Source organism: Ovis aries, chromosome 4 (assembly GCF_016772045.2).
Source record: "Ovis aries strain OAR_USU_Benz2616 breed Rambouillet chromosome 4, ARS-UI_Ramb_v3.0, whole genome shotgun sequence".
In the NCBI taxonomy this organism is placed as follows: domain Eukaryota; kingdom Metazoa; phylum Chordata; class Mammalia; order Artiodactyla; family Bovidae; genus Ovis; species Ovis aries.
The window spans coordinates 63,320,950-63,450,713 of record NC_056057.1 but is presented as its reverse complement, the minus strand read 5'-3'; the positions used below and the strand labels follow the sequence as shown (position 1 = coordinate 63,450,713).

The window sequence follows — 129,764 nt, the reverse complement described above, 5'->3', positions numbered from 1 at the left end:
TTGAGCTTTAAGCCAACTTTTTCACTCTCCTCTTTCACTTTCATCAAGAGGCTTTTTAGTTCCTCTTCACTTTCTGCCATAAGGATGGTGTCATCTGCATATCTGAGGTGATTGATATTTCTCCCGGCAATCTTGATTCCAGCTTGTGTTTCTTCCAGTCCAGCATTTCTCATGATGTACTCTGCATAGAAGTTAAATAAGTAGGGTGACAATATACAGCCTTGACGTACTCCTTTTCCTATTTGGAACCAGTCTGTTGTTCCATGTCCAGTTCTAACTATTGCTTCCTGACCTGCATACAGATTTCTGAAGAGGCAGGTTAGGTGGTCTGTATTCCCATCTCTTGAAGAATTTTCCACAGTTTATTGTGATCCACACAGTCAAAGGCTTTGGCATAGTCAATAAAGCAGAAATAGATGGTTTTCTGGAACTCTCTTGCTTTTTTGATGATCCAGCAGATGTTGGCAATTTGATCTCTGGTTCCTCTGCCTTTTCTTTTAGAACTAACACCCAAAAAAGATGTCCTTTTCATTATAGGGGACTGGAATGCAAAAGTAGGAAGTCAAGAAACACCTGGAATAACAGGCAAATTTGGCCTTGGAATGCAGAATGAAGCAAGGCAAAGACTAATAGAGTTTTGCCAAGAAAATGCACTGGTCATAGCAAACACCCTCTTCCAACAACACAAGAGAAGACTCTACACATGGACATCACCAGACGGTCAACACCAAAATCAGATTGATTATATTCTTTGCAGCCAAAGATGGAGAAGCTCTATACGGTCAACAAAAACAAGACCAGGAGCTGACTGTGGCTCAGAGCTTATTGCCAAATTCAGACTTAAACTGAAGAAAGTAGGGAAAACCGCTAAACCATTCAGGTATGACCTAGATCAAATCCCTTATGATTATACAGTGGAAGTGAGAAATAGATTTAAGGGACTAGATCTGATAGATAGAGTGCCTGATGAACTATGGAATGAGGTTCGTGACATTGTACAGGAGACGGGGATCAAGACCATCCCCATGGAAAAGAAATGCAAAAAAGCAAAATGGCTCTCTGGGGAGGCCTTACAAATAGCTGTGAGAAGAAGAGAGGTGAAAAGCAAAGGAGAAAAGGAAAGATATAAGCATCTGAATGCAGAGTTCCAAAGAATAGCAAGGAGAGATAAGAAAGCCTTCTTCAGCAATCAATGCAAAGAGATAGAGGCAAAGAACAGAATGGGAAAGACTACAGATCTCTTCAAGAAAATTAGAGATACCAAGGGAACATTTCGTGCAAAGATGGGCTCAATAAAGGACAGAAATGGTCTGGACCTAACAGAAGCAGAAAATATTGAGAAGAGGTGGCAAGAATACATGGAAGAACTGTACAAAAAAGATCTTCACGACCCAGATTATCATGATGATGTGAACACTAATCTAGAGCCAGACATCTTGGAATGTGAAGTCAAGTGGGCCTTAGAAAGCATCACTACGAACAAAGCTAGTGGAGGTGATGGAATTCCAGTTGAGCTGTGTCAAATCCTGAAAGATGGATGCTATGAAAGTGCTGCACTCAATATGCCAGCAAGTTTGGAAAACTCAGCAGTGGTCACAGGACTGGAAAAGGTCAGTTTTCATTCCAATTCCAAAGAAAGGCAATGCCAGAGAATGCTCAAACTACCGCGCTATTGCACTCATCTCACACGCTCATAAAGTAATGCTCAAAATTCTCCAAGCCAGGCTTCAGCAATACGTGAACTGTGATGGTCTTACTCTCTGCAATATACCCCTCAATTTGTTCCCTATCCTGTCCTTCGGTTGCTACACCTCTCACTGCCAACTCAGATGAACTAAGCCTATCTCACTCTACCTATTCAGCCCAGTCCCAACCTGGCCTCCACTGCATCCCTAAACTCTGTTCTGGTTCTTTCCTGATTCTATATGATGTCCAGTCTCTTAGATACAGTTGACTTCGTTGTTCCTATTCTCTAATTACGTCCATCCTTTAGAAGCCTAAATGGTAACTAGTATATAAAGGGAAGAGGAAACGTCCCTAAAAAGTGTTTTTATGAAGATCACCAAGCTCTTGCTTTGGACATCAGAGTCCTGCTTTCACATAAATATTAACCTGTTCTTAAAAGGTAAATGTGGAAGTTTAGAATTTCCTTCTTGTCATTGCTACAATCTGAAACTCTTCTTGAAACTCATCAGTGACAATGTAAAATTCAGTAGGAGAAAAATTGTTGAGATATGTGTTTATATTTCTTAATTAAGATTACGTACCTAGAGACACAGAAGACAATGTATTGTATAAATCCATGTATATGAAAGGCCCATCAGAAGGATATTCAGAGAAACATAAAGTTGAGGCAATGTAGGCCTTAATTTTTCTTTCTAAAATCTAGAAATATTTGTTATAGGGTTTAGCATAGAGTCTTAGTTGTGAATACAGACAGGGTTTGAAACCTGGCTATCTCACTTACTTTGTAGGTCTCTGAGCATTTAATTTCTCTAAGCCTCAATTTTCTCATACCTCAAATGGGAATAATAATAGCACATACCTCAAAGAGTTGTTGCAAAGATTAAGTAAGATAATGTATATAAAGTATATAGATATAGTAAGTGTTTTATAAAAGTAAATAAGTATTACCATATCAAGGCTCAAGATGGAAATGGAATTATTTATATCATCTTTTTCTTTTCCAGGGAGTCCAAAGAAACAGCTACAGTTCTTCCGAGGGGAAAAAAGGAGATAAAAATAACCCAATTTAAATTGAGAGCCTAAAACCATACAATGCTATCTAATAGGCAGAATTATCTTCTTTTTACAGATAAAAAGGAATTTTGAGGCAGGGAGAAGATTTTAGACTGCTCACTCTTAACTCACAAGTACACATGATTTACTCCCCTGGAAGTCCTCAAAGTTGACAAGTTGGGCCCTAAAAAATGGAAATGAAATATTTTCTGGATAGCTTTTTTTATGTTTTAAAGTAACAGCTTTAGTGATATATAATTCACATAGCATGAAATATACTCTTTTAAAGTGTAGGATTCAGTGACTTTAGTGTATTCACAGTGTTGTGGTACAATCACTGCTGTCTAATTCCACATTTTTGCTACCCCGCTCCCTCAAAATACATCATACTAGCTAGCTGTCATTCCCATTTCTCCTTCCTTCTGTCGCCTAGCAGTCTGCTTTCTATCTCTCTGAGTATCTTTCTACTGGGCACTTCATATAAATGGAATCACACAATATGTTGTTTTTTGTGTCTGGCTTCATTCACCTAGGATAATGTTTTCAAGGTTCATCCATGTTTAGCACGTATCAGTACTTCATTTCCTCTTATAGCTAAATAATATTTAGTTACATAAATATAACAAACTTCATTTATCTGTTTACCAGTTAATGGACATTTGGGTTGTTTCTACTTTTATGGATATTATGAATAATAGGAATATATATATACAAGTTTTTATGCGAACATATGTTTTCATTTCTCCTAGATATATACCGGGCATAGAACTCCTAGGTCATGTGGTAACTCTACCTTTAACATTTTAATGAACCACCAGACTGCTTTCCAAAGTGGCCAGCCATATCGTTTTATATTCTCACCACCAATGTACAAGGAGTCCAATTTCTTTACATCCTTGCCAACACTTGTTACTCTCAATCTTTTGATTATAGCCATCATAGTGGGTGTGAAGTGGTAGCTCATTGGCTTTTTATAATTGTTGTTGTTTAGTCATTAAGTCGTGTTCTGCTCTTTTGCTACCCTATGAACTGTAGCCCACCAGGCTCCTCCTGTCCATGGGATTTCCCAAGCAAGAATACTGTAGTGGGTTGCCATTTCCTTCTCCAGGCGATCTTTCTGACCCAGGGATTGAACCTGCATCTCTTGCATTGGCAGCTGGGTTCTTTACCACTGAGCAGCTCAGTGGTAAAGGGCTAATTGTTTTTAATTAATAGACTTTATTTCTTAGAATAGTTTTAGAATTACATAAAAACTGAGCAGGAAGTACAGAATTCCTATATGTCCCCATATACCCTTCCCCTCTACTGTTGCACACGGTTTTTCCTGTTAGTAACATTTTGCGCTAGTTTGGTACATTTGTTACAACTGATAAATTAATAATGATACTTTTTTTATTAACTTAGGTAATTATAGTTTGCATTATGGCTCACTCTTTGAGCTGTATGGTTCTTTGGGCTTTGACAAATGCATCATGTCATGTATCCACCATTATAATATCATCAGAATAGTTTCATCACCCTAAAAAGTCTATGTTTCACCTTTTCATCCCTCTCTCTTCCCAAACCTCTGCAAACCAGTGATCTTTTTACTATCTCCATGTGCTTAGTCACTCAGTCATGTCCGACTCTTTGAGACCCCATGGACTATAGTCCAGCAGGCTCCTTTGTTCGTGGGGGATTTCTCCAGGCAAGAATACTGGAGTGGGTTGCCATGCCCTTCTCCAGGGGATCTTCCCAACCCAGGGATCAAACCCAGGTCTCCCATATTGCAGGCAGTTTCTTTACCATCTGAGCCACTAGGGAAGTCTGCTATGTCCATAGTTTTGCCTTTTCCAGAATGTCATACACAGTGGCTGTACCATTTTGCATTCTCACCAGCAATAACTGTTATTCTTTGTCCTTATCAGCATTTGGCATTGTTGGTGTTTTGGATTTTAGCCATTCTGACAGGTGTGTAATGGTATCTCATTGTTGTTTGAATTTGCATTTTCCAAATGACATGTGATGTTGAGCATATTTTAATATTTATTTGCTACCTTTATATATTTTCTTGGTATGTTGTCTATTCACATAGATCTTTTGCCTGTTAAAAATATGGATTGTTTTCTGGTTGATGAGTTTGAATAGGTCTTTGTGTATTAATACAAGCCCATTATCAGATATGTGTTTTGCAAATATATTCTCCCAGTTGTGGCCAATCTTTTCATTCTCCTAGTAATGTCTTTCATAGAACAATTTTTTTTAAGTGTAATATAGCCCATCACATTAACTTTTTCTTCAATGGAGCATGCTTTTGACGTTGTATCTAAAAATCCAAAATTACCTAGATTCTCTCCTGTTCTAGGAGTTTTATAGTTTTGCATTTTACATTGAGATCTGTGATCCATCTGGGGTTAATTTTTGTAAGGGGTGAAAAGTCTTTGTCTAGATCCATTATTTTACATGTGGATATTCAGTTGTTCTGGCATAATTTTTTTTAAGTTATAGTTTCTGGTTTGGGAGAATGGCACTGAAACATGTATATTATCATATGTGAAACGAATCGCCAGTCCAGGTTCGATGCATGATACAGGCTGCTCAGGGCTACTGCACTGGGATGACCCAGAGAGATGGAATGGGGAGGGAGGTGGGAGGGGAATTCAGGATGGGGAACACATGTACACCCGTGGCGGATTCATGTCAATGTATGGCAAAACCAATACAATATTGTAAAATAATTAGCCTCCAATTAAATAAAATTTTTTATATTAAAAAAAAGTTATAGTTTCTCCACTGAATTGCCTTTGCTTCATTGTCAGGGGTCAGATGACTGTATTCATATGGGTTTATTTTCTGGGCTCTCCATTGTGTTTTATGGATCTACTTGTCCCTTCTTTCACCAGTATGATACTGTCTTTATTAATGTAGCTTTATAGTAAATTTTGAAGTTGAGTACTGTCAGTCCTCCAGCTTTGTTCTTTTTCAATATTTTGGTTGGCTGTTCTGGGTCTTTTGAATATAAACTTTAGAATCAGTCTGTTGATGGGCACAAAACTCGCTGGAATTTTGACTGGAATTGTGTTGAGTCTATAAAGCCAATTGGTATTCACTCTTGAGTATCTGTATGCACACATAGAATATATCTCCATTTATTTAGATCTTCTTTGATTTCTTTCATCAGCATTTCATCATTTTCTTCATATAGATCTTGTACATATCTTATTATATTTATACCTAAGTATTTCTTCTCTTAGATTTTGTTGCTGATATAAATTATGTTGTATTTTTAATTTCAAATTACAATTGTTCATTGCTGGTAGATTAGAAATTATTTGATTATTTTTATTGACCTTGCATCCTATGACCTTGTTATAATTGCTTATTGTTCTTTGTTTTTTAAGTTTTTGTTGGTAGCATGTTAATATTATATACATTATATATATATATTGAGTAAGAATGAGAGGGAAAAATCCTTAAAACTGTAAGCAAATGAAAAAAATGAACCCAGTTGTATTGCAAATGAATAGCATAACCATATAGGAAGAAAAACTAATCTAATTAACTACTAAACATGTCATTTGACTGAATACCCTTAGTTGAGTGAGGAGGGAATGTCTACAGACAAATCCTAAACTTTTTAGAAGATTTATTGTAGTTGTAAGAAATAAGTAATATGAAATTATTTGGAGTGTATAGTAGAATTGAGTGAATAAATATGTTGATGTTGTTGAGAGCCAGGATTCTCACTGTGGAAAAAGGCAGATACAGATATGAAATGGGGCAAAGCCTGGAAAAAAATACCCTATGGCAGTACACTGGAGTGGATATAGCAGCATAAACTCTTAATACATTTCTAATACACACAGTCAAACACATACATATATTTGAATGTGTATGCTTACATACACTTATGTATTCCTAACTCTGTCAGCTGAAAAAGCCCAGAAACATACCAGAGTGAGTACATCTGGCACCCAGATAATTGGTTCCTAATACAGTTTCCCAAACTAACAAAGGAATCAAGGCTCCGGTAGGAATTGTTAATTCCAAGGCTAAGGCAGGAAAGGTACAAGATGAACCTGGAACAACATGTTATGCCAGAAACTGAAGAAGTACTTTTAAAAAAGCAAATTAGGACATGTCAAGAGGACACAGGAGCCAACTTAAGGGGCTTCCAATGACCAAATCTGGGATGTTTTGAGCATCAAAATAACTAAAGGTCATAATAAACTATAAGCCATTGAAAGATGGGAATTATTTTGCTGTTAAAGACAAAGACAGACTAAGAATCTGTAGGTACCAGATTAGAGGAGACTAAAGAAAGATAATAGCTAAATGCAATATGTGATTCTGAACAGGATCTGATCCTTACTGAGGGAAAAAATATGCTACAGAGGACATCACTGGTGTCATTTGACAAAACGGGAGTAATATGGTAGATCACAGTGTCATACCATGGTCAAAATTCCTGAAGTCGCTAATTCTGTATTGATATTTAATGGAATCATCTCAATTTTAGGAAGTATACTTTGAGTTACTTAGGAGATAATGGGGCCTGATATACGAGCTTACTATAGGGATAATGGGGCATGATACACGAAGCTTACTGTCAGATGTTCAGAAAACCAACTTGTATGTACGTGTATATGTACTGGCTACTCAGTATGAATCCAAATGATAAATGGAGCAAAAACTTAACAGTTGGTGAATCTGGGTAGAGAGTATACGTTTCTTTTGTATGTAACTTTTATGCAAGTTTGGAATTATTCCAAATAGAAGATTTTGTTTTTAAAGGCTGGTGTTTGGCAGGCACAGAATATTAAGGTTAATAGAACAGACTTCTGAAAGCACAAGGTTTGATAACGTCAAGCATTTTGAGGGACTGTTACATGGAAGAAGTATTAAGACTTTGAATTTGGCTAATCTTATTTTGTGTCAGTATGCTTTGTGTAATATCATTATAGCACATCCAAGAGCTCATGACTGGAATGAGAGGAGGGAGTTCTTTAAACTTTATGGAGTCTTCAGTATCATTCAGTACAGAAAAGTGCGAAGACTGGTTCATCAGGTAGAGTGAATGAATGAATGAATGAATGAAAAGAACTGGGTGTAGGAAAAATGGGAACTGGTAGCAACTTGAGAGCAGTGTCTTCTCTAAAGACTTTCAAGTACAAAAAGACAAAACCAAAAAAACCCTGTGTAGTACTCCTGTGGGTTGTGTCTGTTCTGGGAGTGTCTAGTGGGGACCCCTAATCTTACCTAATCTTCCTCTTTTTATTCCAGGTGAGGAAAGGGTACCAAAAGTCACAAAGCAAAGTGTGTGAGATAATGAAAGGTGTAAGTGTGTGCATATATATCAAAAACACACCATATTTAATGAAAGAAATTAATATTCACACATTTGTACTTCTGTACAATTTTGAGTAATATATAATTTTAAGCTGTTTACAAATAGCATGTAATGCTTCAAATATTACATAATGTTGATAATACATTTCTAGCAGAAATAAATATATTGCACTTAAAAAGAACTTCATTAGATGTTACTTCATAGTATTAGGCTTATAACTTCTTTTTTCATAAAACATTTCCCATGCCCTTCCCCCCCACCCCAACACACACACTTCATTACAGTGACTGTTCTCACGCAATTCATTAAGCAAATAAACACAGCAAACAATAGAACTATGATAGAGTCTACTAAAGAGGCTAGATCAAATTTTATCCTTTAGGAAATGAAAGATTTTCTTTTAGGTTTCTGAAACTAAGAAAAGCAACAACTAAATATAGCATTTTAAAGTACCAGAAGTAAAATACAAGTTGTATTTTTTGTCCAGATGTACTATTCACCAAAATGTTTTTATTTTCTTATTATGGGGAGAGGGGATTAGAATTACCTAAGGGAGAGACAGAGAAATAAAGACCGAAAAATACTTAATGGTCTATCAAATATTTATAAATGAACCTTTGCATATTTAAGCATGATGAAGAAAGCTAAGTACTGGAATATTTTATAACTGACATAGGATAGTAGTGACAAAAGGATGTTATGATTTCCTGAAATTTTAAACATTTTCACCTTCCCTTTGCTTGTTTACATAAAAATCCTTATTCTAAAATAATATAAAAATGTATAAAATGCATCCTCCACCCAAGCCCAGCTCTCTAAGGGAGGTAGCTGAAACTCTTTTCTGTCCAGTGCTTTATTTCTGTCCAGTCTAGATGTAGAGTATGATATTGTTTTGTTTGTAGTAATTATCAATTCCATACACATTTAATAATGAAAAGTTTTCCTTAGTCAATGCAAAATTGAGCAAAAATGTTGTTTTTCTTGTAATACTTGATCCTGCACATTATACAACTGACATTTTGTTGTTGGTTTTTTTTTTTTTTACAACTGACATTTTGAACTTCAGTTACTAAGTCATGGTTTGAGTTTGACCGTGTTTTCAATGGGGTGGTCAAGTCACTGTTTATTTGAAGGTCATTTTCCTCAATATTAGTCAACTTAAATATAAGCAGGACAGTCTGAAAAGCTAATGTGAAATTCAGAACTGGGATAAATATCCTAATATCTCTGTGAAAAATTTTTAGTCTCTATGAATAGGCAGCTGCTTTGCTACTAAGGATACATATTATTCTTGGGCTTTTGGGGTTTCCATTTTACCCCCCAGGATGGGTACTGTGACTAGAGAAGTGCAATGACAAAGATACAGATAATAGTGGAGGGAGATGGTTTTGGAATATCTCACAAGTCAGTGTGACTCCTGCACAGGGTATTTACTAGATGATATATCATCATCAGGAAGCTTAATATCTCCTACTCTGTGCCCACCTACTAGAAATGATGGTTGACCTTTCAGACAATATACCATTCCTATAAATCTACAGTGTAATACAAATTCATTAATGTAGACCTTGTTACTTAATAATTTGTGATATGTTAGACACAAGCTGGATAGGCTTACCTTTATACTGCCAAGGGTAGGCAAGGGGCAGGGAGTAGATTTACTAAGTAAAAGAAAGAAAGAGCTTACTCAGAATTATTGATAAAGGTTTTAAAAACATATCACATATATAGGGTCTACTAAGTTATGAATTAATTCTTTTGGGTTAGATAAAGCCATTCAGGTAGAGCTGCTTTTTAGTAGCACTACCCGTTACCCAAGCTTTTTGATAATGTAATATAACTGGGGGATATACCATAAATCATGCTCTTTATCATTCAATTGCCTTTCTCACTAAATATCTAGTTCTTGCAATTGCTTTTGATAAAACAGGCTTTATAGAGTTTTAAATGTTAAATACCCAAAGAGTTAAATAATAAACAAATAGAATAGCTCAGAAGGATCCTTGTGGGGCAAACATCTATCCCTAGTTCCCATGACTAGTGACTGACCAGGTTAAGCTCCATTTCACTTGTGCTTTTACTTTCTTGTTCAAATAATGCTAAATACTTTTTTAAAAAGTATCTGATTTAGAATTTCAGGTGTGAATTTCCAAGAGCATGCTTTGGTGTCTTTGCCTCTGCTTTTTTCTAAGTATGCTACTTATTTTTAGTCTTATATTGATTAATTACAAAATAAAGTTATGAATTCAGGACTTACTATCATAAAACAATATTTAACAAAAATATACAAACCTACTTTGAGACACACCAGTTGGGAAAAATGTCAAAATAGTATTAAAATGATCCTTTCATTCTCCTTGAAAAGAAAATTCAGATATGGGTTCACTTTAGTAGACCAGTCATTTATTAGAGTGTTAAGTAGCATCATATAAAATAGTATTTACTTTTGTTATTCCTGCTTTAAGTAGTAGTACTCTATATTAAAAGCACTGACAAACAGGCCAACTATTAAATAGTAAATCCTTATCCTAACTTCTGTGGATATTTAAACATTATGCATAACTAACTTTTTAAAGAAATGCACATCTGAGCTATGTTTGAAAGCAAACTACCTGTGAATACTATAGCATAACGTGCAAGAAGTTAGAAACAAGCTTACAGTGTCTGCCATAGGACTTTGAGATGTTTAGTTAATGCAGCTTCATAAATAAACCTTGGGATACAGTGGAGAAAGGCAATTGCAAGGTCCAACAATAGCATCAGTTAGACAGGCTGTGCCAATTATACCCTGTTTCATTGGCTGGAAATGCCCAGGAAAGGCATTTGATATGGAAAAGCCTAACATTAAAACAACCAAATAAAACCCCACTTGAGTTTGATATGATAAATATATTACATTTTACTTTCAAATACACCTCTACTCTCAGCAGCAAGATTTCCCATCTCTTTGAACAGATTCAATACTTTCATAGTTAGAACAAAGTAGAATGGATATTACATTAAAAAAAGAGTATTGGGGAGCTTTGTGAAGAAGCCAAGTTAAATCTTTTATCTAGAGTGCATTATATCTATAGCTGAAGGACCACAAACTTCATTAAACCTCTGTTATTAGGGAAATGAACTGTTGCAAAATGCCAAATATACTACCCTGCTTGTAAATGCCTACATATATATGGCTCAAAAATAATACAAGCATAACTATGATATAGTTAAACTATTATAAATATCAAAATAAGGCTTAAGAAGATAGCAAGAGCTGAAAATAAAGTGGATAAATTCTTTAGATTTACTTATAAGCACTTTTAGCGTTTCAGTCAGGATATCATTGTGTTAACATACAATTTCATATTATGGACCTAGAAGAATGATTGAGTCACTGAATGTAACACAGTGAGAAAAAAGAACCAATCAGATATATGAACATATAACTATTCATGACTATAGGTTAAGTGGTTTAGTAGTGGCTATCTGAGCATTGAGAATGGTCATTCATAAACCTTGTCAGTCAGTGGCAGTGGCTGATCAAAAACAAAGCAAATTTATTGAAAATGAGAATTTGATCTGGTGCATTTTAACATCCATAAGGTTTTCCAAGGGGCTTCCCTGGTGGCTCAGTGGAAAAGAATCTGCCTGCAATGCAGGAGATGCGGGTTTGATCCCTGGGTTGGGAAGATGCCCTGGAGAAGGAAATGACAACCCACTCCAGTATTCTTGCCTGGAGAGTCCCATGGACAGAGGAGCCTGGTAGGGTACAGCCAAGGGGGGTCATAAAAGAGTTAGATACAACTTAGTGATTAAACAACAGCAAACAAAGGTCTCTCAAAGATGAAGCAAAAATGAAGGGGACTTTGGTACTCATGGCAGAAAAATTCCTTTCAGAACAGGGCAACCATCTTTTTATTATAGCTGTTAAGTGAAAGAAAGTCTCACATGTCAAGGTGTAGCGACTTTAGAGTGTCCCTCAGTGAATAAGTAAGCAGTGTATTTACAATGCAGCCTAGAAAAAGAGAACTTCAGTTTTACAATGTAACATACAGAGCCTCTAATTGCACAATTGTATATGGAAAATTTTTCCTACATAAATGGCAAATAATTGCAAGAAACAGAATTAGGAAGAAAGAAGACAAGACTGTGAAAAGGAACTTGTCAGGTACTGGCCCTTCAATATTATAGAAAGAACTTTGTGAAGTCATTACCACCTACTCATCCACAAAATGGGATGCATTAGCATTATCTCAGCTCCTTCCCCAGCAAACTAACACAAAGGAAAACTAAACATGCTTGAGCTACAGCACTATAGATATTTCTCTATTGGCTCTCGTTTCCACAGACAGAATTGACTTAAGTGAGTCATTACGCATTACGGTCACTATGTTATACAGTATTGCCTCTTTGAAGATTCTTTTAACCTGTGGAAACTGGAAAGAAAACCTATACATGTTGACTTTATACACTACTGCATTGACACAGCATTTTTAACCACTAGGAATAATGCACCTTAAGATTCATCTGCTTTGTATTATTACACTTTCTGGGTAAATTGATATCCTTTTAGTTCCAGGACTTAGGCTGGCTAAGAACTTTACACTGATCCTCTCTCCAACTCAAAAGCTGTCCCCCAGCTACAGATGAAGCCTGGTCCATGGTGCTTTCCCTCAGTGGTAAGTTTTATTGTTGAGTCCAGCTCTCCTCTTTCATAGGTCCCATGTCTCCTGGAGAGCCCCTGCTCCAACACCCCACATCCCACCCACCCAACCCTGTCCTATATTTCCATACCCATCTGCACATTCTGGATCTGGACTCTCCTTTTAGAAGAGTCATACAAATGGCGTCATCACAGCAGAGGAATGGCGCAGTCCTTGGATAGCAGCATAGGGACCCTGCTGAAAGTAGTGATGATACCGGGGCATGTGGAATGAGGGGAATGTCGGGCCACTCCCCTGCATGGAGCTGGCAATGGCTGATGGGGTCAGAGGCATGCCAAGTCGGCTATATGGTGGCAGAGAGCCCTGTATGGGGTGAGGAATGGGTGTTGCTATGGATGCCGTGCTGGTACCAAGAGCAGTCAGGGACTGTGGGTGCTGAAATGCAGGAAAACTGGATGAAGACGATACCCAGGAGCTAAGAGACAAATTATCAGATGTTGTAAAGGCTGATCCTGAAAGGAAAAAAAAAAAAACACAACTCATTAGACCAGAAACTACTTTAACATGCAAATCAAGAATTACGTTATCTGTAAGCATCAATTAAAAAATACAAACATACATATAGATCTACAGTTTTAAAAGAGGAACAGTTCAATCAGAAGGCATCTCCACCTTTCCACACAAGAGGATATCATTTATACTATGTATGGAAGAGAGAACTTGATAAACAGAAAGACTTACTCTTTAGATTGCCTGCATACTCTCTGAGAGTGGCTATGGTGCCAGCACCCCGCCTTAAGATAATGACCTGATTCCCTTTAAAGAAGTTCCAAATAGCTGATCACTGTCTTAACCTCCAGCATCCCCATACATAAGGCTGGACAGACAAGCCTCAACAAAGCTACCTGGTTGCTAAAGCCATTGTGAAAACCTACAAGAGTGTTTTTCTTTTCTTCTTTAATTTCTTTTTTTTAGCTTCTATAACCCTTTTATTTTTGAAATAATGAGAACATTTACTATGTTGATTATATTTAAGACAGATACACAAAAATCAAACATCTTTTAATGTGCCAGCTATACCAGATGTTGAAATGTGGGAGTTATAAACACCAAAAATAAACAATAAATACTTAGAAATTACTCTAAAAAATGCATGATACTTGAAGTTTTTCACGCAACTATGAAAGATGGAAGGAAAGGTTTTAATAATTGGAGACACATGCCATATTCTGGGATGAAAAATAAAATGCCCTTTTAAAATTCATTTCTCCCCAAATTAATTTATTGGTTTAGTATAAAGCCAATGAATGGCTTCCCTGGTGGCTCAGATGGTAAAGAATCTGTCTGCAATGCAGGTGACCTGAGTTCAGTCCCTGGGTTGGGAAGATGCCCTGGAGAAAGAAATGGCAACCCACTCCAGGATTCTTGCCTGGAGAATTCCATGGACAGAGGAGCCTGGTGGGGTACAGTCCATAGGGTGACAAAGAGTCAAATACAACTGTGTGACTAACACCTTAACTTTCAAAGCCAAATTTTTTCTACTGTCAATTCAATTTGCAAAATTATCAGGACAAATAATGTTTTGAATATTAAAATATTTTTAATTGTAACAAGCATAGATTTTCCCTACCAGATATAAAAACATGTTATCATGTTTTAAAAACAAAATACTGTGTTTATGAAAATAGCATAGTACTGAGCAATGCAAAGAAATAGAGGAAAACAACAGAATGGGAAAGACTACAGATCTCTTCAAGAAAATTAGAGACACCAAGGGAACATTTCATGCAAAGATGGGCTAAATAAAGGACAGAAATGGTATGGACCTAACAGAAGCAGAAGATATTAAGAAGAGGTGGCAAGAATACACAGAAGAACTGTACAAAAAAGATCTTCACGACCAAGATAATCACGATGGTGTGATCACTCACCTAGAGCCAGACATCCTGGAATGTGAAGTCAAGTGGGCCTTAGGAAGCATCACTACGAACAAAGCTAGCAGAGGTGATGGAATTCCAGTTAAGCTATTTCCAATCCTGAAAGATGATGCTGTGAAAGTGCACTCAATATGCCAGCAAATTTGGAAAACTCAGCAATGGCCACAGGACTGGAAAAGGGCAGTTTTCATTCCAATCCCAAAGAAAGGCAATGCCAAAGAATGCTCAAACTACCTGCACAATTGCACTCATCTCACATGCTAGGAAAGTAATGCTCAAAATTCTCCAAGCCAGGCTTCAGCAATACGTGAACCGTGAACTTCCAGATGTTCAAGCTGGTTTTAGAAAAGGCAGAGGAACCAGAGATCAAATTGCCAACATCTGCTGGATCATCAAAAAAGCAAGAGAGTTCCAGAAAAGCATCTATTTCTGCTTTATTGACTATGCCAAAGTCTTTGTGTGGATCACAACAAACTGTGGAAAATTCTGAAAGAGATGGGAATACCAGACCACCTGACCTGCCTCTTGAGAAACCTATATGAAGGTCAGGAAGCAACAGTTAGAACTGGACATGGAACAACAGACTGGTTCCAAATAGGAAAAGGAGTACGTCAAGGCTGTATATTGTCACCCTGCTTATTTAACTTGTATGCAGAGTACATCATGAGAAATGCTCAGCTGGAAGAAGCACAAGCTGGAATCAAGATTGCCAGGAGAAATATCAATCACCTCAGATACGAAGATGACACCACCCTTATGGCAGAAAGTGAAGAGGAACTAAAAAGCCTCTTGATGAAAGTGAAAGAGGAGAGTGAAAAAGTTGGCTTAAAGCTTGACATTCAGAAAACGAAGATCATGGCATCTGGTCCCATCACTTCATAGGAAATAGATGGGGAAACAGTGGAAACAGTGTCAGACTTTATTTTTTGGGCTCCAAAATCACTGCAGATAGTGATTGCAGCCAGGAAATTAAAAGATGCTTACTCCTTGGAAGGAAAATTATGACCAATCTAGATAGCATATTCAAAAGCAGAGACATTACTTTGCCAACAAAGGTCTGTCTAGTCAAGGCTATGGTTTTTCCTGTGGTCATGTATGGATGTGAAAGTTGGACTGTGAAGAAGGCTGAGCGCTGAAGAATTGATGCTTTTGAACTGTGGTGTTGGAGAAGACTCTTGAGAGTCCCTTGGACTGCAAGGAGATCCAACCAGTCCATTCTGAAGGAGATCAGCCCTGGGATTTCTTTGGAGGGAATGATGCTACAGCTGAAACTCCAGTACTTTGGCCACCTCATGCGTAAGAGCTGACGCATTGGAAAAGACTCTGATGCTGGGAGGGATTGGGGGCAGGAGAAGAAGGGGACGACCGAGGATGAGATGGCTGGATGGCATCACTGATTCGATGGATGTGAGTTTGAGTGAACTCCGGGAGATGGTGATGGACAGGGAGGCCTGGTGTGCTGCGATTCATGGGGTGGCAAAGACTCGGACATGACTGAGCTACTGAACTGAACTGAGTAAGATTAGAAGCCACATCAATAGAAAATAACAAACTATCCCAATATAAAATATATGTGCATATTGTATTATATACTTAGTATATGGTAGAGGGGGCTTCCAGGTGATGCAGTGATAAAGAATCTGTCTGCCAATGTAGGAGATACAAGAAATGTGGGTTTGATCCCTGCGTTGGGAAGATTCCCTGGAGTAGGAAATGGCAACCTACTCCAGTATTCTTGCCTGGAAAATCCCATGGACAGAGGAGCCTGATGGGCTGTATGTAACCCATGGGGTCACAAAGAGTTGGACATGACTGAGGGACTAACAAACATTCAAAGCCTGAGCAAATGTGCACATCATTACAAACTATGGGGAATGACAGCTTAGTTTCCATATTTTTTATTAGCTAATTAACAAGTTATAAGAGTAAGTTTTTCTTATATCACAATATCCAGAAGTTTAAACAAAGGTTGACAGTGAATTTTCCAACTGCATAATTACTAGTAGCTCATTTGGATTTATTTACAAGAGATGTCATATGTTTTGTCTGTTTATGCTATTACTTATCATGGACATAAAAATATGTCCATATAAGACTTTCCCTATACAAACATCCTTGTGCCCAGGCACCCTCTAGTCTCTTTTGTCTGAACTCCCAGATGTAAAGAGCTCCTCCCTTAACATCTGCAACAGAGGAAATTTTTAATACTCCCGGACTCTCACCACCCAGGACACCACCTCTACACAAAATGTTCCACTAGGATAATCTTCATTTTTCAAATATTTTCCATTCTGATTATTAATCCCAATAAGATATTTCTGATATAAGTAAAACAGATATACTCCCTGGTTTTCAGATTATAAAACAGATTCAGAAAGACTAAGGAACTACCCCTCATATCCACTAGTTCTTTGGTAGTAGATAACAGAGGAATAACTCCTGAGCCCTGACTCAGAGGCTCCATGTCCTTTTACTGGAAAACAAGCCACAGGAAAGCTTCAGGCAGCATAGTCACTTAAGAGGTAAAGGCGAAATAATGATCCACCTCAGGCTGTCCCTTCCTGAAGAGGCTCCTGAAGTACTTTGGGGCCATCTCTCCTCTGAGGACTAGGAGTCTCATCACCTCCCTGTCTTTGCTCTCCATTGGGCACGCTTGCTCCTAGCAGTTGCATAGCCTGGAAGCAGCCTCACCTCGGTTTTGTGTTGTCTGAAGCTCATCCCCTAGCACATCCTCTTCTCCTCCATAAGTACGGATGGGTGAGCGGGCGTAGGAATGCTTTTGGATCAGGCTCTCCACACTTTCCCTAGGTTAGAGAATGACACATGGTGAGTAAACCAAAAAGTTAAGTGATCAGAGGAGAGGAGTCTTAAAAATGATTTACTAGTCAGTAAAACCATTTTCTCAGTCAAAAACCCACCACTTCAGAGGCAGACAACATTCAAAACATGCACATTTCATTGTAGATGGCTCAGAAATATGACCTCAAGCATATAAATATAAGAAACTTTGTATTTGCTTCTCATAAATACAAAGAAACAAGTAGGACAGGATAGGGACAGTCCCCCGAAATTCTACAAAATTAGGGGCAAACGTGAACAAGAAGTTATAAAACATAACCATAGGAATATAGAGATTAAGGACATTAAAAATAATAATAATGAGTTTATCACAAGGAGCTGCAGTCCTGTGACTTTATCAGCTAATGAACACAAAACACTCACCTGGTATGAATGGCACTAATTGAACATCTGATGAAATACTGGCCCATAGTTCAAAATATCATTAGTCATACAAAGACTCTGTGTTTACTAATAAAACCAGTAAGTGCATAGCGTATATGACAACTGCTGAGTCAGTTACTCAAGGTCTTAATTCACTATAATATTAGAGCATGACTGTCTTTCTGGGTAACTTGGGTCATTAAGAAAAAAGTCAATTGAGATGTGCAAACTTTAATAAAATGATAACTGTAATATTCAAGCTTATTAATCTAATCTGATTAATTCAAGCTTTTAATCTAAGCCATGTGTCACACTGTTACTATTTAAAATGAATTTAGGAAAGAATTAGTTATTTTCACATGAGAAAAGAACTTGCTTCAGATGCCCTGGAAGACATCTTCTCTTTGTAAAGTCATAAAAGGCTTGATCATCAGTGGGCTGAAATCATGGATGATGTATTTCTAAGGTGTATTCCGCTGCCCATCCTAGGCATTTAGACTGCTCTCTCTCAGCATTTAAGTTCAAAAACAGAGTATAGTATCTGCCTCTCTAAAAATGCCCTAATATAAAATTATTTAAACCTTTTTCACATACACCCAAGAAAAATTGTTTAACACAATAAATTGTGGCTGTGTGAAATATTTTGCTTCTCTATAAGAAGTATATTCATTTTTTTCCTTGGAAAATCACTGGTATCATTACTTATTCTCATCTCTCAGAGGGAGGAAAAAAAAAAAGGATTTTATTGAAGTGATTTATTTGTGTCAGGCCTGGAAGTGAACTGAAAGCAATGGCAGTTCTTATATAAAGGATGGCATAATTAAATTATTGCCTTTTAAGTGATTGAAAACAGTGGTGCAAATCAGGGCCATCTCTTCGAAGATGTTACAAAGAATAGACAGCCCATGTTGTTTACTTTATGTCTAATCCCTGTTTCCAGTAGGATGGAAAGTGCAAAGAATTTGTTTAGCCTGGAAGACTATTGTGAGGATTTCTAGACTACTGTGCTCTGAAAAATAAGGGATGACTCATTTAATGAATTAAGTGATTTAGGTATTACAAGCTAGGACACTGCCTTGTAATGCTCAGTTCTGTTATATCCCAAGCAAGAGACAGTAGTTACTTTGGATTTTAATAGATAAATAAAATGAGTAACATTATTGAAGGTTGAATTTTAAATATCTAACACTAACTTATTTTTCCTGGCAAAAAGAATACATCATTATCTTAGGTATCTTTAAGAGATCTCTTCTGACTAATACATAAGCATTAATTCCAGTAATAATATACATGTGAGAGACACAATCATAGCCAGAAGGTAGGCAAGATAATAGGATAGCTTCAGTTATTATGTTGATTCTGCAAAAATGCTCCAGAAATACTGGAAGTCATCTGAACTATTTGTTCAAACTCCAGATAAGCAAAACCAACACACTCTCATCAGTATTGTGACTGCCCTTCCTCTGTCTCTGAAACTTCAGTACAAATTTCTTAATGCTCAAAAAGCAAAGTCTTCCCTTTCCTTCACACTCTTCTTTGCACCACTGCTATACCTGATATATTCCTCTTTAAATGCATTTACTAGATGGATGGCAGTTATGTGTTTGCATGATCATCTCTACCACTACACTGCTGGCCTCTGATTGAGGGAGAGAACAATGCTTTATCTAGGCAGTGGCTCTCAAACTTTAGTGAATCATGATCTGTTTATGTCCCCCCAATTCTTGTGGAAATCTTAATCCCTACTGTGATGATTTGAGGATGTGCATTCTTTAGTAGACAATTAGGTCTTAAGGCTGAAGCCCTCATGATGGGATTAGTGCCCTTATAAGAAGAGAAAGGAGAGTTTGCTTTAGCTTTCTTTTCCTCAGCCATGTGAGGACACAGTGAGAAGATAGCTGTCTATGAACCAGAAAGCAGGTCCTCATGAAAAACTAAAGTCTGCCAGCTCATTGATCCTTAGACTGCCCAGCTTCCAATACTGTGAGAAATAAATGTCTGTTGTTTAAATCACTCACAGTCTATGGCATTTTTGCTATATAGTAGCCCAACCAGACTAAGATAGTGTTCATCAAAATTACCCAGAGGGCTGGCCAAAACACAGATTTTTGGACCCCACCCTCGAGTTTTTGATTTAGTAAGTCCAAAGTGTGGCCTGAGAATATGATTCCCAGTGTGTTTTCAGGTAACACTGATGCTGCTGACATGGAGGTCACACTTGGAGAACCACCACCCTAGTGCAGTAGTTACTGGAACCTGCTTAGCTCAGGTCCCAGTCCTGCCGCTTGTTTTGTGTGCCTCTGGGCAAATCACTTCACTTCTCTGTGGCTCCGTTTTCTCATCCGCAACATGAGGATACTAGGTCTTAGAATTATTATTAATTCTAATGGGAGGGAGGGGACATGGGTGTGCCTATGGCTGATTCTTACTGATGTATGACAGAAAACCACAAAATTCTGTAAAGCAATTATCTTTCAATCAAAAAATTTTTAAAAATCTCACTAGGATTATGTGATACAGGCTTTAGACATTAGTCATCCTTGTTACTCATTTCACTTTTGTTAAGTAGTACAGGTAATTCATTTTCTATTCACTGGAAACTTCTTGCAAATGATCTTTTACCTGTGTGGGTTGTAACAGAGATGTGAAGGACTTGGTATATTTAATTAAGTCAATACTAGACTGAACTCAAAGAATAAACAAAATAATATAACTTAAAAAAAAAGATTGAATGAGTTAAACACACAGAGTTTATATTGGCATTTGGCATATAATAAGTGCAGAGTAAATGTTTATAGGTAAAATTAAGTTACTATTAAGTATCAAAATCATATTCCTAAAGCTGGCTACATAATCATAATCATTTTAAATTAAATTGAGACTTCTAGTCGCTATAACATGCTATACTTCATTTAAACCATCTTATAATATATATGTCACAGAGAAAATTAAGTAAAAATTAAATGTTATTTCAGTTTACATTCTAACTTTCTTTCTAAATATAGACCTGGAAAAAACTGCATTCAGGGATAAAATGTTAGATTCATTAAAATCAAATCTAATTTATAGGAAACAAAATATTTAAAGTTATCCTTGCTCATCGGTTTTCTCATGTTTATATCATGTCTTACTGAGCCTTTATAAATAAGTGCTTGTCACAATATTTTTCTAAAGATTTATGCAGATAATGTTATAAATTACCATTAGATAATATATCAATATTTGTTGCTTCTACAAAGTACTTAATAAATGAAAACTTTAGATAATATAATTGGAGATGTATTATAAATCATTAATTTTAATTTTAGAACAGAAATACACACAATATATTTTGGAAAAACAAAGTAACTCTAATCTTTTTAAAAGCTCTCTCAGATTTTAGTCTAGTTTTATTTATTTGACTTAATCTTACTAATTTTTCTTTTCAATAGTAATCTGCATTTCTGGTTTTATATCATTATTAGCAACTTAAGTAAACTGTACCATTGTGGGGGAAAAAATAGTTCCCTAAGTCTAACCTTTGTGACTAGAACAAAGGTCCCAAGCAAAGTACAGATTATGCAGCCTCTAAAAATAAACTAGTAAATTGTGAGGCAGGGAACAAATATCCTTCATACAGATAGAAAGACACAAGCAAGAAAAAAGGAGGATAAATTATGACCATGAATCAACTGTGAATAACTTTGGTACTGTATCAAATTCACTGGTTTGTTTGACACTGTTTTGTAATATAAATGTTTCCTCTTAGAAGCTGTGAATAAATAAGTAACATTTTGAATGCAGGAACATAGCTTGCTAGTTAAAAGAGTTTTGTTATAACTGCTTATCATTCTGTTAAAAGTCATCCCTTCCTTTTTGTGGTTATTGTCATCAGACTATTTCAATTTATTACATTAATAGATTTTACTTAAAAGCAGGCTTTAACCTGGTTACCAAACAAAATAACTTTCATTTTATACATACAGTCTCTTACACTAACTCTGTCTTCATTGGAGATGATGAAAAAGAAGTTTCTCTAATAAGAAGCTGTGTAATCAGATTCCTTATCTGCATCTGGTCTCTGCCTTCTCCCATTAAATGAAGGTATGGCATGGAAATGGGGGGCTGGATAGATGATCTCTGAGATCTACTATGGCTCTAACAATTTATGAACCTCCAAATATATAAACAGAAGTAAAAATTTTCAAGAGTCATTTTGAAAAAGTCCAGTCCTAGTTGCAAAGAACCCTGAGCTCTAACCCCAAATCTCGTACTGACGAATTGTGTGATCTGGCAGGTCACGCTCTAGGTCCCACTTGCCTCATTGGTATAATGACAGGGAAACCAAGAATAGTTGAAAATCTTTTTGTGGTTCTTTTTGTCTTTAGTGTAGATTCTACCAGAGTGGTTTTGTTTTGTATGTTTCTGTTTTGGTAGTCATACCACCAACCTAATGACAGACATTCAAGTTCATGTTTTATTGTATTTTTAATTTTTTGGAATTTAAAAAAGCATAATTTTCTTATATGGTGATTTAATAAATAATTTACATGATTTCAAGACAAATCTCGGAGAAGGTAATGGCACCCCACTCCCGTACTCTTGCTTGGAAAATCCCATGGACAGAGGAGCCTGGTGGGCTGCAGTCCACAGGGTCGCTGAGAGTTGGACACGACTGAGTGGCTTCCCTTTCACTTTTCACTTTCATGCATTGGAGAAGGAAACGGCAACCCACTCCAGTGTTCTTGCCTGGAGAATCCCAGGGATGGGGGAGCCTGGTGGGCTGCCGTCTATGGGGTCGCAAAGAGTTGGACACGACTGAAGCGACTTAGTAGCAGCAAGACAAATCTAGAGCACATGGCATATTCAAAGGCCAAAAAAAAAAAAAAAAACAAAAAAACACTCTAGTAGAATCTACACTAAGGACAAAAATAGCCATAAAAAGATTTTTAACTATTTTTAGTTGTCACATTGTTGGAGATATCTAGACATACATGTTCTGAGATTGCTATACTTCTATATGCTGTGGGAAAAAGCAGAGGAGCAATGACAGAATACTCTATCATAATTCCTGGTGTCACTGAGAACTAGAGGCTCAGCATGAATGAAAAGAGATATAGGTGTAAGGTCAGAGAGGTTCAGTAGAAACCTTATCATTCTGAATAGAAGTGGAAAGGATTAGTATGAACTCGAGTAGGATTTTACCTTTAAGGTACATGTAGGTATACACACACATGTACCCTTCATGTGAGAACGGAGTCTGTCTGGGGAGAGGAGGATTTTGAAAGGTGGAGACTCACATCTGACTTATTTAAAGTTTGAGCACTGGATTTTTACACATTTAAAATATCATTATTTTTCCATTTTATAATGCAAGTTTGGGAAACATTGGGAAAAGTATTTTCTACTTCCTTAATAATAAACTGGATTGTGTTTTAGAAGCTTTTCTAACACTTACTTTCCCAAATGCCTTTTATACTGTTTTCTAAAGGCCCTGCAAGTTTCTAGTACTCTGAAAGAGAAAAAAAATTACAACCTATTTTTCAATTATTCATAATTTCAGAGGCACAAGACAGAAGATATATAAAAGTGGCATAGATATTAAAATTTATAGATAATTTTTAAAAGTATGCATCTCCAGGTTGTTACTTTGTCATCCTGCTCTGCTGTCTGTCTGCTGGCTTGCACTACAGGTGCTAAAATGACCCTAAGAACATGTCTCAAAAACTACCACTGTAAAGACAGGAAGGATAAAGTATTGGCAGAGATCAGATCTCACCAGCTTTGTCAATTAGCATCACCACATGGGCCTCAAAATGAAATTCTGAGTTTCTTCATTTTAAAAATCATTCTAAGAAGGTAAAATTTCTGGGTAGGAGTTTTCCTTGCTGCCATCATTTCCACACACCCTTAAAGCTCTAAGCCTGGGATCAGCAAATTTTCTCTGTAAAGGCCAGATGGGAAATATGTTAAGCTTTGTAGGCCTTAGGATCTCTGCCATAGATACTCAGCTCTGTCATTGTAGCCTGAAAGCAACCACATATACATAAATTGAAAAATGTGATTGTTCTTTAATAAAAATTTATAAACAATGAATTTTAATTTTATATTATTACATATCACAAAATGTTATTTTTATAACTTTTTCACCCATTTAAAATGTAAAGACCATTCTTAGCTTGAGGGCTATACCAAACAGGTGGTAGACAATAGGGTTTTTCCAACCCCTGCTCTCAGCTATTTACCATATTAGAGATGGGCCCCACTTACCCCACAGAGCTCTTATGAAAACTTTACTGCCTCAGAAACTCCACAAGCCAGCTTACAGCTATGTTAGAACCAACACTACTTTCTTTCTGGCACCAGAAGTCCTTATCTCCTGTGAACCTCTTCAGCAGATCTGCCAAAAAATAATTGATGCTCCATTGCCTGATATAGATAAAACTATAGATTTTCAGAACATCAAACTTGCAACCTTGTTTCCAGAAGTTTTCTTCTTTGACTAAACTAATAGAGAGTATTTGAGCTCTGAGCAAAAGGACCTGATTCCCACTGGGCTTGTGTACAAATTTCATGTGTTTGAAAGTTTTGTTCAATGCCAGGGAGTTTTAAACATATTTTATAGAGACTCTCAGTATGAATCCTGAACGACTAAGGTAAGATAAGCCTATATATTTAATTCTTTGGCCCCCTGACATGACTGAGAAAACACGGTGGGGTACCAGCTGCAAACTGACATTTTAGTCACAGGAAAGGACATGAAGGGAGCATCAAACAGCGTGGGTTCATTGCTCTATACGGAGGAAGGGGGTCTGGGGGAGCGAGGGTGCAGTGGGGAAGAAATGAAAAGCCCTCTGCCAGAGCTTAACCTGAACCCCACCTTGGAGCAGCAGAGATCAACGACAGAGGCAGGTCTTTGAGCAGCTGATGAGAAGCAGATTCTCACACTGCTGGAGGCTTTGAGGAGGAATCCCACACCGGCACACACTCAGCTGCACACACCGTGGCTTTGGTACACTGAAAGGTGTGGGGCCAGTGACCACCATGGGCTCTGGAAAAGGGCCATGAGGTTGCTTTGTTGGGCATGGAGAGGGAGCTGCTGATTTCTAGCTGCTGAGGCAGACAGGGTAATTTAATCAAAGTTAACGTAAAGTTAAAACTCCCTTTTTCAAAGCTATCTCCTCATACCTGCAACAACTTCCTAACCCGAACAGAATAATTATATTTCCACACGGGCATACTCACAATAAATTTAAATTATTACCTCTTTTTCAGTCTGCACCTGAAAGATTTCATAGATTCACATGGTTTTATTCACAATTAATCTCAGCTCCTAACACTAAACAGATACTCCTTCTATACATGAGCTAGAGAAAGATAAGTGGACATTACAAAAATACTCTGCAATCCAAAAGGAGAAAACTAATTTTAAAAAATGTAACAAGCAATCTCTTTTGAAACTGCCTTGTTCCAAGAAACAGGGAGAAGTATTTTAAGTCTCTAACTGTACTTTCAAGTTTTTAGTGAGATTTAAGAACACCCTGTATTGATAAAGCAGGGACTGGCAGACATGAAAAGGAAAGAGTTTGGAAATGTAAAAGTATACTTGAAAAATGACAATATAGTAATTACCACATTTTAAAAGAACTCAATAAGGAGAGTAAACAAAATACCTGATGCCGTGGAAAACAGACTCAACAAATTAGAAGATTCATATAAGAAATCCTTCCAGTATGAGAGTAAACAGTTAAAAAGATAAAAATTATCAAACAATAGATAAGAGAAGTAGGGAATTTATGTAACATGTATATAATAGGAATTTTAGTATGTCTGAATAGAGCAGACAGATTAAAAGCCAGAAGAGGAGAAAAATGCTCATCTCATTTTCTTGAGATGAGCAACAACTTGATTTTTCAAATTGAAGGGCTCAATCATATTGTAAATACGAATGAAAAAAAAATTACAGCTAAACAAATACTGGTAAAATTTCTGAATTTCAAAGAAAACTTTCTAAAAGCATATTTTATCAGACAGAAAACAAAAAGGCAATTTTCTCACAATGGAAAGACAGTGGGTTTAGCATCAGCTTTTACCCTATCTACAGTATTTAAAAACTAGACAACAAAGAAAGGTTGAAAGAGTTCTGAGGAGAAAAACTGTGACCCTAGTCAGGTTTATAATAATGGCAACAGATCCTCTCAGATATATAGAAACTAATAAAGAGAATAACCCATATATCCTTCCTCAACCAATTACTCAACATTTATCAACAGCTGAGAATAGTCTGAACACAATTTCAGTAATGAGTGCAACAGAAGTGAACATTAAACGATGAAATGAATAGGACTAGAATTGAATTTAAATGATTTCAGTTGATGGATTTCTGATCCTTACATTAACATCAAGAAAAAGAATTTAAAGAGAAGATGAAGAAGATACATGAATAAGAAGCTGGATTTTAAGTCCCAGATAATTTAAAACAAAACTATAGGTTGAGGGAGGGGCACTACAAGGAAATAATCACATAAATAAATATCTCCAGTATTCTGGCCTGGAGAATTCCATGGATTCTACAGTCCATGGGGTCACAAAGAGTCGGACATGACTTTCACTTTCACTTCACTTTCAAATATCTATTTTACAAGAAAAGAAAATATATAGTTTCATTCCTAACAATAACATAGAAATATCAATTTTACAATTAAGTCTTTCAGAATTTAAAAGCATATTTAAAAGAAATATAATGAATAAGAGAAAGGACTTTGGTTTCAGACAAACCAACCTGGGTGTGAGGCTCAGCTGTCACAAATTACACTATGTGAATTTGCATAGAGTATTAATCTCTTTAAGCTTCAGCTGACTAGGAATGATAATCATTCTTTATTATAAGTATAACTGAAATAAAATGTATCAACTATATAGCCCACTGCCTGTAACATGTGGTGACTATGGAATGTTAACCATAATAAAGAGGGGGAAGACTTGATAAATTCAACAAAAGACAGGAAGAGAAAATAAAAGGTAAAATGAATAGCTGAACTTAACAAAGAGCAGAAACAGTTACAAAGAAACAAAACCAAACATATCAGCAGTTGTAATACTTGGAGATAGACAAAATTTTTCTGTTAAAACACAAAGACCTTCAGACAAATTTTTTAAAATACAGATATTCTATATGACATTTTATAAAAATACATATCATTATTTACTCAACAAATATTTGAGTGTTTACTGTGTACCAGGCACTATTCTAGGTTCTGGGGATATAGTAAGAAACAAAAGGCAAAGCACTGGACCAATCAGATACAGGGGCTGCATATCTGAGTGTAAAGGCCCTAAATGGGGCTGAGATGGACCTGGCTATGTGAAAAAAAACAAGCAAGACAAAGGTAGATGAGTTCAGAAAGATAACTGGGAGGGTCGGGATCAGACTCTATGGAACCTTCCAGGCCTTGTCTGGACTTTGGGTTTACAGTGAATGGGAAGATGAGACACTGGAGAGTTCTGAGCAAGACTGATGTGATCTGATTGACTTTTTTTCTTAAATGATCATTCTGATTGGTGAACTGAAAGCTGACTTAAGAGCAGTAAGAATGGACATAGAAAAATCAACAGAAAATTAACAGTCTAGGAAACAGATGGTCGTGTCATAGATAAGAGTGGTAGCAGCAGGAATGGTAAGAAGTAGTTGGACTTCTCTGGATATAGTTTGAAAAAGTAGTCAACTGTATGTAGAAGTGAAAGTCGCTCAGTTGTGTCTGACTGTTTGCGACCCCATGGATTATACAGTCCATGGAATTCTCCAGACCAGAATACTGGAGTGGGTAACCTTTCCTTTCTCCAGGGGATCTTTCCAACCCAGGGATCAAACCCAGGTCTCCCACATTGCAGGCAGATTCTTTACCAGCTGAGCCACAAGGGAAAGTGAGAGATAAAGACAAGCCAGGAAGGGTGACTCCCGGTCTTTTGGCTGAGCATCTCAGGATGCAGCTGAGAAGGGAACTGTAAGAGAAGCAAAGATGTAGAAGAGTGTGATTGGGCATCCTGTCATAGATGTGTGAAACTTAAGGCACCCTTAAGGGAGAGGGAAGAAGAAAAGAGACAGCCAGAGCTTTGACTCTAGAGAAACCAGAACCAGAGATGTAAATTTGACAGAAGTCAGCATATAACAGCATTTAAAGACAGGAAACTAACTGCTCATATCACTCAGGAAGGGGATGTGGACTGAGAAGAGAAGTCGTCCATGGACTAAGGCCTGGGCCATATTACTATCTTACAGATAGAGGACAAGGAGAAGAACCAAGACGTGGTTGGAGAAAGAATGGCCAGTGGAGTAGAATAAAAACCAGAGATTGTGAGAGGTCTTGGAAGCAAAGAGGAAAAGGGAGAGAATAAATGACAATGTCAAACCCCTGTAACAGGTGAAACAGGACTGAGATGTGACCACTGAGCGTAGCAGCGGGGAGTTTACTGGTGACCTGGACACGGGTGGACTGGTGGAGGAGTAGTTGGAACTCTAAAAGACAGGGTAGAGGAGACAAAGGGAAGGGAAGAGCTGAGAAGAAAATGCACAGAACTCTTCTTGAGGAGCTTCACTATAAGGAGTGAATCTGGGAGAATCAGTAACTCAAGAGACTCATGGCATCAAGAGGAGGCTGTTTTTTACTTGATGGAAGAAATGTCAAGATATTTGTTTAATGATGCAAGAGAAGAGGGATCTCTTGCTGTTAGAACAAAGATTTTTAAAAATTAAAAGACAAATAAAACCAATAAATGTTAAGGTATAGCAATATAAGGTTAGACAAAGCAGAACTCAAGACAGGCATTAAATGGGATGGAAGTAAATGCATATCTGACTGACAAACTACGGAACAAACCAAAAAAGTAGTTAAAGGTAGTTAATTCACCCCAAGAATTCCCCAGATGAATTTATGCACAAGATTGTAAAGGACCACTTCTTTGGATTTAAACTGATCAAGCAATAAAAAGCAGGAAGGTATTTCAGTTCATTCAGACTAACAGAAACCTGGTACTAAAAGCTGACAAAGAAGGAAGAAGAAACAAAATGTATCTCTATTATGAAGACGGATACAAAAAGTCTTAAGCGTTAACAAAATATGGGTAAATTAAATTCAGCAATGCATTACAAGAAAAACAGAATCCAGATAGGATGTATTCCAGAAATACAAGGATGGAAAGATGGTTCACCATAGACAATATGACTAGAGTTAATCCTATTGTTATTTACAGTAGAAAAACAATTAAAATTGTCTCCATGCATGTTAAAAGAGCATTTAAATTGAGTAACATTCAGAATAGCAAAAAGTTCTTAATTTAGGCATGGAAAGGTATTACTTCAATATGATAAAGCACATCAATCCAAAACCAAAAGCCAATGAAAACCATATATAATGATAAAAAACTAGAGGCATTACTAAATAAGTCAAGAACAAGAGAAAAATGCTAACTATCACAATTACATTTTAATAGTGTTCTGGAAATTTTAGTCAATGTACTATAACAAGAAAAAGACATTGTAAAAAGCATGAATATTAGAAAGAAAAAGATAAAATTGTCATTTTTGCAGTTGATATGGAGATCTAAGTGGAAAACTCAAGAGACTAAAAAGAAAAATTATTAAAACTAATGTTTTTTCAGTTCAGTAAAATGGCAGGATGCCAATGACATATAGGAATCAATAACTTTTTATAGACTAGAAAATTCTATTTTCAAAAGTGAGCCACCCCTAAAATAACCTTCTAGTACATGCAAGACAAAAGAAAGCTATCATGAGCCATATATGTAATTTTAAATAGTCTAGTTGTCAAAGTTTTAAACAGCAGATGAGATTAATTTTAGTAATTTATTTAACCCAATATATCTGCAAAATATTATTTCAGCATGTTATCAATATCGTAAAACTATTGTTGAGATATTTTCCATCTTTTTTCACACTAAATCCTGAAAATCAGTGTCAGGTTGTTGCTTTTGTTTTTTTTTTTGGAACTTATAGTACTTCTCAATATGGAATAGCCACATTTCTTCACTAACCATCTGTGGCCATTGGCCATTAAACTGCACAATTTACTTCTAATAAACCTAGCTATGTGCCTGGAAAAAAATGTGTAGGACTTACAGACTTGAAAATACCCTAACTTCTAAAGAACATAAGAAGTTTCAGTAAAAAGACAAACATATGATGTATTCCTAGAAGTCTCAGTACTGTAAAGACATAATTTTTCTCCCCCAAATCATTATACAAGTTCAACACAAGCCCAGTCAAAATTCCAATGACTTTTTTTTTAGAAGACTGGACAAGATGATTCCAAACACGGGAAGTATAAATGTCAAACAGTATCAAGAAAATTTGAAAATGACAAGTAAAAAGACCTGGAGTTTGTCATATCAGATACCTGACTCCTCTTTTTTCCTGTTGCCTGGTAATGTCTATTCCACTTTCTCTGTCAGTATCCAGTACTATATATTTTCTAACGTATTCCTTTCCCACTTACTCTATTTGTACAAAACAAAAACAAAAAGCCTAACAGAAGAAACTTAATTTTGAACATTTAAATATCTTCATATCTTTAAATATCTTCATCTGTCCTTTCTCAGAAGTAGTACCATACTTTCCCTTACTATCTTTCTTTCACTTAGAAAGTGTCCCTTCACTCCCCCGAAATAAAAAGAAAACACCAACTGACAGACTATCTGTAAGTTATATTTACTATATGGCACTAGCAGGAAATTCTCTCCGTGAACTGCTGCTAAGTCGCTGCAGTCGTGTCCGACTCTATGTGACCCCAGAGATGGCAGCCCACCAGGCTCCCCCGTCCCTGGGACTCTCCAGGCAAGAACACTGGAGTGGGTTGCCATTTCCTTCCCCAGTGCATGAAAGTGAAAAGTGAAAGGGAAGTCGCTCGGTCGTGTCCGACTCTTCGAGACCCCATGAACTGCAGCCTACCAGGCTCCATCCATGGGATTTTCCAGGCAAGAGTACTGGAGTGGGGTGCCATTGCCTTCTCCACCTTGAACTAAATAGCTATAAATCAGATCATACTGAGAAACCCTTTTGGACTTTTGATTTGCTTCTTAGCTGTCCACTGTAGGTATATGTACAAAACATCTAATGAAAATACCTTCTGCTTTTGTTAATGACACTAGTTTTCTTTTACAAATGAGGGTGATGTTGTCCCTGGGAGTAAGGCTACGTGTGAAGAATGTGGCACATTCAGGGATCTCACTAGAACTTCATAAAATGAGAGTGAGAAAATCAGAATGGCTTTTAGAGTATCTACAAAGCTTGTGCAGATGTGGAAGGAATAATACTGTGAGTTTGGAGGTATAAGGCATATAGATCCAGTCCTAAAGGCATTTTTTGTTTGGGTATCCCATACAGTAGCTGTAAATCTGGGACAGGAAACTTGAAATCATTAAGGTCACATATTTATAACACCATATTCAATTAGGTTAGAAAAGTGCAATTTCTGTCATCATGTCATAAAAAGATGTGTTTTTCTCTCAGATCTCTTATTTTACAAAAGCTCTCTATATTGTTACAAATAGGGCTGTTTTCAATCAGTTACAAGGGGCAATTCAATTACTAGATGGTTTAGTGCAGTAACTGACTCCAGACTAATTTAATTTCTTTAGGTCTCCAAAGATCAATTGATCTGATTTGTTCCATCCCCAAAGGCTGTTTAGGAAAAATTCAGACTTAAATACCTGGAAATGAAATCCAAAACCTTGGCCAATTTCACACTACTTAGGTCATCTTGCAAACTTGCAGCTAGTCTCATAAGATGCTCTTTTAGCCCTCAAACCACTGAAAGCGTCTAAGTTTCATGTACATGTGAGTGTTCCCGACATCAGGATGTTTACTCAGTTAAGTGGAAAATGTGGCTGCATGCATTATCAAGTCCGTCCCTCTAAATGGCAGTCAGTCTGGGTACTTGCCTCTCAAAAACATAAGTAAAACTTAAGGGGCTCTTTTTATTCTAGAAGTATTTTATTAAGATTATTGAAAGTAACTTGGATGGAGTAAAACTATGCTCATCTCAATTCAGTTCAGTTCAGTCATCAGTCGTGTCCGATTCGTTGCAACACCATGGACTGCAGTATACCAGGGTTACCTGTCCATCACCAACTCCCAGAATTTATTCAAACTCATGTCCATTGAGTTGGTGATGCCATCCAACCATCTCATCCTCTGTCATCCCCTTCTCCTCCTGCCTTCAGTCTTTCCCAGAATCATAGTCTTTTCAAATGTGTCAACTCTTTGCATCAGGTGGCCAAAGTATTGGAGTTTCAGCTTCAGCATCAGTCCTTCCAATGAATATTCAGGACTGATTTCCTTTAGGATGGACTGGTTGGATCTCCTTCAGTCCAAGGGACTCTCAAGAGTCTTCTCCAACACCACAGTTCAAAAGCATCAATTCTTCAGGGCTCAGCTTTCTTTATAGTCCAACTCTCACATCCATACATGACTACTGGAAAAACCAAACCTTTGACTAGACAGACCTTGTTTGGCAAAGTAATGTCTCTGGTTTTTAATATGCTGTCTAGGTTGGTCATAACTTTTCTTCCAAGGAGCAAGCATCTTTTAATTTCCTGGCTGCAGTCACCATCTGCAGTGATTTTAGAGTCCCAAAAAATACAGTCTTGTCACTGTTTCTATTGTTTCCCCATCTATTTGCCATGAAGGGATGGGACCAGATGCCATGATCTTTGTTTTCTGAATGTTGAGTTTTAAGCCAGCTTTTTCACTCTCCTCTTTTACTTTCATCAAGAGGCTCTTTAGTTCTTCTTCACTTTCTGCCATAAGGGTGGTGTCATCTGCACATCCGAGGTTATTGATATTTCTCCTGGCAATCTTGATTTCAGTTTATGCTTCATCCAGTCCAGCGTTTCTCATGATGTACTCTGCATACAAGTTAAATAAGCAGAGTGACAATATACAGCCTTGACGTACTTCTTTCCCAATTTGGAACCAGTCTGTTGTTGCATGTCCAGTTCTAACTGTTGCTTCTTGACCTGCATACAGATTTCTCAGGAGGCAGGTCAGGTGGTCTGGTATTCCAATCTCTTTCTCAATTTTCCACAGTTTGTTGTGATCCACACAGTCAAATGCTTTGGCATAGTTAATAAGGCAGAAGTAGATGTTTTTCTGGAACTCTTTTGCTTTTTTGATGAGCCAACAGATGTTGGCCATTTAATCTCTGCTTTAATCCTCTACTTCTCTAACTCCAGCTTGAACATCTAGAATTTCATGGTTCATGTACTGTTGAAGCCTGGCTCGGAGAATTTTAAGCATTACTTTCCTAGCATGTAAGATGAGTGAAATTATGTGGTAGTTTGAGCATTCTTTGGCATTGCCTTTCTTTGGGATTGGAATGAAAACTGACCTTTTCCAGTCCTATGGCCACTGCTGAGTTTTCCAAATTTTCAGGCATATTGAGTGCAGCACTTTCACAGAATCATCTTTTAGGATTTAAAGTAGCTCAACTGGAATCCCATCACCTCCACTAACTTTCTTCATGGTGATGTTTCCTAAGGCCCACTTGACTTTGCTTTCCAGAATGTTGGCCTCTAGGTGAGTAATCACGTCATTGTGATTATCTGGGTCATGAAGATCTTTTTTGTATAGTCTTCTGTGTATTCTTGCCACCTCTTATATCTTTTGCTTCTGTTAGGTTCATACCATTTCTGTCCTTTATTGTGCCCATTTTTGCATGAAATATTCAGTTGGTGTCTCAAATTTTCTTGAAGAGATTTCTAGTCTTTCCCATTCTGTTGTTTTCCTCTATTTCTTTGCACTGATGACTGAGGAAGGCTTTCTTATCTCTCGTCGCTATTCTTTGGAACTCTGCATTCAAATGGGTATATCTTTCCTTTTCTTCTTTGCCTTTTGTTTCTCTTCTTTTCACAGCTACTTGTAAGGCCTCCTCAGACAACCATTTTGTCTTTTTGCATTTCTTTTTCTTAGGGATGGTCTTGATCACTGCCTCCTGTGCAGTGTCACAAACCCCCGTCCATAATTCTTCAGGCACTCTATCAGAGCCAATCCCTTGGATATATTTCTTACTTCCACTGTATAGTCATAAGGGTTTTGATTTAGGTCATACCTGAATGGCCTAGTGGTTTTCCCTACTTTCTTCAATTTCAGTCTGAATTTGGCAATAAGGTGTTCATGATCTGAGTCAAAGTCAGCTCCCAGTCTTGTTTTTGCTGACTGTATAGTGCTTCTCCATCTTTGCCTGCAAAGAATATAATCAGTCTGATTTTGGTATTGACGATCTGGTGATGTCCATGTATAGAGTCTTCCTTTGTGTTGTTGGAGAGGGTTTTGCTATGACCACTGCATTCTCTTGATAAAATTCTATTAGCCTTTGCCCTGCTTCATTCTGTACTTCAAGGCCAAATTTGCCTGTTATTCCAGGTATTTCTTGACTCCCTACTTTTGCATTCCAGTCTCCTATAATGAAAAGGACACCTTTTTTGGAGTGTTAGTTCTCAAAGGTCTTGTAGATCTTCATAGAACCATTCAACTTTTTCATCATCACTAGTTGGGGTATAGACTTGGATTCCTGTGATAATGAATGATTTGCCTTGGAAATGAACAGAGACCATCCTGTCGTTTTTGAGATTGCAGCCAAGTACTGCATTTTGGACTCTTTTGTTGACTATGATGGCTACTCCATTTCTTCTAAGAGATTCTTGCCCACAGTAGTAGATATAATGGTCATCTGAGTTAAATTCACCCATTCCAGTCCATTTTAGTTTGCTGATTCCTAAAATGTCAATGTTCACTCTTGCCATCTCCTGTTTGACCACTTCCAATTTGCCTTGATTCACAGACCTAATATTCCAGGTTCCTATGCAATATTGCTCTTTATAGCATCGGACTTTACTTCCATCAGCAGTGACATCCACAAATGGGTGTTGTTTTTGCTTTGGCTCCATCTCTTCATTCATTCTGGGGTTATTTCTCCACTGATCTCCAGTAGTGTATTGGGCACCTACTGACCTGGGGAGTTCATCTTTCAGTGTCCTATATTTTTGCCTTTTCATATTGTTCATGGGGTTCTCAAGGCAAGAATACTGAAATGGTTTGCCATTCCCTTCTCCCATGGACCATGTTTTGTCAGAACTCTCCACCATGACCCATCCATCTTGGGTGGCCCTAAATGGCATGGCTCATAGTTTCATTGAGTTAGACAAGGCTGTGGTCCATGTGATCAGATTGATTAGTTTTCTGTGACTGTAGTTTTCAGTCTGTCTGCCCTCTGATGGAGAAGGATAAGAGGCTTATGGAAGTTTCCTGATGGGCGAGACTGACTGAGGGGGAAACTGGGTCTTGTTCTGATGGGCAGGGCCATGCTCAGTAAACCTTTAATCCAATTTTCTGTTGATGGGCGGGGCTGTGTTCCCTCCCTGTTGTTTGACCTGAGGCCAAACTATGATGGAGGTAATGAAGATAATGGTGACCTCCTTTAAAAGTTCCCATGCAGACACTGCTACAGGCAGTGCCTCCAAGCCTGCAGCAGGCTACTGCCAACTCACGCCTCTGCCAGATGCTCATCTAGTAAAATATAATTATTTTACATTTTCAGATTTTGAAAGTGCTTTCATAAGTGTCATCTTACATGGTCCTCATAATAAAGTGAGCAGTGTTATGTTCTCCATTTTCTACATGAGGAAACAGACTCAGGGTAACTTCTGAGGATCACTTAGAAGTGATCTAACTTAACTTACTTACTTAAGATCTTACTTAACTTAGGTAACTTCTCTAGGATCACTCAGCCAGGGAAAGGCAGAGCAGGGACTCTAACCCATGGCTTTGTCTTCATATACCATGCTCAACCCCTGACCTGAAACAGAAGATATGAGGCACCCTATAAAAACACATCACTACTGCCCCACTGAACCACTGTCTTCATTTTTGCCTGATACCTGATTAGAAAGGAGAAAAAATTCACTTAGTATAATCCCACTTGCATAAATCTAGTGTGAATCAGTGCCTTTGGCACTCTAGAAACAGGAGATGAGAGAGATAACACATAAATGGAAGTAGCCTTTTTAAAACACCTCCTGGTGGCTCAGATGGTAAAGTATCTGCCTACAATGTGGGAGACCCAGATTTGATCCCTGGGTTGGGAACATTCCCCTGGAGAAGGAAATGGCAACCCACTCTTTGTCTGGAATATCCCATGGACAGAGGAGCCTGGTAGGCTACAGTCCATGGGGTCACAAAAAGTCTTTGTAAATGTGGATTGATATCTTCATTACCTCCATCATAGTTTGGCCTCAGATTGATTATAAAATCGGATGATTTAATTATAAAATGGTGACTATTTTATACTTTAAATTTGCAAAGACAGTAGAATTTAAATGTGTACACCAAAAACAAAACAAAACAAAACAGAGGAAGTGCAGAAGGTTGCATAGTACACTTAGGGGTACAAATAATCAGTTAGGTGGAAAAAAATCTTTTCTTTGGAAAAAACCTTTTTTTACATTCATATTGGGCAAGTATGCATCTCAATATAGTCATTACTGATCATATAAACAGCCTCACACTGTGAACCATTTTAATTAAAAATTAAGGATAAATTACAGGCATATGATTGTCACTTGCCTTAAAGGTCCTGATATCCAATAGCTTTCCTATTAAATATAAGCATTCTGCACTCTAGATAAAATATGCACCTTGATTTAAACTGCCTTTTTTTGCTTCAGAATTCCAAGCTACCTTTATAGTCTTTATGTTAGCAAATAGAAGGCAAATATGTTTGCCTTCAGAAGGCAAAGGCTATTAAGATTCTATTTTCTCTGTGGATTGCCACTGAAGACATGAAGCTTAATATCATCAAGAGGACTGAGTCTTTGATAACAAACAAGCCCTATTTTTTGCAGTTGAATTAATGTCCTGTTCAAAGAAACCACTTCACTCAGAAATGGAGCATAGAATAGATCCAGCTGCAGCAGCTGTCAGAACTTCAGCAGTTGCATATCTGTAGGGTTTATAACTCGAAGTGAAGGTGGGGCAGAGAACGGGAGACTCTACAGAGTATTGGAGACTATATACAGTAAAGTTATGTCTCTTTGGTGTTGCAAGGAGTGTGCTCTTACAAACTAGTGCTTTTCTTTATCTTATCTGGGCGAAAAAGTAAACAGAAAATTCTCATTACCTCTCAATGTCCGTGAGTCTGGAGGAGTCCCGGAATCCTTTGGCAAAAGGGTTACTATCTATTTTCAGCTTGGTTATCTGGAAAGGGAAGATGAGTAACAAAACAGTGTCATGTCTGTGGTCAAGGAAACAACATCAGACATAAAAAATTTGTTCATTTTCCATCATAGCACCCCAAGAATGTCTAAGAATATCTTAATGTCACTCAGTATTGTGATAAAGGTTGAAATTGCTAAAGAAATTCACAAATTTGGGTGAATTGGTCAGAGACCGCATCAAGGAAAAGGAAGTATTTGAGGACAGAGTATCTGTTCCTAAAACAGGCTGGAAGTCAATAAATAGAGACAGTTAGAAATGGGGGCCTTTTATGAACAGTGTGCCTGATGTGAGAAGTATTTAAGAGTAGTGAAGGCTAGAGCTGGACTAGGGAATGAGGAAGCTGTCCAGAATTGGACAATACTCGCCAGCATTGGTGGGTAATGGGGAATAAAAACAAGAATGTTGCCTCATGCCAACCTGACAGCCTCATTTGTCAATACCATGGGCACCTATATATACCACAATAGATACCCCAATAATAGCTTCATGTTCAATACTGTACTGAAAAATATGACATAAATACATGATATAAAGTTTTCAGCATATAAATTTACCCCATTCCTCTTTCCATCTGACTAAATTAGAATCAAATTAATGGGTCTCCTGTTACCCTCCCATAGAATGTTACTTACAGACTCTACGCTTATATGGAAAAAAGCATTTCAAAAAATATTCTTATTTCCTAATAAGAATCATAGTCTGATTCTTATTAGGAAAGTCTGAAGTATTAAGTATCTATGCTGGGCTAGACATAATTCCCACAGTACACAATATTAATGTAGAAAGATCCATTAAAACATATGCACTTCATGTTTCAGGAAAAATATATTAGGTACAAAGAAAATAAGTAAATAAAGGAAATACTAATTAAAAGATACTTGACTTGCAAAATTCCTGAGTATTAGAGCTAAAAGGCATGGAGGAGAATGTAGGACACAACTAGTTAGTATCTGAGTTAGAACCACAGACACCTTTAAAGAGAATCATAGCTCATCTGTGTCCAAATGAGAGCCCACATTCATCTTTGGAAAGAGAGAGAAATACACACACAATAGTCTTAACCTGAAAAAAAAGTTAAGAGATTGAGGGAGGCATGCCTTCCTCTTTCAAAGTAAATAGTAAACACAATTAAAAACAGAACAACAGTCAACAACAGTTTGAAATATTGTTTTGCCAATACTTTTCCTTTGATCAGAATGTATCTACTGTTCACTTTAAACCATTAACACCTGAAGAATTGCTTTATTCATTACAAAAGAAAATCATTGTTTTTCTTTCTCAAGTTTTCTCAGTATGCACTAATCAATGTGCAAACTACAAAAAGCTATATGCGTCACTCAGAATAGAACTTCCCACACTGTCCTGGCCAGAGAGGTGCTACTTCTCTATCATTAATACTGGCAAGTTGTAAGATTGATTCTTTGATATTAGTTTTTTTTTTTCTTATACAAGTTATTTATTTATTTTGATTTTCTAGCATATTTTATTTATTTATTTATTTAAATTTTATTTTTAAGGACACTTGGCAGTACCTCAGAAGTTCTTATTTTTAGCCTATGACATTTACTCTAGAGCAGCCAAAAATAAAATTGCTAATTTCCTTTTTAGCTTAGTTAATGGAAAATGGTAAACAGTGAAGAAAATAACCTAGATAAGTGAGAAACCTGTTCTTAATGGACAGCAACAGGACTTTAAGTTGAAAGAAATATACAGGAACTGCTGAGGTTGTCCCTAATGTATGGCCATCAATAGTTTGTAGAGAACCTCTCTCACACTCAGCCACCTCTTCAATTAAGGGCATGGATTTCTAAAGGGTGAAGTCTATTTTAACCATTCTTTTCAGACTAGGATTTAGTACTGAAGGGCAATTTTCAGGGCAAAGGCAAAAAATTTTGTTTGAAATAAATTATAAACATCTTATAAAGCCCAAGCAATCAATATATTCTAGGATTATAAATTATCAACAAGATTTTTGAATCCTCAAAGACAGGATTTTTTTGTCTCTTTCTACTGAATATATAAATGAAAATATTTCAGATTTCTAAATTGCTTTATAGATCATGAAAACACTTTCAAAATAATTCATCAACAAGACTGAGAACATGCAGTCCCTAAAATCCCATGAACAGGCAAAGTGATACACAGCTGACCAGAACTGGAAGTCATTTAAGTGTTACTAAAGAGGGTAATGGAGAAGGCAATGGCACCCCACTCCAGTACTCTTGCCTGGCAAATCCCATGGACAGAGGAGCCTGGTGGGCTGCAGCCCATGGGGTCGCTAGGAGTCGGACATGGCTGAGCGACTTCACTTTCATTTTTCACTTTCATGCATTGGAGAAGGAAATGGCAACCCACTGCAGTATTCTTGCCTGGAGAATCCCAGGGACGGGGGAGCCTGGCTGCTGTCTCTGGGGTCGCACAGAGTCAGACACGACTGAAGCGACTTAGCAGCAGCAGCAAAGAGGGTGGCACCACATCCACTGCAGTGTTAGTGACGTTAGGGGTGAACCAAACCTAAAATTTTCAAACTGAAACTGTGAGGCACGTGAATAAAGTTAAGGCTCCTTTCAAGTTTAGTTCCTACAAACTCATTTATAAGATTAAAAAGTGCATGGATTTGCCAGTGGATAAAATTTTCTGAAGACAGAGGCAAATAATATCTGATGGAGAAACAATTTTCAACAAAGTCCTTATGCAACCATCCCTCTAAAATGTGAACCAGCTCAGGGATTCCCTGGCAGTCCAGTGGGTAGGATTCAGTGCTTTCACAGCCAGGTCCTAGGTTCAGTCTGTGGTCAGGGAACTAAGATCATGCAAGCCGTGCAGGGCAGCAATAAATAAATGAAATACAATTTTAAAAAATGTGAACCACATCAAGCTTTCTTTGAGTCTTCATAAACTAAAAGAATATAAAATATTATCCATATAATAACTAAAGACCTTCTATCCACTTTGTCCCTGAAAAGGATTTTGAGAACTGCATTTGTTGTTACTTGTATTTCCAAAAGGTAAAGACTATTAGCTCAGAATGTGGTGATTGTGGAGTTACTATAGAGAGTAAATACTTTCAGTGTGTGTTGTCAGCTAATGTGTCACCATATCTAGTATTACCACTATAACTTTGAATGAGAAGTAAATCCAATTCAACACAGGTTTTCAGATTTCTTTGGAATTTTCTTTCATTTATTAGAATTTTTCTCTTTCCAGTATCTTTATAGTCTTTCTTTCATCATCCCCAAGAGTATCAATGGTAACTTTTCTACTTTATATTTGGATATAATTTCAAACTGTAGCTTCAAGAATAGTATATACAGCTAGATTTACCAATTGGTTCAGCAGTGATTTAACTTTAGTGTGCTAGTTAGAGAAGCATCTCAGGACATTAACCCAGTATTTACTTTCTCTATGGGCCATATTACCTAATTCCTGTTATCTAATAATTACTTTTGAAAGTTAGAGGATAAAAGCTGAATAGATCTCTTACTACAATTGTTTGGGGGCCCTGAACTAACCACTACAGTCTTGAACAGGCTTTATGAAGTCCTGATTAGCAACACAGGAACTGTGGGTTAAACTTCTTAATGAGCTCACTGCAGTATCACTAGACTCAATCTATCAGGGTGCCAACAATAAGTTCCCCAGAAATGGTTGTTGAACTTTGCTTCAAAAACAAGCAGTCAGAAATATGATTTCATGTTTACCGGTTATTGACTAAGAGAAATTCTTTTTAAGTTTATATAAAAAGCGTTTCATTTTGTTTTCTATTTTCAGAAAAAGAAATTTTTAAATAGCAAAGTTTTAGCATTCTAGTTAATCATACATTTTTAAAAGTTTAGGCACAGATTTTATCCCATAGATATTTAAATAAAAACCAGTAGCTAACAGAAATTCATTTTTGCAGATATAGTTTTACATCCCTTTATGAAATTTGGGAGAACTGAAAAAGTTATACATTTGAGAGCTGATGAAAGAAAGGATCTGAGTTGTATACAGTGATTTCAGTTGGACATCATTTTCGTAATATAAAATGCCTGCAGCTTGTAATGCCATTGAACAACGTCACCCATGTCAAAGGTAAAACGAAAAGAAAGATCCCAAAATAGTCAATTACTGAACATAATATGTATAGAACCCATGTGAAACAACCGAAATGTCTTTATGATTCAACAACAAAGTTTAAAAACACAGTGTTTTTCATTTTGTGAGGAAAAACAATTAGCAAGTAAGGACAGTAGTATGTGCTTAAGAAATCCTGCAGTTTCAAGTGTATCTGCTGCTGCTGCTGCTAAGTCGCTTCAGTCGTGTCCGACTCTGTGCAACCCCATAAGACGGCAGCCTAAATCATGGACTGAAAGTGAAAAGTGAAAGTGTCAGTCACTCAGTGTATCTGACTCTTTGTGACCCCATGGACTGTAATCCGCCAGGTTCCTCTGTCCATAGAGTTCTCCAGGCAAGAATACTGGAGTGGGTTGCCTTCTCCAGGGTATCTTCCCGACCCAGGGATCGAACCTGAGCCACCTACATTGCAGGCAGATACTTTACCATTTGAGGCACCAGGGAAGCCCATTCCAACAAACATATACCCATTTTTTTTTTCATGTATTATCTTGAAAATATGGATCGTAATGCATTTCCTAACCACAAAGTTCACTTTTTCAACATCTCCTTTATCTATAGATAAGTGTATGCATAAATAGAGGGCAGATTTTTACACTGCCAGCTGCACCAAAGAGAAAGGGACTTTTTCCAATAGTTATTATTCCATGTGATATCACTGGACTCTGAGTAGAGCTGGGGTTCCCAACCACAAGGTGAAATTGGCCCTCAGAGACCATTTCTCCAATTATCAGGAAAAGATCTGTCCAAAGGCATTTAAAAATGAAACCTGACCTACACTTCAACTCTACAGCAATGGCTTGCCTGCTCAAAAACAATGTATGACCTTTAAATCTTAAATTATAAAATAGTTTGTTGAGAGTGTAATGTATTTAGCTTTAAACTAATAATGTAAAGAAATGCAATCATTTCCTCACAAAAGCCAGAGGAAAAAAATAGCAAAAAATAGGGGGAAAAGTACCTTTTTCATTTCTTACAAATAAAACTACCAGACACCATAAATGAGAAGCTTTTTCACAAATTCTATTGGAAACTTTGATTTGGCTTTTAATATATATGAAAGTAATGTCTATCCAAAGTTTAAGAGATATAAATATGATCTTAAGTGTGAAATTTTTAATCTTCTCTTTATTTTCTGTTATTTAGCCATGAAAAAATTATTTTATATTGTACTTGGTACATATTTAGGTCCTATATATTTATTTTATGTTTATTATAGGTAAATCAGTAGACAAGCATGATATAGCAGTGTTTATTTCTATGCTTCTGCCTTTAAAGCCATAACCCCTAGCACAATGCCAGTGTGTGTGTGGGGAGGGGGGATGTACACACACACACACACACACACACACACACACACACACACACACACGTGTGCACACACGCGGCATTGTGCTAGGGATTATGGCTTTAAAGGCAGAAGCATAGAAATAAACTCAGACCTGGCAGGATCTATTGAGAAAATCAGTTCTGATTTTAGTCATTTTTATTGTGGGTTATTTAGCAATGAAATGATATACTAATCATATCAATCACTACACTTAATGATGCAGTGAAAGCTAGATAGGCACTGGTAGGTGGATTTTTGAGCCCACTTATAATCTTAACTAGAAATAAACATTTCTCAAGAGGAGTAACTAGTATTGGGATATGTGGTTATTAGAATCTTAACCTATTTTAACTAAGTATTTTCAAATTCAGTTTCCCAGCCCTTACACTGTCAGTGGTCACTTTCTTAATCCTGCAATCTAGCATGATGCTTTCAAAAAGTAGGAATTAACACCCAAAAGGAATTATCCCACTTACCAGATCTGTGACCTTGGGCTAGTGTATTAACCATTCTGAACCTCAGTTTCTTCATCCACAAAATGGAGCTCATAGGGCCTTATTCAGGGGATTAGTATCAGAATTAAGTGATATATTATTAAAAATATACAGAGATTTTTTTTTTCTAAGTTAAAAGTAACATCCAAACCATGAACCTTTGGTGGATACTAGTTTAGGGGAAGGGGCTAGGGGTTATAAAGACATTCGTTGGTCCATACAGAAATTTTTAATACGAACTCAGTTTTAAATGTGTTAAAGATATTGTGGTTACAAAATAATCTTATTGTCAGTCTGGGCTTGTAGAAGTACTTACAAGTATCATGATGCATACAACTTAGTTTCAAATGATTGAGAGAAGGAGAAAAGTAGATATCTAAACAGAGGTTGAGAAATGGAGCAGGGAAGGTAAAGCAAACTGGAAAAATGTTAATTGTTGAATCTGGCTAGAGAGTACACGTGCTTCACTTTACTATCTGTTTCACTTTTGGATTTTGAAAATCTTCCAAATAAATGTTGAGTGGGAACAAAAGAATTCAGTGAGATAACGTCACTAAAGCATAGAGCTCCTATTAGAAACAGCTAATGCCTGCAGATATTCTGTCAATTTAGAATGATTACCATCTTGTTACACTGGCTGCTGTCAGTGTGAGGAGCTCCCTGCACATAGCAGGTAAGCAGTGAGCACATGCTGAAAAGAAAAGAAATTAACATAAAGGACTAAAACCCTTTAAAAAGGATGTCTTAAACCCATCAGGGTCACAAGCTGAGAGGAGGTGAGGTTCTGCTTTGCTGGGGACACCAAGTACCTAAAGCTTAGAGGTTAAGAACACTGACATTTAACATCTAACCACCTGGATTTAAATCTATGATGGAAGCAGCAAGGTCTCATTGGATAAGTTATTTAACTCCATGCCTCAATTCTTTTGGCTATGAAATGCAACATAAAAATACTGTTGTTCCTATCTCAAGATATCATTGTGAGGATTAAATAAGACAATGTGCTTTAAATGGTGCTTTGCACATGGTAAGTACCCAAATATTAGCTATTATTATAATCATGTAGATAATAGCCTCCTGTTCCATTTTCTGTGATATGAGAGGTCCTGCCAATATTAAGGATTGCACTTTTGCCAATTAGACAAAATCTCAGATGTTATACTTAAAATTCCCTTAATTTTGTTCTGTCCATAATTTTCACAGATAATTTTCATAAAAGCAATGAAGTTTTCACATGACAAATTTTTGTTTCATTTTCAAACATCAACAGGGTTTCTTGTATTTCCCTAATAGCTCAGATGGTAAAGCATCCACCAGCAATGCAAGAATCCTGGCTTCAGTCCTTCGGTTGGGAAGATCCCTTGGAGAAGGAAATGGCAACCCACTCCAGTACTCTTGCCTGGAGAATTCTATGGACAGAGGAGCCTAGTGGGCTATAGTCCATGCAGTTGCAAAGAGTTGGACACAACTGAGCAACTAACACACACACACACACACACACACACACACACACACATACACACACACACACAGAGTGTTATGAGTGTTTCCCTGGTGGCTCAGTAGGTAGAGAATGTGCCTGCAATGCAGGAGACCTGGGTTCGATCCCTAGATTGGGAAGATCCCCTGGAGAAGGAAATGGCAAACCACTCCAGTATCCTTGCCTGGAAAATCCTATGGACAGAGGAGCCTGGCGGGTTGCAGTACAAGGGGTCGCAAAGAGTTGGACACAACTGAGTGACTAATACTTTCTTTTTTCAATGTTTATAGTATAAAAGCTACTAATTCAGTTAGTGTAAGTTGAATGAATGTTTCAGGAATCTTTTCTGAACCTGTGATATCTACCTTACATGTGTTCTCAAATAAATTGAAAATGGGATTGTTGATGTCAGTGTTCTTAAGAAAAGTAGCATTAGTGTTTTAGGCCTCTGTGGGCTTCAGTCTATACCCAAATTTTTAGCTTGGGCATTCTGTGAAAGTTGCCACTCTTGTGTTATTTTAGGGATAATAAAAAAGTTATAGTACTTTGCTTTCACTTAAAGATAAATAATATGATAACATTCATACATTGATTTTATTATTTATACATTATTTCATTTTTTAAAATGCCATTAACTTTTAAAAATCCATATGGTGACAAATCCTCTTTGGACATTACAGAGACAGTCTAATAGTCACAACATGCCTTTTTGATAGAGTGCCTTAGGGTTTCTAAGGGCATGTTTATGCAGAGCATCTCCTTTGAGCTTTATAGGAATTCCCTAAGATGGTCCAGTTCTTAGTCCCAGTTTACAGGCAAAGAAAATGGCAGCCACAGTGATGAACTGAAGTCTACTCAAAGTCATATAGAAAGCCTTCAAGTTTATGCTGACCATTAAAGAAGAATAAATTGTGAAGAATCTTAATAGCACCCAGTCCTTAGCAACATTTTGATAATTATTTACCAACTTAGTCTAAGCCTTGCTGCTGCTGCTAAGTCACTTCAGTCGTGTCCGACTCTGTGCGACCCCATAGACGGCAGTCCACCAGGCTCCCCCATCCCTGGGATTCTCCAGGCAAGAACACTGGAGTGGGTTGCCATTTCCTTCTCCAATGCATGAAAGTGAAAAGTGAAAGGGAAGTCGCTCAGTCGTGTCTGACTCTAGGGACCCCATGGACTGCAACCTACCAGGCTCCTCTGTCCATGGGATTTTCCAGGCAAGAGTACTGAAGTGATGCATAAATTTTAAATATGATTTGCAACAGAGTAGAAAATACAAAACTCAATATTATAAATTAGATATCTTGATGTTTACATAATACAGTTTATTATCTAAAGAGGTATTTAAAATCATTCTACTATAATTATCTTAGCCTGAATTTCAGCTGAATAAGTCTCACAAAATATCTAACAAATCAATAGTTTGGGTAGTTGGCTAGACTGTTTGTGATAATTTAGCAGAAAAACTGAACTTTAAAGTTTTATGAAGTCGTGAGTATATGGTTATGTACACGATGAGGTCCTACCAAGAGGAGGTAAAGAAAACTGGTAAGAAGTCAGTTTGGGATAGGTTTTGGCAGGAGAGTGGGCAGTAAACAGTGTGACTGGGAAGGTAAAGGTTCTAGGAAACACAGACCTTTAAAACACTGAGCTGCAGTCACTCAACATACTTGGAGGTCCCGAGGTTGATTCTCCATAGCTTTCTTCAAAGTAAACTTCTGTTTTGAGTACTGGGATGGATGGCCCTTCTCTCCAAGAAGATAAAAGCATCTGCTAAAACCTCATCTTTTTTGGCAAAAAAAAAAAAAAATTGTGAAGGGTACACTCACCAGTTGATTCTGGTAGGCAGTGACCGCTGTAAAAACTGTTTCTGGAAAGATGAATGTTCTGAATTCTTCAGACTTCAGATTGAGTAATGAGGCTGTGTGGTCTTTCTTCTTAATGATGTGCACCCGTGGCTGGTACTTATGCATTGAGTTCAAAATTATCTACAATGAAGAATGGAAAGTACAGTACTGAATTTCAGGTTTTCATATTGCTGCTGCTGCTGCTGCTAAGTCACTTCAGTCATGTCCGACTCTGTGTGACCCCACAGACAGCAGCCCACCAGGCTCTCCCGTCCCTGGGATTCTCCAGGTAAGAACACTGGAGTGGGTTGCCATTTCCTTCTCCTTCTTATATTGCTAAACAGGCCCAATTACAATGAGGCAAAGAAAGGATCATAAAATCTACAGTTTCAAATGTAGTTTTAAGATTAAAATCTACACTTTCCATTCTCCAGGCAAGTAATTTGTACATAATACAGCAGAGTCATCACTGTGAATCACATTTTACCAAAACAACTGCAAATGACACAGGTTGTTTCAAGCGTTCTTTCTAAAATTATAGAAGAAAAAGTCATCTGCAGGATAGGTTTATTTTGAAAAAAATAGTTTTTGTTTTTCAGTCTGGTTAGACCAAAGGCAGTATGTCTCTAAATTTTCTAAAGTAAGAAATTACATATTCGAGGAAGCCAGATTGTTACTTGGGACAGTGGGGGTTTGGGGGTTGGGGTGGGTGGCAGATCGGATGGTAGGGAAATAAAACTTAAAAGGTAGTGAGGTGTGAGATAGACTTTGGTTGGAATACTGAATCGATACTTTCTCGCTCTTTTAATCTTGGGCCAAGTGATCTTAGCTTTCTCACCCCATTTTCTTAAATGCAAAAGCATTTAAGTTTTAAACTCACAGGAGTTGTGGTGAGAATCAGATGATGTAACTCTTGTAAATCACATAGCAAATAGGAAGTACTCAGTAAATATAACTGTATTATCATCATCATGTCTGATAGCTTCATTGATTCCAACTTCCAGTTACAAACTAAATAGGAATGATAATGACAGCTGTCTTCCATTCTATAGCTAATAAAAGTTGCCCAATACTTAGAAATCAGAAACATACCCTTGTTTACAAAGGCACTATTTTTCATGTATCATTTAAATAAAATACAATTGCCATTATGAAATTTGAGCAACAAATCTACTTTCAGATATTAAAGATTTTCTACATCTCCCTCAACGCCACACCCAGACAGCTACCTAAGTATACAAAATTGAGTATGTTTTTCTTGGGATAACAGGGCTCACATTGTATGCCCTTCACCCCAGGAGCCAAGCAGAGAGCATGGCTCTCAGAGGAGGTGTTTGATACATGCTGTGGCAGGACCAGGGTCAATAGCATGCAGTATTGTCGCTCTCTTGTCTCCTTGGCTAACTTGGGTATGTGGGTGAATGTTAATGCTGGTCGACTTTAGGAGAGTTAAATACTAGTCACTGTGAGATAATTGATAGAGAATCAATCTGTTTCTGTACTGAGATATACACCAACAAAGTTACAGGGCATTAACTGGCATTGAATTTTGAATATGCCATCTTTTTATGATCCCAAATCTGAATAGGAATTACTGAATCAAATGAGAGCTTAAAATGAATCAAAATAAACTTTAAAAAGTTATCTCTTTGTATAATGCATTTATTCCAAGGAATTCAAGATATCTGCGCTCAGTCCTAAAACTGGAATAAACTTGAAGTGATAAAGCCAAACATTTGCCTCCTGAAACTGGTATAAGAAGAACCTGAGCATTCACTGTATGTTCTACTAAGAAGATAAGAGTTTTCAAATCACATGCGCACACACATACATACACACTGAAAAAAGCCCTAAGGTTTAAGTAAGGTCCCCTCTTCCTTATTTATACCAGCCCTAGGTTAATTTCCTTTAGGAAAGGGTATTGGACAGACTCAGACCCCAGACTGAATCTCAGACCCCAGGGCTTCTTGAACCTCTGCTCAGGCTTTCATGGATCTAAGAAACACTGATAGAAATGTAGACTTTATTTCACTGGAGAAATAAATTCCTGGAAATAAGAAATTTTCCTATTATAAAACCAAAAATGTATCTGTAAAGGGGGGCTTCTTCAGGGCTGATTCAGAGAACTTGTCTAAACAACACAAGATCTAAAAAATTTCCCGGTAGTTTTCAGAACATACTGTTTCTGTTGAAAAAGAGTTATATTAAATAATAAAAATTTAAAGCCAAAATGGATATTAGCAATCATCTAAGATTTAGGCAAACAATTTGTCACGGTCTGATCTTGGCGTAATCAGACTAGAACCCAGAGCTCCTGAAGTATGGCTTAGTGCTATTCCTCCCCATGAAACTGATGCTGAAGGAAAACACACCAATTCTGGACAACTGAGCTGTAGGTTAACCTAGTTACTCTGACTTGGTCAGGATAAACAAGGTCTCCTGTGGGCATGTGGATGGTGGCAGTGCCTGAAGTGATTTACTTGGTTTTAGGTTCAATCCAATTTTTTGAAACCATGTCTAGAGCTCTCTAACTTATTATCTATGTATATGTAACCATTTTTTTTGAAAAGTTTTGAGACTCTTCTTCTAAATTGCATAGATCCAATACAAATTAAAACCTTAAGTAACAAGAACCTTAATAAAAGGGATAAGAGAGAGAATAATTATATCATAATATCGAAGCCAAGGAGAGAAATTATGAAAATACCAACTTGCTTTCTGGCAAACAGGGCAAAGAAAAAAAAAAAAAGGAAACAGTATTCTCCTCATCAAAAAGAAGCATGCATGTCTGTCTGAAGTTTCCTTAGCATAAAATCTAAAACACTTATTAAAATGTAAATCTTTACTTAAGCACATGAAATAACATCACGGGTAGTTCCTTAAAAAGCATTCCTAGCAATTGTGTAAAAGCCTGTGTCAATGGCTGTTCTATTAAATGTTGATAGGAGCTCAGAATTCCAGTTTCTCTTTTCTCCACATTTTGATGAATTCCTTATTGATATATAAAATCAAATTGTTTTGTTTTTAACTGCAAGACTTCTCTGTGTTCTAATATTCATAAGAGTCACTACAGAAGAGATATGTAAAAAGCAAACAGCACTTTTCCAAATTTATTTGTACGTAAAACCCTTTGGTCCCATTGTATCTCACAAGAATGTATTCTTCAGAACACATTTTGGGAAACCGCCATTGGAGGACTCAGCCCCATTCCCTTTATGCTGTGTTATCTATCACTGATAGAAATTAAATATTTAATCCAAGAATGGGCTGTAGTAACCTCCAAAATGCACTTTCCCTTTGTTTAGTTGGCACAGGTGGTAAAGCATTTGCAGAAGTGGGATTCCACGGTGCCAAAGGTCCCTGACCCTCTTACATAGAAATGGCATACAGCGTCTCTGTATGTATCAGAGTTCCCCAAAGAACACAAGAATGTTCTCACAGAATGACTCAGAGCTGGAAGGTTGGAGGGGGAAAGGGAGAAAAGGAAGAGACTTCGGCAGAGAAGGTTTCACGTAGCTTCTCCATTCTACCCTAGGGAATCCGCGTAGTCCAAGCACTACTTACATGGCCATGTTGATCCAGTTCATTGTTTGTGAGTTTCACCTTTTCAAAAGACACCATCTGTTTGAGTAGCTGCTCGCCAGTAAAAGGAGAGTCTGGATGTACATACAACCTAAGAAAATTATGACAGAATTTTATTGAGACATTTTTTAAAAATCTCACTGTGGGTTTTAAAATATCCTGATTCTAAAGGAACACAAAAATCTCACATAAATGGTGAATTTTTATTTGCCTCACTTAATCTCAAATTTAATAATACAGCAATGCCAAAATAATGCTAAAACATACAAATGTGTTTCTTTGTGTACCAATGACTTTAAAGGGGTAATACTTAATACATTTTCTATTATTGATTTTCAAGGGATAATACTTAATACATTTTATATTATTTGCTGAGCAAGTTGTTTTTTTAAAGGTGTTTTTTTTCCCATCTAATTAATCAACTACTGGTCTGCTTCTGTCAAATATAAAATTCAATTGTAGATATTTTCAAAGGAAAGTCTAGGTTATACTAATTGCATAATGAGCTCCTAACATAAACATTGCTAAAAAGCAGTGAAGACAAATAAGTTAAAAGAGGAAACAATTCTAGAGAAGCTATCCGTTTAAACTCGAAGGTGGCTCAGCTTAAAGTTTGTTTTCTTTATAAGCATGACAGTGCTTAATACAGTGACCCTGGGAACTTTTAATAGATCACATAGTCTATTTGCTTCTCTGGGTACCTTAATATTATTTCTTTCATCATTATCTAGTTAAGTGCTCGCTAATGAGAGTGAAAACAAGCTGGGTAAGCTTCAAATTATTTAGTGTATTTATCTGTAAATAGCCTAAGCACTCCCCTCTCCCCCCAAAACAGCTTTGATCGGGAGAAAAATGTACTTATCAGGTATTTGTCATTTATTGATCAGCTGCTGTTTTTGGCTAGCTTTTACCTACTGACAGTTAAATGCAAGTCATTTGCTTTACCTGCAAAGCTTTAAACTAAGTACAGCTCTTTGTAAATCACAATCCTAATATCCATTTAACACAAGCTTTTCTGAAGTCATGGGAGATTATAGAACTAATAACAGGGGAAGGAAATGTCCTTGATTTAATGGGATAAATTCGTTTATCCATGCCACAGGTTATTCATATTTATATTTTGTATCGAATCTTTGTAACTACCATTAAACATACATATTATGGAGGGAACAAAGGAAAGGGAAAAAGTTAAAAAAAAAAAAAACACCTTTCCTAACAATATTCATGTAAAGAATAAGAAGTCTGTGCTATAGTTTGTCACACAGAGGACTAACAATAGAAGAATTGGAATCACAGGCTGCAACTCACAAAGCCCACCAGGATCTAAGCAAAAAACAGGCTAACAGTACTAAAGATTCTTACCAGACCCATACAAGAACTTTAAAGGTTTTAGGTATTTGCCTGAATAATTTTTTAAAGGAGTGCTCAGAATTGCCTTTCAATTGAAGTATTCTTCAATGACACAACCATAATATTAAATAGCTTTTCAAATAGCACCCTTCCAAGGCTATTACTCTATATACACAGTTGTTTTACTAATAAGCACCACATCCTGATTAGAAAAGACACTGATGCTGGGAAAACTTGAAGGCAGGAGGAGAAGGAGATGACAGAGGACGAGATGGTTGGATGGCATCACCGACTCAATGGACATGAGTTTGAGCAAGCTCTGGAAGATGATGAAGGACAGGGAAGCCTGATGTGCTGCAGTCCATAGGGTCACAAAGAGCCAGACAGGACTGAGGGCCTGAGCAACAACAACCACATCCTACCCACTCCTCCAAAAAGGACTAAAAATATTTAGTCCTAAAAGTTAGTGAGATGGTCCCTCTTTATGTATCAATTTACCACATATAATAAGATTAATAAATATTAATTTATTTAAATATCAACTTTTTTTAAAAAGGAAATGTCCTATGAAATTTATTTCATAAATTTATTTAAAATAAAACATTATTTAGGTTAATACAACGTCTTGCCCATTACTATGACCAAATGATATTGTCAAGCATCATTTCTTCTGATTAGAAATAACTGACTGATGAATTTTAGTCTAAAATAAAGTCTTTCAAAGAGCTAGAATTGCAAGGAATTTCTACCATAAGTACAAAAATGATCACCTCCCAAATTCTTTACCTTTCCCTTATGTAGCTACAAATTATAGCAGTGTGTTTTAATAGCAATAAAAAATAGTTGCTTGTATAATCTAGAATATTTATATCCTATAAGGCACAAACATTTTAATCTAATATCAATATAAATAAACTGAACTAGGATGAACGAAAAAGCATACAGGAAGCCCCGCTTCTCTCAAGTCTCATGGGACTTAAAATTCCAGCAATAGCTTAAACATGCTTCAGTTAAGATAGTGTATTGGTACATGCTTTCTTTTTCCAGCCAGAACAGATTAGTAACATAAACAAGGCATGTCATATTCCCAACTGGCCTAAACCAGTTCCCCATACCTTTAGATAGGAGGAAAATGTATGCTAAATAAGAGTGATTAACTTCTTAGAGGAAAGACTGAAAGGAAAAAAAAAAAAGAAAAGGGGTGGGAGAGGCTGCTTGTAAAAATAGTTAGGAATCTGCTAAATTACTCTGCTTTCTGTCTCCTTTCTTCCTTTCTCTCTTTCCCCTTTAAAAAAAAATTGTAAATATTGGAAAGAAGCTCTAGATTAGTGTGAACTGGCTAGTTAATAGTAAATAGTAGAGAACACTAATTATATTTCTTTAAATATCTATTGTAAATTTGTCATTTATAGTCACTCAAAATGAGTGTCATTAAAATTTTTTTTTAGTCCTGATTGTTATTTAATATATCGATTTGGAAAGGCTGGGATCCTTCCTAGTCTTTTGTGGGAATGGAAAACTCAAGAGAGGCTCCTTTTAATCTCGTCTCTAGTGTATTTAACAGACTGTAAGCTTAATAATGTGATCGACTACTAAGTAAGCTTAATATTCCATTGAACTGTATGTGTAAATTATCTGTTTTGATTCTGTGCCTTGATTTAAGACTCCAAACTATATACTTACAAAGAACCACACTTTGAACCATAACATCAAAGTTCCTAAACCTGTACATTTAAATAAATTCTTAGCCTTGATATGAATTGCCTATCAATTATAAAAATGACATAGTCATAAAACAACTTTAAAGCTGTAAGTTTTGGTTTTAGAGCCCTAAATGTATAATCAGCTATGTAAATGTAAATTGTAAAATGTAAAGATTCATTGTTTGTATTAAAGAGTGCCTGTTCGATTTCTGTTCTTCAGCTAGTCATAGTCACATAAAGTAAAAATACCGTTTTCTTCCCTCCAGAATGCTCATTTGGGCAAAGCAGCAGCAATAAAGGTTTGCATGTGATTTGTTAAACAGGGTTCTCCAGGAAAAACATTACCAATGACTAGCACAAAAATGGACATGTTTTCTTTGGGTCATTACCTAACATAATAATTGAATAATTTTTCAGTAAAAGTATATTAACCTGATGTTGAATTACATTTATCCACTAATTATGGAGAGGGGGGAAAAAGAGTTTGTTTTTCATACTTAAACATCTCTGAGCCGTTTATTAGTCAAAAAGAAAAAACCCCACATTTACCAAAATGATGTTTACTATGGGAAGTTATAACCACACTATAACAAATATCTACTAAAAGCTACGAATGTACTAAAATGCACACTTGTAAAATGGCTTCATCAGTAGGTTTATTCTGCTGCGTGTTAGCCAAATAGAAATGAGGGGTGTCATATGCAATGGGTCCAGATTTCTAACAAACATTCCAATTTAAATTTAAGAAAAACTTTGAAATGAATTATGAAGAAAGATAAAATTAAAGGCAGTGTTCTGAGTAGAAACTCTGCCTTTCTCAGAGACTAATCCATATTTTGTATAGTTAATCCTGGAGTGCCTGGGCTTGGAACGCTTTCTTACCAGAACTCACGGCTTTAAAAACAGACCTGCTGAAAATTCAAACAGCCAGGGCAGGAGACATTTTGCTTGGCTGAAAATCTGGAGACACAAACCTGGCTGGCAGTGGAGGGTCCGCTTTGCCAGCCACCAGCCAGGAGGACCGGTGGTAGGCATAGCGGTACCTCTTGTTGTCCACAGGGACGATGTCCATCAGGACTATGTACTTGGCCTCAGAATCCACACCGGAAAAGGACACACGGATGGTAGGAAACATCCTCCTGACACAGTGAGACAAAGAGAATCACCAGAATTAGAGAGGAAGAGAGGTCCCTTCCCTCTCTACCCAGCCCCCAAACTCTTTGTTTCCTGTAAAGCCACAGGGATGTGAATACAGAGACTGACCTTCTCCCAAGCCTAGATAATCTTAAGTGTCATCTCTACAGGAGTCCTCATTAATACCCAAAGGTCTGCAATTAGGGAAAATCCTGTGCTATATCATCAAGCCCATTAGGCTCTGAACCGAAGTCTCCAGAGCAGAGAGAGTCCTGTAACCTCCTTATGTTGCAGGGAGAAAACTCACCCCTGCCTTAGTAGAGAGCCAGAGAGGAGTTCTCAGGTTGGTTTTCTTTTCGGGGGACTCTGAGAGGGTGCATCCCAGAGACCTGAGAGCTGGAGCAGTCGAGCGCCAATGGGCCACCGATCCCTAGAGCCTTAGCCCCAGTCCCAGGAGCTGCCTTCCTGCCTTCCCTGAATCAGCCCGGACTTCAGCATCTAGGGGCCCGGCACCGGAGCTCCTTCCTACCAGGAGTGTGGTCATTTCAAATTTCATTCTATCTCCCTGATTTTAATTTTTGTTTTTAATGGGAGCTTCTGCAAATAAAAGGAAGATAAAAAGGTGATAAAAAGGAAGCCACCTGCTTCCCTCACAACACGGAGCAGCCCGCCCTGTACTGCAGCAGGCACAAGTTCCCGCTTCCCTCCAGATGCAAACTCAGAACCTAAAAGACATAACTGGGCTGCAGGGAGGAAGAGAGCCCTCTTGCCCTTAGGGTGGGGGTAGGGCTTCCTATAGCCAGATCCCATGAAAGCAAATGCCTGGACATCTGTCTCAGTAGATCTTACCACAAGCAAGTCAGTGGAAGGAAACCCTCCGTGAGCAAAGCCTCCTCTTCAAGCTCAGTACTAGCAGTTTCACCCAGTTCCTGGAGACTCCCTATGCCACACAGGGCACCGTTCCCTCCTCCCCGCTCCTCAGCCGACAAGGCCCTCCTGCTACCTGCCAGACTTGGTGATGATCATCTCCGTGCCTAGCTCATGGAATTTGTCCCAGAGCTCCTTGGTCTCCAGGCTGCAGGCAATTTTGGCCATTTCCTCGCTGGGGATGATGGGGGTGGTGGGGATCAGTGGCTCAGTGCACAGAGAGGAGGAGGAGGGGCTGCTGCCGCCCGCACCACTGCCGCCAAACTCCCCATGAGCATCTAGGCTGGTCAGCTCTCCCAGGGGCTGAGCGCAGGAAGACTTCTCAACAAATTGTTCTGCAGGCAAAAAGAATTGAGAATGACAGCTAATTCTGTCAATCAGGGATAGAAGGACAGCAGCACAACTAAAATACGTACCTAGACTTGACTTTGGAAAAGTTATGCTCAGGATCTCCAGGAGGGCAGTGCAAACCATTCACTATATAAACCAAGCCTGAGAGTCCTGTGGAGTGGCATGGCTCCTGCTTGCTTGCTTACTGAACCACATCAGTGAGTTCCAGAACCAGTTCTTGTTACCATTACTTGAAACCCACTTTGGAGAAGAAAAAATGTGAGGAGTGGATAGTGGGGACGACAATGATCATAGAGAATTAAAAACAAATATTCCTGTTGTTATCCCTCCACATTCTTCTCAGTTTGTGGGCCTGGTACCAGTTCTTCCTCTCTGACAAAGAGGAGACACTTTTTCCACGGAGATCAAAGCAGCGAAAATATCAGCTCCTTCCTCACTTTGAGAGAAACCTCCCTTCCCTCCTGAAGCCCTCTCCCCATAAGAGAAAATGAAAAGGCGGTGTGGTTTGCTGTGGTGTTGGGGATGTGGTTTTTTTTTTTTTTTTAATTAGGTCACTTCACTTCTTTGCCCAGTTCTCAGTTTCCCAGACTTTCAGATGTTAGATTGGAACATTTTTATAATTTCCCTCCCCGTCTGAGATCTTATGAAAGACTAACATATTGCTTGTTAAATCACGGGAGTACGCTCTCCAATTTTTTGGACGTGGCTTGAAACAATTACTTGAGGGACAATGTGTGTATTTTCTCTCTCTCAGAAAATGTTGTGTGAGGAAAAGAACCCCAAACCCAGACCAGCAGAGTGTTAAAGTGGGAAGAACAGTTTTCCATCAACCATCAGGCTGGAATACCACTGCCTATGAACCAAACATTCTCCTCCACAGCTGATAAGGGCCTGGGAATACACCAGTCACTTTGATGGAATACAGGAGGAGTTTTGTAATTGGCCCAATTATCTTGCGTCCCTTAAAAAAGAAACTACTTGAATCAACAATGTGAAACTGGACTCCAAAACAACTCTGTTCTAAGTGCCCTCAAGGAATTGAAACAAGTTCTAAGGACACACACACACACACACACACACACACACACACACATATATATAATGTTTTATTTCTCTTTGACTTGGGGCAGCAAGCGAGAGGTAGAGAATTTTAACCTTCTCTTACAATAATAATCCAACTCATGGAAAAATTTTTAAATAAGAATAATCAAATTAATTATCATATCCTTGTTTTCAAATTCAAAGAGAATCATGCAGTCACAAAATTATATTTTCTACTAAATTTTCAGAAACATATTCACATAACATCTTTATAGAGAATTAAGTAGCCTTAAAATTTTTCTGACAATTGAAAAAGGCAAATTCCCTAAGCTCCAAACTAACCAGTGTGTCAGGGTTGGGAAATGGAAGAAGGAAATGATATAGAAATGTTCTAACACAATATTTTATGTCAGTTATATCTCAATTTAAAAAAATTTCATGACTTAGTTGTCTGAGGTGGTTCTTTTGAATAGACCTAATGTGTTTAAATGAGCAATCATGAGACACCTCTGACTCCCACCCTACAGCTTCTTTAGCATCTCCTTAGTGTTGCATTCTCTCTGAACAGGTATTTCACGTGCTAGAGTCCTTGGCTCACAGTCAGTAATAGTGCTCTGTTGAACTGGCCCTAGAAAGGGACTAAGATGCCTTCAGGTTCTTTCAGAGCCTGTCTCAAAAGCCCCAGGCGAGGAAGGATGCTCGTTTTACAGACTGGAATGAAGTGGGGGTGCTTTGAGCTGCCAATGGTTTTATAGTTTAGAATGCAGAGGAAGGTATCTTTCCCCCCCTCAGGAAAGTAGAGAAGGAAGCAATGTTGAAATGACAGTAGAGCTGAAGCTAACATGTTTCCCAGTCTACTGTACATCTGTCAGGAATTTTAACCTGAAATTCTCTTTTCCTGCTAGCTACCAAACACATTACTGTTTGGCAATTTATTTATAAATAAATAAATTTATTTATTTGGGGCATTTATTTATAAAGAATTTGGAGGCCTCCTAAATAGGAGTGGATAATGTTGGGAAGGGCCACAAAGTTAACTTTGAAATTGGTGGTGAGTTTTTTTCTAAACAGTTGGAGTTTATCTGATTGGTTATTTCCATTTCTTTAACAGGTTTAGATTTACACGGGAGGTTAGATGGGAAGAACCAGGGAAAGGGAGTAGAAACCCTGGAGGAGAGACTTTTTGACATGTTTGCTGCAGATCTTCCTGTTTCCTTTGCCTTGGTTCTAAGTTTCTGCAGGGATTCTAGCTCTCTCTTCTCTCTGCTGAGGCCCCTTATTTTCCTTCTATAAAATTTCATCTTCCATATTATTATTGTGTTTCAAGGTGTGAGATGTTAAAATGTTGAGAAAGGCAGGGAGAAGGAAAAAAAATTGAAGTTAAAAAGTTAAAAAAAAAATTACCCTAAGTTTACTTGATGCTTTTCACTGTTTTAGAGCTACCAGATGATCAGGATGTGAACTAATTATTACCCAGGGACCCAGAAGGTGATGATGAGAACACTTCTTTCTCCCAGTTGTGAAGGGACTTGAAACACATCTCCAGTAGTTTCTTTCTCACACAGTTCACTCGTGTTAAGGGGAGTATAGTCACTTTTCTCCCTTTTCTCTGAGCAGTGTCTTCTATAAATGGTAAAGGTTGTTAAATAAACAGTATAGCTAAAAGTTGAGGAATCTGGGAAATGATTACTGGTTAATGTTTTTGCCAACCGCCACTGAAAGTGACAGCAGCTATGAAATGTCTTACTGATATATCTGGAGCTTCTCTGAAGAAAATGGTTCATTCCGGTAGAACTGGCTTATTCTACAGCACCTGCAGGGGTCTTAAGGAGCTGAGTTCGTGTAATCTATTCAAGTCAGGGAAAAACAAAATTAAACTAGCTTCTTGTGAAGTGACAGTCTCCTTGGTTGCAAGTGCACAAGCAGGTGTTAGATGCATCATAAATTCTGTCGAGTCTTAAAAAGGGGCTTTTATCATTATTAATCCCTAAATCTTTATCCCAAAAATGTTACACACACACACACCGGATGTTCGACTTGACAAAAGGATTCTAGACAAATAGGTAAGGAAAGCGACATATGAGGTATGAAACTGGGTGCCTATAACAACACTGTGAAGTCCCCAAAGAATCTGGGTCTAAGAGGAAAAAAAAAAAAAAATTCCCACCCGCAACGTATGGTCTATGACCCGCGGGTCAGAGCTGCCGCTCGAGCCGGAAAAGGTGGACACCCTCAAGAGCGTCGTGCAGCTAGGGGACAGAAGGACAAACAAATGTGCAGCACCCCCCCCCCCCCCATGCCTGCCCATCCGGGACAGTCTAGCAGCCCGACTTACCCAGCGGTTTGATGGTGTTCTCCGTAGCTTCCTTCTCTTTGGAGCCGCCGCTCGACATCAGCGCGGCGATGGAGAAGGCGTTGGCCCTGGAAGAAAGCTGGGGCTTGGGCGATGCCGTGAACTCCATGGCCCCCAGTGTGCGGTCCTGGCCAGGGACCGGGCCTGCCGAACTGCTGTCCAGCTTCCCCAAAAGAGACAAAGACCGAAACACAGAGCAAAGTTTCCAAGTGCAGCCAGAGGGGAGCCAGGGACTCTGGATGAGTCAGCCCCAGTCTCCCAAGAGCTCCACACCGGTGTCTCCTTTCCCCCACCGCAAGTCTTCAGCCGCTGAGACTTCGAACTAGCCAGAGAGTACCAACTGCGGGCTCAACTGGGTGTGCAAGTACAGGGACGCTCCGCAGGGGCACAGGCTGCGCCGGAAGCTGGAGACTAGCATGAGCTGCGCAAAGCCCAGAGGTCCTGCAGCACCCGCTCCACGTCTTTCCTCCCTCCCCACTCTGGGGACAGTCGGAGCGGCTCAGAGTCGCTGAAAGGGGGCGGATGCCCGGGAGCCCGAGCGTAGCCGTGCGAGCGCGGCGGGGCGCGGAGGACACTGCGCCCTGGAGCTCGAAGCCCTGCGCCTTAATTTGATGGCAGCGGCGATCCCGGCGGCAGGCAGCCAGTCAGCGCTGCCACACGTCACCGCTTCCTGATTCCGCCGCCGGGGGCGGGGCCGCGGGCCGGGTGGGGAGGGTGCGCCCGGGGCGCGGTGCCGGTGTGGCCTCACGCACAGACCGGTGGAACCTGGCATCCGTTAGGGGCATGGGGTGCCACCACCAGCCTAGTGCAGCGACCGCGGATGCAGCCCGTCAGGCCTCGCAGTTCCAGTGTGGGAGGGAGGTGCTCGCTGTCGGGAGGGGGCATTTTTGTCTCAAGCCCTGGGAGCCTAGGAGTGGCCCACTGCAGGAATCTAGACCAGAGGAAGCCTCGGGGAATTCTTGATTTCCCATTCTTTTTCTTACTGGTAATCAAAGTTCCAAAAGAAAGTTGGAGAGTGCTAGAAGTAGGACAGAAACTGGCGCCGCAGAATCGGCGCCAATGGGATAGATCCCACTCGCCGGGCAGCGTGAAGGGCTGGATCCCAGAACCCGATGGGCTTCAGAATCTGACTGCTAGACAATGGGTCTGGAGAGAAGCAGCCTTGAGAACGATGCGCTAAGAGTGGGCTGTAAGCATTTGGCAAAGGATGCTCTCAGAACCACGGCTGCTTCTGCACACTGGTGCGCCTCTCATTCGGGGTTCCTATTCCCGAAAGGGACTCGAAAATCGGGCCTTGACGGAGGGGAAGGTGAGGGGCGGTCGACGTGCTGGTGGCGCGGCACCCTGCGGGGACCATGCGACGCGCAGTGGGAGAGTGCAAGCCCTACAGCGCCCGGGCGCGGCGCACGCCGAGCCGTCAGTCTTCACGAGCTCGGACTTCCCACGGCCTTGTGGGGGTCGTCTTGTTGGCCTTGCTAAGCTTGAATAACTCAAATTCTCCAAATTCGCGGGGTAATCCGCTTCACTTGGAGCCGTGTAAACTCAGGCTGACACACACACTCAAGCTGTACATGTAAATATTTGCGCCCCTTTCCAGTTGGTCTGGCGATTAGGAGCCTCTTGGTAGGTCTTTAAAAAAAAGAAAGAGAAGAAGGAAAACAGCCCCCCCCCCATTTCTCACCCCCACATTTTCCTCTCTCCATGGCACAGACATTCTCCACCCCTTGAAATAAACTTATGAGGGAAAAAAGCTGAAACTCAAAAGTTGAAATCAGCCATGTAAGTAACATGATGACAGGTGGGGGACTTGTGAGTTAAGCCTGTCTTGTCACCATATGTGAATAGTTTCTAACAACAAACTGCGTAACAGTGACTAAGGAATAATTTTGAAATATCTCTGTGTACAGAAAGTGTATGTGTAAATTTGGGAGAAATTCGTAAAACTGTAGATTTTTGTGCTGGAAACGATTTATACTGTCTAGCCCATGTCCATTTGCTTTTGACAGTGAGAAATCGAGTCTGGCTAGCAGAGTGATGCATCTCCCCTAAAATCGACCCAGCCGGCTAGAGGCACAGGACCTGCACTCCAGGCAGAGATCTTGATCATACCCCAGCCCTGCAGCTGAGCCTTGTTTCTTCACACGGGAGATCCATAGAAAAGTAACGCTGGTTGAGAATGCTTTCAGCTTAAACCTTAGTAAGAATAGAGGCAGCACCACTTCATGTGCCTGAAGATTCGTTTCTATTCTTGAGTATCTGGTCCTTTGCTGTTTTTGGACAACCCAGACCCTTGGATTAATAAATCTTCCCCCCAGCAGGCAAACACACTCCACCTCAATCAATGCAACTGTGACATTTCCCTTATTTAAACGTAAGGCACACAAGCTTGTTCCTGTCGTGTCTCAAATGCTTAGGGTTTGGCCCGGAAGGAAGATTTCTGTCAAGAGCGGTTGTCTTTTTTTTGCGAGGGGCGGGGGGTGGGATGGGGTGGGGGGCGTGGAGGGGGTGTGTGGCATTGTTTGTTGGGATGGCGATGGCATAGTTAGTCTAGAATTTTACGCTGCAATTGGGCATCGAAAATCTTATTTGCTGGTTTTAGTTTTCAAAAACTTATTGTGAAATTATACCTCTATTAAAAAAAATGCATTTCTACACAAAGAAAGCATCATATCTTTTCTTAATTATCTTAGTGGTTGAGGCTGGAATTTGAATAATTTCATGACAGGGACAGTTTTGGAAAACTTGGCAGACCAGGGGAAAAATGCTTTGCCCAGGGTCAGTTTCCACTTTTCCAACTGCCCATTCACTCTTAGTCCTGTTCTGGGTCTTTGGCGGGCAGCGAACTTGGACTGTTCATCCTAAAGACAAAATAGGAAGCTAAGCTAGCTAAGCTAGTGCGCGGAGGGAGACTACAAATAAGAGGAACTGAAAAGTCCACTTTAAACAAACTCGGGGCTCGAGAGGTGAGCCTTTTGGGGATCCCTAAAAAGCAATGCATCTTGTTGGTGTCGAAACCACAGCAATAAAATGTATACTGCAACATAATTATCTGGGGCGCACTGTCCCTGCTCTTAGATTTATTGCCTTTGCAAATCAATACTATGCTGTAAAAGCCGGGAACCGGTACTTGGCAGGGAGGTGCCATCACAGAGTGATTAAAAGCCCACCCGAAGAGAAGATCGCCCGGTTCTGAGGTCCCTTCGTGTTAGCGCGGGTTAATAGGTAAAGCCACCGAGGGAGTTGGAACTAAGTAATCACATTAACACTTCCCAGAAGGCTGACGTCAGGGGGGATGGGGGTAGGGGTGAGTCTGGGGAGAGAGGGGTCCAGAAAGTCCATTGCACTTGGAGAAGACTTTGAATCTTGACTTTAACCCGCTTTAGCCCTCCCTGAGACTCGGTATAAGTTACCTCAATTTCTTAAAGCCTTAGTTTCATCATCTTAAATTAATTAATTTATTTCTACCTAGAATATCGCTGTGAATTAAACGAGATAAAGTGCATAAAGCGCCTGAACAGTTACTCCAGTATAAATGAAATATAAATACAGAATTTTATTGTCTTTAATTTTTGAACTGCAGTTTTGCGATCTCAGAAATGTTTCTTTCGCGTGCTCACATGCAGGTATCTGTGCAGTTTGCGGAGTGTATGGATTGGGGTCTCATGGTGATAATGGACGATTATTTACAACTTGCTAAACTTTGGAACTCAGGAGTTAAAATTTGAGGTTATATGCCTGAAATTGGTTATACAGAGTTTGATTTTATGGAGGACCGGAAGATGTCTCCTTATACACAGCGCCGCTTCAAATTTTCCTCTGTAACCTCCGAAACTCAAAAGTTGGTCGACTTCAGAACTGTGCAGGAAGAAACGGTTTCACGATTTCGGCCAATGGCTTCTCGCTTAAATGACTGTTGAAGCTAATACAGAGCCCTCCGCTGAGAGCCGGAGCTGCAGGACCCGGTGCCCGACCGAGAGCTCCGCCGGGTACCCGAGGGCGAGAAAGAAGACCGGTTTCTCAACACCCGGGCAGCTCTGCTCTGAGATCCCGTCCGCATCCTGTCCTCCGCTCTTTTTGGTAAACGCCTTAAAAGCAAAAGAAATGGGCTTCGGTGCCTTTGGATTCCTATATTCGGTTTACCGAACCGGAAACCCACCCGAAGTAGTGTGGGGAGCGCGGCCGCAACTTCCCTTGAAAGCAGCTGCTACACGTCCCGGGGGCGCGCCTAGAGTAGCGCGCATCGTCTTCGTACAGCGTAGGGAGCGCGCAATGCGGCCTCGGATTTCATTGTGCGAGGAATGGAGTGGTCCCAACATTTCCTCAGAGGAACCGCGGAGTTCCTCTGGAGTTACATGAGCACATCCTGATGGAGTTAAGTTTTCTTTAATCCAAGTGTCTGCGAGAAGCTCCCCCGTCCAGCTTTGGCTGCAAGAACGGGCCGGTCCGTCGGAGCTCCGGTCCACCCCGGAGGCCCCAGGACCGGGCGAAGCAAGGCACCCCACCCAATTCCGTTTCTAAGGGCAAGGCAAAGATTAGTTCTTCAAGAGGCGAGGCCAGAGTGTGTCATCTGACGGTCCGTGTTTGGGGATGGGTGTATATGGGTGGGTGGGTGTTCGCACGCACGCTCACGTGCGGCCGGGACTTCACTCTGGCGCCCGGCTGTGGAACCGAGGAAAGAGGTGTCGTATGGGCCTAAGGCAGGTCGCACGCATCTCCAGGGACTACGCCCTCAGACAGGGAAGGGAAAAATTCTTCGAAGGCCAGAGCCCCGCGCAATCCTAAGGCTCAAGGAGACCTTCGACTGTGGGTGCGCGCCACCACCAGGCTACTGGAACTTGCACTCCCGGGGCCTTCTCAGGTTCCCATCGCGTTGAGCCACCGAGCCTAAACGCGGAGATCAGGTGCGGAGTCCCAGAGCCTCCTCACAGACTGTTCCCTCAGGGCTGCGACCCTACAGCTCCTTCCCTTGACCACTCGCATGCTTGTACATCCCCCAGGAGCTCGAGGCTGCAGGACCTAAGCGCCGCAGGCCTCCTTCTGACCAGAGAAGAACTTGTGCGCTAGAATTGGGTACACAACTCGCAGCGTGATCCCAAGAACAGCAAAGAAAGATCTCCTCTGATCCTGTGAGCTAGGAATCCAGATCTGTTCTCTTTCACCCCTTCTCCACCCTCCCTCCTCTTCCTCTACACGTGCTCCCGCCCGCCTTTCCAATCCTCCTTTTGGGACATCCTCACCTTCTGTCTCTCAAGGCCTGGCTGCTGACCAACCATGTGTTTAACACTTAGATATTTCGTACATCATGAATTTTTGCATGAATTTTGATTCTTTAAGTTACTGCATTAAAATATTATTTTTTGTTAGCCTTAACTTTTAGGCTTCATCATAATCTCAGCCGGCTTAGGGAAGTTAAGAATTTGATCGAAATTATACTGATAATAAGCAGTAGAGCGGAGGTTCCCACGCAAATCTCTAGTTTCGAAAGCATCCCCTCCCCCGTCGCTATGATCACGCACATGGGACTGACTCAATGGGAACTCCCGCTAGGAGGAGGAAAGAGGGTAGAGGATGGTCCCCTGCTTCAGGATGAAGGTCTTGGCCAGGTGACCTGGTCCGGCCGTGTGGAGGCACGAGGCTTGCGTGGATAGGGAAGGCAGTAGCCAGACAGGACGACTGAGCGTGCTTCCTGAGCTGTGGTTTCTTAGATGTTTAAAAACAAACTCGAAAGTAAATGAGGCAACTTCCATAGAAGAGCAACCACAGCTCTCTTTCGAGCACCTCCTCCCGCAAAGCAGCGTTAGTTTTGCAGATATCAGATATCACCTAATGAAACTTACAGCGGTTACTGCATTTTGGAAGGTGAGCCAGCCTTCCAGCAACTAAGTGATTGCTGGAGGAGATTCTGCCTTTGCTTTTCAGGAGCTGGAACCTGCCGTTTGGTGACATACTTGTCCAGGTCCTTATCAAGAGGTTTGGGAGCTCAAGGCAGGGAAGACCCGGACAGGAAGTAGTCCTGCAGGGACTGCAGTCCTGCTCCCATTGCAGGTCTACCCAGAAGCAATTTGATTGAAGCTCATCTTAGTCTCTTCCCTGTGGAGGGCAAAATATACTCAGTAACGACTTGGGTGCCTGTTCTCAAATGTCAGCATGTTCTAGACGACTTGAAGCATGTATTAATGGAAGGGAACAAAGATGTATGTATCTCACAAAAGATAAAGAGTGCAGAGTATTTGTTCATTTATCTGATATTACCTGGTACTTACCCTGGGCTGGGTACTGTGCTTAGTTGGATGAATAAACCACTGATCAGAACCCTAATATTTCTGCCTCATGCAACTCACAGTGTGGTGGGAGACAACAATAATAAGCACATAAAACCACACATAACACACACACACACACAATAGAGCTTGTGATAAAGACTTGAGGAAACAAAAGCAGTGATCATTGCTGATTAAACCTATTTTTGGTTATGGACATTCCTTCCTTCTGGACAAGGCACTGGCTTATGGGGGGGTGGGGATGGTGTTGGATAATTTGCATATGATTCTTGACTATCAAGGATTCAAAATCTAGCTGGAGATTATAAAAGAGCATCACTGTGAAAAGTATACATTACAGTCTTCTCAACATTGAACTGAAAGATGTAGGGGCATAAAGGCAGACTAAACAACTTTAATTAAAAAAGCTTGCAGAAGAAGGTATAGGGCCTGGCATTAGAAACATCAGTTGGGAGAAAATGCCTCCATTTCCATATCTGTAAAAACAAACTACATTAAGTGTGTTGTGAAGATTAATGTCTTCGTGAGGGTAAAGGACTTCACAGATGTTAGTATTAGCCAACTCCTGAACTTGGGCGAGGCCCCTTTTCAGTTACATATTTACACATTTGTAGTGGATACAGATTAGATCTGATGGAGAACTGTGTTCAAGAGCCCCCGTTTCCACATTGGAATTGCAAGGAATGTAAGAAACAGCTTTTTCTCTTGGGTCTGTGAAAGTGTCTGGGTCTCATTCAGTTTCTGTGGTGTAAGAGAAACCCATAGGTTGCCACTAGGAAGGGGCCAGGTCCCTAGGGATGGTCAGACATTTGGCCTCACTGTCGTGAATGCCCTCCTTGGAAAGGCTTGAAGGTCCACAGTTGGCCTCTGGACTGCATTTCCTTCCATTAACTCACTGATTGGAAGACGTTCTATGTACATTTCAAGCCTGGATGCTAGTTTTTCAATGCATTACAAAGAGCTATTGCCTACTAATATGTGTTAGTCTCTGCAGTAGGCTTTCCAAGAAATAGGTAATGTTGATAATAATATCAGTCGCGTAGCATTATCATGTGCATTTTAAAGCTGCAGAAAATGAGGCTCCGAACGCTGAAAGCAAAGTAACTCACTTGATCTGGGCGCACGAATAGGTAGTTTCACGGGGAAAAGCAGTTGATCTTGGACTGTGTGAGCCGAGTTTTTCGGCTCCACAATCTTAACCTCTAACCCACATCGAATGCTATCGCTAACCTGGCTAGTTTCCAGTTCTGGAAACAGAGGCAGTTCGGAGGAAAGGGCTGAATTTTCTCAATCTGTTTGTAAATAGCAGCTCCAGAAACGCGTAAACATCTGCCTGTCTTTGTTGTTGGTCCACCTGCTCGAGAACGTTGATCCTCCAAATGTGGGCAGATATAACTCGCTTGCCCATGGTCCACTCTCCCCACGCGCAAAGAAGGAGGGCCAAGTAAAGGTCTTTCGTTGTCGCACGTAGACCGCGAGTCCAGGCGCGTTGTCACAATTTTCTTCTTTTCTGGGGTTAATTACCGATTAATCTACAGGTTTCGAGGAGGCGGCTTGGGGAATGGAGGCGGGGCGGCCTTGGAGATCATGCACAACTTGACTGGCCTCTGGGTACCCCGCAAGTATGGGAGGAAGACCTGCAAGCGTTGGAGATTCGAAGCAGCTTTGTCCTCGGCTAGTCAAATGACCCTGGGCTATCTGGACTGCTCTAAGCCTTAGTTTCCCTAGCGCGCAGCGAGAGACTCTCGCAGTGCCGGGCGCCGGCTGAGCCGCGGCCCCAGCAATGCAGATGCGATGGCAGTAAGCCGACACTCCGCAACAGAGAGGCGCAGACTCACCGAGCCCTCGGGCTTGCAAGGCTCACTGTCGCCTCGCGGATCTGCTGGTTCTCTCCCTCCAACCCACCCTCTCCTTTGCGGCTGTCATAGGGTCAGACCTCCACGTTGAAGAGACCACGACAGACCAGAGTGAAGGGGACAACCGCACTGTACGCCCGACTCCACCAAGTTTCATCACTTGGTGACGCTAGAGGTGGATTCACATTCCTAAAGATGCTTCCTAAAACGACGCCATAGGGGGTCCCTGCGAACGACCAAACGCTGGAGAAGCAGACGCTAACCGGCTTCTCTGCTAGCGGTCTTCGGGCCACCCTCCCGCACACGCGGCTCCCATCCAGGACCCGAGGCCCAAGAGAGTACCCTCAGCTCCAACCGCCACAGTCCCTGCGGCCGGGACGCAGACATTAAAGTTAGAGCCCCCGCCGCTGCCAGTCCCTGCCTAGTCGGCGCGGTGACGGTGGCGCTGGCGGCGGCGGGGGCCTTCCCTTGGCTGCCCCGCTATTTAATCAGGGCTATTATCAGACTGGGCTTGCAGGATGGCGCCGGCCGAGCTTTACCCCCATTAGCGTAGGGCAGGGTGGGGGCTGGGTCCCCAGACCGCCGTCGGTCCCAACGCAGCTGCAGCGCTTCTGGGGCGCTTTGAGAAAGGCCGAGCCGCGGGGTCTGGTGGCGGCTAGCGCTGTCTCAAACCAGTTCTTCTCAAGCTGACAGTTTATCAGACTTTTATTTCCTACCTCCCAACTCGACCTTTACTAGCTCTTTGGCGTTGGAGCAAACCACTGAACTTTTTTGAGACTCAGTTTTTCATCTGTAAAATGGATCTGCTTAGATACTTAACTCAAGGTCCTCTTGAAGATAAACTCAGATGATGCATCTAAGATAAACTAAGAAGGTTCAGACCACAAATGGTGTTAATACTATTATTACACTAGAATTATATGTGTTTTTTTTTTTTAAAAAAAAAACCATTCCCCACACCCCCCTGCCCGTTTAATTTAAAAAAAAAGTGTAGAGGGACCAAAGAAGTCCAAAGATTACTTAAGGACTCGCTGGATTTATTCATGACTTGCTGGGATCTAATTTCTCCTCTGCCACTTGCTCTCCCTGTGACTTTGCGGACATCACGTCTCTTAGTGCCTCTTTACCTTAGCTGTAAAAGGGATGGAATACTACCACCTTAGTTATTAGACTGTTGGGCACATTAAATAAGATGATGCACAGGGCTTCCCTGATGGCACGGATGGTAAAGAATCCACCTGCAATGCAGGAGACCCGGATTTGATCCCTGGGTGGGAAAGATCCTCTGGAGATGGGAATGGCTGCTCACTCTGGTATTCTCACCTGGGGAATCCTATGGGCAGAGGAGCCTGGCTGGCTACAGTCCCTGGGGTCGCAAAAGGTTGGACAGGACTGACTAACACATGCACGTGCAGAATGCTGAGCACAGAGTAGGGTCTCCTTAAGCACAGGTTATTAGTTATTACAAAGTGTTTTTACAAACCACGTTCTTTAGGTTTGTTTTTAATCTTCCTACAAGGAAGCAACTGTCTCCTGATGTTAAGGAATATTCATGTTGGGGTTGGAGGTGTCAGGTTTAGGGCTGAATGTCAGGTCTGGAAATGCCAGGAAAGAAAATCATACAACTGTGTCTTCTAGCCTCTTTGCATTCCCTTCACAATACCCTATTGACGTGGTCCATTTAAAGGTAAAAGTCCCAATAGCACAATCAGTCACTGTTATTTTCAGATGGCTGCTAAAAAATTAGTACTCTCAGCAACCCCAGTATTCTCAGCAGTAGTTTCTAATCAGTAAAATACAATTAACACAGCAAGACTAATTATTAAAGTGACCTTCTAAGTAGTGAATGTTTGTGAATATTCTTAAGTGGGATGTGCTGGGCACAGAGCCCAATACTTGAGGACTGTGTTCAGCTTCAGTCAGCACTGGTCTCACCTCATCGGTCTCCCCCAAATCCTAGAGGTGCTTTTGAACTGACTTTCTTCATCTGACATGAAGTAAACAGCCCATATAATAGTTATTTCAAGTGCTTATATGTGCTTGGCAATATCCTAAGCACTTTACCTGTATTATCTCATTTTCCCCACTTTACAGATGAGGAGATGGTAGAATTTCATGGACAAAGGCACAGAGAAGTTATTTAACTTACTATAAATCACACAGCTAATGTTGGTGGACTATAGGTTTAAATTCTTATATTCCTTTCTCTTGTGCCCCCATCTCCCAGCACTTATAGCCCCTTCTCTTTTGCAACTCCAAAAACAGTTTAAAACCAATGTATCTGGAAGAAATCAAGCAAACAAAATACCTCAGAAAGTTCTGTGCTTGTAAGAAGGCACCTAGGGATAGAAGATTCCATTCGTGGCAGGATTCGGAAGGCCTTTACTAGTCAGGATGACTTCTTATCAGTCACTTGTCCTTTGTGCCACAGTACATTCTTCCGGAAGATGATTGAATGCTCCTTATATAACTGCTAGTTATAGTGTATAAGTAACATTTGTGTGTGTGTGAAAGTTGCTTAGTTGTGTCCCACTCTTTGTGACCACATGGACTGTAGCTTGCCAGGCTCCTTTGTCCATGGAATTCTCCAGGCCAGAATATTGGAGTAGGTAACTGTTCCCTTCTCCAGGGGATCTTCCCAACCCAGGGACTGAACCCAGGTCTCCCGAATTGCAAGGTGGATTCTTTACTGTCTGAGCCACCAGGAAAGCCCTAACTAACATTTACCTAGACTTAATGTATCAAAGTCTGTGGTAAGTGCTTTTATATACATCATTTCATTGTAAAATACATTTCATAGATTTTATTTGATACGAAATATTTTTTACATCACAGGGCTTTTGTGATGACCCAATGGATCACATAATTAGGAAGTATTTAAAAATACGACGTTATTATAAATGGCTATTCTTGAAAAATTCTGAAAAAAATACTTTTTGGGGACAGTGATCTTTCACTGTGTGGCTCAAAGTCTACCTGAATCCAAAGCACCTAAGAATTTTGTGTATTTCTTTCTTCTACTCAGAGTGACTAGACTCAGGTCCCCTGGTGCCTAACAGAGCACCCCAAGAGACTCTTGAATTCCAATCTTTTTCATGGCATTACCGTCCTCCTATTGACCACATTTAGCTTTGTATTTGACCAGAGCCAGTGAGAAACAAGAAATTCCCAGCACTTCTGAGAAGCCATCTGTGATTAATCAAGATGTCCCACACTGAAACTTACAACTTTCATAATTTCCCACCACACCTTTAACAGGAAAGGGTGGCTTCTTATTCTGACACGTCTGTTGTTTCCGTTAAGGGTAAATACTAGAAAAAGCATGACTGACTCTGCACAAGTTGAAAAAAAAAGAACCACCAGCAATTACCCCCAATCCCAGCCCACCCCACTGCATACAAACACGTTACTTAGAGGGTTTTGAGGTCCTTAGCTTGGATTACTATATAGCAGAGACCAGGACATTGTGGAATGTTTGAAAAGGCCAATAGGGTCAATAAAATTCAGCCTCTCCCATCTTGTGGATGAGGAAATGGAAAATTGAAGCCTAGATCATAAAGTGACACACCCAGAGTCACTTATGCTGCTGGTCATATCCTTGAACCTGGTTGCTTGACTTCAAATTAATGTTGATTCTCTGGCAGGGACTCTGCTTAGGGGCGAGAAAGCCTTCTCATTAGCTATCATTGCTCCTAATTTATGTAGCTACACTCTTTCAGTCAAGGCTCACACATATTAGGTTTTGGTGATGCTCATGAAGTCCAAAGGACCCAATCTGAATTCTGCAGCAAGGCTTCATCTGGGCATGAGCACAGAAGAAAACTCAGAGTCCTGCCCTTGGCATCAGGGTTTCACTTCTAGAGCAGTTCCTTGTCATCTGGATTGTATTGTACAGCAGTCATCTTTGGATTTAAGGTTGCCAGGCCTACAGGATTGATTTGCTCATTTTGCTGGGGGTGGTGGGAGGGTAGGAGTAGAAGAGAGGGATTTACATATGACCAGATAAAATGCAAGTATATGAAACACAATTTTAAGGAAGGGAGAGGGGTTGGGATAATGTGTACACTGGTTAGGATTCTATGTTGTTCAGTTCAGTCTCTCAGTCTTGTCCAACTCCTTGCAACCCCATGGACTGCTAGTGGCAGATTTTTTTAACTTAGTTTAACAATAAAAGGAATTTGTCAGCCTATCTATTTAAATAGGTAAAGTGTGATTCAAGGCACAAAGGAAATCTTTTTCTCATTTCTGCTTCTTGGTGTTGGTGGTAATTTTTCTTAGGCTTTTTTTTTTTGTTTTGAGATCACAAGATAGCTGTCTCCTGGTCTCGTGGCTATGTTCTTCCTTCTCGGTACCTACCTATTAGGAAATAGTCATCAAAGGAGTCCAGAAAATGGCATTTATATCTCATTGGCCCTGGTTTAAGATAATGTGCCTTGAACCCCTCAAACCATGATCCAAAGGATTGGGGTTCACTGATTGGCTTGTTTGGGAGTTTGTAACCCCTGAAGTTTCAGGGTAATGGAAGTCCTCCCAAACCATGTGACTGAGACCAAAAAAGAGGTGACTTCATTAATGAGAAATGAGGTTACTATTGGCCAACATGAACTTGGGAAACCTTGCTAAAGAAAGGTTTTTTGTGGGTTTTTTTTTTTTTTGCTTTTCAGGAAACTTGGGTATGGTTTCCCAAAGGAAGCTTATGAGAACCCAGGTTGCTTCAGATGTTGCCTAGTTTTGTACATCTTTCCAACAACAAAAATAAAATTTATCATTTTCAAATGGTTTAAAAAAATTGAAAGAATAATAGTATTTTGTGACATATGAAAATTATACAAAACTCAGATTTCAGTGTCCACAAACAACCCGTTTGCAGGGGTTAGCAAACATTTTCTGTAAAGGGCCATATAATAAATATTTAGGCTTGTAGGCCATATGGTGTCTGTTATAATATTTCAACTCTGCCATTGTAAAATAATAGCAGCCATAGGCAATATGTAAACAAACAAATGTGGCTGTGTTCTGATAAAAATTATATTTACGGACACTGAAATTTGAAGTCATAAAATGGTCACTTGTCACAAAATATTTTTCTTATATTGATATTTTTCAACCATGTTAAAATGTAAAAATCTTTCTTGGCTGTGCTGCACTATTGTTTCAGTTGTGTCCAACTTCTTGTGACCCTATGGACTGTAGTAGCCTGCCAGGCTCCTCTGTCCATGGGATTCTCCAGGCAAGAATACTGGAGTGGGCTGCCATGCCCTCTTCTAGGGGATCTTCCCTCCCTAGGGATTGAATCCACATCTCTTAACATCTCCAGCATTAGCAGGCAGGTTCTTTACCACTAGTGCCACCTGAGAAAGTGGTATTCTTGGCTATTCAACCACCAAACAGGTGGTTGATTAGATTTGGCCCATGGGCCATACTTTGCAAGCCCATTTTGCTGGCTGCCTTAGGCCAATGGCAGAGCTCAGTAGCTGTGACAGAGACCACATGGCCTAGGAAGCTTAAAATATTTACCAGTTGTATTAAAAAACTTTGCTGCTGCTTACTCTAGAGTAATAGTTTTCATGCTTCAATTTGCATACAGAACACTTGGGGATCTTGTTAAAATACAGATTCTGATTCTGCAAGTTTGGGTCAGTCTACATTTCAGCAAGTTCTGAGGTGGCCCACATTTGGAGGATTTTTTCAATCCTTCTTGAAGCCTCCTATAACAGAAAGCTGAGAGCAACTCCTCTCTCACTCCACACCTACTTGTTGAATTAAAATCATTTTTTCAGAAGGCTAGGGATCTGCATATTACATAAACAGATTCTAACTCTGTGGTTCTTTTTGAGAAGGATTAATGTAGATGCTTTAATAAAAATTCAGTAACAAATCCACCAAGGACAGGATTAGCCTAACAATTGACTTCAGAGCTGGTGAGATTTTGGTGACATTTGTTCAGCCAAGGATTAATACTACATTTTAAAATTTTTATTTATTATATCACACAGATTATTTATTTGTTGGTTAGTCTCCAAGGAATGAATGCTGCTTATACTATCTTGATTTCCTGTAGAGACAGTGATTTAGGTATACAATTGCTGGTTGACTGGCACATGCCCCACATTTTCCCTGTTTTAGTTACATGTTTATGATCTGCCATACCTGCTAATGTATGCACATGTGCAAGCTCAGTCATGCCCAGCTCTTTGCGACCCCGTGGACTGTAGCCTGTCAGGGTCCTCTGTCCATGGGATTCTCCAGGCAAGAATACTGGAGCAGGTTGCCATTTCCTTTTCCAGGGGGTCTTACTGACCCAGGGATTGAATGCACTTCTCTTGCATCTCCTGAATTGGCAGGCAGATTCTTTACCACTGCACCACCTGGGAAACCCCAATTAATGTACAGATAGGTTTAAAGAGTAAGGCTTGGGTTTTTATCTGTTCTTTATGTAGTAGCAAGGTAAATTTTCAGTAAAACCCCATTGAATCCTTTCTTTGTTAAATTTCTCCTTCTTTCTTCCCTCCATTCTTTCCTTTTCTTGATGGCCATCATCTTCATTTTTTAATTTCCAGCGTTAGTAAACTTCTCAAGCATTAACAATAGAAAAACATGCAGCTTTTATATTAGAGCTAAGAAAAAAGGGGGGAAATGGAGAATCTTTGCCAGACATGGGATTTGGGGCTTTCAGAATGTGAGGACAACTTAGGAGCAGCCAACCTGAGAGCCCTGAAGGATGGAGACTGAGCAGCTCTGGAAGTAGAACACTCTCACCCCTAATTGAGTGGAGAATCTGTGTTGTGATGTGTGATGTGTCAGACGCTGTTCAAACAGCATTCATGACACTGTGGTCACATGAGTGGAAAAGCACTGTTCGTTTTCTTCCTTTTATACTTGCTAATGACCCAAAGTCAGCTTCCTAATTCAATCTGTGCACTTGGTCATATAAGCCAGGCCTGTCAGTACTGTCTGCTTCTTGTGGGAGCTTGATAGGAGATGGGGGGATGGAGAGGAGGGTGGAAGTAAATGTTCCATTTAAAGCCTGCGGGGAAGTGTTGGGCAGGTTGCAGAACTATTAATCCATTATTAAGTTTTATTTGCTTCATATTGGATCCCGATGGGTGTTTTATTTTTATTTAAATTAGTGGAATTTCTTAGGAAAAGAAAAAACTGAGTAGGTGAAAGTTAATGATGATTTTTAGAAAAGCTATCTTGAAAGTTGTTAAATGGTTAGACTTCTTTAACTAAGTCATGTTGATAGAGAAAAGCAACCTTCTCCTACTAAAAATAAAAACAAATGAACTTATCAGAATTGGGTAGAGAGAGCTTTCTATTCCTGACTTGATTCTACCATAATGCAGAATGATTAACCTTCTAGCTTAAAAGGCTGCAGAGTAAAAGAAACCTGAAAATGAAAATCCCCTTAGACCTTTTAGAATAAATTATGTGGATTTGCTAAGTACACAGACTGGCCCTCTTAAAAGGGAGATAACCACTTTAACTATTGCTTTGGAAAGAGAATCCATAAGACCAATTACGAGTCTTGTTTTACATTAGTGATCTTACACCAGTGAAAATAACCACCTTGGGTCCTTCACAAGGTGTTGTTTTAAAACAAAAACCAAATGAATTTGGAATCTGTTTACATTTCAAAGATAAAACAGCAAAGTATAGTAAAGAGCCTGCCAGACCAGGAGTCAGAAACCTGTGTTCTCTCCACTCCTTCTGAGTAACCCCAGCATGCTGTGAACCTCAGTTTTTCATCTATGAAAGGTAGAGAAAAACATCTGCCCTGCATTCTTCATGGTATTTTTTTTTCTATTAGTTGATTGTGGTACTTTTGTGAGGAACATTTGAAATTAGAAGAATATGAAATTTCCCTTTGAAAATTATGAATTTTAGCAAACTATATTTTGGAAGGTTGGAATAGATTTATTGAGCTGTAAAAGCATTTACCTGACTAAGATAAAATTATATTCCATTTTCCTCTTTCCTCTCCTAACCTCAGCTTTCTTAAAGTAAAAATTATATATAAGATATTAGGAAGGGAAGAAAAAAAACTTTTAAAAAACTGGTCTTTAAAAAACTTTTTTTTTCTCTTTTGGCTACGTTGCATGGCTTGCAGGATCTTACTTCCCTGACACACTCTCTTGGCAGTGAAAGTGTGGAGTCCTAACCACTGGACCGCCAGGGAATTCCCTTGGCTTTTCTTTATGCTGATCACATGGCAGCCTCCATTATGGCCCCCCAAGAATCCACCTTTTGGCATCACATCCTCTAGTGGCCCACTCCTATATTGTTCCAAGATTAGTCTGTGTGAGTGATGGTGCATCACTTCCAAGATGAGGTCATAGAATGCTAAAGGTTTCCTGTCCCTGTTTCTCTTTCTGTCCCTCTGAGCTGTCTGTCTGTGCGGAACAAGCTGCCATGTTATGAGCAGCCTGATACAGAGTCCCATGTGCCTAGGAACTGAAGTCTCCTGCCAACAACCAAGGTTTGAAGCAGATCCTCCAACCCACATCAAGTTTCTTGATGATTCAGTCTTGCCCAGCAGCTTGACTGCAGCCCCATGAGACATCTCAACTTAGAATCGCCCAGACAATCTGCTCCCATATCCCCTGCCCTTGGACAGAGTCTGAAATAATAAACATTTGTTATTTTAAGATGTTAAGTTTGGGGGTAATTTGTTAGGCAGCAATAAATAACTGATACAGGTTTTAACAGGAAGAGAAAATGTCAGAGATGCATCTGATGAATTCTTTTAACTAGAGAATTTAACCAAGAAAGACTGTTGGGTACACATTTCCTTACTCATCAGTTTAGCTCTGATAAGGATTTGAGAGGTAAAATGTCAAGATATAGTAATTTAATCAAATAAAGTGTGTTTTGACGTTGATGCTGCCCTTGACAAATCATAGCAGACACTTGAGACAATTGTGCAGGATGGGGAGAAGGGGAATTTACTGAGACCAAGGTGGCTTAGTCAGGCTCTAGTCAGGAAAACAGTCCATGCCAGGGAGCTCAGCAGAGAGAATTTGAGATGGGGATCCAGGTGCAGAGATTGAGAAGGCTAGCAGAAAATGGAGAGGAAGCTTGGATTAGCAATAACAAGAAATTGCTACCGCCCCTGTGACTGGAGAAATTAGGAGCTGTCATGTGCCAGGGACTGGAATAACAGTGTGGGCTACTCGGCCAAAGTTGAAACCACAGCGAAGAAGCTACATGGATAGAAATGCTGTGCTAAGTACAGAGAGAGAGAAGCACTGTGGCCCTACTCCCTTGGCAGGGCTTCAGCACCCACCAGCCCCGCAACCGGTAGCCTAACTAGAATCCATTTAGAAAGAGTACCTTGGAAATACAGTTTGCCAGAGTTGTCCCCCTTGTGAAACAGAGCAGGGAAGGTGTGAAGAATGGATCTGATAGCAAATAGGCATATGGCTGGCACAATCCACCATTTCTGCTAATCAACAGCTGTTCCATATTCCCATCCATTTTTATTTCCCAGACACTATTAACCACATGCCTCTATCATTCACACAAATAAAGACTCTCACTCTCCTTAGAAGAGGAGACACAAAGTCTCATCAAGTCATTTCAGAGTCCACTTCTACCCATTCAAGTTATACAATCACCAGGTGATACAATTCTCTCTTTTAGGATCAGATGTGACTCCTGTGGTCTGGTAATTTATAAGTAATTTTCTATAAAGACAATAGAGGAGGAGAAGGAAAAAAGTTATTGTTTGTGTATGTGTGCTTGCTAAGTTGCTTCAGTAGTGTCTGACTCTTTGCTATCCCATGGACTGTACTCCACCAAGCTCCTCTGTCCATGGGATTCTGCAGGCAAGAATGCTAGAGTGGGTTGCCATGCACTTCTCCAGGGCATCTTCCTGACCCAGGGATTGAACCTGGGTCTCCCATATTGCAGGCAGATTCTTTGTTGGCTGAACCACCTGGGAAGCCCATTGTTTCTGTTTATATTATATCATATCATGCATGTGTGCTAAGTTGCTTTAGTTGTGTCCAACTCTTTGTTACCCCATGAACTGTAGCCTGCCAGGCTCTTCTGCCCATGGAATTTTCTAGGCAAGAATACTGGAGCAGGTTGCCATGCCCTCCTCATTATATCATATCACATTATATTAAATTATAATGTCATATATATACAGAATTACAAAATATGCATCATTACTATAGTCCTCATTTCTATAACTGATTATCAGGCCAAGTTAACGTTGATATTTATCACTTTCTTTTTTTAACCACACATTTCATGTTCCCTTTGTCCCCAGCTTGCATCTCAGTTAGAGATTTTTATTTGGTGAGAAGAACCAAGATTTCATTCTTGAATTTTCTGTGGTCATAGTGCTATTGCTGTAGTATTCCATTAAACTTATACAGAGGCAATAAGAGGTATCCCAGTGAGTTTTGGTTCTAGAGAGTTCTCCACACTCCCATTAAGTAGCAGCAACCTAATTCCTCCTTTGTAATTAAGATCCAGTGTCTCAACCGGCATTGTACCCCTTTATCTTCCTGTTGGGTCTGTGCCATGAAGAAGACAGATTCAGAGCCAAATTTAGTAGACTCATTGCACTGTCTCCTAGTGAAAGCATTTATCTCCTAGGAACCTCTAAAGAATCATAGCCCAAGGTGTTGGGGCTAGAAAACTAACAATCTTTAAGGAGTCATTAAGTGTAGAGGGCTCACTGCTTGATATCGCCTTCCAGGCTATTGGAGAGAAAGCAGCACATTAGTTGTAGTTCAGAGTGTATATTATCCTGAAGAACAGCATCTCAGATAGGTAGAATAATGCCACACTCCCCCCACCCTGCCCATCTCCCAAGAATATGTACATATGTACCTTAATCTCTGAAAACTGTGGCTATGTCAGCCTACAAAGCAAAATAGAACTAACATTACAGATAGAATTAGAGTTCATCTTAAGATAGGAAGAGTAGCTTGAATTATCCAGATAGGCCCAGTGTAATAAAAAAGTGTGCTTAAAAGTAGAAGAGAAACAGAGGAGCGGATGTGATGATAGAAGCAAGGTCAGAGTAGTGAGATATGACACGGAGTCAACTCTCCTTTAATTGCTTTGAAGATGGAGGGAGGGAACCATGAGCCGAGGAATGCAGATAGACTCTAAAAGCTGAGAAGAGCCCTGGAAATCCTGCACTCCCAGACTCTGCCTAGACCTTACGGAAAAGAACGCAGCCCTACCAAAGACGTAACGTGAGTGGGACCTGCACTACAGGAAAACAAGATGATAAAACTGCATTGCTTAAGCCGCTAAGTTTGTGGTGGTTTTTTAACTGAAGAAACAAAAAACCAATATAGTACCTCAGTCTCTCAGGGTGTTTATCTCTCAGTGCTATATAAATCTGCAGTAAGCCATTCTACTATCAGGCCAGATGCTTATGAATGATGGGCATCATCATGAGATCAGTAAGTTCTATGAGAGTGATTTCATTGCTGGATTTTTCTCACCATAAAATGAGTTCCTTCATTAGAAATGTAATGGTGAACTAATCCCACAGGTGGTGGTGTTGGCAGGGACACTAGCAGAGAATATACATCCAGGGAGTATCCAAATCAACTGGATAAGGTTAAGCCCGTGGTTACTCTCTCCTTGTACCACCAAGGCTATTTGGTACATGGACCCCTGGCAGTTTTGCCTATGGGTCCACTGAGCAAGCAAGCAGGGAGTAAAGTAACTGAGGAAAGAAGATAAATTTCATCCACTGAATAGGTCATCTTTTCCACCTGAATATCAAGCATCTTCTCTGTGGTAGAAGCCCTTTGAAGAGTATTCACATGGGACTCAATTATCTTCATACTCTATAGCCATTCTAGGTAATTCAGCGGCCTGAATTATCCTGAAAGTATATGATACTTTCTTGTAGTCAACCTCATTCTTTCCAAGCCTTTGATCACCTGGGCAAGTTAAACCATGAATCTTGTCTATGAATAAGAGTAGATCCATACCTTAGGACATCTCTCCTTCCAGGCAGACTAGACAACCAGATGTACTACTTGAAGATTTTTTTCACTGAAAGTTCCCTTTTCTCCTGCCTATAAGGCCACCCTAGACTGTAACTTTCAGTGGGGGAGCTGGCATTCCCTGTTAGAACCAGCTTGTCATGCATATTTATTTGTAAACCAGGCCCAAGTGTTTTCTTCCTTCAACAAGAAGTTGGGACTCCTCATGAGTTCCATAGAATTGGACTGAGGGAAGTGGTGGTACCTTGAAGGAAACACCCAGATAGTCTAAGAGTCAACTACCTGTTCAAGCATTTTACTTGAGCCTTCCAGACCTGCTCAATTCCCCCTTGAGAATGGGTTATTTTCTTGTCCACCCTAACTTGTGGCTTGCTGGCTCAGATAACACTGCAGTTCAATGAGTGGCTCTATAGTATTTAAGTGTTCAATCTCTTTCAGGGCCAGTAGTAAGTAAGAGGCTATTCTCAAAAGGAAAATTTCAGCAGTGTGGAACATGGGCTAGGTTCCACAGTTTAGGGATCTGTGCAGGATCTTCTTCTTGTGGCTTACCACAGAGCCCACACAGCATCATTCTTTGTAACAGGTACTTCCGGCACTAACATGTCTGTGAGGTCAGAAGATCTGAGTCACAGAGGAACTTGTATCATACCTTGGAGAATATAAAGAGCCTCTGAAAACTATTGATAACAATCTTACAGGTAACTCAGTAAAAGACTTGAAGCAGGAAATTTCAATGAGGAGTCTATTGTCTTCAAAATGTAAGAGGCCCACCAAGCATTGTACCACCAAAGTGAGAATCAAGTCATTTTTCATTTTGATCAAAATGTTCCACTTGTCCTTCACCACTGTGTTCCTGAACATCTAAAAATGTTTTTGAGTGACAGGTCCATGATTTTTTATGGGATTACCTTCTGCTTGCTAGACTATATGTATCTTACTAAGGCATACAGAAAAGATCTTCACCACTCAGATAATCACAATGGTGTGTTCACTCACCTGGAGCCAGACATCCTGGAATGCAAAGTCAAAGGGGCCTTAGGAAGCATCACTACAAACAAAGCTAGTGGAGGTAATGGAATTCCAATTGAGCTATTTCAAATCCTGAAAGATGATGCTGTGAAAGTGCTGCACTCAGTATGCCAGCAAATTTGGAAAACTCAGCAGTGGCCATAGGACTGGAAAAGGTCAGTTTTCATTCCAATCCCAAAGAACGGCAATGCCAAAGAATGCTCAAACTACCGCACAATTGCACGCATCTCACACGCTAGGAAAGTAATGCTCAAAATTCTCCAAGCCAGGCTTCAACAATATGTGAACCATGAACTACCAGATGTTCAAGCTGGTTTTAGAAAAGGCAGAGAAACCAGAGATCAAATTGCCAACATCCGCTGGATCATGGAAAAGCAAGAGAGTTCCAGATAAACATCTACTTCTCCTTTATTGACTATGGCAAAGCCTTTGACTGTGTGGATCACAACAAACTGTGGAAAATTCTGAAAGAGATGGGAATACAGACCACCTGACCTGCCTCTTGAGAAATCTGTATGCAGGTCAGGAAGCAATAGTTAGAACTGGACATGGACCAACAGACTGGTTCCAAATAGGAAAAGGAGTACGTCAAGGCTGTATATTGTCACCCTGCTTATTTAACTTTTATGCAGAGTATATCATGAGAAACGCTGGGGTGGAGGAAGCACAAGCTGGAATCAAGATTGCCGGGAGAAATATCAATAACCTGAGATATGCAGATGACACCACCCTTATGGCAGAAAGGGAAGAAGAACTAAAGAGCCTCTTGATAAAAGTAAAAGAGGAGAGTGACAAAGTTGGCTTAAAGCTCAACATTCAGAAAACTAAGATCATGGCATCTGGTCCCATCACTTTATGGCAAATAGATGGGGAATCAGTGGACACTGTGGCTGATTTTATTTTTTGAGCTCCAGAATCACTGCAGATGGTGACTGCAGCTGTGAAATGAAAAGACACTTACTCCTCGGAAGGAAAGTTATGACTAACCTAAACAGCATATTAAAAAGCAGAGACATTACTTTGCCAACAAAGGTCTGTCTAATCAGGGTTATGGTTTTTCCAGTGGTCATGTATGAATATGAAGAGTTGGACTATAAAGAAACCTGAGCTCCAAAGAATTGATGCTTTTGAACTGTGGTGTTGGAGAAGACTCTTGAGAGTCCCTTGGAATGCAAGGAGATCCAACCAGTCCACCCTAAAGGAAATCAGTCCTGAGTATTCATTGGAAGGACTGATGTTGAAGCTGAAACTCCAATACTTTGGCCACCTGATGCAAAGAGTTGACTGATTTGAAAAGACCCTGATTCTGGGAAAGATTGAAGGCAGGAGGAGAAGGGGATGACAGAGGATGAAATGGTTGGATGGCATTACCAACTCAGTGGACATGAGTTTGAGTAAACTCTGGGAGTTGGTGATGGACAGGGAGGCCTGGTAGGCTGCAGTCCATGGGGTGGCAAAGAGTTGGACATGACTGAGCAACTGAACTGACTGATCTGACTGAAGGCGTCTAAGATACTTGCCCTTACTGCTTACCAGGTCCAGTCACCATGATGTTATTAATGTGGTGGGCCCAGCATGATGGTCTTGGAAGGTTAAATGATCAGGGACCCAATGGATGATATGACAAAGAATGGGAGAGCTGACAGAGCCCTGAAGTGAGACAATGAAGATATACCACTGCTCTTACAAGCTACTGTTTTGATTGTGGGTATTCTGTCGTGTCTGACTTTTTGTGGCCCCTTGGACTGTAGCTCGCCAGGCTCCTCTGTCCATAGAATTTTCTGGGCAAGATTACTGGAGTAGGGTGCCATTTCCTTCTTAAGGGGATCTTCCCTACCCAGGGACTGAACCCGCATCTCTTGTGTTTCTTTCAATGGCAAGTGGGTTCTTTACCAGTTGAGCCACCAGGAAAGCTCATCTGTTAACTCACACAGAAAGAAAAGCATTTGCCATATCATGAGTTGCCTAATAAATACCTGGTGCTTTGTTAAATTTTTTCAATAAATATACATACATCTGAAACACCAATTACAATTGATACACAAGTTTATTAATTTAATACTAATTTCTATCCTCCAAATGGAGTCATTCTCTACCTGACTTTTGCCCAGGTCAAAAACAAATGGGTTAAATTAGTTAAGAATAGGTGTCATCACCCCTGAATCTTTCAAGTCTTTTGATGCTACCATGAACCTCTGCAATTCTTCCAGATGCATTGTGTATTTTTTGGTTTATTATTTTGATTGTAAGGGACAATTCCACGGTCTTCAACTTGGTGGTTCCTGCCAAAGTAGCCCTTACATCAAGTCAGGGAGCCAATAAAGATATTTTTTTCCATTCTCTTATAGTATGTCTTTTCCAACTATGCTCTCTCTGAGAAAATAGCTACATGGATAGGGAAGTAGGCCCATTCTAGGACTGACCAGGACCCAGACTCCATTTATCACCTTAGACCTCCGTAAACCTCCCAGTGTATCTAATGCATCACAGTGAAATGTAGGCTCAAAGCCAGTATCTAATAACTTCTGAAGGATTGGTATTAATGGCTTTTTTTTCTTTTCCTGGTGCATTGTGGAAATGTGAGCAGGTAATTAAAGAAAATATTGTCAGACCATGTTCATGTTATAAAGCCTTTATGGAATTCCTTTCACTTTCTGGTGGATTTTAGTAAATAATCAAAGGAAATGTTGTATGTAACTCTTCAGATTATTTGTCTTCTTTATCTGTACCCCTTTTCTTGTACCATAAAATTGTAAGTTCATAAATGTTTTGGTGCCTATAGATGTTAATATGCTTTTTTATATCCTAACTATAAATAAATCAGAAATAATGTGTTTTAGCAACCTACTTAGTTGAAAATTGTGATGATTAGAAAGAAAATAAATCTCAATGAAGAAAGCACTGGCTAAAAAAATATGGTCATAGACCACTTTGGGGAAGATGTAGAGAAAGATTTACAATGTACAGTTATGGCAATGGGACCTTCTTTTAGCTAAAATTAAGGACTCTGGGTCTGCCCAGTGGCTGAAGTTTGGAAACTAGATGGAAGGTATTTCTTTACTTCATGTTATGGCAAATACAAGTCTGAGTTATGCTCACTAAACCTACAAGTTTTCTGATGATGTAAATCAAGTAATATTTTGCCAGGCAGTCTCTTTCTTTCCTAGAAGCGCATGATCAATTAACCAACATCATTAATTCTTATGTGTTTAAACACTCCCACTCCAGTTGCCATTCAGCCATGCTATCATGATGGCACCCACCTTGCTGCCACTTGGCCACTACTTGTCTGAAATCCCATCATTCCCCCTGAAATCAGCATGCCTATTTCAGTGATAATATCTCCCACTACCACTGGATTCCGGCCTCCCCAGTCATTTTTTAAATTTCATAATAGACTATATCCTAACACCTCCTAGGAATTCAGGCGTAGGTTGTCCATAATAAATTCACTGTGATATATTCATCTTAGTAAGCTTTCAGATTCCTTCTTCCACATGATACAAAAAGTTCCAGCATCTTGATCTCATTGAATATAAATCATCAGTCTATAGGTTCAGTTATCCAAACAAGCAAAATGTTAGAGTCCTTTGCAGCCAAGTAAACTAGCATATTAAATTCAGAAGTTTGGATAAGTGTACCCATATTCATAAATTAACCTATGCTATATTGATCTAATAATTATTGATACCCACACTGGTGCCCAGGTTCTCACTAATATAAGTTATCAATAAATTGAAAATGTTCAGTATATAAGCTATGTATCTTCCCAGACAGACTTTACAATTCTCCTCTTGAGGTGTGCTGGGATCTGATCTTTTCTGTAGGTCTGGAGGTAATGAGAGAAATGGGGAATGGTTTTGCAAAGAAAAAATATTCTCTGGGAAGCAACTTCAAACAGGGAAAATATAATCTTAAACTTCATGTAAGAGATTCACTAATACTACATATTCAACTTTCAGTAACCCAGCACAATTCAGTTCAAATCTGATCATTAACTATATGTGCCCTGAGGCTATAAGAAATTAATTATTTTGAGGCTGCTATAGCATATCTGATTCTCAGAAATGCCTTGAGTTGAAAGTTAAATCACTGAGCTTATCATTTTATTTCCGTTAGTTTCCCAGCACTATTAGAAATATCCAGCCCATTTCATGAGTTTTTCTTTATTTATTAATACTGTAATGATCGGATGAGGCATCTATTTGATCTCTTAAAGCCTTTCTTCAAACAGCAGTTTATCCTAGGCAACCACATGTAATAACTGAAGTAATCTTGATGTCATTGTATGTTATGTATCATCAGTATTCATTCCCCACAAGCAATGGGTCTTCCTGAACAATGCAAACACTTCCTAACTATTTAACTCCATCAATCCCCTTCCAACCTTTTATGGTATTGTTAGCATATGTTTTACTTTACATATTCTATGAACTCCATTGGCACAATTATTGTTATTATCTTAAACAATATTTTAAAAATTTACCCATGCATTTCTAGCTTTTCCCAGTGCTTTCATTCTTTTTTATTGACAAAATAATTTTTTTTATTAAAAAAAAATTAACTGGAGTATAGTTGATTTCCAATGCTGTGTTAGTTTCTGCCATACAGCAAAGTGAAACAGTCATACATATACACATATCCACTCTTTTTTAGATTCTTTACCCATATAGGGGGCTTCCCTAGTAGTTCAGAGGTTAAAGTGTCTGCCTGCAATGAGGGAGACCTGGGTTCGATACCTGGGTTGGGAAGATCCCCTGGAGAAGGAAATGGCAACCCACTCCAGTATTCTTGCCTGGAGAATCCCATGGACGGAGGAGCCTGGTGGGCTACAGTCCACGGGGTCGCAAAGAGTCAGACACGACTGAGCGACTTCACTTTCTCTTCTTTCGCTTTCCCATATGGGTCATTATAGAGTGTTGAGTAGAGCTCCCTGTGCTCTACAGTAGCCCCTTATTATCTATTTTATACAGAGTAGTATGTATGCATATGTCGATCCCAGTCTCCCAATTTATCCCTCCCCCTTTATAACCATGAGTTTGTTTTTCACATCTGTGACTCTTTTTCTGTTTTGCAAGTAAGTTCATTTGAGCCATTTTTGGATTCCGCATATAACTGAAAGCACGCGATATTTGTCTTTGTCTGTCTGACTTACTTCACTTAGTATGATAACCTCTAGGTTGATCCATGCTCCTGCGAGTGGCATTGTTTCCTTCTTTCTTATAGCTAAGTAATATTCTATTACGTGTGTGTACCACATCTTCTTTATCCATTCCTCCGTAAGTGGACATTCAGGCTGCCTCCACGCTTTCGTTCTTTCCCTGAAGTTCGGTATTTTCATCAGAGATTACTGTCTTTTAGTCTGAAGAATTTGTTTTGACATTTTTTTTTTACAGCTGAGGTAATTAATTTTCTTAATTATTTATGACAAATGTACCATACTAATATAGATGTAAACAATAGAGGAAACCTTTCAGACTTGGGCAGGTCTATTCAGGCTACCATTTACTAAAAATACTGGGCAGAGCTATGGAAAAGCTTCAAGGTATATGATCTCTATTCCTTTGTAGTATGATTAAGTTTTATCTAGGTATAGCAATTTCCTCCTTTTTCTTCCTTGGGCAAAGGTAGAGTGAGGGTCTCCAGTTGTTGGGGCTGCAGAGCTGGCTCAACAGAGGCTCTGTCTTCTGGGGCACACAGGTGAATTTTGCACGAGAGGAAAATGGTCACAGCAAGTACTATGTATAAGAGACATGGAGGAGGTGATGTGGGAATGTTGCCTGGAAAGGCTTCCTAGAGAAGACTCTGAAGGACGGTTGTGTGTGTGTGTTAGTCGTTCAGTCATGTCCGAGTCTGTGACCCCATGGACTGTAGCCCACCAGGCTTCTCTGTCCATGGAATTCTCCAGGCAAGAATACTGGAGTGGGTTGACAGATGGTTAGGAGTTCATAACCCAACTAACTAACAAAGCCAGTTAGAATTAATGAAGCAAGAGTTTCTTTCTTAGATTGAAAAGAGAGTGTTGGGAAAATGCAGAGGCCAAAGGAAGTGGTGCTTAGGTTCCACCTCACATACTACGAGACACACCATCCACATCTTTGTGTAACAATTAAAGGAAAAAAATAAAAGCATGCTTGTGTGCATGTGGCTACAGTAGAGAATCATTTTACACATACGGGCATGAACTCCAAACAGGAAAATAAATGACTTTCAAATCACGTTAATAGTCATGTGGTTACAGTGTGCTTGGGCCAGGAGCTGCCCGCAGAGAGAGATGTGACTTGCCCAAACGCTAACACTTGAGTAAAATGCAGATGCATAGTAGAAAACCAGGCCGTCCCACTGTGAGAATCCAGGCAGTAACAAGATATCATACCCAGTCGGGGCTTGTCTTCTTCAAGGTCTGGCTCTTAATGACCTCTCAAAATAGGCTAGCCATTTCTGTGATGCCTGGAGCAAGGTGCTATGTGGACGTCTTTTCTAATCTTTTCTGATGACAAGCCTGGTGACCTTCAGTGGCACACAAACTTTTTGACGGAAAAAAAAAGTATAAAGTGCAGAAGCCTAAACAATGCAGTTCTCAGGATTAGCAGACCATGTCCAGCCTTCACCTTGAATTCTTCATCTTGCTCAGTTTCCCATTAACATGAGACAAGGTATTAAAAAGGTCGAGGTTTTCAACCAGACCAGGGTGCTTGGTTTTCTATATGGGTATATCTTTGCAGCAAAATCAAAATCAAAAGCCTCACTTTAAAAATTTATTAACAGTTCAAGAGGCCAAAAAGAAATCTAAAAGTGATGTTCAGGGAAACATTCTGTGGCCTGGAGAAGGGTGCTCATGGTATTAATGTGAAACTACCTGTACCCATTCTCCTTTCAATAGCATGTCAGGCCACAAAGCCTCCCTTATGAGATCTGACAAGCGTATGTTCTAGAGGAAGCAGAGGGGAAGCTCTCCGTTCATATGACTAATTAGACGGACTTCATGCTGGGTTGCTCTTTTTTGATGCAGGTCCTGGTCCTAATTGTCAGTTTGCTCCTCAGAAAGTAAGGTTGAGTTCAAATGCTTATGTGCCCTGTTTTCTTTTAGCATTCCTGACCTGAAACTGATGCGGGGTGACAGGGAACAGACGGGAAAGAGACTTCTCGTTGCATTCAGAGTAAACCTTTTCAAGTTCCCCACTTGGAAGACCGGACCACTAGCAGCAGCTTTTCCAGGCTATGTTTATCAATTAACATGGCTCGCACCAGCTGGGAGTTCTGCCTAGGCGCCCAAGCCTCTGTGATGAGCAGCTCAGCCCAAGTGAAGAAACCAGAGGCGCTTATTGGTCATGTCTGCTTGGATAGCTATGCAACGACCAAGGCAGTTACTGGCACAGACATGGCAATGTGTTTAGGGATAATATTGGGAAATGAACTATGACAGGTTGATTGCAAGAATGGCTGCAATTCTTTACCCCTCCCTCTAGCCATACCCTTTGCAGTGTTCCTCCTATCTAAGTTTGGGGTCTATTGCCCCACCTTTATATCTGGGCTGGCCTTTTGATTTCCATTGCCCAATTGAGTGAGGTGGAAGTGAGTTTATATCAGCATCAAGGCCAGATCTGGAGAGGCCTGAGCCCTGATGCTCTATCTCTTGAGACAATGCTTTGTGCACTAGTGGAAGACTGAGAGGTCATATGAAGCAGAGCTGAACCATTCCAACTGGGGCCATCCTAGATCATTCCACACCCAGCTGACCCACCACCTGACTGAAGCATAATCAAGCTTCATAATCAGCGAGATCAACCCAGCTTGACTCAGGCCATAATCATAAGTACCACACAGCCAAACTGTATGTAGACTTAGAGCAAAATGAAATGCTTATTGTTTTCAGTGATTTAACTTTGAAGTGTGTTTTAGTTCAAGTCCTCTGGGAAGCAGATACCAAGCTGGAATTACAGATAGAAAGGATTTACTGGATTAAATGCTATTGAAAGATAAAGAGGAGAGACTGAGAAGTTGAGAGCCTCCATGCTGAGACAGGTCTGACAACTGTGGAAGACAGAGGAAAGAAAAGGTTGAGTAGTTAAGAGCTTCAGGCTGGGCACAGGGCTAGAAAAATTCTGGCTGGCCTGACCACAAGTTCAAGTTCTTCAGCCAAAGGAACCCCATGTGAAAGGAATCCCATGTTTTGCAGGAGTGGGTCTGTATTATCATGCCCATTATGTTCAGTCATTGGAAGTGTGAATCATACGCTTACTGGCTTGGGGATGGATCCAGGAGGGCAGCAGTTGGGCCATTAATCAGTTATACTCCCCACAGCAGGAAATACAAATGGCTTAAGTTGGTTTGTTACCCAACATTATTGAGGCAACAGATACACTATACTCATCAGTTCAGTTCAGTCGCTCAGTTGTGTCCTGCTCTTTGCAACCCCATGGACTGCACTATGCCAAGCTTCCCTGTCCATCACCAACTCCCAGAGCTTGCCTAAACTCATGTCCATTAAGTCAGTGATGCCATCCAACCATCTGATCCTCTGTCGTCCTCTTCTCTTCATACCTTCAATCTTTCCCAGCCTCAGGTCTTTCCTATTGAGTTAGCCCTTCATATCAGGTGGCCAAAGTATTGCAGCTTCAGCATCAGCATCAGTTCTTCCAATGAATACATTCATACACAGGACAAATAGGTTTCTGTTCCTCTAGAGACATTTGGTTTGTTGTGAGCTTAGCCTATCTTCACCCTATCATGTCTCTGTAACTAAAATGAGAAGAGAATCTTTTCATTGAATAACATCAAAATGTTTGAAGGTTTTTGGCTAACTGTAGCTTCTAGACTAAGAATGTCCTGCTAAAAATGCAACAAACTCAACATTCCATTCCTCTAGAGGCAATATTTTGTTCATTATTTTGCCCAGGAAGGTGTCACACAGTGTCCACCATGGCAGGCCAGGAGGAAACAAAGCCCTTGCTTTTTTAAAAGGCTTTTAATTACCTAGATTTGAAATTGGCTTCAACTTGTGAGATAAAATTTGTGGAATATTGTTGTTGATGACAAATCCTTTATATATCTGTATGGCCTAGATTAGCATGCCTCATTATTAATTGTTTTTATAAGAGCAGTTTAATTACTAAGCATTTGTAATCACAATTATTAATTAGTGCTTTATAGATATCTGGGAAGAAGATACAACCTCAAATTCAATTAACAATTATGGAGCTCCTTTCATTGCTAGGCATTTTGCCAGGTACATATTTTATTGAATTCTCACCCAAACTACAGGAGGTACTTATTATCTCTGTTTGTCTCGGTGATCATACTGCTGGTAGCTCAAAGAGCACAGGCTCGGAGTCAGGCTTCTGACTTCATAATTCACGTACTCCACAATCATTCACTGAGCATCCAAAGTATTCTAGGAGCTGTGCTGTTTGATAGTAATGCAAACACAGTTCCTGTTCTCAAATCATCTGCAGATTAGTAGGTAAGACATATATTACGTTTTTATGGACCTCAGTGAGATACATGCTATAATTCAGAGAAGCACAGGGCACTTAAAACACAGAAATGAAACCTCTTTGGGGATATTTGTGTTCTCTCAAAATTTGTATGTTGAAGTTTGAACTCAGTACTCAGATGTGATTGCATTTGTAGCCTGGGTCATTAAGAGGTAGTTAAAGTGAAATATGGTCATATTACTAATCCAATATGACTAGTGCTCTTATAGGAAGAGGAGATTGGCCACAGACGTGTACACACACAGAGGAGAGACCATATGAAGAGACAGGGAGAGAACAGCCATCTATAAGGCAGGGAGAGAGGCTGCAGGAGAAACCAAACCTGCTCACACCTTGATTTTGGTCTTCTAGCCTCCAGAGCTGAGAGAAAACAAATCTCTGCTATTTAAACCATCCAGTCTGTGGTGTTTTATTATGGCAGCCCTAGCAAACTAATACAGAACCTAATTATACTGAGTAGGGTAGTGGGAGAAAGCCGCTACAGGAGGATCTCAGAGAGGCATCCGGAGGTAAGAGTGGACATGCAACTGAGATGAGGAAACGTGGCCTTTAGCCCCTTCTGGCCATGGCATCACTGAATAGCCTTTAGCAAGTCACTTCCTTCCTCTGGGCATCAGCTTTCTCATCTGTGAAATGGAGGATAAACCTTGAAGAGGGTTTCTAAAAACGTTTCATGGAACACTGGTTCCTCGAGACATTTCTCAGAAGAAGAGAGATGGGGAGGTCTCTGTGGGGAGATACTGTACACTGTACACTACACTCCCTCTTGGGTGTTCAAAACACTGAGCTGCACGTTGTAGGTTCTGAGAAGTCCTGTTTTATGTAGAAGTCACCTATTTATTTAGCCACAAAACACCATTTCCATAGCACAGTCCTTAATACTAATGTGGGTTCCAAAGTAACCACGCTGAGCCATTCAGGTCCAAGTTTCTTATCTCTCTGTTTTCTGACTCCAATACTTAAGACTTTAAATATTTAAAATAAAACATTTTAAAATGTCCCAAATACAAAGTCTTCAGAGTCTAGGAGTTAGACCTGTGACTTACGAACCATTGATCCAAAGAGGTAGTTCTAATACCAGAAACAAATGGTGGAAAGGAGATGGCATTTATTTGGTTTGTATTCTCCTGCTTGATATTTTTCTATTTATTTCTAGTATTTAAATCTAATTCTTTTTGATTGTCTTATTTCTTTAGCAAAAAGTCATCAGACAATGTTGAATAATAGTGATGATATTGGAAATCCTTGTTTTTGACTTTAATGCAAGCACTCCAGTGTTGCACTATTAATTTGATGTTGACTGTCGATCAAAAAAAAACCCTATTCTTAAATGTTAAGGAAATATCTTTTTATTTATAGTTTTTAAAGAGTTTTTGTTAACAGAAGTTCTGTTGTCTTTTAACAAAATCCTTTTTGGCTTTTATAGATATAATAATATGCCTTTAGCCTTTGAATTATTAGTGTTTAACATTATTCATTTGTTATTCATTTGATAAAATTATCCTTACACTATTAGGACAGTGGTAACTTAGTCATGATATGTTATTGTTGTTCAGTCGCTCAGTCATGTCCTACTCTTTGCGACCCCAAGGACTGCAGCATGCCAGGCTTCCCTGTCCTTCACCATCTCCCAGAGCTTGCTCAAACTCATATCCATTGAGTCAGTGATGCCACCCAACCATGTCATCCTCTATCACCCCCTTCTCCCCCTGCCTTCAGTCTTTCCCAGCATCAGGGTCTTTTCTTATGTGCCGACTCTTTGCATCAGGTGGCCAAAGTATTGGAGCTTCGTCTTCAGCATCAGTCCTTCCAGTGAATATTCAGGATTCATCTCCTCTAGGATTGACTGGTTTGTGGTATGTGTTGATTGATTTCAGAATTTCAACTGAATATAATTATTGACTTTCAGCTGACTATCTGTGTGTGTTCTGTCACTTCAGTTGTGTCTGACTCTGTGTGACCCCGTGGACTGTAGCCCGCCAGGCTCCTCTGTCCGTGGGATTCTCCAGGCAAGAATACTGGAGTGGGTTGCCATGCCCTTCTCCAGGAGATCTTCCCAATCCAGGAATCGAACTGGAGTCTCCTGAATCTCCTGTACTGCAGACAGATTCTTTCACTGCTGGGCCACAAAGGCTCAGCTGGCTATAATCAGATGTATATATTATATAAACATTTTAAACAAAGCAAAATTTTGAATAGCCCATCAAATTACACCAGGATACTTTAGTTACCTTATATGATCAAACTGCCCAACTCTGGTTCAAGGTGATAGCAGTAGTCAGCTGTTAATCTGTTGGAATACTCAGCAATGCATGCATAGAATTTGATGAAATATGGACAACCTTCTAAAGAAAATTGTCATGCAAATCTCACTTTACATACATTAGGTGTAGAACAACAAATATTATAAAAAGAGTTGTTTTTTAAGGCCAAATTATAAAATAAGACAATGAAAAAGGAATTAAAAAATGTTAGCAATTATCTTTGAAAATTCTCCTTTATTAACCCACTTAATAAAATATTAATATATAAAAATTCTTTTTTCTGATAGGTTCAGTTCTGGCTGTGAAAACACTACATCTGATCTCAGTTAACGAATACACCTAACGTGTTCTTGTTGCAAGATCCTAGGTTTAAAAGTGGTATCTTATCTAAGGACTTCCCTGGTGGTTCAGATGATAAAGAGTCTGTCTGCAACGTGGGAGACGCATGTTCGAACTTTTTCTTGGATTGACTTTTAGAATATGTAAACAACAGAGCTAGACTAATTATTATGATAAAGTGCAAAAAAATCACCAGAATGGATATTCTATAACTCTTATCTTAATAATGTAAAATAAAACAAACAAAATAAGACACCAGGGGAAATGGCATTAGGCTGATTTATTTGGTAGTTAACTAGTTTATTTCAAATTTATTACTAATTTAAATGCTATCTCAAATCTTGATAGTAATACTCAGATACACATCAATGACAGATTATTAATTTATGCTTATATCAGCAGTGTTTCCCATCCATGGAGATAATCAGGCTTTGGAGATCTTCAGAAAATACACATATACATACACACATTAAGTCCCCTAATATCATTAGCTTCTTAATTTCTCTTACACTATAGCAATAACCGTGGGGCTCAGCTTGTGCAAAAGTACTGTTACAGAAGCCATGGAAAAACACCTTTGTGGTTTTTTCAATCCTGAAAATTCTTGGACAACCTCTTTGCAATGGATCATAGAATATTAGGGTTAGAAGGGCCCCAATTTACTGTTGATAGCTCAGTTGGCTTTATCACATGCATTTCCTTATTTTTTGGACATCATTGAAAGCACTAAAGACAAATGCCATATCAGGAAATTGAAGAAAAGTCTCAGATAAGAGCAGAGTAGTATTCTCTTATGTGTAACCATATCTGTGGACCCAAACTAGAGATATTCTCTTATTGAAATTACAGAATGCCAGAACTGAGTGAACTTAGAGATCCTTTTGTTCTACCAGTTCGTCATAAAGTGAGTGCCAGAGTGCTTGAGTGATGTGCTTTCTCACTATAGCACAGTGCCTACAAGCTCATCTGTCGTGTTTCTTTGACTGCATTTACCAAACTCATGTTAGATTTGAAGTATATGACAAGCCAAGGTATGTGGGCATGAATGCTGTGTGCCATTCTAAGCCTAGCACAATCCTCTTCTCTCACTTATTAGTCAAACACAAAGGGTGCTGTGGTGGACTCAGGAACTTCTAGAAGCTAGAAGCCCAAATGATGAAAAGACTGATTTCCCTAAAATAACACATTAAAGGCCGGACACTCAATTGGACCATGACATGGCTGAGAACTATAGTGCTAGGCTACTAAAATTTGGGGAGTTGTCTGTTACAGCAACTAGTGAAATTATCTGACTAATGCACTAATGGTGTAACTTGGTGGTAAAAAAGTTATAAACAGGATTTATAATATCCTGCCCTTGCTCTCAATTAAATAGCATTCTTTAGGCAGAAATTATTTATCTGCACAGGAATGTTTTTCTTCTTGAACATCTTCCAGGAGAGAAGAAATTGAACTTTTGCAAAGCTGAGTAACAAGCTATGGATGTGATCAAACTTACAAGTTCTCAGTTTTTCTGATAGTAGCATGTACTTTTTTTCTTTCAGATATGGTTGTTGGGCAATTGTCTAATGTGAAATGAACTGTGCTTTTTTTCCCATTGCTTTTAAGACATGGAAAGTGAAAGAAAGAAGGAAAGTGAAAGAAAGAAAGGAAGTGAAGTCACTCAGTCATGCCCGACTCTTTGTGACCCCATGGACAGTAGCCTGCACCAAGTTCCTCCGTCCATGGGATTTTCAAGGCAAGAGTACTGGAGTGGGTTGCCATTTCCTTCTCCAGGGAATCTTCCCAACCAGGAATCGAACCCAGGTCTCTCACATTGTAGACAGACAATTTACCATCTGAGCCACCAGAGAAGTCTTTAAGACATGGAGGAACTTAACAATGTTTAGGCACCTCTGGAAATTTCTCAGGAGTCAAGGGAAATGACTCAATCTGCTTGGGGAAGATGGTCTCATCTGCTTTTCATGATTCCTTTTATTCTTATCATTTGCTTAGAAAATGATTATGAACACCCTAGGTGGGGAATTTTCCACTTGGCTCTCTGGTCTGCTGATAGAAAATGGAGCTTCCATTAAGCTATGGATGGCCTGTCTCCATATTTGCAAATGAGCCTGAAAATCATCTCAATTTCATGTTCATGGAGAGATGGAGAGAATGTTTGCTCTTTATAGCCACTGTATTAGACTCACTGTTATATCTCATTGTGCTAATAGAAAAGGGTGAATTCTGTTTCTTACTTGGAAATAATAAGCTTTTCAAGTGACGTTTCCTGTGAGGTATGTTTTTCTGTCCTTGTTACTTTTTCTAATATGTTTTTCTGATTAAAATTTTTTTCAGACTATGATAAAGGATAATTTACTTTCAGTCTTTTTGTATCACTTATTTTACACTTCTTTATTAGAAAAATAGAACTTTGGGAAAAAATAAAATTCTTGACAGAGAAAGACAAACATCATATGATATCACTTATATGTGGAATCCAATAAAATGATGCAAATGAATTTGATGAACACTTTAACTTGAGTTGACCAACTGGCATGTTTTTCAGTCCCCAGATAGATGAATTATAACTGACTACCTTTGGAGATTATCTCATAATTTTCAAGGCAGATTATAAAACAGTTTGACCTAAACCAACATCTGTTTGAAGAAGTTAGAAAAAGATCAGCAAAATAAACTCAAATGAAGTAGAAGGAAATACATATGATAACAGAAATTAATAAAATGAAAAATATAGATACAATAGAGAGGGTCTAAAAGACCAAAAGTTTGTTCTTTGAAAAGACTATTAAAGTTGATCAGGAAATAAGCTGGCAAAACTGACCAAGAAAAACAAGAGAGAGCTCTCTTATTTTCTAATATATTCATTTCAGGGCTATAATTTTCCTTCTTAAAAACTTTTCTGGCTACAACCCACAAATTTTTAAGTGTAGATATTTTTGGGTTAGCATTATGTTCAGATGATTTCTAATTACGTTATGATTTCTTCTTTGACCCACAATTTATTGAGGAGTATATTTATTAATTTCCAAGCCCATTGATTTTATCTCTTTCTTAGGTTTATTTCATTGCGGTCAGAGGTTATTCTTTACAGGATTTCAGTCACTTGAAATTTTGATGAGATTTTCTTCATGACCTAGTATTAATATAAGTACCATTTAAAAAAATATTCTATTTGTACTTGAAAGATACATATGTTGTGTTGTATATATGTCAGTTGGTTAAAGTATATAATCATGTTGTTGATGTTGTCTATGTTCTTCCTGCTTTTGTCTGTCAATAGGGATACAGAAGATTTCAGCAACATGATTACAAGTAACTTATCAGTTGCTGAGAGAGATGATTATAGATTTGTGTCTTTTTCCTTATAACTCTGTCAGAACTTCTCTTTATATATTTTGATGGCATATTTTAGGTATATATATACTGGTGAACAAACCTTTTATTGTTATATATTGTATTTTTAATCTCCAGTAAATATTTTATACCTAAAGTCTACTAGTTTAATATCAGCATAGCCACGTCAGCTTTCATTTGGTTGTCACTTTCACTGGCTATGTATAAATATTATATATAATGTATATGTGATTATTTACTGTTCTGTCTTTCTTATTTCTCATGTTTTAGATGTGCATCTTATATGCCATATATAGGTTTTTCTTTCTAAACCCAGTCTCACGATCTTTGTCTATGATTAATATTTATTTCATTCTTTTATGCAGTGAGAAGTATAATATAGTACTATGACTACAATGTAGACCCAATTTAACAGCTTGGATTTGGGGTTGTAGACAGTAAGACTTGATTGTAGCTACTGACTGAGAAAATCCTTACTGAGTTTCTGGACGGTGCCCAAACAAGTCATAAGACAGACAGGGTCGTCTGAAACATTTTTTTTTCCTTTTCCTGAGAGTCATATTATCTGACAGAGTACATGAGATCATGAGATGGGAAGCAGGAGTGACCTGCCTGGCCAGTCAGCTCAGGCCCATCCACCCTGGCTCCTTGCAAGCGGCAAATGCCAGGGCCAGATTGCCCTGACATCCAGGATGCCCTGAGGGGTGTTCCGTTCCTTCCCTGATCCTCAGTGACTGGAAGCAAAGTGGCCACGTGCAGATTCTCAGCCTTCTGTGCAGATCTGGGGCTGTGGTGTGGGACAGGAGTGTATCTACCTTCAGTGTTTGTCTAAGTAGATTTCCATCTGAAGGATGACAGCATTTTTCCCCCTCTATCTCAGATTTCAAATCATGATGACGTGATTTCAGTGCTTCATTCTCTAGCCTGATAGAGATGATACCTGGAGCTAATGGAGCCCCCTATGTAGTCCTGACTATACCACTGCTGCTGCCAAGTTGCCTCAGTCATTTCCGACTCTGTGCAACCCCACAGACGGCAGCCCACCAGGCTCCCCTGTCCCTGGGATTCTCCAGGCAAGAACACTGGGGTGGGTTCCATTTCCTTCTCCAATGCATGAAAGTGAAAAGTGAAAGTGAAGTCCCTCAGACATGTCCGACTCTCAGCGACCCCATGGATTGCAGCCCACCAGGCTCCTCCATCCATGGGATTTTCCAGGCAAGAGCACTGGAGTGGGGTGCCATCGCCTGACTATACTATTTATATTCAAGTGCACCTCTGAATCTGTCTCTTGCACGTGGGGCATGAGTGCCATGAATAATTCTGCCTCTTATTCAAATCTAGCCTCCTTTATATCCTGGCATAAATTATGCATTCTATAAAATGATGGGGACATGAAAAGGGAGTAAATAATGTTTAAAGTAGCTGTTTTACTGAGGAATGTGGAAGAGTTAGAGAAAGTCGGTGATACAAGAGAAAAGGTTCCTTCACATTTGTTTGCATGTCTTTTCTTTGGGAATTTACTGCTGTAGAGAGGTTAAGACATGCTTAATTTTTATATATAACTTGAAGTCCAAAGTGGTGTCTTCTTTTTGTCCCCAGTTTATAATGCAAATTATTATTTTTCATGAAATTCCTCCTCCAGTAGTTCTTAGTATTTTGCTTCTGAAAAGAGTTCAGTTCAGTTCAGTTCAGTCGCTCAGTCGTGTCCGACTCTGCGACCCCATGAATCGCAGCACGCCAGGCCTCCCTGTCCATCACCAACTCCCGGAGTTCACTCAGACTCACATCCATCAAGTCCGTGATGCCATCCAGCCATCTCATCCTTTGTCGTCCCCTTCTCCTCCTGCCCCCAATCCCTCCCAGAATCAGAGTCTTTTCCAATGAGTCAACTCCTCGCATGAGGTGGCCAAAGTACTGGAGTTTCAGCTTTAGCATCATTCCTTCCAAAGAACACCCAGGACTGATCTCCTTTAGAATGGACTGGTTTGATCTCCTTGCAGTCCAAGGGACTCACAAGAGTCTTCTCCAACACCACAGTTCAAAAGTATCAATTCTTCGACGCTCAGCTTTCTTCACAGTCCAACTCTCACATCCATACACGAAAAGAGTTAGGGGCAATAATCATACAGTGTGACACCTGCCTGGTTTGTTAGAATCCAGCCCTCTCTGTGATGTTCAGGTTTCAGCAGAAGAAGGTGTTACCAAGGACTTTGATCCCTTGGGGCTTGGTTCTTTCTGCCAAGGAGGAGCTACATGTTTTTTAAGATTTAAGATACTTTAAAGAAAGACTGTATCATTTACAATAATGCTGAAAGCTATCTAACAACTGGTTAATATTGCTTTGAGTATGAAAGAAACTCAACATCCTCTACAACGATTTAAATTATAAAGGAAGAGGTGTACCTCTGAACTCAAACCATCACATAATCATTGAGGCTTCTGCCCAGATGAATACAGCTACTTGACAAAGAACCAAGAGCTACTGAGAACACAATGTACCGATGTCAATGGCTCTTTCTAACTAGTGGTTTGAAAGGAATCATGCAATTTTGTTTGGGGTTTGTAAAGTGACACAAAAGGCAAAGAGGAAAAGGAAAGATATACCCATTTGAATGCAGAGTTCCAAAGTATAGCAAGGAGAGATAAGAAAGCCTTCCTCACTGATCAATGCAAAGAAATAGAGGAAAATAATAGAATGGGAAAGACTAGAGCTCTCCTCAAGAAAATTAGAGATAGCAAGGGAACATTTCACAAAGATGGGCACAATAAAGGACAGAAATGTTATAGACCTAACAGAAGCAGAAGATATTAAGAAGAGGTGGCAAGAATACACAGAAGACTATACAAAAAAAGATCTTCATGACCCAGATAACCATGATGGTGTGATCACTCACCTAGAGCCAGACATCCTGGAATGTGAAGTCAAGTGGACCTTAGAAAGCATCACTACAAACAAAGCTAGGGGAGGTGATGGAATTCCAGTTGAGCTATTTCAAATCTTAAAAGATGATGCTGTGAAAGTGCTACACTCAATATTCCAGCAAATTTGGAAAACCCACCAGTGGCCAAAGGGCTGGAAAAGGTCAGTTTTAATTCCAATCACAAAGAAAGGCAATGCCAAAAAACGCTCAAACTACCACACAATTGTACTCATCTCACACGCTAGCAAAGTAATGCTCAAAATTCTCCAAGACAGGCTTCAACAGTGCATGAACTGTGAACTTCCAGATGTCCAAGCTGGATTTAGAAAAGGCAGAGGAACCAGAGATCAAATTGCCAACATCTGTTGCATCATTGAAAAAGCAAGAGAGTTCCAGAAAAAAAGGAAATGGCAATCCACTCCAGTATTATTGCCTGGAAAATCCCATGAACAGAGGAGCCTGGTAGGCTACAGTCCATGGGGTCGCAAAGAGTCGGACATGACTGAGTGACTTCACGTTCATGGTCTCCTTTATTGACTATGCCAAAGACTTTGACTGTGTGGACCGCAACAAACTGTGGGATATTTTTAAAGAGATGGGAATACCAGACCATCTGACCTGCCTCCTGAGAAATCTGCATGCAGGTCAAGAAGCAACAGCTAGAACCAGACATGGAACAACTCACTGGTTCCAAATCAGGAAAGGAGTACATCAAGGCTATATATTGTCACCCTGCTTATTTAACTTATATGCAGAGTACATCATGAGAAACACTAGGCTGGGTGAAGTACAAGCTGCAATCAAAATTGCCAGGAGAAATATCAATAACCTCAGATATACAGATGACACCATACTTATGGCAGAACGCAAAGAACTAAAGAGCCTCTTGATGAAAGTGAAAGGGGAGAGTGAAAAAGTTGGCTTAAAATTCAACATTCGGAAAACTAAAGTAGTGGCATCCAGTCCCATTGCTTCATGGCAAATAGATAGGGAAAGAATGGAAACAGTGACAGGCTGTGTTTTGGGGTTCCAAAATCACTGCAGATGGTGACTGCAGCCATGAACTTAAAAGATGCTTACTCCTTGGAAGAAAAGCTATGACCAACATAGACAGCATATTAAGAAGCAGAAACATCACTTTGCCAACAAAGGTCCATCTAGTCAAAGCTATGGCTTTTCTAGTAGTCATGTATGGATGTGAGAGTTGAACTATAAAGAAAGCTGAGCTCCGAAGAATTGATGCTTTTGAACTGTGGTGTTGGAGAAGACTCTTGAGAGTCCCTTGGACTGCAAGGAGATCAAGCCAGTCAATCCCAAAGAAAATCAGTCCTGAATATTCATTGGAAGGACTGATGCTGAAGCTGAAACACCCATACTTTGGCTACCTGATGCAAAGAACTGACTCATTGGAAAAGACCCTGATGTGGCAAAAGATTGAAGGCAGGAGGAGAAGGGGATGACAGAGGATGAGATGGTTGGATGGCATCACCTACTCCATGGACATGAGTTTGAGTAAGCTCCAGGAGTTGGTGATGGACAGGTAAGCCTGGCATGCTGCAGTCCATGGGGTCACAAAGAGTCGGACACGACTGAGTAAACTGAACTGAAAGTGACTCATTCTAAATTTTGAGTCAATGGGAGGCATGTAGGTGTTGGGGACTCAGTTCTAGTATCATATATGCTGGTGTCACATCTTCTAGTTAAAGTAAAAAATAAACCTGGAATGTTCTTATATGCTATAAGTCCAGGTGAAAGAGGTGGTACAAAAACTACCATTTGTTGAATAAACATTGGGAATATTTTCAAGGTCTTCCTACCTGGTATGAATTTCGGGCTATCGGAGCCACAGTAGCTATTTTGGAGTTGGTTCTCTTTTGCCACTTCCAGGAGGGGAATTCATTCTTGGGATGGAAGACACTGAGATGTTAGGAGAGAATTGCAGAGAAGCAGGAGGATGATAATGATACTGCTAAACAATAGTACCCAGGAATGTACCCAGGTAACATAGTCCCAGAAAATAGCCATAAGAAATTGGCATGGAGTTGTAAAGGGCGGGTTACTAATGTCAGTATTTTTCCGTGGGAACCCTGTTGGCATCTTTGGAAGGACAACTGTTCTTCAGAGGAATGCCCTGAACCATGTGGGACATTCAGTAAGCCTAGTGTTCAGTACACTAACATCCTCACATCATTGCACAACAATCAAATATGCCCCTACATACTTCTAAATGCTCCCAGTGGAGTGATACTGTCCTCCATTGAAGGACTAGTTCAGTTCAGTTCAGTTCACTCACTCAGTTATGTCTGACTCTTTGCAACCCCATAGACTGCAGCACACCAGGCCTCCTTGTCCATCACCAACTCCCAGAGCTTACCCAAACTCATGTCCATTGAGTCTGTGATGCCATCCAACCATCTCATCCTCTGTCATCCCCTTTTCCTCCCGGCCTCAATCTTTTCCCGCATCAGGGTCTTTTCAAATCAGTCAGGTCTTTTCATCAGGTGGCCACAGTATTGGAGTTTCAGCTTCAACATCAATCCTTCCAATGAATATTCAGGACTGATTTCCTTTAGGATGGATTGGTTGGATCTCCTTGCAGTCCAAGGGACTCTCAATAATCTTCTCCAATACCACAAATCAAAAGCATTAATTCTTCGGCACCCAGCTTTCTTTATAGTCCAACCCTCACATCCATACGTGACTACTGGAAAAACCATAGCCTTGACTAGATGGACCTTTGTTGGCAAAGTAATGTCTCTGCTTTTTAATATGCTGTCAGGTTGGTCATAGCTTTTCTTTCTCAAAGGAGAAAGCATCTTTTAATTCTATGGCTGCAGTCACCATCTGCAGTGATTTTGGAGCCCAAAAAAATAAAGTCTGACACTGTTTCCCTATCTATTTGCCATGAAGTGATGGGGCCGGATGCCATGATCTTAGTTTTCTGAATGTTGAGCTTTAAGCCAACTTTTTCACTCTCCTCTTTCACTTTCATCAAGAGACTCTTTAGTTCTTCTTTGCTTTCTGCTGTAAGTATGGTGTCATCTGCATGTCTGAGGTTATTGATATTTCTCCTGGCAAACTTGATTCCAGCTTGCCAGCCCTGCATTTCTCATTATGTACTCTGCATATAAGTTAAATAACCCTGACATCCTCCTTTCCATATTTGGAATCAGTCTGTTGTTCCATGTCCAGTTCTAACTATTGCTTCCTGACCTGCACACAGGTTTCTCAAGGGGCAAGTCGGGTGGTCTGATATTCTCATCTCTTTCAGAATTTTCCACAATTTATTGTGATCCACACAGTCAAAGGCTTTGGCATAGTCAATGAAGCAGAAATAGATGTTTTTCTGGAGCCCTCTTGCTTTTTCGATTACTAGTAGATGTTCAGAAATCCAGAATCTAGATGGGGCTTTGCTACTATCATACTATGAGTCTGTAGACAACTCTTTTTTTACCTCAGTTCAGTTCAGTTCAGTCGCTCAGTCATGTCCAACTCTTTGCAACCTCATGGACTGCAGCACGCCAGGCTTCCTTGACCATCACCAACTTCCAGAGCTTTCTCGAATTCATCTTCATCGAGTCAATGATGCCATCCAACCATCTCATCCTCTGTTGTCCCCTTTTCCTCCTGCCTTCAATCTTTTCCCAGCATCAGGGTCTTTCTAATGAGTCATTTCTTCGCATCAGGTGGCCAAAATATTGGAGTTTCAGCTTCAGCATCTGTCCTTCCAATGAATATTCAGGACTGATATTCTTTGGGATTGACTGATTTGATCTTGCAGTCCAAGTGACTCTCAAGAGTCTTCTCCAACACCACAGTTCAAAAGCATTAATTCTTCAACACTCAGCCTTCTTAATGTTCCAACTCTCACATCCATACATGACTACTGAAAAAACAATAGCTTTGACCTTATGGACCTAACCTATATAAGCCCATTTAGTTTTCTCATCTTAAAAACTTAAAGGACTGGAAATTATTAGATCTCTTTCAGTTCTTAGGTTCACTCAGCATATAATTTCTAAGTAAAAGAAAATATGACTGAATGGTCTCCTTAGATTCTACAAAAGAGACTAAGTGTACCCCAAAAGGAAAAGCTGTCTTAGATGATTTTCCCCAAAGAAAGTAAACTCAGGCAATGAATTGCAGACACTGCCAGTCTTCTAGAAATGATGAATCTTTTTCCTTCGTATCTCTTTTCCCTAGAAAACCATGGTTCATTTCTACTTGTACTAGGTGGAAATAGGAAGGAAATCAAATTAAAAAGGGAGGGCAAAAGCTTGATTTTAAGTGAATTTGATGAGAAATACTAATTCATAAAGTCATTCCTTGCCTCCTATTTATTTCATTTTTAACTTCCCCTCCCCTCTCCCACCTTTTCCCTTCCTCTAGGGGCTAGGCTTTTATCACTGGGATCATTGATAAAAGTCCTACTTTGTTGTGTGACATTGCAAAAAGGATCTGTGTACCCAGGAACATTCTCACCATTTCCAAAGTATCCAATTTTTGTCTCACTTGCTCTGTAGAAATGTTTCCCCTTGGGGTGTTCTTACTCACATGAGTGCTTTAAGTCTACATTAATACACTTATTTCAACTAGACCTTTAATCAATATTTCATGGGATGTATTGAGAGGACCCACTTAATCTCTTTTAGTCTCTGCAGGTGTAGGAGTGAGAGAACTCACTGGCCCGAGAAGACTGGTGTCATTTACACAGAAATGTAGATGTTCCTATCGATCACAGGCTTGTTAGGATAATACTTGTGATGAATCATTTACAAGAAGGGGACAAGGCAGCTTATGTTTTACAGAGTGGGACTTTTGGTTCCTTAAATATCTATCAGAGTCCCATTACTGAAGAAGTCAAGGATAACTATTGGGTTAACCTCCTGGCAAGGAAAAATACTAATACAAATAAAACAGCTTGCATAGGCAGACCAACTGGGGCCACAAAGGATTCTAAAATTTGTGAACTCTGATATTTTGAAGAGATCTCAGAGTTTTATCCTCTAAGGACAAATGAAACTCCATGAGTCAGAAAGTTGGAGGGCCTTTAGAAAGGTAATTTCGTTTTGATAATGTTTATAGTATGGCGGTAAGTTGCCTAGGACTTGGAATTAGTAGGACTTTGCTCAGATTCTGGCTTCTAGACTTGTTATCTATATGAATGTGGACATTTTACTTTATGCTTCTTAAACATCACTTCCTGAGCTTAAAATGTTTAATTAGTAGCTCACATGTGTTAAGCACTTACTATGTGTAAGATAATAATACTTGTCTAAATTATTATTATAAATATATTATTTTTATAGTCTTCAAAATAGTCTTAATAGGGAGATAAGACTGTTGACTACTGTAACTACATAGTAAGTTTCCAAGTGGAATTTCTTCTACTTTTCCTTTGTTTTCAAAATTATTTTAGCTATTTTAATTCTTTTGAGAATAAGCTTGTCTATAAATTTTAGAATAAGTTTGTCTATACCTTTGGGCTTCCCAGGTGATGCTGTACTGTGTGTGCTAAATCACTTCAGTCATGTCTGACTCTTTGTGACCCTATGAGACTGCAGGCTGTCAGGCTTCTCTGACCATGGGATTTTCCAGGCAAGAATACTGGAGTGGGTTGCCATGCCCTCCTCCAGGGGATCAGGGCTAGTGGTAAAGAATCTCTCTGCCAATGCAGGTGATCCTTGGGTTGGGAAGATCCCCTGGAGTAGGAAATGGCAAACCACTCCAGTATTCTTGCCTGGAAAACTCCACAGATAGAGGAGCCTGGTAGGCTACAGTTCATGGGTCACAGAGTCAGACACTGCGCAAGTGACCACACACACATATCTATAGAAACCTTGCTGTGATTTTGGCAAGAACTGCATTAAACCTAAAAATCAATTTGGAGAGAACTGACATTTATTATATTGCGTCTCCAATCCATGAAAATTGTACATTATTTAGGTCTTTGATTTCTTTCATCAGCTGTTTGTAATTTTCAGCATATAGAGCCGGTACATGTTTTGTTAGATATATATATAAGCATTTCATTTTGAAGAGTGACTGTATACTTTATATATGGTATTATGTTTTTAATTTCATTTCTCACATTTTTACTACTATAGAAACATGGTTGATTTTTGTTTTTTTATTTGTATCCTGCAAACTTGCTGAGCTCAGTTCTAGTATTTTTTTTTTTTTTTCAGAGAATCTTTGGGATTTTCTAAGTAGTCAATCATTCTGGCTGTGAACTGTTGTTCTTGTTATTGTTGCTTAGTCGCTAATCATGTTCAACTCTTTTGAGACCCCATGGACTGTAGCCCATCAGGCTCCTCTGTCCATGGGATTTTCCAGGCAAGAATACTGGAGTGGATTGCCATCTCCTTCTCCAGGGGCTCATCCCAACCCAGGGATCAATCCCCCATCTCCTGCATAGGCAGGAATATTCTTTACCACAGGGCCACCAGGGAAGCCCTGTTGTCTGTGAATAGGGAATGTTTTATTTTTTTTTCCCTTTCCAGCTGTATGCCTTTTATTTCCTTTTCTTGCCTTACTACACTGGCTAACACTTCCTGTTTTATATTGAATAAGAGTGGTGAAGGCCATCTTGCTTTGTTTCAAATTTGGGGGAGAAAGCATTTCAACTTGTCATCCTTAAGTATGCTATGATTTGTAGGATTTTTGTAGACTCTATATCAAGTTGAGGAAATTCTCCTCTATTTATAGTTTGCTGAGAGTTCTTATTGTAAATGGATGTTGAATTTTTTCCAGTGGTTCTTTTTTTTTTGCCTTATTGATATGAGCATGTGTGCTTTGTCACTTCAGTTGTGTACGACTCTCTGTGACCCCATGGACTGTAGCCCACTGGGCTCCTCTGTCCATGGGATTTTCCAGGCAAGAATACTGGAGTGGGTTGCCATGCCTCCAGGGTCTCTTCCCGACTTAGGGATCCAACCTGTGTCTCTTATGTCTCCTGCACTGGCAGGCGGGTTCTTTACCACTAGTGCCACTGGGGAAGCCCCTTGATACGATAATGTTTCTTCTTATTTAGTCTATTATTATAATCATTGATTGGTTTCTAATTGTTGAACTAGCCTTGCATTCCTAGAAAGAATTCCTCTTGGTCAAACTGTATCATTTTGTTTATATATTGCTAGATTTGATTTGTTAATGTTTTGTGGAGAACATTTGCATCTATGTTTATGGGAGATATTGTTTTGTAATGTTTTTGTCTGGTTTTGTTATTGAGATGAAAATTTTAATACTCCATTTTTGAGTTGATACGTAGGAAGGCTACTAATTTTTCCATTTTGCTGTTATATTCAGTCACTTACTTGAAATTTTGTTTCAATTCCAATAACTTTTTAATTGTTTTTTTTTATATTCTAGGTATACAATTGTAACTTCTATTTCTAAAAAATCACTTTGATCTCTTCCTCTCTCCCAAACTGATGCAGTTTTTATTTGTTCTTAAATTCTGTGCATTACCTAGTGCCTCTGCAATCCCTACAACAATTTTAGTAATTTATATTTTATAACTATAACAGTACACAAGGTATCTGTACATAGTATTACTAACAAATTTAACCTCCTTCCTATTTGAAATGATATTTCCTTAAAATTGAGATATAATTGATATATAACATCATACTAGTTTTAGGTATACAAGATAATGGTTGGATATATATCAATACTGTTAAATGATTACCCCAATAACTAACATCTGTCATCACACATAGTTACAATTTTGTTTCTTGTGAAGAGAACTTTTAAAATTTATTCTCTTAGCAACTTTCAAATTTACCTTATTAATAATTATAGTCACCATGCTGAACATTATCTTCCCAGGGCTTATTTATCTTACAACTGTATGTTTGTACCTTTTGACCACCTTCATCTGTTTTGTGCTTCAGCAATATGTGAACTGTGAACTTTCAGATGTTCAAGCTGGTTTTAGAGAAGGCAGAGGAACCAGAGATCAAATTGCCAACATCCGCTGGATCATGGAAAAAAGCAAGAGAGTTCCAGAAAAACATGTATTTCTGCTTTATTGACTATGCCAAAGCCTTTGACTGTGTGGATCACAATAAACTGTGGAAAATTCTGAAAGAGATGGGAATACCAGACCACCTGACTTGCCTCTTGAGAAACCTGTATGCAGGCCAGGAAGCAACAGTTAGAACTGGACATGGAACAACAGACTGGTTCCAAATAGAAAAAGGAGTACATCAAGGCTGTATATTGTCACCCTGCTTGTTTAACTTCTATGCAGAGTACATCATGAGAAACTCTGGGCTGGAAGAAGCACAAGCTGGAATCAAGATTGCCGGGAGAAATATCAATAACCTCAGATATGCAGATGACACCACCCTTATGGCAGAAAGTGAAGAGGAACTAAAAAGCCTCTTGATGAAAGTGAAAGTGGAGAGTGAAAAAGTTGGCTTAAAGCTCAACATTCAGAAAATGAAGATCATGGCATCTGGTCCCAGCACTTCATGGGAAATAGATGGGGAAACAGTGGAAACAGTGTCAGACTTTATTTTGGGGGGCTCCAAAATCACTGCAGATGGTGATTGCAGCCATGAAATTAAAGGATGCTCACTCCTTGGAAGAAAAGTTGTGACCAACCTAGATAGCATACTCAAAAGCAGAGACATTACTTTGCCGACTAAGGTCCGTCTAGTCAAGGCTATTGTTTTTCCTATAGTCATGTATGGATGTGAGAGTTGGACTGTGAAGAAAGCTGAGCACTGAAGAACTGATGCTTTTGAACTGTGGTGTTGCAGAAGACTCTTGAGAGTCCCTTGGACTGCAAGGAGATCCAACCAGTCCATTCTAAAGGAGATCAGCCCTGGGATTTCTTTGGAGGGAATGATGCTAAAGCTGACACTCCAGCACTTTGGCCACCTCATGTGAAGAGTTGACTCACTGAAAAAGACTCTGATGCTGGGAGGGATTGGGGGCAGGAGGAGAAGGGGACAAGAGAGGATGAGATGGCTGGATGGCATCACTGACTCGATGGACGTGAGTCTGAGTGAACTCCGGGAGTTGGTGTTAGACAGGGAGGCCTGGCATGCTGCAATTCATGGGGTCGCAAAAAGTTGGACACGACTGAGCAACTGAACTGAACTGAACTGAACCCCCATCTCTGGCAACCACCATTCTGTTCTCATAAGTTCAGGATTTCTTAGACTTCACATGAAGTTAATCATTTATCAGTTCAGTTCAGTTCTATATTCAGTTCATACTATCTTTTTTAGTATTTTGTTTTCTATTTTTTAAATTTATGTTTTTATTATTAATTAACTTCTTCTTTTCTAGCTTTTTAGTTTCATTCATTGAACACTTGGTATATTTATTTTCTGGCTGTTAAGTTTCTTATGAATACTCTTTGGTCACATTTCATAGATATCAAAACAATGTTTTCATTAACATTTATTGCTAAATATTTATCATTTCAGTTTTGTTTTCTCCTGGCTTCTAACCCCTGCCAACCACTGATCTTTGTACTGTTTCCATAAGTTTGCCTTTTTCAGAATGTTATATAGTTGGAATCATTCAGTACGTAGCCTTTGCAGATTGCCTCCTGTAACTTAGTAATATGAAGTTAAGCTCCCTCTGTGTCTTTCCACGGCTTGATAGTTCATTTCTTTTTAGCACTGAATAATAATCTTTTGTCTGGATAAACCAAAGTTTATTCACTCATTCACCTACTGAAGGACATCTTAGCTGCTTCCACTTTTAGGCAGTTATGAATAAAGCTGCTATATATTCTTGTGTACATTTCTTTGGGAACACTTTTCATCATTTGGGTAGATACCAATAAGCACAACTGCTGGATCATGTAAGAATATGCTTAGTTTTGTAAGAAACTGCCCAACTGTCTCCCAAAGTGGCTGTGCCATTTTGCATTCCTATCAGCAATGAAGGAGAGTTCCTGACACTCTACATCTTTGCCAACACTTGGTGTTGTCAGTGTTTTGGATTTTGGCTATCTAATAGGTGTGATTGCTATATCATTCTTATTTTAATTTGCATTTCCCTAGTGACATGATATGGATCATCTTTCCTTGTGCTTTTTTTTTGTCACCTGTGTATCTTCTTTGTTGAGCACTGCTTTATTACTCTAAGGACTGTTTTTAATTTTTCATGAACATCTCTGGAAATGCATTAATTTTTTGAATTATAAAAACAACAATAATTGTTATAAAATTACAGTAGCATGGAAGTCCTAATAGTAAAAGCAAAAGACCATTCCAACCCCCTGGAAAAGTTATTAATGAATGTTATACTTTCAGATTTATTATGCACAAGTAAGTATGATTATCAGTATAATATGACCATACTATACATATGGAATAACATATTTAAGTTTATTTTGCTTTCCCTCTCTACTGCCACAAATTTTAGTTAAAATCATTTAATTTTAGTTTCACTGTTCATTTTTAATTCCAGTTTTTGCCTCAGCATTTCTAACAATTTCATCAAGTTCACAACCATATTAAAATCCTTTAGCTTTTATTTGTGTTTCTGTTATCTTTGCTTATCATCAACCATTTTATTTAAGATTTACTCTTTGTCCATTTTGTTTTACTGAAGAATTTCCTTGCATGTTTTTTGAATATTGAAGATTCATCTATTTTATCATAACATTAGATGATAATATCATTATCTTCTAGCATTCTGTGTTGAAAAATAAAGTTGGACAGTGGCCAAATGCTAGTTCCTTCATAAATAATTCATTCCTTTATTTTCAGGGTAAGTTAAGAAATTTGGGGGTATGTATAAATAAACATTTGTTCATTATTTTTGCTCAGTGATCAATAAGTCTATTGACGCAAGTCTATTCATCTCAATTGTCCTGTATTGTTTTTTTTATTGATTTTTCCCTCCTACAGTCTATCATCTCTTTCTTCCTTTTATTTTGAATGGATCTTCTAAGTATATCCTCTAAGCCTTTTTTTGTCATGCTTTAAATTTCTTTATTTTTCTCTTTTTTGGAAAATTTCTTTGCTTTGTGTTCCAGATCTTTAATTTGGCCATTGGGTAGTCCATTTTAATTACTTCAATTTAAAACATTTCTTTTGAGCAGTTATTTCCTTTTTCTTTGACTTCCTATTTTAAAATAACACCTTATCTTATTCTTGTTTTATGAACAAAACATCAACCTTACTTCAAAGAGTCAGACACGACTGAGCGACTGAACTGAACTGAACTGAACTGAGTCTGCCATATTGAAATGGAAGTCTTCCCCTGTTTTTGATCCACAGTTAAGTTTCTACAGGCAAAGCAAATGTAATCTGTCACCAGTATGTAGATTATAGTTTAAATTATCTTTTAGTTTCTAAATTAAATCCCCCAAGCAGGAGTTCTTATCCTAAGGCTCATGGATCCCTAGAGATCGATTAAGCCCTAAATAGTCTCTAGGGGATTATAGGAGAGCAAACTAGAATAAAGCCCTTTGAAAACACTTTTTCATGGACTACTTAAAATGGAAATGGACAACTAATGGAAGATAAATAAAATCTAAAAACTGTACATATCATTCAGGAAAACTTTATGCAAGATAACTTTTTCCTAGTATTATGTGAAATTTTAACATACAGGAAAGTTGAAAGAGTTGTACAGCAAGCATTCATATACTCACTTAGTTTGGACAATTAATATTTAACTCTGTTTGCTTTATCTCACATCTATCTGTTCCTCTATCCATCAATAAATTCTTCTTTCCTTTTTGATGTATCTCCAAGGAAGTTTGAGTCATTAATGTACTTTAGGAAGTACTTTAAGAATGACAATGTATTTTCTCTGGTTTTCCTTTTTCTCATTCCTTTCTCTATTTTTGTCATCATATTCTTATGACACTAATAGAAGAGTTTCCTTCTGGGCATATTGTTTTTATCTGCTTGCTTGGCTAATTGGGTGGGTGTTTAGACATGCAAACCAGATTGGCTGCTTAAAGGACGAGTGGAAAGCTCACCTTTTCTGCAAAGCCTTCTTTAATTGAATAGGTTGACAATCCTTTATCTTGTGATCTTGGAGCACTTTGGGCAAATCTACTGTTATCAGATTGGCATTTTGATTATTGGTTTATATGACTGTCTTCTCTTTTGACTATAGGATCCTATATGTGTATGTGCGTGTGTTTGTGGTTGTTGGGGGCAGTGGATTAGAAACTAGGTCTTGTATATCTCTGAGTCCAAGAGCTGAAACAGTTCCCAGAACAAATTAATAAACCAGGTGGTGAAGAAATGAATCAGTGTTTGCCCACTTTGACTAGAGAAATCAGTTCACAATTGGTTTTTATGATCATTGAAAGGAAGTGAAAGTGAAAGTCGCTCAGTCATGTCCTCTATGACCCACCTCCCAGAATACTGGAAATAAAAGCAAAAATAAACAAATGGGATCTAATTAAAATTAAAAGCTTCTGCACAACAAAGGAAACTATAAGCAAGGTGAAAAGACAGCCTTTGGAATAGGAGAAAATAATAGCAAATGAAGCAACTGACAAACAACTAATCTCAAAAATATACAAGCAACTTATGCAGCTCAATTCCAGAAGAATAAATGACCCAATCAAAAATGGGCCAAAGAACTAAATAGACATTTCTCCAAAGAAGACATACAGATGGCTAACAAACACATGAAAAGATGCTCAACATCACTCATTATCAGAGAAGTGCAAATCAAAACCACAATGAGGTACCACTTCACACCAGTCAGAATGGCTGCTATCAAAAAGTCTACAAGCAATAAATGCTGGAAAGGGTGTGGAGAAAAGGGAACCCTCTTACACTGTTGGTGGGAATGCAAACTAGTTCAGCCACTATGGTGAACAGTGTGGAGGTTCCTTAAAAAACTGGAAATAGAACTGCCTTATGACCCAGCAATCCCACTGCTGGGCATACACAGCGAGGAAACCAGAATTGAAAGAGACACATGTACCCCAATGTTCATCGCAGCACTGTTTATAATAGCCAGGATATGGAAGCAACCTAGATGTCCATCAGCAGATGAATAGATAAGAAAGCTGTGGTACATATACACAATGGAGTATTACTCAGCCATTAAAAATAATACATTTGAATTAGTTCTAATGAGGTGGATGAACCTGGAGCCAATTATACAGAGTGAAGTAAGCCAGAAAGAAAAACACCAATACAGTATACTAACACATATATATGGAATTTAGAAAGATGGTAATGATAACCCTGTATGCGAGACAAAAGAGACACAGATGTATAGAACAGATTTTTGGATTCTGTGGGAGAAGGAGAGGGTGGGATGATTTGGGAGAATGGCATTGAAACATGTATACTATCATGTAAGAAATGAATAGCCAGTCTACGTTAGATACAGGATGCTTGGGACTGGTGCACTGGGATGACCCAGAGAGATGATATGGGGAGGCTGGTGGGAGAGGGGTTCAGGATTGGGAACGCATGTACGTCTGTGACAGATTCATGTCAATGTATGGCAAAACCAATACAGTATTGTAAAGTAAAAAAAAAAAAAAAAAACAAAAAAAAAGAAAATTTCCCAAGTTTATTTATTATTTTTATGAATTTATTTATTTTAATTGGAGGCTAATTACTTTATAATATTGTATTGGTTTTGCCATACATCAACATGAATCTGCCACGGGTGTACACGTGTTCCCCATCCTGAACCCCCCTCCCACCTCCCTCCCCCTACCATCCCTCTGGGTCATCCAAGTGCACCAGCCCCAAGCATCCTGTATCCTGCATCGAACCTGGACTGGTGATTCGTTTCTTATATGATATTTTACATGTTTCAATGCCATTCTCCCACCAAGTTTAATTTTAGTACCCATCTCAGTGATGGGACTAAAACTTTGCATATTGATCCAGCTTCTCTGTTTGTCATACATTTCTTTGAGCCTAGGTGATTCAAGAACCTGCCCCACTAAAGAAACACAGGGCAGGTATTAAACATTTTTTTTATGAAATATGATGTGCTTGCCACTGTACTAGGTAATTTACATTGGTTATTTTTGTCTAAGTGGATTCCAACTAAGGGAAGATTGTATTAGCTGGTTGAAATCATTTAGTTGAACTGTCTACATGGCTAATGGATCTTGGTGGTTCCTTGCTGATTTGAGGAAAAGGAAGTCTTCCTCTTCTTTTGTGTTTGTCTTCATGATTTAATATTGTATTCAAGAACAGTGCTAGAGTCCCACAGGGAATACTGGGTTCACATAAATATTTACTTTTCAAAAATGAAAGTGCTTCAGAGAGTTCCCAGGTGGGAAAGACCAGGGGAAGGCTGTTGGGTCCAGGTTTGTTAGGTTCCTGATCTTTTAGACAAAGGACACAGACCCTTTCCTTTCCTTTCTGCTTGTTCTCCACAGGCAGCTGCAGGTCTTTGGTAGCCCTGGGTGTTCATTTGACCAAATAAAACAAATGTGGCCTAGGAGGGGATTAAAGTGTAATTTACCTTGGGAGAACACCAGTCTGGAGTCCTTTCCAAGCCAGGTACACCTGCAGGAACATCCCAGAAGCCTGCCTCTGTCTCATGGCACCAACACATCCCCCAGACACCACTGGGTGGCTGGGTTCCCCAGGATGCTGCTTTAGGGCAGTCTCTGCTTGCAGGAGCAGATAAGTGAGCTTAAAGGGGCCTTTTATCAGCTACCATGTTCACAGAGGCCATGTGATCTTCAAGGAGTTGCTTAGAGATTTAAAGCACTGATGTGACAGGGATGCTTTGATTCCAATGATCCAGCCGTTTCCTTGCAGCCAGTGTTTACATAAACTTGAAAAAATCTGCCACTACTGTTCATCGCCCTCATTTTTCAGCCTTAATGGTAATTACATTCCAAGGACTAGGAGAGATTTAGCATCCTTCAAGTCTGGGGTTAGAGTCTCCTGTAGACGTGGCACTGAAGTGTTGTAGTCCAGCTCTTAGGAGCATGGGCAGACTGGGCTACGGAAACAAAGGGGACTACTCTCAGATGGAATTTTGAAGTCAGCCCCCGGGAAGATTAAATTTGTTTATTGCCTATTAGTGTATATGAAAATTTCTGACTTAAAAGACTCAAAGTCTCTTGTTTTAAATTTTTAATTGGAGAATCATTGCTTTACAATGTTGCGTTGGTTTCTGTCATGCAAAAACATGAATCAGTCATAAGTATACTTAGGCCCCCTCCCTCTTGAACTTCCCTCCAGCCCTCCACTCCACTCCACCCCTCTTGTTTATCCCAGAGCACTGGGTTGAGCTGCTGTGTTATACAGCAACTTCCCACTAGCTATCTGTTTTACATTTGGTAATGCATATGTTTCAGTGCTGCTCTCTTAATTTGTCCCTCCCATTTATTTCCCCTGCTGTGTCCAAAGTCTCTTTTTGCTTTAACATATGAATCAAAATTCTAGAAGTAGAAGTTGTGACTTTCTCACTGCTCCGTGAGAAGACTATGGTCTCTTTCCCAGGCCTCCTGTTATTCCCCTCCCTCCTCTTCCTTCCCAAATTCAGATCCTTTCTTCTTGCTTTTATGGCCCTTCTTTACAATAGTAAAGTTGGGGCTCTGTGAAGGAGAGAGACCTGTCCTGTGAGTACAGATGCCAAACCAAAACTATAGAAGGTAATATTAAGAATTGAGACAGTTTCCCTCCACTCAAGGACATGTGCTTGCCCTTTGACCTTGCCTCTCCCTGCCTTTCATTTCTAATGGGACCTTGGCTGTCCCTATTTTTGTTCAGTTCCCAAGTTGTGTCTGAGTCTGTGACCCCATGGACTGCAGCACGCCAGGCTTTCCTGTCCTTCGCTATCTCCCAGACCAAACTCAACCTCATGTCCATTGAGTTGGTGATGCCATCTAACCATCTCATCCTCTGCCACTCTCTTCTTTTGCCTTCCATCTTTCCCAGCATCAGGGTCTTTTCCAGTGAGTCAGCTCTTCACATCATGTGGCCAAAGTATTGGAGCTTCAGCTTCAGCTGTCCCTACCATCATCTATTTTCCTTCCTTGATCAGTCTTTCCTGTAAGAAACCCCAATCAGTCAACCCCTATGCCTACTTTCATGTAAGAGCAAAGGGAAAAGCAAAAAGATTTTGGATGGGAAAATAGAGTTTTGTGTGTGAGAATAAATTTTTTTTCCTCTCTTCGCTCCTTGTCCCAAATGAAGACCCTAAGGATGAAGCTGTTGGGCACTAGCCGACCATATCCTGGTCTTGAGCACGTCAGCTACTTCTTGGGCAGTTCTCTGATTTCTGTTTGGCACCCTTGGTGCCTCTGAATCCTGGCCCTGCTGTGGTACTTTGGTGAGCCCTAACTTCAGGCTGATCTTTGGAATGACGCTGAGGGGTCTGAGCGCAGTCACACAGACGAAAAGAACTGAATCCTGTTCCCGGAATCCAGAGCAAGGATCCTGATGGAGACTTCTTCCTCTCCAAGGCTGAGCCTCTGGCAGACTTCTTTTCCATCTGTCCAGCTTTCAATAAATAGTTTTAAGAGCTTTTATCCTGCTCTTGCATCCAAGAGCTGGCCCAGAGCACAGCTCTTGGCTTTTCTCTAAACCAGCTCTGTTTGGGAATATGAAAGTCCATAGGGCTTAGTATATGGATACCAGCATTCTTCAACTTGCCTATCTTAAGTAGAAATTCAGGGGCAGATGCAAGTTTTGTGAGGCTTGAAAGCTTGCACATGACATTTTAAAACCACCAATCTGAGGGAGGTAAGATGAAGTAGAAGATAAAGTGGAAAGAGATAGCAGTCTTGGCAAATTGTTTTAAAATGACTTACTTTACTTAAACAACATATGACCGTGTTAACACATTACTGATGGTCATTCAAAGAATAGGAAAGAGAGCCTGCGTAAATGAGAAGCCCCTCAGTCCATGCTTCATTAGCTTCATTATAAACTTGCTTCTATAAGAGTGTTTTCCTCTTAAAACTATGAAAATACATTCTTCCTGTCCACCAAAACATATTACTTTATGTTTCTAAAAAAGCTTTTCAAATGATCTTTGTACAATTTAGTCATGTTTTATCCCAGTTATTCTTCTTTTGGCAATGTAATCTAAAAAAGCAACTAGATTAATGAAACAGCTTTAAGTGCAAAGATGTCTATTGCAGCATTACTTATAATGTAACAGAAAAACTTCAATAACTAGCAACATGGGAATAACAAAGTACAATGTGATATATTCATTTGGTGGAATATTTGATCATTAGTGCCAGTGATTTTTCTTTTCTTTACCAAATGCATATAATAATTTAGGAAAATATTAATATACCAATATCATCAGAAAATAGTAGCACACAAAAGTTATATAAACAGTATATATAAACAGCCAATTGATAACATTGTCTTTGCATTTCCAGCTCTTTCGAAGTATTCTTGCATTACACACATCTTCTTAGGTGAGCAGAAGAAAGTTCTGAACCCCTTGGATCTTTGGAATTTCCAAAATTGAGGACCAACATCACACTAGAAAAAAGTGTCATTTAAAAATATCCTCCAATTTTATATTGTTTTTTAAAGATAATTCGTGATATTAATGGGAACATGAGGAAATCAACACTTTTATTTATTGCTGATTGAAGAATAATAAAGATAACATTTTGAAATTATTTTAGCATTACTAATCAAAAGCCTTAAGTACACGGATACCCTTTGACACAATAATCCCAATTCTGAGCTTTCTATTAGAAGGAAATCACAACAAATATAAAGGTAGTATGTACAAGGATGCCAACTGCGATGAAATAAATAGTAGGGAAACGTTTGCTGTTGTTCAGTCACTCAGTTGTGTCCAACTCTTTGTGATCCCATGTGCTACAGCACGTTAGGCTTTCCTGTCCTTCACTGTCTCCTGGAGCTTGCTTAAATTAATGTCTGTCGAGTTGGTGATGCCATCCAACCATCTCATCCTCTGTCATCCCCTCCTCTTCCTGCCTTCAATCTTCCCCAGCATCAGGGTCTTTTCCAATGAGTCAGTTCTTCACATCCAGTGGCCAGAGTGTTGGAGTTTCAGCTTCAGCATTAGTCCTTCCAATGAATACTCAGGATTGATTTCCTTTAGGATTGACTGGTTTGATCTCCTTGCACTCCAAGAGACTCTCAAGAGTCTTCTCCAACACCACAGTTTGAAAGCATCAACTCTTTGGCACTCAGGAAAGCATTAGTAACAACTTAAAGATCCAACATTAGAGAAATTATCTTTAAAAGTCACTGTGTATCTGTAATGATATATTAGCCATAGAAATGGCAAAATAGATAAGAAAAAAGAATAAAATACACGCAAGGACATATAATGGAACTATAAGTGATGTTGATACAAAAAATACATGTGAAAGAATTTATTTTGTTTATGTACCAGTCACTGTTCTAAGCTCTTTATGAATATTTAGCCATTTAATCTTCATAATGACCCTATGGGGTTGGTTCTATAATTATTCCCACCTATGGGTGACTATGGACAAATGGCAAAGAGATTGGGTAACTGGTCCCAACTCACAAAGCTGATGAATGGTAGAGCTCCAATTCTCATTCAGAAGTCTAGCTCCAGAAGTCTCTGCTCTATGCTGTGCTGCTTCAGACTTAGCCCTAAGCTATTTATTAACCAACAAAAAGCTGGAAATTAGACCAGCTACTCCATTCAGTGTTAGTAACAGGAGAATAAAACAATTTAGTATAAGCTCTTCCTGATGCTAAGACCAGAAAGAATACCATGTAGGTAGAATGTGGTGTTCCTTAAATGAACATCCCTGGAGGAGAGGCCATAGCACAATTTATATGCCAGTTTTTATACTCTGTCCTTATGGTGGACTGAGCCAAAAATACTTGATTTAAGTCATCTCACTAAAGAATCTGAGCATTACTAGACTGTGGTAATCACCACTACCCACACCCAAAGGATACTTCAGCAAGAGTGATTCTAAAGGGTGAGGGTGGAGGTAAGGGAGCTATAGCAATGATCAAATGCATTAATAAGATAGCTTATTCAAGAATCAATTAAGAAATATCTAAAAGAATAAATTGGGTGCATAGTCTTCATATTGTACTCCCTAAATACTGTTCCTCTCAGTCAGTGCTAATTTAGTAATCCTATTTATCCTCAAAATTCTATGTAGGTTGACAAATTGGGTATATTAGCTACTTGAAGAGAAGTAAAGGGACTTGCCTAAACTGTAGTCCCAGTGTTCTACCCTCTGTCCAGGACTGTGCACCATCGAGCATCGGTGAAAAGGGCGGCAGTCTTCTATCCATTCCCCTCAGACATTCCGTGAGGTTCTGCAAGTCTGTGAGTTCTCAAATGAGCAGCTGGAACAGTCAGCTATTGTGGGGCAGGCAGAGCAGGTTCCTTTGCTCTCAGTCAGCAGGGATGAGACTATAACTTGCAAACTGATGAAAAATACTAGTTTAAAAATGCAGAAGGGTCCTTTAGACTAGATATGTATCCTATCCCTATACTTCTTTCTTGTGACAGACAGGGAGGCCTGGCGTGCTGCTGTCGGCAAAGTAACGTCTCTGCTTTCTAATACACTGTCTACATTTGTCATAACTTTCTTGCCAAGGAGCAAGTGTCTTAATTTCATGGCTGTAGTCACAGCCTGCAATGATTTTGGAACCCAAGAATATAAAGTCTGTCACTGTTTAAATTGTTTCCCTGTCTATTTGCCATGATGTGATGGGACCAGATGCCATGATCTTCATTTTTTGAATGCTGAGTTTTAAGCCAACTTTTTCAATCTTCTCTTTCAACCTCATCAAGAAACTCTTTAGTTCCTCTTTGCTTTCTGCCATAAGGGTGGTGTCATCTGCATATCTGAGGTTATTGATATTTCTCCTGGCAGTCTTGATTCCAGCTTGTGCTTCATTCAGCCTGGCATTTCACACAACGTACTCTGCATATAAGTTAAATAAGCAGGGTGACAATATACAGCCTTGATGTACTCCTTTCCCAACTTTGAACCAGTCCATCGTTCCACGTCCTGTTCTAACTGTTGCTTCTTGACCTGCATACAGATATCTCTGGAGCCAGGTAAGGTGATCTCATCTCTTTAAGAATTTTGGTATTCCCATCTCTTTAAGAATTTTCCACAGTTTGTTGTGATTCACACAGTCAAAAGCTTTAGCATAGTCAGTGAAGCTGAAGGAGATGTTTTTCTGGAATTCTCTTGCTTTTTCTGCGATCCAGCAGATGTTGGCAATTTGATCTCTGGTTCCTCTGCCTTTTCTAAATCCAGCTTGAATATCTGGAAGTTCTTGGTTCACTTACTGTTGGAGTGTGGCTTGGAGGATTTTGAGTGTGACCTTGCTAGCATGTGAAATAAGTGCAATTGTGCAGTAGTTTGAACATGCTTTGGCATTGCCCTTCTTTGGGATTGGAATGAAAACTGATCTTTTCCAGTCCTGTAGCCATTGCTGAGTTTTCCAAATTTTCTGGTGTATTGAGTGCAACACTTTCACAGCATAATCTTCTAGGATTTGAAATCGCTCAACTGGAATTCTATCACCTCCACTAGCTTTGTTTGTAGTCATACTTTCTAAGGCCCATTTGACTCCACATTCCAGGATGTCTGGCTCTAGGTGAGTGATTGCGCCATCATGGTTATCTGGGTCATTAAGATCTTTTTTGTAAGTTCTTCTGTGTATTCTTGCCACATCTTCTTAATATCTTCTGCTTCTATTAGGTCCATACCATTTCTGTCCTTTATTATGCCCATCTTTGCCTGAAATGTTCCCTTGGTATCTCTAATTTTCTTGAAGAGATATGTAGTCTTTCCCATTCTATTGTCTTCCTCTGTTTCTTTGCATTGATCACTCAGGAAGCCTTTCTTATCTCTCCTTGCTATTCTTTGGAACTCTGCATTCAAATGGGTATATCTTTCCTTTTTCCTTTGCCTTTCACTTCTCTTCTTTCTTCAGCTATTTGTAAGAATTCCTCAGAAAACCATTTTTCTTTTTTGCATTTCTTCTTGGGGATGGTTTTGATCACTGCCTCCTGTACAATGTTAGGAACCTCAGTCCATAGTTCTTCAGGCACTCTTGTCTATCAGATTTAATCCCTTAAATCTATTTGTCACTTCCACTGTATAATCAAAAGGGATTTGATTTAGGTCATACCTGAATGGCCTAGTGGTTTTCCCTACTTTCTTCAATTTAACTCTGAATTTGATAATAAGGAGTTCATGATCTGAGCCACAGTCAGCTCCTGGTATTCTTTTAGCTGACTGTATAGAGCTTCTCCATCTTTGGCTGCAAAGAATATAATCAATCTGATTTCGGTGTTGACCATCTGGTGATGTCCATGTGTAGAGCTGTCTCTTCTGTTGTTGGAAGAAAGTGTTAGCTGCGACCAGTGCATTCTCTTGGCAAAACTGTTAGCCTTTGTGCTTCTGCATTTTGTACTCCTAGACCAAACTTGCCTGTTACTCCAGGTATCTCTTGACTTTCTACTTTTGCATTTCAGTCCCCTATGCTGACAAGATTGCTGGGAGAAATATCAATACCTCAGATATGCAGATGATACCACCCTTATGGCAGAAAGTGAAGAGGCTTTTTAGCCTCTCGATGAAAGTGAAAAAGTTGGCTTAAAACTCAACATTCAGAAAACTAAGATTCTGGCATCTGGTCCCATCACTTCATGGCAAATAGATGGGGAAACAGTGTCAGACTCTATCTTTGGGGGCTCCAAAATCACTGCAGACGGTGATTGCAGCCATGAAATTAAAGGATGCTTACTCCTTGGAAGGAAAGTTATGACCAACCTAGATAGCATATTCAAAAGCAGAGACATTTCTTTGCCAACAAAGGTCCATCTAGTCAAGGCTATGGTTTTTCCAGTGGTCATGTATGGATGTGAGATTTAGACTGTGAAGAAAGCTGAGCGCCAAAGAATTGATGCTTTTGATCTCTGGTGTTGGAGAAGACTCTTGAAAGTCCCTTGAACTGCAAGGAGATCCAACCAGTCCATCCTAAAGATCAGTCCTAGGTGTTCATTGGAAGGAATGATGCTAAAGCTGAAACTCCAATACTTTGGCCACCTCATGCGAAGACTTGACTCATTGGAAAGGACCCTGATGCTGGGAGGGATTGGGGGCAGGAGGAGAAGGGGATAACAGAGGATGAGATGGCTGGATGGCATCACCGACTCAATGGACATGAGTCTGAGTGAACTCCAGGAGTTGGTGATGGACAGGGAGGCCTGGCGTGCTGCAATTCATGGGGTCACAAAGAGTTGGACACGACTGAGCAATTGAACTAAACTGAACTGATGATGGAAAGGGCATCTTTTCAGGGTTTAGGCTGTTGTTTTGTTTTCTTTGAGCGTGATTCCCACTTCTTGCCAGATGTCACTGTTATGTGACATCTGTGAGATATGAGTTACTGTCATTAACCAGGACCTATTTTATGTTCACTTGCTATGGGCATTTTATAGGAACTCCTGAAAAAATATACACATATGGGATTACAGCTAATTGGAGAGGACCAATTTGTCTTTTCAGTGTAACCTGCTGTGCAAAATACCACCCTACACTCCTTTGTATCAATTGTAGCAGGGAGCAGATTTCATTTCACTAGGGGCAGGCCATGATTCCACCTATGCGTTTTATTTATTTTTTTAATTAAAGGCATGTGTTAAATGTGTTATATATATTTGCATTTTTGTTAAAGATATATTTGATTATAAATATTAAGTGTTGTATATGTTTGTATGCACAAGTGATTGCTTAGTGTCTAAGTCGTGCCTGACTGTTTGCAACCCTATGGACTGTAGCCCGTCAGTCTCCTCTGTCCATAGATTTCTCCAGGCAAGAATATTGAAGTCGGTTGCCATTTCCTCCTTCAGGGGATCTTCCAGGGATTCAACTGTGTCTCCTGCATTGGCAGGCTAATTCTTTACCACTGAGCTACTTGGGAAGCCCATATGTATACATAGATTTTTTCCGAATGTTATATGTGTCTATCTGGCTTTGTGTGTATTAGTCTCTCGGTCGTGTCCGACTCTTTGCAGCCCCATGGACTGAAGCCCGCCAACCTCTGTTCATGGAATTCTTTAGGCAAGAATACTGGAGTGGGTTGCCATTCCCTTCTCCAGGGGATCTTCCTGACTTATCAAACCTGGATCTCCTGCATGGCAGGCAGATTCATTACTGTCTGAGCCACAGGGAAGCTCCTCTCTGGCTTTATAATAGCTATTTTTGGACAATGATAGGTGAAGTGTGAGTTTTTTCTCATTCATTCCATTTTACATTTTATAGGCCTTTTCAATTTGAAATTCACTTTTCTCTTTAGCTCTGAAAATTTTCTTTGGTTATTTATTTGATAATTATCTTCTCTGCATTTATTTGTTATCATTCATTTAGCTCTTCTCTTAATGGATATTGGACCTCCTGGTATGATGCTCTGTGTCTTTAATCTTTATAGGCTTTCCAGATGGCTCAATAGTAAGGAATCCACCTGCCAGGACAGGAGACTCAGGTTCAATCCCTGGGTTGAAAACGTCCTCTAGAGGAGGAAATGGCAGCTCACTCCAATATTATTGCCTGGAAAATCCCATGGACAGAGGAGCCTGGTGGGGTCACAAAAAGTTGGACATGACTTAGTTACTGAGCACTCGTGTACATTCTTATCGCTCATATGTTTCACCTCTTGGCCTTTTTACTTTTGTGCTCTGAAAGGTTTTCTAGACTTTCCTCCAATGCTTCTCTTGTATTTTTATTTCAGAGTCATATTTTTTATTTTTCTTAATTAATTGATTTTTGTTTGCACTGAGTCTTCGTTGCTGCATGCAGGCTCTAGCTGCAGGGAGTTGGGGTCACTCTTTGTTGTGGTGCATGGGCTTCTCAACACAGGCTCTAGGTGCACGGGCTTCAGGAGCTGTGGCACACCAGCTTAGCTGCGGCACACCAGCTTAGCTGCTCCATGGCATGTGGAATCTTTCTGGACCAGGGATTGAACCTGTGTCCCCTTCATCGGCAGGCAGAGTCTTATCAATTGTGCCAACAGGGAAGTTCCCAATCATATTCTTAATTTCCAAACTACTTTCTTGTACCCAGATCATCCTTTAGCATAGTTTCCTATTCTTGATTTGTAGATTAAATGGCTTTTTAAATATCACTGAGCCTGCTGATTAGATTTATATTTTTAAATAATTGAACTTGAATTATGTTCATGTTCAGTTTTCCTTGCTCTTTCTCTTTAAAACTGCTTTTTTTCTCCTAAAGTGTCTGGATAACTTTGAATGTTCATTGATATATCAGAGTGTGGACTAGGCAGGCAAATCTCTATTTATGGGCATGGACTTGTTACTGACAGACATGTCTTTAAGGTGAGCAGGTGGGGAGCAAACCATTCTGCTTCCAAAAGCCAGGATGACGGCTGCTTTACTTTTAGGCGCTAACACCTCCAGTAGTTGCCTTAGTTCGCTCCAGATATAGTGTCACTTTAAAAAAAAAAAAAGGAAAAGAAAAGAAAAATGCCACAACTCTCCCTCTCCCCACCTGTGTGGTTTTTGTTTTTTTTTTTTTAAACTAAGGATAAATGTCTACCTGCCTGAATTTTGTGCAAGGAGAGAGGTATTTTCCATTTTGTTTATAGCCCTTTCACTCATTCCCTGGTTTTCAGCTCTGCTTCTTATTTATGCTCTTGTGTGTGTTCCTTGTGAGTCCAGAGGTTCTGTGATTCTGCTGCTTTTGGATTCATGCAGCTTCCTCAAGGTCACTGTTTCCCAGCTGTGCTTCAAACCAATGATGCCTCTACATTTACTTCCTATCATCTGGAAATTTGTTATAATCTCGTATCTGCTGATGAGTATCCTTCTATTGGCTTGCTGTTGCAGGTTTATACCATTCTGTTGCTTTACCATCATTTTTCTTCTAAGGACCAGGTGATAGAGAGTCTATCATGGGGATTTAGTCTGTCATCCTGAAGTAGAATCCTTTAATCTATTTAAGCACAACCCCTTAAATTCCATGGAAGATGTTTGATTTCAGCCAAGTGTTGAAAAAAGTAGAATTTACATGGAAATAGAGAATTGTAGAAGATAGACCAAACAGAGGACAAGTTTGTGCAGTAGTGTACAGATGGGTATTGGCCGTGTTAGGTTTGAAGAATAAGTATGTTATATATGTATATAATGAGTATGTTAGCCAAGCAGAATCCCAGAGTTCCAGCAGGAGAGTCATGGGAAATAAGACTTAAAAAATAGTCTGGATCTAGAGTTTTTAGTTCTAGATGGGAAAATTTGGCTGTTTTGAGCAGAGCAGAAAGGCAATGAAATCAGTACTTTAGAAAGATTTATTTGGCATGACGTGAAATATACTTTGGAGGGAGATAGACTAGAGGCAGAGAGCCAGTTAGGAAACAGGTATAATCATCCATTTATGAAATGAGGGATGGTGGCAGCAGGGAGCAAAATTGGGAAGAGATGGCAAATTAGAAATAAGAATCTATAGTACTTAGTGAGTAATGAGCTACGGAGGATAAGATGACTATAAGTTTTCAGGTCTGGATAACTATGAAGAGTTACTGGCATTGATGTAGTTCTAAAAGTCACAGGTAAGCAAGTAAGTAAATGAAGTCACTCAGTCGTGTCCAACTTTTTGGGACCCCATGGACTGTAGCCTACCAGGCTCTTCTGTTCATGGGATTTTCCTGGCAATAGTACTGGAGTGGATTGCCATTTCCTTCTCCAGCGGATCTTTCCGACCCAGGGATCGAACCCAGGTCTCCCGCATTGTAGACAGACACTTTACCATCTGAGCCACCAGGGAAGTCCGCCTATCCTAACTCCACCTCCTCTCTCTGCTAAGAGTAGGTCACACAGAGTGTAATCTTTGTTTTCAGCCTAGGTTTTTACAGGCAGTAATAGCAGTGGTGGTAGCTGCAGTGATGATGGTGGAGACAGTGATGGTGAAAAGAGAGTGGCAGAAACAGTGACAATGGTGGCAATGATAATACTGAGGGTGGTGGCAGTGGCGGTAGTGATATGGTGGAGGTGATAATTGTGGGGCTTGTGCACAGCAGTGAAACTGGCAGCGGCAGTAGTAATGGAGGGGGTGTTGGCAGCAGCAGTCACGGTGGCAATGGAATGGTGCTGGTGGGAGTTTTGGAGGGGATGTTGGTGGTCATGATGGAGGTAACAGAAGTGATGGTGATGGAGAATAGAAGCGGTGGTGGTGATGGTGGCAGTGGAAACAGTGGTAGCAGTGGTTGTGTGATGAGGGTGGTGAATGCGCAGATGGCTTTAATGATGGAGGGGGTGGTATGATGGTTCTGATGGCAATTGTGGTGAATGGTTATGGTAGGGACTGTGGTGGTGAGAAAGGTGCTAGTGATATTGGTGCTGACGAGGATGGATGTGTTAGTGATAGTACAAATAATTGTGGCGATGATTGTGGTGTGGGTTGTTATAGTGATAGAGGGAGTTAGAACAGTGGGAATAAGAGGAATGCTCGTGAAGCTGATATTCCTGGGGACTGTGGTAGGTGTGGTAGTAGATGGCACGTCTTAGCTACGCAGCTGTAAGTCTAAGTCTTGAATTTACCCTTGTCTACTCATATCACATTTAGGAGAGTAGGAGAAGGCTTAGTTGTCCACATAGTTGTGTGACCCTGTCCTACCCTTTAGTCACAGCTGATTAGACTAGAAGTAGACATCCACCTCAGAAGACAGTCCTTAGGCTGGTTGAGCTAAGATTTTAAATGATTAGAGTTTAATTATGAGACTAGAATATTGTAGCTATAAGATGTGGATAATTGAATGGAAAAGACTTGTGGAGTCAGAGCCTGAGTCATCACCATGGCAATAAAATGCTGTGTAGTGTTAAGGTTAAGAAAGAGTTCACTAAATAATTTATTTTTAATTAAAAATGAATAAATAAATTAAAAAATATAAAAAAGAGTTCACAAGTTACGAGTAAGCAGAAAAGGGCAATGTGCCGATAGAGGCAGGATATGAAGTGGGGGGCAGAGAGAAGCAGAAATGAGAGACAAAACAGCAGCCTTCTTCCTAACTGACAAGGTCCAGGCCTCATGGATTCCCAAAGGGACCATCCAAGTCTATTCTGGTTTCAAGTGGCCACAAAATTGTCAACTGTATCCTTTCCATAAACTTCTTTATTTGAATTGCTGTGTGTGAGTTTCTATTCCTTGCAATCAAATATCAAGAACTAACATATTTATGAAATAAATTGCTTATTTTTCATGCTATATGCAAACTTCAAGGTCACTAGGCCCTCAGTCCAGTTCAGTTCAGTTGCTCAGTCATGTCCGACTCTTTGCGACCCCATGAATCGCAGCACGCCAGGCCTGCCTGTCTAACACCAACTCCTGGAGTTTACCCAAACTCATGTCCATCGAGTCAGTGATACCATCCAGCCATCTCATCCTCTGTTATCCCCTTCTCCTCCTGCCCCTAATCCCTCCCAGCATCAAGGTCCTTTCCAATGAGTCAACTCTTTGCATGAGGTGGCCAAAATATTGGTGTTTCAGCTTTAGCATCAGTCCCTCCAATGAGCACCCAGGACTGATCTCCTGCAGAATGGACTGGTTGGATCTCCTTGCAGTCCAAGAGATTCTCAAGAGTCTTCTCCAACACCACAGTTCAAAAGCATCAATTTTTTAGCACTCAGCCTTCTTCACAGTCCAACTCTCACATCCATACACGACCACAGGAAAAACCATAGCCTTGACTAGATGGACCTTTGTTGGCAAAGTAATGTCTCTGCTTTTGAATATGCTATCTAGGTTGGTCATAACTTTTCTTCCAAGGAGTAAGCGTCTTTTAATTTCATGGCTGCAATCACCATCTGCAGTGATTTTGGAGCCCCTAAAAATAAAGTCTGATACTGTTTCCACTGTTTCCCCATCTATTTGCCATGAAGTGATGGGACCAGATGCCATGATCTTCGTTTTCTGAATGTTGAGCTTTAAGCCAACCTTTTCACTCTCCTCTTCCACTTTCATCAAAAGGCTCTTTAGTTCCTCTTCACTTTCTGCCATAAGGGTGGTGTCATCTGAATATCTGAGATTATTGATATTTCTCCTGGCAATCTTGATTCCAGCTTGTGCTTCTTCCAGCCCAGCGTTTCTCATGATGTACTCTGCATATAAGTTAAATAAGCAGGATACCACTATTAGATGCTTTTGTGTTTGGACTAAGCTCTTTCCTCAGGAGCTTCTACATTGAAAAGATCATGCACCAGAAAATTATATTTAACATCAGGCCCATTTCACAGAGTCCAGGCTTTGTTTACTGTAATCTATTACTTATTAATGCCCCCTCAATATCTCAAAATTAGAGTTCCCTCACCTAGGAACACACATCCTGCTTCTCCCATGGCAGCAATGTCTCTAGACTCCTATAACCTCTTGTATGCTCTTATTTTTCTGTCTTGCACTCTCTTGACTTACACCTTGACCCTCCTTCTCTGCCTTCTTCCTCCAGATGCCAAACCTGTACTGTCCGTCTGTCTATGGTTTTGACTCACTCAAAAGATCCTGACTGGTGTCTCTCTCCCAAGGATGGATGAGCACAGCCGACTGATAAGTTACACTTAGAACTGATGCTCTACACTTCTGCCAGGTTGGTGAGAGAGGAGGTCGATCTTTATCTACTGAGTACATGTATCAAATATTCTACAGCCTGTTAGGTCAGCATGACTGCCTTTATTCTATAGATGACAAACCTGAGACTCTGAGCAATTAAGGCAATATGCCCAAGTTTATATGAGTGTGGTAAATGAGTGTGGCAAATGAGTGGCAGATGGGGTGTGAACCCAAGTGTGTTTGACTTAAAACATGTTTTCCTTTAAACTGTGCCAATTTGCCAGAGATGAAAGAAAGCCAGTATTACTTCAGCACTCTGAAGGTACCCTTTAATGACCATTCAACATCCATTCTCCCCTTACTTCTTCATACCAAAGCCCTGGTTTTGTTTGGTGTGGAAATATGTTCCTCTAAAAGACTCCATAGTCCAGGCTTCTTGAAGAAAGGAAGCATGGGCATGTGAAAGCTGGTATGAAAGTCAAAGGTTTGTATGGGGCTTTTAGGAAAGCTACTAAAGCGTCAAGTTGGGAGGGGAGATTTTCCCCCTTTATTTTTCCTGCTGCTCGGAGAGGAGCTCTGATAATCACCTTAGACATGCTGCTGCTGCTAAGTCACTTCAGTCGTGTTCAACTCTGTGCGACCCCATAGATGGCCACCCACCAGGCTTCCCCATCCCTGGGATTCTCCAAGCAAGAACACTGGAGTGGGTTGCCATTTCCTTCTCCAATGCATGAAAGTGAAAAGTGAAAGTGAAGTCACTCAGTCGTGCCCGACTCTTAGCGACCCCATGGACTGGAGCCTACCAGGCTCCTCCGTCCATAGGATTTTCCAGGCAAGAGTACTGGAGTGGGGTGCCATTGCCTTCTCCAACCTTAGACATGACGAGATCCTAAAGGTGGAATCCACACTATAGGGTAGTCTGGGTCCCTAAAGGCAACAGTGCTGCCATATCAGTTTTGTTTCTGGACTCTTCTGTGAAGGAGATATAAACACCTATTTTGTTTGAGCTACTTTTATATGTGGTATGATTCAAGCACCTCCTATGTGAAACACTGCTCTGGTACTCAAACCTTTGGTTGCCCCCATTTCAGATGAAGACCCTAGGTTCCAAAAAGCTTAAACAATTAACTTAAGCTCACACAGATAGTTCAGTGATGTGTCTTGACTTTAGAGCACTTGCTCTAATAGAATGAAGTCTAAACTCCTTAACATGAAATATGAAATACCCATGATATAACCATTGTCTTTTCTCTCATCTTACATTTTGTTTGTGGAGCAGGCAATGGCAACCCACTCCAGTACTCTTGCCTGGAAAATCCCATGGACGGAGGAGCCTGGTAGGCTGCAGTCCATGGGTTGCTAAGAGTCGGACATGACTGAGCGACTTCACTTTCACTTTTCACTTTCATGCATTGGAGAAGGAAATGGCAACCCACTCCAGTGTTCTTGCCTAGATTTGTTTTATGCTTTTGAAAATGCTGTTTCCTCTGCCTAGAATTATCTGCCCCTAATTTTCCACTGGGAACCTCCTACTCATCCTTTAAAGTGAAAGTGAAGTCGTTCAGTCATGTCCGACTCTTAGTAACCCCATGGACTGCAGCCTACCAGGCTCCTCCGTCCATGGGATTTTCCAGGCAAGAATACTGGAGTGGGTTGCCATTTCTTTCTCCAGGGGATCTTCCTGACCCAGGGATCGAACCTGGGTCTCTGGCATTGTAGGCAGACGCTTTACCGTCTGAGCTATCAGGGATTGCACTCATCCTTTAAGACCCAGTCAAAGTGCTACCTCCTCTGAAGTCTTTCCTAAGCAGCTGTCTCATGACATAGGTCTTCCTTCTTCTGTGTCCCTACTGCTCCATGCTGTGCCTTATTAAGACACCATGTGGCATATAACATGGTAATTGTCTACATGCCTGTCTTCCTTCTAAAATGTCAGCTTCTTTAGAGGTCATTATTTTCTACCTCTATATCCTCAGTATTTGTTCACTGCCTAGCACATAAGAAGAAAATTTTTATTGAATGACTGACTGCCCAAATGAATAAAAGTAGGCATCAAATTGCATGGTACCTTTTAGTAAACTTCAGGTGCTAAACATCACATAATGAGACTTGTCTCCTCATGTTTCCTAGGCCACCTGGGAAGCATGGGGAGCATGTCATTGCGGGGCTGCTATTGGTGGGGACTCGAGAGCTCATGTTTCCATGGAGGCTCTTCAGTTCACTCTACTGTCATTCCATAGCCTCTGTGTCTAAAGATGATTGTGGCTTATTTCCAATTCAAAACATGGTTTTGTTAGGGAATGTGACTCAAAAGATTATAAAGATAGATCTGATTCTTGTTTGAATCCTTTCAAGAAATTAAATCAGTTCTGACACAGCATTTTTTTCCAAGATTTTGAAAACTTCGAATCCATTTTAAACTAGATTGTGATTGACAAACCCACTGGAACATTAGCAAACAGTTAAATACTAATTAGCCAAGTCCCTGCTAATCTCCCAGCTGTCAAAGGCATAGATAGAAACAAAAGCTTCTATTAAACCTGAGTTGGTCCCTGAGGAGGAAGAGGTCAGAGGGGAGTGTTCAGTCAACTGTGAGATTATGTGAACCAAGTCTTAAGTGATAATCATAAAAAACATGCAAATATCCCTTTACTTATTTAAAAAGACGTTATATTGACATGAAAACTCTCCTTTTGTCATTTTCTCCATCATCTAACTGTCAGCCATTATTTTCAGGATGAAGTTCAAAACCTTTTCCCTGACTTTCTACCACTACCTACGATTTCCAGTTGTGTTTGTCACTTCCTCCTCCTCTTCTTGGACCTTCTGCTCAAGGCTATGAGCCCTTAGATACAGAAAGCTGGGGGAAAGATAACTGCAAGATACA

General features: G+C 39.7%; 1 protein-coding gene across 2 annotated transcripts; it reads right to left on the bottom strand.

Annotated features, from left to right (window-relative positions):
- Positions 1–8,090: 8,090 nt before the first annotated feature.
- Positions 8,091–59,432, bottom strand: TBX20 (T-box transcription factor 20). 2 transcript variants are annotated; one of them, XM_027968630.3, is made up of 8 exons: positions 58,831–59,432; positions 55,180–55,438; positions 54,017–54,181; positions 49,972–50,080; positions 46,390–46,548; positions 37,043–37,119; positions 17,343–17,455; positions 8,091–13,226 (listed from the first exon to the last, which is right to left on the bottom strand). In XM_027968630.3, exons 1-8 carry the CDS (start codon positions 58,955–58,957, stop codon positions 12,886–12,888), a joined length of 1,350 nt encoding a protein of 449 aa, XP_027824431.1. In that variant the 5' UTR covers positions 58,958–59,432; the 3' UTR covers positions 8,091–12,885. The 2 variants fall into 2 exon arrangements, with proteins under 2 accessions (XP_027824431.1, XP_060271011.1); XM_060415028.1 differs by lacking the exons at positions 8,091–13,226; positions 17,343–17,455 and adding an exon at positions 29,839–34,108.
- Positions 59,433–129,764: the final 70,332 nt, after the last annotated feature.

Bases quoted from the DNA above. Each gene is read 5' to 3' on its own strand.
- TBX20 (XM_027968630.3), bottom strand. From the start codon at position 58,957: ATGGAGTTCACGGCATCGCCCAAGCCCCAGCTTTCTTCCAGGGCCAAC. The intron at 46,549-49,971 runs GTAAGTAGTGCT...TCTTCATTGTAG, and splicing joins AACTGGATCAACATGGCCAT to ATAATTTTGAACTCAATGCA. The intron at 37,120-46,389 runs GTGAGTGTACCC...TTCCCTTTCCAG, and splicing joins CTGCCTACCAGAATCAACTG to ATAACCAAGCTGAAAATAGA.